Raw genomic sequence first — 144,179 nt, forward strand, 5'->3', positions numbered from 1 at the left:
TGTTGTCAAGAGGGACGCAATCTTGGTGTATCTTTGAATAAATATATGGTACCAGCATGCGAAGCCAATAAATCCTCAAGCTTCTTTCACATTCTTAGGCTATGGCCAATCCACGATAGCTTTAACTTTGGCTGGATCAATCGAGATCCCATCTTTTAGGATAATGAAGCTCAAATATTCAATAATACGATCAATGAAGAATGCACACTTACTCTTCTTAGCAAAGAGTTTATGCTTTCTCAGGATCTCCAAAACTAAGTGAGAATATGCTTCTCTAAAAACTCATTCATTTTATCCTCCTCATACCTTAGGGGAGAAAATATCCTATAGAGTAAGTTTTTCATATCATTCACCTAAGCTATTCTTGGTTGAGATGATTTTCTTCCAACTAGATTGAGTTGTTTTGAATAACCTTTAAATGTGCTAAGGCCTTCTTACTATGCTCATTATAGCCCTCAATGTAAAAAATGCTCATCCATAACATCTATCCAATTTCATACAACCTTAGAAAGATTGTTCTCTTCACCATGGAATATGGTAGGTTGCGATTTATGCAAGGCTTCTCGGATGTCATCGTCTAACTCTTTAATAACAAACGCCTTATTTTGGGTAGATTTCCTTGATTAGCTCATGATTGGTTCTAACTCTCAGATGTTATCTAGCTCTTCAATAAAACGAACATCACATTTTGGGTATATTTCCTTGATTGGCTCATGGTTGCTTTTGAATAAAAATTAAATTTTCTCAGAATTTATACAACCATTTGAATATTTGAAAATCCGATAACTTAATAAGGATAAGAAGATAATATATTTATTTCATCAACAACTTCATTACATCATTGGGGATTTTCTCAACCCCTTGAATTAAACAAATGAAATTATCTATTCTGTCGTCCCACTATTACAAGATTTTGGTGAGGGAGGTACATACTTAGATGATTTAATCTAGACAACTATTTGTCTAAGGTATATTGGCTTCTACCCCACGAATCTTATATTTCTTTGTTAGATTTATTCTTTCCATGATCATGGTTAAGCATAAGGTAAGTAATCAATATCAATTTCTATACTAAACTTTGCTTCTCTTTGATTCAAAATATGCCTCCACATGAAACGAGGTTGATAAGGCTAGCAAAAATAATACTCTCTATAGCTTTGATAGAAGGCACCTACCAGAGGTCTATTATTGGCTAATTGCTAAAATCTCAAAGATTTTTGGTTCTTACGTGGAAGTCAAACTTTGAGCCATTATTGCACTTTTCAACTTCACACTTAAAATTTGAAAAACAAAATATCATACATTTTATTATATCAAGTTTACTTATGTACAAAGAGATTCATAAATCTCATCAATCTTGCTCCTTACTCTCTCACAAGATCCCTCCTTAATCCTCACCCAAGTGGCCCTGCAATACTCTTCTCGTCTCACTGCAATAGACACGGTTGACTTGGGGAGGGGAAAAAATCTTAGGTCAAGGAATAAAGAAACTAAGAACATAATAAACTCATTTAAAGCTCCTAAAGTTCCTAAAGTTTCTAGGCATATGCCCATATAACCTAAGTTTGGGCTATGGTCCCCTCATCGTCGTAAAATAGATCATAGTAGCCAAGGAAATGTTCTCTTGGCAGATAATCATGTTTTGATTGCAGTATAAGCAGTGGTGGTGTTGTGTTGTGTAAACTAACAATATCGTCGCTCAACATAGGTCGAAAAGTATAGGTCCTTAAAATACTAGGCTAGAGCATTTGATACCAAATGTGAAACTCATACCCCCTTATAATAGGAAATAATCATAATAGAAGACTAGCCTAAGGATAGAGAGGCTCACTTGAGGCCTCCATTTGTTAATATCCCATTGCTCGATACTGCAATAACTTTCTCTACGTAGCTAGATTGGAATAAATAGGAATTGAGTACAATTTCTCCAAGTAAATGTCCACTTCATAATTCTCATAAATAAGAGACATCGATGGATCCCTTGGGCTCAACATGATGTTTTATTACTTGATTATAAAGGGAACTGTACTACCTTAACTCCACTAAAGACTTCTACAATCTAAAGTTGATTCCCATATTTCCCAAAGCTTCTAACTTTATAAACACATTTGGTCTTTAGGTTTGGAAATCACCCATAACATGTTGAGATTGGCAATGCCAAATTAATGCAGTGAAGTGAGTTGGCTAAATTGATTGGAGAGATTGTATGCACACACCCAAGTTTACATTGAGGAGGGGTGTTGAAATGTGCAATGTAAAATGAATGGGTATTTGCTTGAGTATGTGAATGCACCCTAGAGGTGCAAGATATTGTGGTAAGATAAGAATGCCACATGTGATATTGTATGGTGCGTGAGCGTTGACTAAAAGAGTGGAAAAGGGGAGTGTCACATGGATGATGACATTGTGTAAAGTGGGATAAGGCTAGAAAGGCCTATATCATTGTATGGTTCATTATGAATAAAATAGAATTGAGTGGTGTTGAGTGTGCAATCTCTCTCTCTCTCTCTCTCTCTCTCTCTCTCTCTCTCTCTCTCTCTCTCTCTCTCTCTCGTTCTGGAGTTCTTAGTGTGGTTTAACCCACCTTAATTATGTTGCTTAATCTATGTCTAACATCATAATCAATCCCATTTTAGGATTGTTAACATGGTATCATAGCTTGGGTGGGCTCTTGGTCATGGTGAATATTTATGTATAGTTTTCTTGGTTATGTGTTCATTGATTAAACATTATTTTTCTTTTTTTATGAAAAAAAAAGCACACTCATTGTTGTTAATGTATTGCATTTGGAGAGAGATTATACTCATGGATATTTGGAGATTATGGTGCTATCCAAAGAAGCTGAAAATGAAGATTTCAACAAGTATGAAGGCTATGGAGTCTTCAGTGTCAACAAGGAAGCTGCCAAAGAGACAAAGGAGTCTCAAGAAGGTTGGTTTTGTGAGTTTTGCCTTATGAAATTTTGAAGAGGGGTTGCTGATTTGTGGGATGAGAAGATCCCATGGTTCTTTGCATTTGGGCAAAGAGTGTAAGAGGTGCAATGCTTTTCTAAGCGGTCATGGGCTTGGAAGAAGTACATGGTTGAGCACATTAGAAAGAGTGATGCTCATGGTTTTGCTCATGGAAGATCGAAAATGTTTGGTGGAAGCCTTTGGAGCTTTCACATTGGTTTGCACTTTGGTTTGCACTTTGGTTTCTTGAGAGAAACCAAAATGTAGAAGCACCCTTGAGTGGTGTATGCAAGGGGGAAGCATGAAGTTTTTGGAGCTCAATGGGAGCTCATCGTAGCCATGTCAATGGTAATGAAAATCCCCAAGGAGAAGATTTGTTGGTTGAGGCAAAGAAGAGGTAGTTGGTTTTGGTTTCTTGAGAGAAACCAAAATGTAGAAGCACCCTTGAGTGGTGTATGCAAGGGGGAAGCATGAAGTTTTTGGAGCTCAATGGGAGCTCATCGTAGCCATGTCAATGGTAATGAAAATCCCCAAGGAGAAGATTTGTTGGTTGAGGCAAAGAAGAGGTAGTTGGTGTGTGATGCCAATTACATCAATGCAGGAAATTGCAGTAAAGAGGAAGACTTGTGAAGTTGTCCATGAAAGGAAAAATGAGGATGCAACTGAGAGAGGGTTTTTACAAGCTCAATGATGGAGCTTCAAGAGGATGCAACTGGGTAGAGCATGCAAGTAAGAGGATCTGGCATGGAGACAGTCCATCCACATAAGAAGAGGAGGAGCTTCCGATAACAAAGAGTCGGAGGCTATGAGCAATAGTGGATTATAGAGACAAGACTGTAAAGATGTGTCCAGGTGCCAAAATATCACAATAAGTGGGGATCCAACAGTAGAAATAGATGAGAGTCATCGAGGCCACCCACGAGAAGGGTTTTGATAGCAATAATAATGGCAAAAGGTTGCGGTCATCAATGTTGCAGTGAAGCAGCAAAGTAGCTCGTTGAGGAAGCACGGCAGCCGCCATTGTAAGGTAGCCTAAGCTTATAGTCGAAGTAGTAGTTTGAGAAAGATTACAGCACACATGCATCACATTTAAGATAAGAAAAAGAAGAGGAGAAAAAACTTGTAAGCATGAGGAAGGCTTGTAGGTGCAAGCGAGATGCTTGAAACAAAAAGGAATCAGGTAAAAAAAAACGCTGAAGACGCTTGCATTCGGTGGAGGGAAGCGGTTTACAGACATGACTGCAGCAGCAGAAGGAGGTTGAGAAAGATAGTAGATGTCTGCAAGAAAAAAAAAGGCACAACTAGTATCCTCACACGGGTGCAACAGTAGCAGCCAAGTCAGTGAACAGTTAGTTAGCAATCAGCCTTGGCAATGGCAAACTCGAAGTAGCAGAGCTGAAAGGAGAGCAAACCCGTAGCAGCATGTTGGAGGCAACCTGTAGTAGAGGAATGATTGCCATGGTGAATTCAAGATGGGAGAGAACCAGCAGCAGAGAGAAGACAAAGAGAAGACAGGCACAATCAGCAGCCTCTAGAGTGCATTCAACGTAGAGAAGAGGAGATAGCCAAAACGATAAGTTTTTTGTGGCTATTAAAAAAACCCTATGGATATTAGGGTAAGGTTTTCTAAAAAAATAAAAGGGCTTCTCTAAGGGTTGTTCTCATGGTTATATGTGGCTAGTTTACATGATGTATTTTATGGAAGCATACATGCAAAGTCATATTGGTGTGAAGGTGTCCAAGGAGAGGCACATAGTGGCTGAGAAAGCCGCAACAACTTAATAAAGAGTCACAAATTGTGTCCATGAAAGACACATGGAGTTGTACATTTTTTTCTCCTCCATAACCCTGAAATAACAGGTAAGTATTGGCTTTGCAAAAGCCATGGTGTTCTTGACCATAGCGGAAGGGTACCCTGCCCTTGCTTGTATGCGTAAAAAGGATTGTACTCTCTCACCCAGGTTTTATGAGGGTCCCCTGCCCGAGCCCATGGGGTGCTCAAAATGGTTTTAAATGTGGTGTGCGTTGAGTTGTACACGCATAGGTGTTGCACTTCATGGATTCGAGAGATTGTATGCACACACCCTAGAGGTGCAAGATATTGTGGTAAGATAAGAATGCCACATGTGATATTGTATGGTGTGCGTGTTGACAAAAAAAGTGGAAAAGGGGAGTGCCACATGGATGATGATGTGTAAAGTGGGATAAGGCTAGAAGGCCTATATCATTGTATGGTTCAATCTCTCTCTCTCTAGTTATGGAGTTCTTAGTGTGGTTTAATCCACCTTAATTATGTTGCTTAATCTATGTCTAACACCATGATTAATCCCATTTCAGGATTGTTAACATAACATGGGTCCACTCGACCGCTCGCCTTTCGAGTATTTAAATTTTTTATAAACTTTGCCGAGTTTCATAGACAGCCTACCCCATCCAATCCAGTGGGTTAGCTTGTTTCCCTCCACACTGGGCCTATGGATCTAGTGTGAACTTACACACCCATAATTAAAATTTTCTTTTTTGTTATACATGCACCCAATGAAAAACAGAGTTTACATATGCACTCCATAACATACAATTCTTTTCAAAATGAAATGACTCAAAGGTCAATACATAATCTAAAAATATGTATGAATGCATCATCATAATATCATTGCAGTAATATCTTTACACACCACATGATCGTAATCCTCATACTAAGAAGGTGTGCATTATTGAGCCCAAACACTCTTAGACCACTATGTTGACTAGAGGGGCCCACACATCTCACATCTCAATCCAATAGTAGAGTCGAAACCTAGGGAAACCGTTCCTGATAGCCATGCCACTCCTAGGGTAAGAACGCTCTAACCAAACATGTACATCCAGTATAATCGAGTATAGCTAGAGATGCCTCTTGTCCATCACACTCATCAGTTTGGGAGTGCATCCACATCACACTTATTAGTTTGGGAGTGCATCCACATCCGATCAAGATGATCCGATCAAGATGATCCGATCAAGATGATCCGATCGATCATGCTTTTGCCTTGGAGGATTGTACACATAGTGATATAGTCGATCATGCCTTCGATTTTTCGAATGATGTTACATGGGACGACAACATTGGTTCACATCTAATCCTTTTGCTTGCATGGTTGTCGACACAATCCTATGTTCTTTGGAGCCATGACATTCATTTTTGGATATATAATATGGCACTTGAGATGTATGGTTGAGGATTATATGACATGTCATTTAGATGCACTTGTGACACATCTTGGTCTTAGTCTACACAGTGATTCATTCATACCAAGACCATTTGACATTTTAGCCATGAGTTATGGTTTTATTTGGTGGATATCTAGATGTTGGCTTCACATTATGGTTGTAAGGATGGGCTTATGCGCTTTTTTGCCTGCCCCGCCGTGCTGACTTGAGCTGTCATGACCTTTATGATACTTGGAGAAGAAATTCTAATTTCTGAAGCACAAAATTAGAGCATAACATAGACTTGCACATATTAAAAGCATAAACCTTAATAAGTAAAATTAAATAAACAAGAGAGCTACAGAATAAGAAAGAGATCACCATCAACACAAGATTGGGTTGAATCTCCTGTTAGATAAGTGTGGTCCTTGTACCACTCACCCATATTTATATGTATTAGAAAGCTTACTTTTCAAAAAGATAACTCAAAAAATAAAGCACAATTTCTTTTGAGTCTTTGAGTGTAAAAGCTCTTATGATAATATAGCAGGTTATAAATCTTGAAAGATCCCTGCCCCCTCCGTGCAATGAATTTAGGGGTGCTAGTAGCGGAAGTAGCACTTCTTGTGCAAGGCAAAGCCTCTCACTCGAGGCCTCGCCCCACAGATATCCGGACAAGAGACTAATCCCTCAGTTCAGAACCCGAAAAAAACTTCCCTCGCGCCCAAAAAGCACGGGGGATTCCTTCAGGATCTTTTTATTCTAATGTAGTCAAGAGCCTTAACTAACCGAACTGATCTGATCGAACCCGTAAGCCACATGGTCAGATTAAGGAAAAGACTTTCACTTGGATCATAGAGACCAACATTTTTTTCTGCATTGAGAGGCACAACGGTTGATTCTTTTCCATAGAACAAGGACTGTCTGGGATTTACTTTATCTATCGTACCATAACAGAATTGAGTCTCATTTTAGGGATCCATTAGTCCAGCCTAACCCCATCCAGTCCCATGGGTTAGCCAACCGCCCAACCACTGTAGTGATAGGATCCATTTAGGAATTTGGTTATGTTTTGTCCTGGGTACTAGGGAAAAGAGTTCCTAGGCCCCCTAGCCAGCGCTTCATGCATGCAAACTTCAAGATAGTCACACCACTTACACACCTAATATGAAATTGCCTTTTTCACAAATTCAGCTGCCTTTAAAACAATCTTTTAATGAAACCATAGTATCACTGATCATAATCCTCCAAAATATCCGGTTGAATTCCTATTGCTAATAAATGGACTATTACTTATACAATGCTTAATCTCATAATACTTGCATGAAGTACATTCATAGGGAATTCTAGCTCATCTCGTTGACACACGCTCTTGGAGCAGGAATCACCGTAAGTATCCCGTTATGGGCACCATTTTTGGGCACTTGTTCAAGTTAGGGATTTGGAAATAAATCGATCATACATGCTTGTGGTGTCTCCATCTTTGCTATTTGATGTAGAATTATAGTGGCAACTCCTGTTAACCCTGAAAATGGATTAACATTCCCCCCCTTCTTATTGTAAATTGCATCCTCATGATCGGATAGAAGAATGTGTGGTGGGGAGAATTGAAAAGTTGTTTGGCTGTGCTTATGATGTTGCATAAATATTCAATGGTCAGTTTCTCTAAAAGGAATGGGAAAGGCTAGTTAGTACATGATGAAGTTAGTAAACACGGTGCGAACTTTTGCAAGAGTAATTGCTTTATTTATTATTATTATTATTATTTTGTAACAGTCACATGCATGTTTACATTGATTATTTCAAGTTAGGAGTGATTTTAAGTCTTGTTAGCAATGAGAAGAAAGGATGGTAGGGGGTTCGGAGGAATGTTAAATACAATCATTAGAATAAGTGAGCGAATCTCAACTTCTCATTTGATACATTGAAGTGATAAGTAATCCTAAATCAAATATGAAGTGTAAGGAACCATCATTGATGATGAAGCTAGCTAAATATCCTCTTGGGTCAAATAAATAGCTACAACATACATCAAGAATCCCTAAAATTGATGTAGTAATAACTCTTGGGGGTTGAAGGGAAAATTCACAAATCTACCCACTTGATCATGGTGTGAATCCAACATCTAAGATATCCATCATGAAGCTAACTCATGGCCAAAATGCCAAATAGCACAAATGAATCACCGTGTAGGCCAAAACCAAGTAACATGCCACATAATCAAAATACCATACACCCCAAGTGGCATAGAATGCATCCAAAGAGAAATGTCTCGGCTTTAAAGAACATAGGATCATGTCGATAAATTGTGGAAGTTAAATAAACATAACTCGAGGTTGACATTATGCGAGATAAAATTTGAATCAATGCCATCATTCCATGTAGCACCTCTCAAACAATCATAGGCATGATCCTTTGCATTAATATGTATATAGGCATGATCCATACCATGTAACATATCCTCATGTGCAAGACCATCTACATGTGTTTCATGATCTAAAGTAGAAACATGATCATCACTAAATATTGATAAAACGAATCCACACATGAGAGATAAGTGGTATCATCCACCAAGTACCTATCCATGCCATCCTTAAGGTCTCTAAGGTTGTCCCCATAGACATAGTCTATCTCCATCAAGGGTGCCTCTATATGACCTATATCCCATGATAGATCAATCTCCATCAACACTATATCTAAGAAGATGGCTATCTCAAATATAAATCTCTCAAGATCTCAACATCTTATGATCTAATAAGAATATAATCCATGTGCATAATCTTACCTCTCCAACGAGGCCTCACCTCAATAAAATCATCATTACTCTCATGTATTATGCTTGACTGCTCAAATACATGAACTATATCCATATAAACACTACTAGGTAAGCCATTAGATCTAGGTGTAGTGGTCAAATTAGAACTGTCTCCACATGTGTAAGTCTTAGAAGAATAGCCTGACATATCTAACACTAGAAGCTTATGCCTATGCTCATAGAGGTATCCTATAAACCCACATATGAAGTATCACTAACCTCATGCATAACTAATCAACTACCCCTAATCATCATGATCATTTAATGCATCAAAATGATGGCTACTTAGGAAGGTAGGTAGGCATAAGCGTATCATCACCCACAATGCTTGGTGCCATCCCAGCCCCCCTTAAGATCATGCCCACATGATCTTACACATATCACTATCACATACATCATCATCACATGCACGTGTATCAATATCATCATATTCCTATGTAATATCATCATGTGCATGTGTATCATATCATCATGAGTATATGTGCACGATACAACATCATTTGTATGTGTGTGCAATACATCATCACATGATCATCTGAATTTGTGTTAGTGTGGTAGTCTTTGCATCCTTAGGAACATAATCATGATGGCTCAAGAGTGTAGGACACTCATGAAAATTGCCAAAAGAAGAATCATCCCATGTGAACATTACACAACCATCCATGTCTAGGTAGCCAAGTAATGAATCAATAAAGTCACCATGTATAGATAGACCATCTGGACCATCTGGTACATACATCCCTCTCATCAAACAAGTGCCATGAATGGCTAGCCATCAAAACCTCAAGCTTAAAATGTCCAACCATGGCATGAGTATGCCACCTGATCATAGCATGAAGTCGACAGATGAGGATCAAGAGGTCTAAGCCTCAAAGTACCAAAGGTATGTGTGAACTTGGCAAAAGATATGTGATTTATGATATGAAATTGCAACTTGTGTGATAACAAGCGTAGAGCCATGATGACAAAGCATGAGCAAATATCATATGATCGGGATCTTAGATTGTAACAAAGTGATGTCGCAATTGATAAAAAAAGCTAGTGCCATGGCGATCATAAGAAGGATAGAAATAATAACCCATGGTCACATGTGAAAAACCACCAAGAATGCTCACAAATGCCTAATATACATGAAATCTCACACTACATGATGCAAACAAGCCCAAACAGTCACCAAAACATGTGAACAAAGCCCATAATACACAAATAAAACACCCTTGCATGTGAACCATCTCTTGTATAAGTGAGGATGTGTGCGTAAAGGTGAAAAGATATGGATGGGCAAGTCAGTGTGAATGGATAGGGTGTGTAATGCCCAAAAAGAAAAACCCTAAGGTTATATGAAAACCCCTAAGGTTATATGAAAACCCCTTCTTCCTAACTTTTCCTTCTCTCATGTTTGTGCCCCAGCTGCTATGGTGGCCTCAACTCAACTGAGAGATCTTGAGCTCAATGATGCTCTATGATGTTGCTCGTTATGCTACTTTTACTGCTAATCATTAGGAAGTCTGTGCTAATCGTTAGAAACTTTGTGCTGCTAATTGTTAAAAAGTCTGTGCTAATTGTTAGAAACTATGTGCTACCCCTTCTTCCTAACTTTCCCTTCTCTCATGTTTGTGCCCTAGCCTACTATGGTGGCCTCAACTTAATTGAGAGCTCCTTGATCTCAATGATGCTTTATGATGTTGCTCATATGCTTGTGCTAATCATTAGGAACTCTGTGCTAATCGTTAGGAAAAACTTTGTGCTAATTGTTTTGGTAACTCTATGCTCATTTAAGACTATGTGCTAATTGTTAGAAACCATGTGCTAATTGTTAGAAACTCTATGCTAATTATTAGAAACTCTGTGCTAACTCTATGCTCATTTAAAACTATGCCATTGTTTGCGAGTATGTGTGAAGCTTGTTCTAGTTATTTTGTTTGTTTTCTTCTTACTATGGTACATTATCTCATAAAGCTACCCCAACACAAAATAATGCACATGTGGTGCACATCCTTTTGTTGTAGTCCATTGCTAGGCTTGGATCTGGCCATCTGGAAAAGTTATGCTATGGCAATTCTCGCAAAGACCAAGGGAAGCTCAAGGCCATAATTGAACTACCCTACACCTAATGATCTTGAAACAAACGATGGTGATCTACCATTGATGCAATGGCCCTTGCTACACTGCTACTGTAATCCTCCATGTTGGGAGCCAGCAATGTCCGGTACTCTATTGAGCTTACAAGTCTATAGTAAGATGATTGTTGACTAAGTCTTTTTCTCTGAGCTTACTAGTCTATAATAAGATGATTGTTGACTAAGTCTTTCTCTCTAAGCTTTGAACAACTTTCAAAGAAACCTTGTCATTGATGTCTTCCCCATTAACACTCTACCTTCTGTTGATGGAAGTTTCCTTGTTGTTTGACACCTTTCATTGATGTCTCTGCCTTTTGTTGATGGAAGTCCCCTTGTTGTCCCCTTGCCATCATCTTCTGTTGTTTTCCCTTTATGAGCATGGTCTCCCCATGCAACCCTAGCCCTTCTAGAATCACATTGAGGGCACTAATAACTTCTCTATTTGTGATCCTCCACAATCTCCTTCCAGAGAAGGTTGGCTGATTGGTTATATTCACCTGTCTACACCACCTATGACCTCACCAAAAATGGCATGCCTTTGGCTAAAAGTCTATGTGTAGTCTATGAAGACTTTAAAAGGTCTGTGTTGATGATGCTCACCTCACTAATCAGAGAAGCTTCATGAATATGTAACAATATTCTCCAAACTTATTACATGACATTAATCTATAATTATTGGTAAGTATTACAATGCTTTAATCTCCCATTGATCTCTTCAAATGTACCATTGTAAAGTAAGTAGATCAGTTTGTAAGTTAGCTTTATTTCATGCTTTGCCTTTTTTCTTCTCCAAACTATTTTTACTAACTCTTATGTGTAAGTATGGAGCCCCAAGCATTGGTTGTGCACTAGTGCTTGCACCAGAAGTGTTGGGTTCGACACCTAATGGGGTTATACAATCACAACTCAAGTTGTTATGTTGTTAATGGGGTTATACAATCACAACTCAAGTTGTTAAGGCATATAATGATTAACTATGTCAATCCATTTGTTGTAGTCTTTGCATAAGTCAAGGTGTCACCACTTTTAACATTAATATGTATCAAGATTTCGTACAATTTTGGTACATTAATATGTACCAGGATTTACTAAAATCTTCTCTCAACCTTGATTAAGCTTCAAGCATGCTTAATCTCTCTACATACGTCCTCAAAGCATTCTTCTTCTTCTTAATATTATAATCACTTTCTTGATTAATAAATTCTTAGATGGCATTAAGTGATGCAAAATGTGCCACAAAAGATTGCAAGAACTTGATTAATCTTACATCCCTTCCACAAGATTCACTAACCTTGCTTTTATTACATTAATTTTAGCAAGAATATGACATTTTTTTTTTGCTTATATTTTCAACAATATTCATAGTTTCCGGAAGTTTTTAACAATTTCTCTTAAAGAAACACAATTGTTTACAAGATATTGTTATAATCTCATTTTGGATTAACAAAGATGCTCCTCCAATTGAGGACATTAATAAGTGTCATGTAAAGGCACTATGAAAGTTGTACATTTTGAGATACTAGCCACCCAAGGCCTTAGTTAGTAAGTTTTGGGCGCCCAAGTGTGAATAAGGCCAATTATATAAAAGGTAAATTCCTATAATGAAATGACACAATCCCCCTTTTGTGCTAGTGCATGTTCCTCTTTTATGCATGTGTGAGAGAGAGTGAGAGGTAGATTGCCTTGCATTATGGTGCAAAAATGACTCCGTAATGATAGCGCGAAGGTGGAGATCGGAGGAGTGGAGCTTCTAGAGCGAGTTTGGGAAGCCTCAAGGGACGTGAACTCAACGCATTGGTAAGTAACCAATGATTGTTGTGTCTATTGCTTTTCCCATTTAAGAGTTGTGTGGAGTTCCCTCTTGGGAGGTGTGGTAGCCCATAACATTTTTGGTGCCGTTGTTGGGGAAACACCTTTGTTTCTTCCATCCTCTTGGGAGGTGTGGTAGCCCATAACATTATTGGTGCCGTTGTTGGGGAAACACCTTTGTTTCTTCCATCCTCTTAACTTCAGCTCCCACTATGCAAGATTCACCATTGTCTTTGCATTTGGAAGGTGCAATGTGAAGAAACTGTGTAGATAAGGTTTGAGTGGTAGAGAAAAAAAATACAGAAAGTCATTTGTTGGAAGTGTGGGTGAGTACTTATTAGAGGAAAGCTACACCTAGTTTTATCTTCAATTTTGCTATTTTTATCACTAATTCCAACAGCGTGAGCAAGCAAGAGGTGACACGTTTTGTTCTGTTTTTAAAAAAATCACAAAAACTACAAAAATAAAGACCCATTGGTTGTGTTCATGACCTGCATTTTGCATTCCTAATCCTTGGTACAAACTGTTTGGATCATTTGGGTAGGGAAATCACCCTCTAAACCATCATTCTATCGATGTGGTTGTTAACATGTGAAAGTGCAAGAAATGTTTCACGACATGAAACATAACCTGCTACTTCACGGTGTGAAACACCTTTTGCAATCAGCACTGCAAATCTCGGGATTACCTTACTAAAATTAGGTCATCTTATTTTGAGACATCTGACATAACAAAATCAAAAAATCTTATCACGTGAAATAGCAACAAAGCATTTCATGACGTCAACCACACTCTGTTTCATAGCATGAACCATATTTTATTTCACGACGTAAAGCATTTGATACTTCACGATATGAATCATAACTTGCTACTTCACAGGTTATTAATTCACGAGTTAACCCTTCATGCCTTAGTGCTTCACATGTTGGTAGTTCACTAGTTAAGCTTTCATGGACTGCTATAATTCAGGAATTAAGGGTTGTCAGACCAGTAGTAACATACGTACCCTAATTGCACCATTGGAGTCTATCTGACTCAAATTGAATTAATTTTGAGCTAAAAATTGGAAACGTGAAACATCAGAATGCCGCGCAGCATGAAAAACAATTCACGACGTGAACAACATTCTATTTCACGACGTGAATTTCTACCTACTACTTCATGATGTGAACAATGCATTCTCTGCAGTTTCATGGATATCTGCTATTTCATGGCCAAAAAAGATAGTTTGACAAAAATCAGGTGAAACGGTTGGAGTAGTGATTTCGCCTGTCGAAATACATTCTCATGCACTTGAATCCAGTAAACTCATTGGAGACGACCTTACTCGACGACACTGCATCAAATCACCCAGGTTCTTCCTACCAAAGGAGTATTGGTTCAGGCTACTTAACGAGCACTCAATTGAGTGTTTCAGCTTGGAGGAGTTCACCACCATAGAAACAAGTAGTGAGGAATCCATGGAAGAAGGGCTAAAGGTTCTCTGGCCTTGGAGAGGAAGAAAAACCCTCTTCTCCTGTGAAATCCAGTGGAATCTTTGATATGGCCAGGAGATTTTATGGTCTCTCTAGCACGGCATAGAAGATAAAGCGCAATCTGTGGGCACGGGCCCTTAAACAAGCGTAGGACACAGTCTAAGACCAGAATTACCAACCCAACCTTCTAGACCTAGGAATACTAACACCCCATGGTTAAAAGGGATAAGGAAAGCGCCACTAGGATGGGATAACTTGAAAAGGGCCGAGGCAGAGCAACAATTACAGCTATTGAGTTTAAGAAAACAAGAGCTCAATACACAAAGAACAAGGGTGGAACAATGGGAATAGAGGAAGTGAATCCATTTAGACCACATGGCAAAGAACCAAAAACATCTAGAAATGCCATTGATAGCATGTGGATGGGAATAACAGAAGGAGTGATACCTACTCTAGAACCCATCAATGAGGAACCAAGGGCTGACGAAAGCCTTGAAACACAAGAAGAGGACAATCTACCTAGGGCACCTACAGGAGGTACAAGAGACGATATACAAGAAATGATCAATGATCCCACGTCCTTGTAGAGCATGGAACTTCTAATCAAACAAAGGCGAGCTGAGGCTAATAATGAGCTAGGCAATGAGGAATTACCTAGACCCAGTCATAGGCCTGAAGTGAATAGAAGAACCTATCCAAGAAGAGGACATGGTCTAGGTAGGGGGTAGGTCCTCGGAGGCCAATTGTAGATCCTAAGATAGACTTAAATGCAGTCACAAGGGCGGATCTGCTGAATATGGCCACGGAGATAGACCAAGCGAGGTATGGTTAGGGAACTAGGCCTTGCCCTAGAATCCAAACCATCCTAGATGAAGCCACATACTATTTCAAAGCTTATGCAAAAAGTCTTGGGAGATGGGGACCTGATCTAGCATGTAGAGGTCTTTGAGTCTACCAATGAAACATGTAGGCCAGTGAGAGCAATGCAACCATGATACATGCTTTTTCTCTGACCCTAGAAGGGAAGGTTCAAAATTTGTTATCAAACACTAAAACCTGAGGATAAAGTCAATTTCACTGGACTTAAAAATGTATTCATACTGAGCTTTGCTCGAAGTGGTGTAGATGGAGTCCTCGGGCTCAACTCCACAATATCAAGCAAAAGGAAAATGAGTCCATGCGGGATTATGTTTCTCGGCTCAAGCACTTGAATTCAAGATGCAAGTTGAGGGAAACGCTAACTGATCAAGTACTGACTTGTTTTCAAAGAGGAGTCACAGATCATAAGATGCATGATCATCTAGTGTTAGCCTCTGACTAGCTACTCTAGATACTTGCTGCTAAGTTGGCAATTGAATATGAGGACAACATGCTTGAGTTTCCATAGCCAGAAGACTCCAAGGCGGCTTCAGTGGTGGCAACATTGCGAGTCTCTAGTTATAAAGACCCAGGGACCAAGAGCAAGCAAGTTGGAAATATAACAATGGAAAAACTCAGTAATGCCATCTTGGAGAAATTAAAAGTTAGGTATGGGAGAGAAGTATCAGGAAATGCTAATATCTACCCTCGGAGAGAACTGATTTGGTGCTCAATTTGCAGACAAAATCAGATGAGCATCAAATGCCCTCACTTAAGACACCAAGGCAATTACTCTATTGTGCTCACTGTTAGAGATTGGGAAACCATGACACTACCATGTGCAGATATTCGAGGGTTCAGCCCTTGTTGTGGCACAACTGCTAGCACCCAGAGTGCTGCTAGCCTTACCAGCACCACCAGTGCAAACCAATGTAGCTACAGGGCAGCCAAATACCTACCTACCAAGAGGGATGTTTCGAATGCAGGACATGTCACCTTTGCCACCACCTATTCTACCCCAATAGCCACCATAGGACAAAATCAATCAAGTTTTGATTGAGGAGCCCTTGGATGAGGGAGAAATCATGTAAGAGGTATAAGTCAATAATGACTACTACAATGAGTTTGAAGGGGGGTTAAGGTGAGTCATAAAAAGTACCAAAACAGGATGGGCATGGCCAAAAATCTGCATAAGTGAGAGATCAGCAACCCCTAAAGGGATTGGAGAATATCCAAATGCGGAAGAAGAAATAAGAAATCTTGAAGAAGCTAAGGCCCTGATTGAGGAGTGTCAACGAAATCACAAAGCCAAGCTAAGAGCTAATCGGGCTACGGATATAGTGTATGTATCCAAGAACTGAGCTATTAAAGGAAAGGAGATTAGACGTGCCTACTCCAATCCCAGAAGAGTTTGAGGAAGGGACTCAAAGTGACCTCATGGCGAGAATGTTTGAGGAAGCAGATTAAGATTTATCAATCCATCATTCCCTAGGATTGAATACACAACTAACATGTGTAACTAGAGATATAGGTAGTAGTCTCCCATCCGTACTGTCCACAACTATCAAAATGCCGCTTGGACCATTGCTAAGCAACACGCCAACATTGTGGGCAAATGCCAAGGATTGGGTAGAAGGAAGATTGAACCCAATGTCCACTATAAAGGGGAGCCAGTCACCTCTGGCACAGAAAAACCTAATGCACGAGGAAGAAGGAACACCCAGATTCGTCAAAATACCTATCACAACCAATTGGGCCAGTATATGAGAGTGATGATACGAATGCCATAATTGTAATCCACCACAACAGGTAGCACTGGCTATCCTAGATGGAGGCGCAGGTGTAAGAATTATTAATAAAAAATGTTGGAAAAATTGGAAAAAACCAGAATTGGAAAGAGCAGATCTAATCCTCAAGATGGCATCCTTAAGACCAATGGGGCTATTAAAAAACGTTAAGCTTAAAGTCTTTTCATTCTCCTACCATCATACATTTGTTGTAATGGACTTTCTACGCCAGCTGGATTCATATAACATTATCTTGTGTAGACCCTTCATGAGGGAAGCTAAATTGGTGCATGATTGGGCATTAGATCAGGTGTATGTTAAAAAGGATTCGCAGATTCTGAAAATCAATCTACATACATGGAAGTCACACCCCATGGCATGGAATTTTTTTAAAAATGATTGGTTCACCACAAAGCAAACCACATCCTTACAAGTCTGCCAACCAGTTGAGAACAATTCACGAGAAGAGGAAGAGGTCGCAATGTATGCATCGTTCTTCACACCTCCGAAGTTTAGCGAAAACTGGATGCACGTGCTTGTCACTATAGATGTGTTTGTCACTATAGATGTGTTTCCCCCCAAAGGAACCCAATACGTTGAATCGGGAAACATTCCTACCACCTCAGTGTGCATGGTAGATGTGCAACCAATAGAAGAGGAAACAGAGGATGAAACCTCCAACATAGAGGGGTCTGGGTTGCAAGGCCACAACAACACCCAACACCTCAAGAGATGGTATAAACAAAAGAGGTATATTGCTCGATGAAATTCTCTACTACAAAAAAAACCTACGGATGCCTAGTGGCTAAGATATCTTGAGGTCACTAAGGTGCACGAGTAGTTTTCAAAGAATTGGGGTAAGGAGTTGAGTAAGATAACCTTGGAAGGAAAATGAGAGAAAAAGGCTATGCCACAAGAGCCGAAAATGCCTAAACTCACTAAGGTAGGACATAGAAAACAAAATAAAGCTCTGGCTGAAGCCAAGCACGAGGCAAAGAAGGTGATGGCTTGAACAAAGGATGAGGATGACGACAAGCCAGACCTGCTCAGTGCCGGATGATTTCAAAATGTATGCCATTGATGAATGAAAGGTGGTCCAATTGATGACGAAAAGAGTAAAGGAAGATGGCCAATCCGGGTCTTACAATGGCCCAGTTGAAGTTAAGGAGGTTGATATTGCAGAGCTAGGGGAGGACACCTATATACATTGCTAAAGACTTAACTGCGGGCTGAGGAAGAAGAGCTCATAGCTCTCTTAAAAGAATTCAAGGATTGTTTTGCTTGGAAATAAACTAAAATGAAGGGTGTACCACTTGAGGTGGTCCAACACACTATCCCCCGATCATGGAAGGATCAAGGTCATCCAAGCAAAAACCATATTAGATGAATCTGAAATATATGGCAATTGTAAAGGAGGAATTTGATGAACTCATTGCTGCAGATTTCATCTATGAAATCGAGCACATAGATTGCTTTTCACCAATTGTAATTGTGCCAAAGAAAAATGGGGAATTGAGGGTCTGTGTTGATCTCAAAAAGGTCAATGTAGCCCACCAGGAAGGACCACTACCCACCACTACCTTATACAAAACATGTATGAGAATGGGTAGCAAGTGAAGAAGCCTACAACTTCTTAGACAAATTTTCGAGCTATAATCAGGTGTCCAGAGCACCTGAAGACCAGCACAAGATGGCCTTCAATACAATGTGGGGGACATATGCTTATAAGGTTATGCCTTTTGGCCTCACTAATGCCCTGGCAACTTTCCAACGATGACTGATGTGTATGGCCTTCAAGGACTACTTACAAAAGTGACTAGAGGTATTTGTTGACGATCTATATGCACACTCACACTGGACTGAGCACTTGGCTTGCTTAAGGAAGGTGTTTGAAAGATGTTGATTATATTGTATATCTTTAAACCCTTTAAAGTGTCAATTTTGGGTCAAGCATGGTGTAATCTTAGGGCACATTGTGTCTAAAAATGGCATTTCCATTGATGAGAGTAAGGTAAAATTTATCTTGAAATTACCCCCACCAACCAACTACAAAGGTGTACAGCAGTTTATGGGCCACGTTGGGTATTATCGATGCTTCATCATATTCTATGCTCAATTTGTCAGGCCATTGTATAAACTACTCATTGTCTTTGAATGGACTAAGGAATGCCAAGAGACCTATGACAAGTTGAATAATGCATTGGCTCGTGCACCAATCCTGAGATCACCCAACTAGGATCTTGTATTCCATGTGCACATTAATGCATCAAACTTTGCTATAGGATGCATATTGGCGCAACCTGGGGAATTCAAATTGGATTAACCAGTTTGTAACTAAATGGTGGTGTAGAGATAAACTACACCACCATCATAGAGTGTGAAGGGTTAGCCATGGTTTATGTTGTAAAGAAATACAGACAGTACCTTTTGGCCAACAAATTTGTATTCTTTTTGGACCATAAGGCCCTATTATATCTGGTGAACAAGTCTTGCACTACAGGAAGAATCACGCGATGGTTGCTTCTACTCCTAGAATTTAACTTCACGGCGGCCACGGTGAGAAAAGGAACACAACATGTTTTGGTGGACCATATGTCTAGAATTCCTAATGGAGAACCGACAAAACAAGCATTGACAATGATCTTCCAGATTCTTTTCTATTTAGACTTGACATGGTGCCTGAGTGGTGTGAGGAAATATCTGACTATCTAGCCTAGCCCATGGGTTCCCACAAGATCAACCCTTGAACAAAGATAAGATGCGTCGGCTTATTAAGTTGGTCGCATCTTATCAATTGATGTGGGAGAATTATATAAGCTAGTCAAGGATGATATCCTTATAGGAGATGTGTCCGAGAAGGTGAGTTTGTCACGATCTTAGAAGAAGCACACGCAGGAATAGCTGGAGGACATCTTGTGCGGGAGAAGTTACAGCTCGCAAAGTACTTCAAGCAGGATTGTGGTGGCCTACATTATTCGGGGATGCCATAGAATTTGTAAAGAGATGCGAGGAATGTCAACGATTTGCTATTCCACAACAAAAGGAGAGAATGCCACTTACCCTTGAATTTATTCAAAAAGGTGAATTTAACCCTATTCTCTCTAGATAGACTATATTTCTAAGGTCTTTAACTTGAATTTATTCTCAAAAGGTGAATTTAACCCTATTCTCTCTCTAGATGATGGACTATATTTCCTATTCTCTCTCTATAAATTTCTAACTACTGATTATTTTCTAAGGTTTCTAATCAAACTAATCATATAGAATCTACCTATAAGATTCGTTTTGGAATTTGACTTTGTCTCGGCCAGTTTTGTACACACTCTCTCTCTCTAGAAATATCCTACATCTGCTTCTTTTGAAAATTGGAGGTTATCATTTTTGGACTAAAGAACTCATGCTGGCACTCATTGGCAAAGACGAAACTTGATTCGGGTATAATCTTGGGTCATTTCTTCTATTACATCCTCTCTCTAGATTAATCCTAATTTAATTTCTAAAAATTTCTAAAATTCTACTATATGCTAGAAAATATTTCTTAGTCTATTCCATAATCCTAAACTAACTTTTTAGACCCGTAAAGATTATTTCTATATTAAAATGAATTAAAAAGATATTAGTTAATTTATTAATCATATTATTTATTTATAAATATCTTTAAAAAAATACATTAAATTATGAAAATTAATTAAATGAACATTTCACTCTAAATATATGGTCAAATACAAATTCTCATTCAAATTATTATTTAAGAAGTGAAATATTTAATTTATAAGCAAAATTATAATAAAATATTAATTAAAATTTGATTTAAATAAGCCACTAACATTGGGATTAATTGAAAAACAAAGTGGAAAGATGAATCTAGCTTTGGGAAGAGCTTCTTGCCAAAATTGGAGAAGACTAGGTGAAAATCCCAATTTTTGGTCTAGCAGTACGACCAGTACCTCCATCCTCTCCAAGTACTTGAGCTGCTCTATAGTCTTGGAAAGTGGAAGATCCTCTTGGGAAGATCAAAAGAGTACCCTCAAGTGCAATCTTAAATGCAATACCACTCTCGGGATGAGGAAGATATGACCAAGCATGTGAAGGGTTGATTCCTATGCAATTGGGAGAGTGTAAGGTACAGTAAGAAGGCTTCCCCACACACTTGAAGCAGGCACCTTTCTTTGAGCTTCCCAAGGCCCCCTTTATATAGGTTTTTTCCCCTATATCCCATGCCTAAACTCTAGTGCTTTTATTAATTGATTTGGCTAATTTTTCTCAACTTTTAGTAAATATGGAGGAGCCTGACACCTCCTTGGCAATTTTATCACTTGCTTTTCTCTCTACCTTATCATTTCTCTCTTTTTGATATTATTGACCATGTCTTGTTTGGGAATAGGTGCACGCTCCCTTATCCCTTCCTATTTTGGCTCTACCTTCTTTTGCCCATTGGTCTCAACACATGAAAGAGAACACTCCTATAGAAATGGACTCTGATACCATGTTAAGAAATAGGGATGAGAGTGGAATGCAAGAATGGTTAATCACAAAGATAATGATGCATAACCAAACTCATCAATGTAAATAAGTAATGCTAGATACACTTAACATGTGCAATGTAAATAAGTAATGCTAGATACACTTAACATGTGATGGGTTAACAAATGAAATACCATGAATTAAATGATAAACATGAATACACAAAGATTACCTTAATTTAATGAGGAGATAAGATCATGCCCACAAAGGATCCACCAAGTTATATTACCAACATATGGTAGCTTGCACAAAGCACTTACAAGAGATTCTCTCTACACATCCAAGGAGTGTAGGACCTTGTTTACATAGAGAGCAAAGGGAAAAATTTGGGATCATCCTAGATTAGGTCCCCTAATTATCTCACAAGTCTCAACTCCTACATCAAGGGAACCACCTACCATGCCTACACCTGTAAAACATGGTAATATCCCAAATGTCCTTAGGATGTCTATTCCTAAGGTGCACACAATATCTATCCACTAAGGACTAAATCTAATGGATGCTAGATCACACAAATCTCAACATTCCCACCACAATGGTGGCGAGACAATCGAAGCTATCACCATTGTGGGTTGTTCTGGTTGGATTTTTTACTAGTTTTTCTATTCCTATGGTTAGGCCTTCTTCTACCTATCCTTCTCCTCCTCTACTTGGATGTGGCCTCCTTCTCCAATGTCCTCTTAATGTTATAGTCTAGAGTGGGGGTATCTTGTTTGTCCTGCTAATTCTATTGGTTCTCTAGCATTGTTGTCCCTTGGAAGAGAGCTTTTAGTAGGTGAGCCCTTATCTTTGTTTTATTGATGCTTTTATTCAAGTTGGCTATTTCCTCCTTTAGGTTATTTTAGAGAACCTTTGCCCATGTGACCTTGGCCCCTAACTCCATTGCTATAGATGACTTTATAATTCCTTTGGGACATGTAATAAGGCTTGTGTACTAGATCTTTTAGGTGAGCCCCTATCTTTGTTTTGTTGATGCTTTTCTTTAAGTTGGCTATTTCCCCCAAGTTATTATAGAGAACCTCTATGCCCATGCGACCTTGGCCCCTAACTCCATTGTTTGATGATTCTATAATTCCTTTGGGACATGCAATAAGTCTTGTATACTAGGTTAATCATCTCTATTATAAATTATATGTGCTTCTTTTTGCCTATCTTCATCTGTGTTTTCTATGGTCTTATATTCTTTTATTGTTTTTTGAGCCCCAAACTGCCTCATCGAGTCCCTTTTCTTTGTTGTGGAGGTATGTTTTTCATGCCCTCTATAGTTAGTTTAAATATTCCGTCACATAGCTAGGTGTGAAGGGAATTGTTTTATCAGACGGTGGCTTGAAGTTTTTCCTTTTTTATAGCCTCTCTAACTGTTCATCTTCATGGATATTGATTTGCAGCTCACCCCATGGTAGCTCCACAAACTCCTTGAGGCTGAATTTTTCTAGCCACTCCTTGTGCCTTTCTGTTTCCTATGAGGTTTAGATGAGGTGCTCAAACTCCACCATTTTTGCATGTGGGGTGTTGAGGAATGAAGAAAGTGAGCAAGATATGTAGGAGGTGAGGTTATAGACAGAACAGAGGTAGTTAGCAAGCATAAAGTAACAATGAGGGGAATGGGTTTGTTCACCAAGAAAAATAGAGGTTCCTTGGTGTTGTTGACAGTTGGTCCTTGGACTGTGTGTGCTAGCACACTCAACATCCCATAGGACAATCACAAACACAACACCCTTCAGTTTAACCTATGGTACTGAAGCAATCATGCCTATGGAGTTCTTGGTACCCAGCTTAAGAATTGCAGTCTCCAGGAGAAACTCACGGGCAATGTCTTGGGCTATCGCCTTTTTGAACTTGAAAGGCTTGATGAAACATGCCTCCTTGCTATGTACAGTACGATTGTAGAAAAACTAAGGTGGCCCAAGTAGGGGACCTGAAGAAGAGGATTGGGAAGTGAAACCCACTCGGTTGTGGTTAGGAATGGCCACCCTGATGAGCTTCACCCAAAAATTGGCTCTTGTTAATACAAGAGCAAATCAAGATTTGATGTCCTATGACACACAACTCTCCCTCAGGAGGCCCCCATTAATGAACACCCCAGCCACACAATCACTACAATTGTCTCACAACAACAATTGGTTTAATGTCTAGGCACAATCACAACTTTGTTCCACATTGGCAATAACCCCTTGCAAGGGAAGTTTTGTGATGCCTATAGGAGCCATGAGCAAAGAAATCCTTCTAGGGCATGGATGGATGGGACACAACTGGTGCCAAATTGATTGGGATGCAAGGACGGCCACCTTGCAAACTGGCCTTCGGCCAAGTTACAGTCTTGATGATAGATGAAGAACCATTGTCCTCCAATCACCCAGCCCAAGTCAATCACTCCCCTGCAATCACCCACCCCAACTCCCCTCCACTAACCACCATCACTCTACTCTCTAACCAATATAGAACCATGCCGCACAAAAAGAGGCCTCGCCCCACTATGAATCCTCATCAACACCCAACTCTGTAGTTACCCAAACCCGCATCAAAGAAGCCACCACTGTTGCTAAGCCCACTAACAAGACTATTCCCACTAACAAGCCTAACCCACCCCAGGTACAACTTTGGCCCCGAGGCACACGATGCAAGAACCCTTGCACCTGGGTGCCCAAGAAACTCCATGTAGCCCAACGATATTATGAAGGTGCTACAACTCTGTGGGATTCCCCAAAGATCCACTTTCCCAACTCACACCCCAACAAAACCAGCTCCACGTACCTCTCGATGGCCCCGAATTCGACAACCCCAAGTGCACAAGGTACAAGAGAACCTCTGGCACAAGCCTTCCACAAGACAAAACCATCATCACCAAAAACCTCGGCATCGCCCTGCGACTACTTACAGGTCGATTCCCAAGCCTCCCCCTCCAAGCTCAACACTTCTATGAAGGAAATCAAAAAATTTGGGTCCCGCGACACCCAAGGTACACCATTCCTACCCCCATTCTTTCGGAATCACCAAAATTTCAATGGAAGCCCAAGATAGCATCCATTTCTACCACCACCACTACTGCAAGGAGCAAGGGAAAAGAAAAACTACAGGAGGATTCCTTAACCATCCAACCCCCGTCCACTGTCCCTATACTAATAGTGATGTACTTTTGACTTTGGCTACTCCCCGACCCCTTATAATCTGACTCCCTCGGTGAACCCCCAATCTGACCCCTTATAATCTGACTCCCTCGGTGAACCCCCAATCAACCCCTTGCTTCTCCAACCCCAACTGCTCCCTCCATGGCAGCCTCCAAACTCCCGATGAAGCTACCAACCTTGCTAAAACCAAATTGGAGCTGCCTTCTCACTCTAGCAAGCTGGGTAGGGAGTCAATTACAAAACCCACAATGGGGTGCTGCCTACATAGCCTTATGGTACAAAACCTGTTTATAGAAAGAAAAAAAAAGAAAAGTGATGATGAAGACATGGCCGTACCCCTTCACAAAGCCACGTCCATTCACTTCTGAAGACATGATCGTACCTCTCCCAAGCCACAACCGTACCTTCTCCCTTGCTAAGACACGGTCGTTCCCCTGTCAATCACTTAGCCCACGGTCGTTTAGCCAAGGTCGTACCTTCATCATTGTGTTTAGCCACCACGACTGTACCCTTCTCAACAGACTAAGCCACGGTCGTACCTTTCCTAAGCCACGGCTGTACCTTTCCTAAGCCACACTCGTACCTTCACGAAGCCATGCCCATACCTTCCTAAAGCCATGGCTATACCTCTTCTTAGAAATCTATAAAAGGGGCCCACCACTTCTACTCCACTCACTTTTCTATCTCTCCCGTAGCCAAACTATTGCACTCACTTACTCAGTTTTCTCTCTCTCCCCCAGGCAAACTCTATTGTAGTTTTTTATACCGAGTTTCACCCTTGCCTACCATCCTTCTACTCTCAATAGTATGGCTGCACACTCTGACTCATCCTATGAGGTCCTCCCTCATACACCCCATAAGAAGTGCCCAGCTAGGGGCCATTTTGAGGAGGAGTACGGCAAGCACCCCACCCATCTATCTCACCTAGGCGAGAACCTAATGCGCGAGGTTAGTGCCCATGCCATCCATAGCCTCATGAAGAACAACCATAAGGTGGAGCACAAACTCCTATAAACCACAGGGCTGTGCTACAGGGCAATCACCGATCCTGCAATAGTGGCCCGCCTGGTGCGCAGATAGGGCTTGATGGCCTGCCCACCTTGGAACCCTAGGGCCCGAACCTCCTCAATTGCTTATACTTCTAGAAACCTATGATGCCAGTGAGGCTACAAGGGTAGGTGCTTGACAACGAGGGCCACCCCCAAATGATCCACCTTAGTCTAGACCTTGCTCAGGAGGCACTCCATCTCCCGTGTGTGGAGCAACCATACGTTTGCCTGGCTAATGTAATGTGCCATGTCCGCGGCACCTACTAGGGATCTACTAGGGATCCACCACCAAGGATGGGGTCAAGTGACATAATATTTCTCAGTAGGAGCTTGTCATGCTAGCGCACACCTTCTCCTTCCTCCTCACCACCCGTGTTGAACCGATCGCTTCAATCGGTGCCACCTCTCTACCCGTGTTGAACCGATCGCTTCAATCGGTGCCACCTCTCTACCCTCGCACGTGTCCACCAAGGAGTACAAGTGAAATGGGCCGAGTATTTACACAAGGAGATCCCCTTAGTCTATGCAAATCCATAGGGAAAGCTCTCCGACAGCCTCGCTCCTCACCAAAGTTTTATACCAGGCTGTAGGCTGGATAGACCTCCAACTTGAGGGTGCCACCTCTATTCCCACACATCTACCTCCACCCCGCCCCTCTCCAACCTCTCCACCCCCCAAATGCCATCACCTTGATACTACCTAGACATGAGCCTGCCCAGCACCAAGCCACTGCTGGCATAGACACGGAGGCCCAGGATGCTGAAGAGCCGAAGAGCTGCAGAAGAGGAGGAGCTATGGTGCACAACCCATTCTTTGAGCAAAATCTCTAGGAAACCCCCCCTCCTCTTGTGTCCTCTCTGTCCCCTCTCCCTTCCAAAGTAGGCACTTTCTACCTCACTTCTTCCCAGTGGAACACCATGGACAATCTGTAATGGGCCCACATAAGGAACACCATGGACACTCTGCAATGGGCCCACATAGGCAATTTCTGCTCCCAATAAGCTTACTCAGAGGGTGTCCACTCCACCCACGGTGTGGTGCCTAATTTTGCCCAAGGCTTTTCCAATCTCGCTTGAGAGCTCATGAACCGCTAGCAGGGGGGGCAGGTCACGACAATAGATGCCACCCTCGCCTCCCTCACATTGAGCTTCAACACAAACTTTAGGTTACCCAAGAAGCAAAGCAGCACACCCTTGCCCTCGCCCAAATAGAAGCCCATCACCTCCAACAGCCGAGCGACATGTGCCGAGAGGAGGAAGGCCACACTATCTACCTATCCTTCAATCAGTATACAGGGAAGTTGTTGAGGGCGCTCTGCTACAAAAGGATTTACAACTCCAAGTCGCGGAGGCCCGGGCTTAGAGGAAGGTCACAATCTCCACCTCTCCCTCGATCAGTACAAGGAAGGTGTTGAGGGTGCTCTACGCCAAAAGGATTTACAACTCCAAGCCGTGGGGGCCCGGGCTCTTCAACCTCCACCCACCCCTTTTGGCCTAGTACCCAGCACCGTCGAATGAAAAGTTGATGCACTGATGGACACAGCCATCGAGCTCCCCATCCTTGCCACCCCTCCCCAAAACCCCCGCCCAACTCCTCAACCTCAACTATCGCGCCATCTGCCTCAACCTCCTTCAGCACAACATCTTCTGAGACGGTTCCATTTCCTTGGCCACCTTTTCCTACATCCTCACCAAGCTCCCATCCACCTCCATCTCCTTGTCACCCTCTTCTTCCAGGCCCAAATCTCTTTTTCTGAACCAACCACCCTCTTTGACTTCCCTATCCACACCCCTTAGGCCAACCTCCTCAACTGGCCCACCTTCTCTGATGGGGGCACCCTACCACTGATGATACTATCAACCTCATCGTCCCCCCCCTGACAGGCTCTACCCCTACCCCTACCCATACTCTCCCTCCTGCACTGCCAAATCCCTTCACTTTCTCCATCACTGGGGATGGGAGATCATCTACAAGTCCCTCCGCCGGTATGATCTCCTCCCTTACACCCACCAGGGCCTCCTTTTCCTCTACCACAGATGCCACCTCCAACTCCAAGTAATCCATGCCACTGGGATCATCCAATTCGATGACTCCCATGTGGCCATCCCCCTTGACTACTCCCCTTAGGAAACTGAAGATGCTCACCGCTTGTTCTATTCTTGAAGTGCCCAGACAACAACTCCTGCGATGATTGATAACAATGACGATGGCGACGACGGAGGCATTGACCCAGGGCATCCCCTTGCCACCACAGGAGAATGAAGAAATCGTCCCACCCCTTAACCCCCTCCACTAGCGTGACCCTCTAGATCACATGGAGTTCGAGTAGACCATCAACATCTTGCTTGGTTTCGACAACTCCAAGAAGCCCCCATTAGCACGGTTACACACACCGCATGGACATCCATGTCCTTCGGCCTTATTTGGATGCCAAGCACAACATATGGAAGCACCAACACCCCCATCGGCAAATGAGGCAATTACTAGTAGCGACTTCTTCCACCCCATCACCCCATCACATTTGAATTCATGGGCAAATAGCTTGCTTGGAGGCGTCGGCCTGGCAAGTAGCCTGCCTGGTGTAATGTCGGCCTTTTCTTCTCAAGCCATACATTTGGGAGCAGTATTGCAAGGCACCCCGCCACCTAAGGATCAACCCCACCTACTTGCCCATCCGCTAACGTTGGGCTTGGGACCTCTTCAAGAAGGAGCATATGGCAAACCCCAAGCTTCACTACAACTTTCCATGGTTTGCCCCACCCATGTCTTAAATCCCTTGCATTGATGCCACTATGTGTTGAAATATACAAGTGAATAGGGTGTGTGTGGGAACAAGCTCTTGGATAGAGGCTGTAAAAGAGGAGATGTAATTGTGAAAGAACCTGTGAAAAGGTTAGGAGAATCTACTGGGAGAGAATAATGGGTAGCATGAGGGAATTTAGGAGTGTGGAGATATTCTGGGAGATATTCAGGGAAAAGAGAAGAGGTGGAGAGAATCAGGCAAAAGGTGGAGATATTCAGGGAGTGAATCATGGAGAAATCAATGGGATTTGATGCTTGATGTAAACTCTATAAATTGAGGCATAGCCCTAATGAGAATTTGCTGGTTTTTGAGTATCCATGCCTACATTAATCTATCTGCTAATTATTCACTAATTACGTCTTAATCATTTCTTAATCACTTTGTTAATCATGTTGATTCTAGTGTATGATCCACCCTAGCTCATCATTATGCTCAAATTTCAACATGGTATCAGAGCCATGCCTAGAATCAACCAGATTTATGAGCCCATTAGTGAATTAATTAGGATTAGTAAAATAATTAGCAAAAAAATCAATTTTTAGTAAGCTTTCACTCTTCCCCTTCACCCCCAGCCAGTGGAGGGTCTCTAGCACTTAGCACACTTCAAATTAGGTCATGAGCTTCTAGCTTAAGCTAGCCAACACCTCTGGCTACCAGCCCATCAAAACGGCGCAGCAAACCGCCAAAGGAATTAGGAGAAATCGCGATTTTCGTCGGCGCTTATTTTCTGAGATGTTTGTGACATTGCAACTTCCACAGGTCAAAGCTCTCTAATTCCTCTTAGCCCAAGAGGTAATCAAGCATGCTCTACAAGCTGGTGAAGTCAGAATTGAGTTTTATCAAGTCTACAGTGAGATCCAAGCTCTTCATCAAATCTGCAGGTGACTTTGGTAAAACAGAGATTAAGCTTTCATTATTTGGTCAAATCTTGTGTTTCTTGGCTTAACCCTCTACTAGACTCATTGCTATTGATGCCTTTGAAAGCATTTGAGCTCATTTGAAGTGGAAGGCACCAGATCTGATCTCCCCGCATACTCTGTTTTCTGCACACAAACCAGAGCATTAATTTGCTAATCAGTGATTAATCAATGCTAATCACTGTATTTTGGTGCAATCGAGGGTTCAAATTAACCATTAGGTATCTGATACAGATCCCTATAACTTCAGATTGCAAATCGGAGTTGGTTTGATACTCCAACCATCCCGTACAAATTGGTTACCCTTAATTTAGTGTAATTTTTGGAAAATTGTGCTGATAAAATTTGTGAAAATCAACATTTTGCATTTAACCCTTGGTTAATGCCTGTAAATCTCACTCAAATTCAAGATTATTCACAGCCAGAGTTGCATTTGGAATGTGCATGAAAATGAATGCTATACGCATTATGTATTGGGCACATTTTATCAGTGTAAAAATGGGAACAGACACTGCCCTTGTCCAGATTAAGGCAAGAGGTAAGACCTCCCGCATAAATTTGGGTTTGCATTGCATAAAGATACAAAATAAACATAAAAAACCCAAAGGAACTGTCAGCAAATCATTTGAATATGTTGCTCACATGGAGCAAAATGACCTGACGGACGAGCTCATGGCCCCAGCCATGAAAGAAGAAGAATATCTCTTCCCAAGAAGAGGATCCACACCAAGAAGAAGACCTGAAGGAAGACATGGACACGAGAAGAGAAGCTGCCACAAGAAGAGAAGCTGCCCCGAGAAGACTGAAAGAAGAGACGGACGCGTGGAGAGAAGCTGCCACGACAAGAAGACTGAAGACAAGAGAAGATGTGAGGCTCCAAAGAGTGAGGAGCCATGTGAAAATCTCTGAGAGAGAGAGAGAGAGAGAGCCCACAACCCAATGTAACCTGCCCCAATAAAGTAAAACCACCTCTGAGCCACCGATGATGTAGGCCACGTGGTAGATGTATGTGTGAGCACTTTAGTCAAGGTCACGGGCACTTATAGTAGCCTTGGACACAGAGAGAGAGAGAGTGTCAAGGACTATGGAGTTTAGGGACTTGAGGCACTGGTCGCGGACTGTCAAGTAAGAAAGAAACTTGATACAGGGTCCAGGTGTGCTGAGATAACTTGAGGGGAGGAGTAGACACTGGTCGCGGACTACCAAGTAAGGGGAGGCAAACTTGGTATAGGGTCTAGGTGTACTAGGAGTATTCACTTGAGGGGAGGTGTTGAAATATACAAGTGAATAGGGTGTGTGTGGGAACAAGCTCTTGGATAGAGGCTGTAAAAGAGGAGATGTAATTGTGAAAGAACCTGTGAAAAGGTTAGGAGAATCTACTGGGAGAGAATAATGGGTAGCATGAGGGAATTTAGGAGTGTGGAGATATTCTGGGAGATATTCAGGGAAAAGAGAAGAGGTGGAGAGAATCAGGCAAAAGGTGGAGATATTCAGGGAGTGAATCATGGAGAAATCAATGGGATTTGATGCTTGATGTAAACTCTATAAATTGAGGCATAGCCCTAATGAGAATTTGCTGGTTTTTGAGTATCCATGCCTACATTAATCTATCTGCTAATTATTCACTAATTACGTCTTAATCATTTCTTAATCACTTTGTTAATCATGTTGATTCTAGTGTATGATCCACCCTAGCTCATCATTATGCTCAAATTTCAACACTATGCTCACGAAGATCCATGACTTCATTAATAGATATGAGCAGGTGTGTGATCCAGCAATTGTGGCCACCATCCGCTTCTTCCACTTAATCATCACACTTCTGAAAGCCTTCCCAGATTGGAACCACTACTACGAGGGCAGCCAAGGCCTTGCCTTCGATCTAAACAAAGTCCCCAACTTTGAAGCAGTTATTCAGCTACTACGAGCGCATCCAATGGATGCACGCCTGGCACATGTAGACCTTCAATGGAAACCGCTTTTTGGACTAGCTACAAGGTCTTCCATCAATCCCCCCCACATCCCAAGTCATGGTTTGCGACTTCATCCACACCTACTCCATCTACTACCGCTAAGTACCCTTACCAGCTTTGAGGATGGATCTGAATTAGGGAGGGGAGTATGTTAACCACATTGGTTAACATGATTTTCAAGCATGGTTATGATTCTTAACTCATTATTATGTGGCCGCGCTAAGCACTTCATGAAAAAAATAAATGGAATGATTAAGCTTATGACTTGTGAAAGATCCTTGCCCCCACTGCGCAGCATCGAATTGGGGGGTGCTAGCAGCGGAAGTAGCACTTCTCGTGTAGGGTAGAACCTCTCACTCAGGGCCTCGCCCATGGATATCCGGACAAGAGACTAATCCCTCGGTTCTTCCGAAACCGAACTTGAAAAAAAACTTCCCTCGCCCAGAAAGCACGGGCGATTCCTCTAGGAAAATTTATTCTAACGTAGTCAAGAGCCTTAAATTTACCCATTGACATTCCAACCAAACCCACAGGTCACATGGCCGGGTCAAGGGAGGAACTTGCACTTGGATCATAGAGACCAACGCTTTTTTCCTCATCAACAGGCACAGCCGTTGATTCTTTTCCATAGAACAAGGATTATCCGTGATTTTACTTTAACTATCGTAACATAATAGAATTGAGTCTTATTTTAAGGATCCATCAGTCCAGCCTAACCCCATCCAATCCCATGGGTTAGCCAACTGCCCAACCAGTGTATTGATAGGAGGGCCATTTAGAAATTTGGTTCTATTTTACCCCGAGTATCGGGGAAAAGAGTTCCCAGGCCCCCTAGCCGGTGCTTCAAGCAAAGTTCAAGATACTCACACCACTTATACACCCAATATGAAATTACCTTTTTCACAAATTTAGCTGTCTTTAAAACAATCTTTTAATGAAACCATAGTATCACTGATCATAATCCTCCAAAATATCTAGCTTGAATTCCAATTTCTAATCATTCCTTCATCGGTGTACCTATGGCATCCTTGGCAACCAGAATGCTCACCACCTGCTCACTCAGGGGCCTGTTCAATAGTTCCTAGCTCATATAGTACCCGAAAATATAATCACATAAGAAAAATCCAGATGGACTCTCCGTTGAAGATCAACAAGATCCGTTGAAGATCAACAAGATCAACCAACAGATCCAAAAGAGCCATGGACTCATCCGTTGAGGACCAGCAAGGCCAATCAACCAAATCCATGCTCGTGTTTAGAAAACAACTCCAACTCATTGTTCCATTTTCTTCCTCTCGACGCACGCGTGGGTATCTTTGGGTGGCCACCCAGAGCACCGTATGGTCAACACCCTCTAGGCTCCTCGCAGGTCACCTACCTCTTCACTCATAGGCCGCTTCCTTGGTCCCTCATCCACCGTACTACCGGAAGCTCACCATTTAAATCTAACCAAGGCTGGTCAAGACCTCGACCGACCTTGCCACGCGAGATGTCCTCCATTGACTCTTCGTCAGCTGTTTCAACTTTTTCACTTGGGTCTCCACACGACCTCATTCACAAGATGGTCAAAATGCTTCCTCAACATTCATGACATAAAACAGTCTTTTAAAAACAGGTTTCATAAATACAGTTTCTAACGAACTCTCATCTTTCCACATTGTCCACATCATTTCTCATTTTTACACATTCTTCTACATCAATTCACATTGTTTATTCCTTATCAGAATTTTATAGTAAAAACTCAGAAAGAGCATTTACGTATTGTGTTTTCATTTCTTAAGCTTCATTAATGAGGATTAAATCTAAACTTCCATCTTCTTATCACATCCATTTACATCTCATCACATCCATTCACATCTCATCACATCACATTCACATCTCTTTACATCCATCCACATCTCATCACATCCATTCATATCTCATCACATCTATTCATATCACATCTCATCACATCACATTCACATCTCTTTATATCCATCCACATCTCATCACATCCATTCACATCTCATCACATCCATCCACATATCATCACATCACATCCACATCTCATCACATCCATTCACATCTCATCACATCCATCCACATATCATCACATCACATCCACATCTCATCACATCACACTCACATCCATTTACATCCATCCACATATCATCACATCACACTTACATCCATTTACATCCATTCACATCTCATCACATCACAATCACATCACATCCATTCACATCTCATCACATCCATTCACATCTCGTCACATCCATTTTTAGTACGGTTTCTCTACTTTCGATATACTGATAGAACTTTTCTACGTTTTAGCCAATTGCGTAGCTTAGTTCAAGGTAACTTTTTCTTGATCCCCATTAAATCGAAGTATCATAGTGTTGTTGAAGGTTTAAAAAGGAGAAATGAACCTTATCAGAATTTCATAGTAAAAACTCAGAAAGAGCATTTACGTATTGTGTTTTCATTCCTTAAGCTTCATTAATGAGGATTAAATCTAAACTTCCATCTTCTTATTGGATCCTTGATCCTCCCAGGGATTCCACATTCCCTTTTCCTGATTAAGAAATTATCCAATTTTTCTCGATGGATATTTTCACATTCTTTCTCAAATTTCTCAAATAAGATATATTCAATAATCTTCTTTTTGAATAAAATATTCATGGGATTTACAAAAATCAATTCTACCCATATTTCTCAATAAAAAATGATAATACTCAAAATTCCACTTTTGATAAATACTCATATTTTGAATTATGCCAAAAATTCCTCTTTTAACAGTTAATTATTTGGATCTCGAATATCATGGAAATTTCTCTTTTGTATAAAAATAAATTTATCAAAAATTACTCTTTTCTCATAATCAAATAATTATTCATAAATACTAAAAAAAATTCCCATAAATATGATGAAAATCATTCTTTTTGCATAAGATGTCTAATCCTAGAATATGATAGGAAGTCCTTTTAGCATTATGCATAAAAATAATATATGTATTATTTTCTAAAATTTTTACCATAGCTTCGATGCTGCTATTACTGATAATTCTCATTTTTTCTAAAAAGAATAAAAGCTTGTAATGAAAATATGATAGAAACTTCTCTTTTAAACTTGAAATTAGTTTTATGCATTCATAGCATAATTATCACCATAATTAATGTGTAAGTATAATTAATTATCTAGATTAACTCAAAATAATCATTCCTCATTTTTGAAAATTTAAGCATAACCTCCTTCCCATTTAGGATGAATTTTCATATCATAAACAAGATTAAGAGAATTAATCCTTCTTTTTCCTAGATATTAAAAATAATAAAAAATAATTATTCTCATTCTCTAGCTTGCCAAGCTTAGAGATTAACTTAAGATAAAGAGATTATGAAATAGAATCATCCTTTTCTCAAGATCTAGCCATAGGAATGACTAATCTTTTTAAGAGAGATTTTCTTAAAGAAAAACATTAAAATTAAGCATAAAATTGAACATTAATCTAAATAGACATTAACAGACTTTGGAAAAGCTTGATTTGAATAAAACCATCATTTTGAAAGCTTCTCAAGCTTGAGAGGGGTTGAGATAATTGAAAAACCATAAAAAATTAGTTTTACCTCCAAGTTTGGCTTGATTCTTAATGAAGCCCCCAACCAATCAATTGGTCCACCAAGAGGAGAAGAACAACTTCAAGAGTTATTGGAGAGAGAGGGAAGCGCCAAGCTCCCAAGAGAGAGAAAAATTTAAGGGATAATAGAATTATGATTATTTTAAGATAATACTGGCATGGTATAGCTCCAATATGAAAATACAAAGGAATGAGGGTCTATTTATAGGTGAGGGAGGCCACTAACCAAGTCCAATTGGGTTCTAGAATTTTCCAGCTTTAGTTTGACTCAATTTGGACAAGATTTGGACCAATTTGGCTCCCTTTTTGATCTAGTTTGATCCAGGAGAGAGGAGAGATAAAAATATCATATTTTTTTGAATTAAAAAACCCAACCACACATGTGAAAAAGGTGCCTACCTCAAGAGTCTCCCTCCCCTTTTACCAAGGTATCAAAAATGCATCATTTCTCCAAAATATCTCATTTTTTAAACTAATATCTCTTAATTTTTAACTAATAAACCTTGTACTCAGTCCTCTTCATCTTATGTGAGCACTTACTCATTTTTGGGTACTTTCTTTTATTCTTTGGATTTGTCTCATCCCAACACTTGGATTAATTGAATTGGCCCATTGGAACCTTAATTGGACCATAATCCAAAAATTTCTAAAAAATGTAGACCCTTAGGCTAAGGTCCCTTATACCATTTTCAATTAATTCCTAATACACATTGGAAAGTTCATATTGAACTTTTGATTCGGGGAATCCACTTTAGACACTAGGAGAATTTTTGTATTCAAAGATATCTCAATTTTGAATTACCTCTCTCTAGGCCAAAACAAGGTAAAACAAGATCTTTCTTCCATTTCAGAGAGGGGATGACTACAAGAATAGAAGGGGAGGTTCTTACACCTTTACATCTCAAAAGCTGGATGGAGGAATCTTATCCTACACCACTTAAAAATACAAGATTTCCTCAGCTCGATAATCTCTTTCTTCTTCTTCTTCTTCAATCACTTCGAGCGTTACTGTCTTGGAAGTGGATAGCCGATCTAGGAACATCTCTCTGACTTCCCCTATTCTGAGGGTGGAGGTCTTGCATTACTTTGCATTGAAGCTGAGGGTTGGTTAGAGGGTCTACCTTTGGGATTTCCTTGATTTTGACGGAAAGGAACCTGATTACTTTGGAGGAAGGAAGGAGCTGGAGTCTGGAATCTGGAATCTTGGTCCGTGACTTCCTTGCCCGAAAAACCTTGATCTAAGGAGTTGGGCAATCCATACTGCGATGTCCGAATCCTTGACAGTTATAGCATTTAACTTCTTTGTTTAAGGGTGAAATTTTTGAAGTTGAATTCCAGGGGATTGAGTTTCGGGAAAAGGACCTTTCTTCCATTCTGGAACTTCCCATATCCTGAGATTGACCTTGTTGTCTCTTAGGCGGTGGAAACTTTGAATCACTTTCTGGAGCTAGAAATCTTTTGAAAGATGATGGTGCTGGCTTTGGCGGGACCTTGACAACAAAGGCCTTGGCGAAATCCTTCACCATACATACAGCTGTCTGCAGCCATAGAAATTGGCTTGGCATTCTTCACAGGGTATTCAAGGGTTCATTCATTCCCCAAATGAACCTGGCCATCAGTTGTTCTTCATCCCCGACGATGGCGAGTACTTGAGGAGAGCGAATGCTTAGCGATACACTTCAATAGTTCTGCTCCCCTGGGTTAACTTTAAGAATTCATTCATCTTGGTTTCCAAAAAGCCGAGAGGACAGAATCTCTTTCTTAGGTAAATCTTGAGATCATTCCATGTCTGGGTGTTCCAATCCAGACGGTTTGTCTCGCAGTGGTTTCTCCATACCACTCTAGCTATTTCTACTATCTTCAGTCTTGTAAGAGCCATTTTACTCTTCTCGTTGTACCCGGTGTGACATTGAAGTATTCTTCCATTGCTTGGATCCACTTCTCCACAGCCTCACCCAAGTTTTTCCCTTCTCCCTTGAAAGGCCCAGGTTGCGATCTATGAAGAGTTTTACAAACATCCGGGTCAAGCTCTTCCTCATCGAGTTGGGGGTTAACATTCCCACCATGAAACGACCTCGATCCATGATCCTATTAATACGAAAATTCTTGTTAAGTTCCTTTTTTTTCCAATTTAACCAAGACGCTCAGGTGAAAAGACCACTTTATTTATAATTCAAATCTGACTTTAGATCCAACTGATTCTAGAGTTCTTTATAGATTGGTCAGTCCCCCACAGAAACCTTGGGATAAAGATCCCTTCTACAAGAAGAACATACAGAACTCATTACCAGAGAATAGTTCATTCATATTCTTAACACAATAAAGGTTCATCATACCGAAAGTTCCATCTAAACATTCCCCACGGAAATTTTAGTTATGTAGGTTCTCAATTTATCATTCCTTAATTAGACCCATTGGGTCAAAGGTTAAACAGCAAAAATCTGTTAGCACAATCCACTATCTCATAGTGATCTGCTAAAAGTCATAATCGTCTTTCAGTTACTAACATCGTCACACTGGGATTCTCCCCATTCATCCTCATTGGCGAAATGGGGTGATGCACAAAAAAGACGAGATAAAAGATAGATTACGCCCAGGCAACATATAATGTGAATGTACATTATCAACTACTATTCGGATTCAGGTTAGCCATCTTCATTCTTTGTTCATTTCGATTTGGAACTGCAAGTAAGTCGATCTTAACTCAAAATCTTTTAGTTCACTACTTGGGATCATAGTTTTGTTAATGAGGACTTGAGCTAATTGAGGACTTAAGTTGAGATGAAATGATAAGAAATATGATTTTCACCCTCGTTAAATCGTCTTGGGTTATGAAAAAATTTAGAATAATGATACGAAATTTATCTATCCACCATCACATGATAGGACTTGCTTCCTTCCATAAGTTAATATGAATTCCCAAGACCTAGAATTTGGTTTGGTAATGCTGCCAGTGTTTCCAACTTTGTATCCACTTGATTTGAGTACTAGGATAAGATCTTAATTATTAACCCATTGATTAAAAAAATTAGGATTGTTTATTATAGAAAGATGACTGCTCGTTATCTTCAAGATCTAGTTGCCCAAATTCAAGTAAAAATGATTGTTAGACATTTCATAGAAGATTAAGACCAATTTGAAGATTCAAGAACCAAGCAAGTTTCTCCAGTCTTTGATTCAAGTTATCAATTGCTTCACCATCGAATTTAGTGATGATGAGAAAAGTAAAGAAATAGCTCTCAAATGACTAGAAACCAAGCTTAAGTTGTATACCAATCATAATTACGAAGTTTATACCAATTCAAGTAAAGTTTTATCTAAAATTTCAAGTGTTCTAGTTTAAGATCTATCCAAGTACAAGATTCTTTCTAGACCAAGAATTGCTCGAAGTCAAAGATATATTCAACCACAAGATTTAAACCCCTTAAGAACAATATTTATTCAAGAATTGCAATTATGATTAATTAAAGACTAATCTCTCAATTTTCGTCCATTCAAGTATTTTTAATCTAAGCCAAGATTCATTACTAGTATATCAAGTTCTTGCTATCAACTAGGGCGCAAAATGTCTATCTTTCTTCAAGTTCTGATTTCAAGTTTAAGATCAAGATCCCCTTTAGATTTCATTGTTTACAAAGTAAGATTCACAAATTCAAGAATTATAAATCTATTCAAAGATTATAATTTTTGAATTTAGTTAGACAATTACAAGATTACGATCAAGAACAAACCCCCAGAATTCATCAAGTTATTGACAGTAATGTAAGTGATTATTTTTCAATCTTAAGTTGATAAGAATTTTCATTTCGATCTAATTCATTTTTGAAATAAGACTTGTAGTCTAATTTTGAGGATAGAGAAAAGTTATGTTAGAATGAAAGTTTCAGAGGGAATTAGCTACTTCGTCTCAAACTTCTGTTCTTAAGGTACTGTCGTGTGGAATTAATCTATGGTATGGGACATTAGATTGGTATGGTATGAGACATTAGATTGGTTTTACATGGCTACACCAGACGTATCTATGTCTTCTATCTTTCACCAGCGAGTGTTTGTACGTGGAAGGTACCTCTGTGGAATGGGACACTTAGATACATTTCACATGCGTTCACTTGTTTGGTTTTATTTTCAGAAATTGTTTGATGTGATGATTTTGTCCTCCACTTGTGTCATGAAGCCATCCACTCATTAATTGCGCAACTGAGGACAGTTGATTCCCAACAGGGGGACTGTTATGATCCATGTTAATCAAATATCTTTTGACATTTAAAAACCATCCTCAAGAAGATGCAAAATGGATGCCCGAGAAATTTTTCCAAGCTTATCCTGAGATCCTTCGTTCTTTTCAAACCCAGCAAACCCGCAATTGAGGGCAATTGCAAACTCAAGCAAGAGGGATGTCATGAGAATATATTTTAAGTCCTCTTTAAGAATATTATTTTTCCCTCTTGAGTAATTTGGGGACGCCTACGTTACTCTTGCGTCATGCCGGCTAGGTTAATATCGTGGGTGACACCACTATAAATATTAATACATGCGGTATATGACTTATGCTTGGGGCCGTCTATGATTATTTTAGTTAGGTTTGTATTGGCAGGGTGATTCCTGGAGTACTTACACTTGGTAGTCATGAGTTGGTTATGGTTTGTTCGTGTTTAATATTTGTGGGATTAATTTAATTATTAATTGGACTTATATTTTTAGGTGAAGAAGATTACGAGGATTGATAAATAATGTCGAGAAGAATGTTTCTTATGTGCATCATATTTATTGATACAAGCGTAGCTTATAACCTTAGTAGTTGATTTTTTCATTTTGATACATTGGGAAAAATACAAGCCTAAAGGCTTTACCTTAGCCCCAATTTTTGGGACACTCTATTTTTGTTGTGGAAGAGTGTCGTGCTCTCAAAAAAAGCACACTTTGTGGGGGCTATGGCCTATTTTTGATTGAAAGCTAATAAAAATACTGGGGAAGGCCACGCACAAGGGGGGGGAAGATTGCACCCAGCCTTGTGTTGATTGTGTTGATGGTGATGTTTTTTTTCTTTCTCTTGCCTTATGTTTTGTTTTATGCTTTAATTTCAATTTAATTCAGTTGTTTTAATATTTGATATAATTTATGAGTTTTTGCTCTTCAAGAAGATTAAAGGGTCCTTTGACAACTCTAAACCTCAACATATGCTCATGAATCTCGGTGTATATTGGATTTTTCATCCCACCTAAAAAATACCTCCCAACACAATGTAATCTCTAATAATGGCAGTACACTTAGGCTTGTCACCAAGACAAACATCCCCAAGTGCATAGTCTGGTTGATACACATAATTGGTTGTTCTCTTTGCAAGTACCTTCTCACAATTAGTGTACCAATTTTGGGTAATGCATGTAATTATCTAAGAAGATGATAAGATTCTATGCTTTACTTTCCAAAATAAGTATCGGATCATGGAGTTGTTACCTATAGACCAGTCTTTGAGAGTTGCCAAACAACTAGGTCAAAGTCAAGCTTCTTAAGAGATTTGATATCATCCCCTTGGCCTCTAGTGGAAACAAGTATTTTCCTTTCATAGTAGTCAAACAAGGAGCAATCTTTGTGTAATAGGGTATCATGGCTCGGCCCCTTTACTGTACTCCTTTCTTATTTAAGCTATTAACTTTCAATCTTTTTCATTTAGGTCACCATGATGGTTCCTCAAGCCTTTTTTTTTTGTTGGTGAGAACCACCATAGAAGCTCTGATGCTATGTATCATCTGCTGTAGGAGATGCCCTCATGCTAGATGCTTTCAAAACAATACATTGCATCGCAGAGCACTACATTAAACTTCAATAATCGTTTTCAATATAAAAAGATGAGGCCTGAGGAGGCCTCTCTTTTTTTGTGAAAGCCATATGCTTCATTAAAAAAAAAGTTGCCCAGTTTTTTTTTTTTGTTTTGGTGAAAGCCATATTCTTTTTTTTTTTTATATAAAGGTGCCAAAGCTTCTGTCCCCCTGTGCGGGCGGGCCCGCCGGGTTACGTTTGTCGCCCAGCCTGTACTAACTATCTTGCGCAGCGGCGGCCGCCAGGGAAGGCCCCCTCAGCACGCTTTTGTCGGCGATGTCTTCTTCAGCAATATGGTCCGTCCGACTAGCCTCTGTTGCAACTTGCAATAATTAAAAAATAAAATTGAGGCCTCAATTTTTTTAATTCAAAACCCATTGACAAAAATTTTATAACGTGCTTTACCCCCCCCAAAAAAAAAAAAGAGGCCTGAGGGCCTCATTTTTAATTTTTTTTATAAACTTAAAACCATTTTGAGAGTAAATTTATAATATGCTCTGCAATGATCTCTTTGACGGAATTGCACAGGACAATAGCTTGTCTTCATTATTTTGAAATTCCATGATTTTTTTCGATTAGTATGCAACTAATAATGCATATTTTACGTTACTGAAAGCGGTGTTCTCAAATAACGTTGCTTTTGGTAAAATTCAATGTTCTCATAACATTGCTTTTCTCGGAAAACTTACCAACTAATTGTTTTAACAAGTAATTACTCTATAACTCGTGGATGAGCCCATAGAAAAAACTGATTATAGAACAATAATCAATGGAAAGCATAACTAATAATATCTTAATGAAAAATTAAATATTCAAGGAGAAACTTAAACTACCTTGCACAAAAACTCTTAAACTACCTTGCACAACTTTTATAGGAAAGAGAAGATGCTCAGAGAGGTTTTTCCCACTAACCCTGAACAACAGCCGAACCCTAAAATGAATTTGAAAAAGAATGTAGCTTAATACGGTTACAAAAACTAATAAAAGTTTAACCTATGTTATAATAGTTAAGACGATAAAACGCTACGTAAATTTTCATAAGAAGATAAAACACCACGTAAATTTTTATTCTCTCACGAATGGGAGACCGTTAGGAATAACATGTTTTCTAGATTTTGTATATATGGATGAGAAAATTTTAAAATTTTGTTCCAAAAACAAAGACTAGCAAAAATTTTCTAGAAACCTTACACTCGAGCATAAAATGTTAGATTACGACTCATAATAAGGATTAGTATTAATTATGAATTCCTTTGTTTGATTGAAATCAATGCCATGATTATGATAATAGTTATATAATTGTGATAATTGTGCCTACCTGTTTTTAATTCCTAAAAACCTATTTTTGTTTTTCCTTCCATGCAAAGTCGAATGAAGCGGCGATGGCAAGATCCATGGCTAAAGATCTTGTCTTCCCTATTTTTTTGCACCCAGTTTTGAGTTGTAAATCCATTTTGTGAATCTAGTGTTTGAGTTCCACTGTATTTGCCCAATTTTGTGTTGTGAAGGCCACTTGATTAACAAATATTTGGACTATCTATGGCTCTATCTTTCTCAATCTCACAATTAATATTTATGTGGTTTGGTGTCAATGTACTTATAAATGTACCATGCAAGCAGTGTGTTCTCTTCTGTTTAGTGTGTTCTGTTTTGTTTAACTCTTCCCTCTGGCTCTAACTCTAAGTCATTATCTCAAGCTACTTTTCCATAGGAGGTCTTTTGCCACGCCCCACTCGTTTTCTTTTGGTTTGCTCGAAAAAAGGTCGCTTAGAGTATGGTACGACTCCCCAAATTTATGGTTTGAAATCAAAAGACTCCAACCTAGAGCCCATCAAAAATCTTGGGCACCCAAGAGTGGTTGGACATGGATGGGGCGGGCATTGGACAAGCTAGAAAGAGGGCCAATCGACACAAAGATTCTTTTTTGAAAAGAGGGTCCCATCGTCCCCCGCTTTTTCTTGAAAGCCCGACCAAGTTACTTACAAATGTATTTAGACTTTGGCCACCTCTGCCCATGGATGTTAGAACTAGGTACACTTGTGGGGTTTTCAAAAACATAGCTTCATGAAGTCCACAAACACTGTTTTTTCCTTTTCTTTTCTTTTACGACCAAGCCCCGTGTACTTGAAAACTTTGCCAAAAGGGAGGGAGATGAAAATCCCTGAAGAAAACGAAGCCTCCACTTGCAATTTCCACCAACTTGAATGCTTCATTAAATGCTTGGGTTTAATGAAGCCCCCTGCGGAAACTTCTTCTTGGTACAGAAGCCACTCCCTATAAAATGTTTGATTTCAATCAAAGAAAATAACAAACGTTCGTTTGATGTCCTAAATATGCAGATAAGGTGCTTGCTTTTGTGTTCATGCAATGCCAACCAAAACAGCAACATTTCTCTCTATAAGATTATCCATTCATACAAACACCCAGGATACACTTAATTTCTTTGTCGGTTGCATCTGACCACATATGGCAGTGTGAAAAACTAATGCGTTTCCTTGAAACTGAGAGAAAAGCCTACAGACACAAGATGACAGTATCAGATGCAAGGCTCTGATAAGTGCTAACTATAAATGTATTTCATAATTGACACATTTAACAAAAAAGACAAAAATAGCATATGGCTTTCCAAACATGCACCCTTTCATACATTCCTGCTACTTGCAGGACCGAAACAAATTGTTCATTGTTGACCCTGCCTGGCTCTTTCAGTAGAGAAAATCCAACTGTACTCACCTTTCATTGCCATCAGCATAAACATTGATTGTGCATTATCCCAACCCATGATTTTTTTTAAGGATGCCTATGAGCAGACTTGCGTTCAACACCTGGATTTCAATTGATGTCAGGCTACCACTACAAGCTTAGGTCAAGCCCAAACACCCAATATAAAGTTCAAGCATAATGCTTGCCATGAGAATTCCTAATCTTGTGTGTACGATATGTCACTCTCTTTCTTTGCTTGTAGAGCAAGACGAGCATCTCTTTCACGTTCATACTCCCGAAGATCACTTCTCTGTAGAAAAGCAACTCTGTCAGTATATTTGTCTCCACTTTTCTTGTAAGACTCCAACTCTTGCTTGATTTGTTTCTCTTCCTTGAAGTCTGTCCAGTCTTTTCTAGATTTCTCCAAAACATTGAGCCTAGGCTTCTTTTCAATTTGCTGTAGCAGCTTATCTAAACCTGATGAAGACAAAGCCATCATTTCCTTCTTACGCTTCAAATCTTCTGCAGCTTTTGAGTTGGGATCTATGAGTTTAGTGACTTTAACCTCCTCCCCAGCAAAATCTCGTACTTCGCTAACCTATTCACACTAAAATTTAACATCCATTATGAAACCCAAAAAAATAGACTGAACTTAATGCACAGGGGCTTGGTGTTGTTTTTGACACGTGAGTTTCCACTACATACCTCTATTTTGCCTTCTTTGCTTGTGTTAGATGCTTCTTTAGCCACAGCTAAAGCACATGCAGCGATTTTTTTTGCATCTTCTTCTGTGTGTTTATCTTCCATTTGTTTCACATCTTTGATGATCTTGACAGTAGTAGATGTAGATTTTTCGCATACAAACCCAAGGCTGACCATCCATTCCTGGAAGTTCATGTCATTAGCTTAAGGAAAGCGTTGTAAACTCAAATAATATTTGAAGAGCTGCGCCTAACAGATTCATAAGCTAAAAATGAACTACAAAGGCAAGAAACTTTCACAGACCAAAGCATTCCATACATAGAGGTGTTTCACATGATAGAGATGCACCGGACAACTTACCTGTGACAAACTAAAGTAGATCACAAAATGGAGGGGATGAGACCAAAATCTTCATGAAAAGGAATCACAATCGAACCTAGACAAATTAAATTTTAATCATGAAAACAAACAAGGGAGAACCATGCAACGAGTTAACACCTTATATAGCACATCAAAATGCACAAGGCCAGCACTACCATTTAGCAACAGGTTCATTTGAATCACCTGTACAGAGAAGATAAGGACATCCACAGCTAAAGTGTGGAACAAGGGTCCCATTACGTGCTTCGGCATAGCATGCTTATGCTACATGAAGTCAAAAGAGCAAAGAGTGAAGTGTCAAGTGAAAAATGCTTGCACCATCAAGGTTAACATCCAGATTCTGATATGATGTTGTCATTATGTAAGTGTATTGTTCTGAACAGAATTTAAAAGACCTGTTGACGCCATAATACAGCAAGTTCTCATATATCAAGCATCAGTCCATTAAGCTGATCAATACGCTTGAGCTACTGGCCACCCGGGGCCCTAGGAGAGAGAGGGGGGGGGGAGTAATAGAGAGAGAAGAAGGGTCCCATTACTTGCTTCAGCATAGCATGCTTATGCTACATGAAGTGAAAAGAGCAAAGAGTGAAGTGTCAAGTGAAAAATGCTTGCAGCATCAAGATTAACATTGGGATTCTGATATGTCGTCATTATGAAAGTGTATTGTTCTGAACAGAACTTGAAAGACCTATTGATGCCATAAGACAGCGAGTTCTCATATATCAAGTGTTCATCCATTAAGCTGATCAATACGCTTGAGCTACTAGAAGAGGAAGACAGTTGTAATGATAGTTAAAGTTAAAAGAGGGAAAAAAAGGAGACTGCAGGGATGCACAGAGGATTTAAGAGCAGGCTAATACAGGGAAGGTGGATTATTGGTTACCAGCTATTTATGACTAGATGGGTTATTTATAGCAGCAGTAGTCACTATATAGGCGACTTATGGGTTTATTATTATTGTTGTTAACAATTGTTGATAGTGGGTCTGAGCCTAGACCAGAATACTCCCGCCATGGATTTGGCATATTGGAGTTTGGACCTATGTGTGGAGCAGAGACCAAGTTCGCTAGACAATCCATACAGAGTTGGAGAGATGAAGTATTCTGGTCTGAGCCTAGACCAGAATACTCCCGCCATGGAGTATTCTAGACAATCCATACAGAGTTGGAGAGATGGAGTATAATCTGGTCTGAGCCTAGACCAGAATACTCCAGCCATGGATTTGGCATATTGGAGTTTGAACTTTGGACCTATATGTGGAGAGGAGAGACCAAGTTCGCTAGATGGAGCATCATTTGCACCCGTGCTCCAAGTTAAGCAGGAGGGCATGTCACGTGCACGTTCTCCCAAGTGTGACGTGAACATGCTTCTACCCATTGGCCACAGCTCAAAGGTTGAGTATGGGCGTGGTCGACAAGCATGACATAAGACATCTGCTCTATCAATGGTGACTCCCTGGGAGCGTGGTCGGGGTGAGGGCCTGTAATCTCGAACAAATCACTTGACTGGGTCAGAAGAATGCACGGGCATGGTATCTGAACTCCACCCTCCTCTCTCTTCTATCGACTGTAACACCATGCGGGTTGTCTCCAACTGTGCCTCCAGCCATGGGCTATCTAGGGTCTCTTCTTCTGCAGTCTTTGGAGGGAGGCGAGACTCCTGCACAGACTCCTTTCCTCCTCAAAAAGCGATGAGTCTATCCTGGGCTACTCTTTGCATAAGTGATCCACTGTAGTGTCTAATGTTGGTGAGTTGGCTCCCACTAAGTGTGTTCATACAATAACCCAATAACTCTGTCTACACTGGGTTGTTCATTGGGTCGCTGGACAATATTACAATGATTTGGCACAATAGCCCTTACAAACACATGAATCCGGCATCAGATCAACTAGCACAAGTCATGCGGTTTTTGGGTAGGATTCTCACCCACCCTAGCTTGGAGACCAGTTGACTCTTTTCAGTGAATTCCCCGTGGCACCGCGATCAGATATTTGGGATATCAGGTGGGGAGTGATATCTTGCCAGGGTGGCAGTTCGCCCCTCTTCTTCTGTGCATTCAGAAGAAGCTCCTTTACTGGAGCACCGCTTGGCTCTTCCTCGCTGGACGCGTAGTGGTGGCCAACCAGGTGCTCTTGGCCACCACGTGGTACATTGCTTCTTGTTGAGCGTTCTCCAAAGCATGCCTGGGAGAGGTGTCAAGGTTGATCCGACGGTCATCCTGCAAGCGCCAAGGTGGCCTGGAGGGTTAATATTCAGCCCCGTCATTGTGGTGGGTTGGGCATCATTGATCCAGCTATTCAGAGCAAGGCCCTCTTGAGCAAGCTGGTTGTTCGAGGCCTTCAGCCCGGCGATGAGCCTTGGAAGGTTTTCCTCCTCGCTCATATGTCGACCCCCACGCCATCTCTCGGTGGACCGTAGACCCCTACCTAGTGTGCGGTGGATCTTCACGGAGGCCTGACCCCATGGCCTTGGCTCCTCCTTCGAGGACCGCTTCGTGCAATGTTTTTGCAAACATGTTGTAGACACATTTCGGACCCTGTTTTGGCCCTACAAGATTTTCGCAAACATGTTTTTTGCCTATGCTATGTTTCTGTGCATGTTTCACACATTTTGTTGTGTACAATGGTTGATTTAAAGTACCTACAAAGATTTTGGGATATGCACATATATGGCAGATATATGTTGATGTGATGGTTCACATAAAGTGGTTGCATAACAAGTTTACAATACCCATTGAAGATGGGCTGTGTATCAATGAGATGCACGCCGATATGGAAACGGGATTTCTAATCACAAACACGTGGAAAAGGGCCACTCTAGAGACTGAGAGAGCCAGAGAGACTGAGATGGATGACAAAGAAATCAGATTGGAAATAGCATAGAGTGCTATTATTGAGACAAACCAGGGCAAGAAAAAGACTACTATAAAAAGCAACATAAAAATGCAACAAGGAAACAATGCATCTTCAAGTAAACAAGCCGAAGGTAGAAGTAAGCAGCTATTTCTGATGCAGCATATGCTTAGTTCCATGACTACGATGCATCACCAAGTTCAGGTGATATATGGTATGTTGATTCACGTACATCTAACCATATGGCCGGCCATGGTGAGTGGTTCAGAGAATTAAGAGATTTGAAAAAACCAGGTCATGTAGAAATTGATAATGATACAACACACCCTATTCGCATGTTGGTGAAGTTCCTTTGTCTATGCAGAATGGAAAAACAAAGTACCTTGCTAATATGCTTTATGTGCAAAACATAACAAAGAACCTAGTTTCTCTTGGACAAATGATTCAAGTGAGGTTTAATCCCATGGATGTTACGTGGAAGATTTCAATAACCAGTGCCGCTTAGTTGCAAAGGAAAACAAACTTGGCAAAATGTTTATATTGGATGTAAGCATGCAGGTTGCAATGTTTGCACATGGTATAAGTGTGGCTACAAACATTGATATTTGGCATAAACGCATTGGACATGTCAATATTCAGCCGTTGAAGAATATACACACCCAAAATATTGTTACAGGTTTGCCAAAGCTCAAAGTGGATGGAATGCACAAAGTATGTGAAACATGCCAATTGGCCAAGCAAGCTAAGCATGCATTTCCGCATGATAAACATGTAAGTCAAAGACCTTTGGATGTGGTGCATTCTAATATTTGGGGAGCAACAAAAACGACATCAATCAAAGAATGTCATTATTATGTATCTTTCATGATGACCACACTAGGAAAGTATGGGTGTCTCTCACGAAATAGAAAAGTGAAGTGTTTACTCACTTTCAGAGCTTCAAAGCTATGGTAGAGAAAGACAAAGGCATGCACATAAAATGGCGAAGGTCAAATGATGGGGAAGAATATTTCTCCAATGAATTCAGTGACTATTTGAGAGAGCATGGAATAAAGAGGTAGTTTACATGCAGGTGCACCCCGTAGCAAAATGGGATTGCAAAAAGGAAAAACGAATATATTGCAAAAGCTAATCGATGAATGAGAAAGAGATACCTCATTGCTTTTGGGCTAAAGCAATAGCAACTACAGTTTATATCATGAACAAGACATCACTGCAGCAGTTCATGGCATGACACCTGAATAAAAGTTAACAACAGGCTAAAAACCAGATTTGACACACTTGAAAGTGCTTAGGTAGATTGCTTATGTGCATGTACCAGATGAGATGAGAGAGGATCCAAAGCAGAAAAATGTATATTCATTGGTTATTCCCTTGAAGGTCATAGATGCTATAACCCCACTGAGCGTAAGATGCAAGTGAGCAAGGATGGTGTGTTTGATGAGATGAGTAGCTGGTATATACCAATGAAGGACTAAAGCAAAGAATCAAATGGGTGCCTCATATGCTAAGCAGCAATCATAGACACTTAGTGGACTAGGAGAGTCCTCTAGTAGGAGGTCTATTGTGAGACCATGGTCAAGCAAGTTAAGGCAGAGTGTTAGGCATTTTGATGTGTCATGTGGTGGTACTACAAGTTCTAAAAATTCAGCAAGTTCACATGTATCACACAAGGAAAAAGAAAAGATGAATCAACCTTTTATAATGCCTGACGTTTCATGCTGATGTTTCAACAAGTCACTCCTTTGTTGATGGAGATAGTGGCTTAAAACAAAGCCTTGATGAGGAGTTTGGAATCTCGACTGTTGTTACACCTCGTGTACAAAGAGCCAAAGCAGTGTTGAGAACACCTGGCAGTGATCCAAGTCTACGCACGTCTACTAGAGTCAGATATCCAGTAGACAAGTTAAGATATATCATATGATGGGTATACATCCCATCATTATGCATATATGGTCTAAGCTATACAAGAGATAGAGCCCACATGTTTTGAGGAGGAACTTGGATATAAGCATTGAGACCATAGTCACAAGAAACATGAGGTTTTTTTCGTTTCGAGGTTTTTGGGGTTTTGTTTCGAAATGTTTCGTCCCTCGGCTAAGAAACCGCAAGGTTTCGAAAAATCAATAATTTCATAAAGTATTAAATACTTAAAGAACTTATAGTAGCCATCTAAAAACAGTGTAATGATGAAAAAATGGTCTCTTCTTACACATCTCGGGGAACCATCCTTCTTTTGGTGAGGCATTATGGCAATTTTGCTTAATTAGATTCCACAAGTGGTTCAATCAAGGACTCTTAAGAAATTGAAGAAGAGAAGGTAGAAATTGGGAAAGATTTTAGACATTGAAGAAAGAAAAAGGGGAAAGAAGAGAGGAGAAGAAGAAAAAAGGAAAAGAAGAGCAAGGGAGAAGAAGAGGAGAGAAGAAGAGAAAGGAAAAAGAGGAGAATGAAGGAAGGAGTAGAGGTGAAAGAAGTAGCAGAAGATGGAAAAGGAAAGGAAGGAGGCAGGAGAAGAAGAGGGAAGAAAGGTGATGAGAAGGATATGGAAGAAAAACAAAAATTAAAAAATCCCAGAAAAATCAAGGGAAATAAATCAAAACTTGAAATTTGGGTGAAACTACCGTACTGGAGAGGTTTCGAGATTTTTAAAAACTGTTTCGAAGTTTCGAGGTTTCGAAAGCTAGAAACATGTTTTTTTGTTACTATGATTGGTACTAGTGTCTTGCTCTCTCTTATGTATGTGTGTGTGTGTTTGCTTGTAAGGAACTCAAGCTCTCCCTCTCACCCACTCTTTATGGTATCAAAGCTTCGGTTTGTGTGAGAGTTGAGGAGGCAAGCAAGAGGTAAGAATAAGGTAAGCAAGGAAGTAGTACACGGGTAGGGGTATTTTATCTCTTTCTCTTTGATTTTAGAGCAATACCTTCGGTAGTTGTGAGAGCTACAGACAGACAAGAAAGTCTCTGTCATATTGAGGTATCCTGTTGGGTGAAGAAAGAAGACCATATTGTGTGGAGTTAACTTTGCTAACTATATTCAATAGGTAAGAACACATACCACATTGATTATGAGGAGACAATCAACCCGGTTGCTAGGATGGCAACTGTGAGAACAGTCATTACTATGGCTACAACTCAGGGATAGTCTTTACATCAGATGGATATAAAGAATGCATTTTTACATGGTGACTTACAAGAGGAAGTTTGCATGGTACAACCACCACGATATGAGGATCATGCACACCCAAATTTTGTTTACAAGTTGCGCAAAGCCTTATATGGCTTGAGGCAAGCACCTAGAGCATGGTCAGACAAGATAGGAGAGTATCTTTTTACAATTCGATTTCAGATATCCGATGCTGATTTCTCACTTTATGTGAGAAAGACTAGATTGTGCTAGTGATCATCTATGTTGATGACTTGATTGTCATAGGCGACAGTGCTGATGACATTCATGAGGTGAAGATGTTTCTTAGAAATGAGAGATTTGGGTGAGCTGCAATACTTCTTGGGTATAGAGGTGATTAGATCACATGATAGGATTTGGCTTTTGCAGAGGCAGTATGCTTTGGACATATTGTCCAAGGATGGGATGACAAGGTGTAAGCCAATATCAGTGCCATTGCAGCAGAACATGAGGTTGTCTACAGATATAGATAATCTCTTATGTAGGGGCACATAGTAGGTAGTTTGATTTACATGACTATCACCAGGCTAAATTTGATTTACATGACTATCACCAGGCTAAATTTGATTTACACGACTGTAGGAGCAGAACACGAGTTTGTCTACAGATATAGGTGTTCTCTTGAAGAATCCTACTATATAGGGGCGCATAGTAGGTAGTTTGATTTACGCGACTATCACTAAGCCAGATTTGAGAGGAGAACTCACCCACCATAGCAAGCATGCATGAGAGAGCAACACCTGGCTCCAAGGTGGGTATCATGGATGCCTTGAAAGCTTTTGAGAAGATGCACTTTGAAAAGACATTTCTAAGGTGGAAAGGGCACATGCGTGCCACCCTTGACCCTGCCCAGCAACCACACTTGCCGGGCATGGCACAACGCCTATTGTACAGGTATGTAGTAGCATAATCGATATTGTGTGTCTTATTTTATTGTTTCTCTATCGTATTGAAAAAGTATTCGAATGTTTTTGTATTAGGTAGTGAAGAAAGAGAAGACATGATTTTATCATGAGGATTGGATTGGTGAGCTACGGGACAAGGAGACATGGGCATCTTGCCCATGGTGGCTAGACTACTGAGCTATTCGGTTGGATTGCTAAGTCAGTTTATGAAGACCCCAAGAAAGCCACATTAGGATGCGACTAGGATCCTCACGTACATAAAGTCCACAATACACTATGGACTTTCCTATGAGAGTAGAGTACAGGTACTTATGTACAAAGTTGCAGTTTGGACTAGTATCTCAGACAAGAGATCTACTAGCAGCTTTATGTTCTCTTTTAGAAACGTTATTATTAGTTGGTGCACCAACAAGCACTCGACAGTTACTTTATCAAGTACAGAGACTGAGTATAGAGACGCTACTATGGCGACATGTGAGGTCGCTCCATTACAAAAGCTACTTACTATGGGAGAGCCCATGGATAGGGCAGTTGTCATTTATTGTGAGAACACGAGCAACATACACTTGGCCAATAACCCAGTGTATCATGCTAGGACAAAGCACATTGAAATGAATTATCATTTTGTGAGGAAGAAGGTTCTAAAAGGTGATGTGGATTTGGTTTATGTCAGCACAGAGGTGGCTATCAACTTTACAAAGGCATTGGGTATAGAGAAGCTTCACAAGTTTGGAAGCTTACTTGGAGTACATGGTATGGGATTGAGCTCTAAGAAGAATGTTGAGATATCAGGCTCAGCTAGTGCGGATATGGATGACAAGCCAGGATAAGACCTCCTCACTTATGCCACTCGCATGGTTGGTGAGATTATGATTGATATGCCACCAGTGGTTTACATGCTATGTTTGCTTTGGTATTTGCAATCTCCAACGTCGAGACAGTCTCTCTCTATCCTTGGGCTATAGGTTTCAAGGAATTGGGTCTATTTGCCTTCATTGAAGTGATGCATGTGACAGCCACTTTGGTTTACTAGAGTTATGGCATAGTTTTAGCGACAAATCGTATTGTCAAATTCACACTATGGACCAAGTATGTTTTAGTAGTAGAGTACTTTCCCTTATAGTGTGTACTGTTTTCTTTATGTTATGGTTATAGAGAAGTCAAGAAGAATGAAGACGTAACATGCGGAAGCTTGATGAATAGAGTCAGTTCTTCAATGGACAGAATTCAGCAATCTTTCGTGACGAAGATAACACACAAGATAGATATGTGCAGAAAAAGAGAGAGAGAGAGAGAGAGAGAGAGAGAGTGAGTCGGACACAGTATTGGGTCCCGAATACCCTCTGTAGGGCCCCCACCACGGATGGTGTATTCCGCAAATCTGAAGCTCTTCTTGTAGACTTTCAGCCTGTAGGAGATCTGACTCTTGACCTTCAACCTTCACCTTTGCTTACGTTCCCTTTGGCTGTCCTAGCCCTTGGAGTTCTTCAACCCTTTGTGAATTATGAGATGCTCAAATGAGATCCTAGCCTATGCTTTTATAGTTCCTTTTATGCTGGTCGATGGGTTCATGTAGGGGTAAGCCTGTTCACAAATCACTCCACGACCTGTTTAATGCCTTTTAACTAGGCCCCTTTTCACACCTTGCTGCTGGCTGCCTTTCGTATGCTGTCCAGACTGGCCGCCTGGCTGGAGTGGCTGCTGGGCAGCCTCTGTGTCCTGACCGCCTGCTGTTTTGGCTGCCCAGTCCAGTAGGGCTGGCCGACAGGCTGACCAAGCCACAAGGGCTGGCCGCCTTGCTGCCCAGGCCCCTTTAGGCCTGGCTGACAGCATGCCCAAGGTGGCCTAAGGCCTACACCTTTGTTAGGCAAGGGTATCAAACCCTATTCTGTGGCCCTCAAGGCTGCCCCATTCTCCTACATGCAACTACATGCTTCCTACTCAACTGCCCGGTATCTGGCTACAAACTGAACACCTGCAACATCTGTCATCATTCCAAAGGGTGATTGTCACGTGCACCCATGAACTGTGGTGCATAGTGACACACTGGCTAATCAACAAGTGCAAGAAACATGTACAGAAGTAGTACCTTGATAGGAGATTTGGTCGTTTGTCATGACCCACCCCATTGTGAGCCGCAGTCCGGGACATGTCAAGCACGAGCTACATAGGTTAGTCTTCCAACAATAGAGGTCTGTCAAGTAAATGTCAGGTCAGACCTCTAAACCCACTTTGGAGAATTCAGCAAGTAGTCCTCATATAGGTACATGTAGATGTCAGCCTTAGGAGGAGAATGCATCAGAAGCATCTTAGTTGCATCCACATGGCAGGGGCCAGCCATAGATGTCAGCCTTAGGAGTAGAATGCATCAGAAGCATCTTAGTTGCATCCACATAGCAGGGGCCAGCCCTGAGGCCAGCCCCAAGGGCAACCCATGGAGGGCAAGCCTTGCTATGGTGTGAATCTCACCATCAGCCACCCATAGGACCCAGTCGGCAGCCTTTATAGAGGCCTGGACAGCAGTCGGCAGAGTCGAATGATAGTCGGCCAGCAGCTAGACACCCCACGCATACTCATGAGACAGCATTAAATATTTAATGCTTATTTGATCTTAGTCGTGGCAGACAAAAAAGGCCGACAACATTAATCTCAGCCGACCAGCCTTCCCTAGACATATAAAAGGATGGGTTCTGCCATGGTCTAAAATCATCAAACAAAAACTCAAGTCTTCATCCTCAGTCAAGCATGTGTGCTTAGGCAGCAGCCTGCCTTTGCATACTTCAGCATCCTTTGTTCTCTTAAGCCCGAGGCACGCTCAGCCTCTTCCCAGAGTTCTCAGAGCACCATCCCTCAGTCTCGGGCCAGTGTATTCTCTCCGAAGATAGCTTCACAGTCACCTACAGCTTATGCATAGTTCTAGAAGCCTAGCGTTTGGTCACTTTGTCCTTGCGTTTGGCAAACATTCAGTCAGTTTGTCTGCTCAGTCTTGTGGACACAATTCAGCTTGTATTCAGTTCTCCAAAAGAAATAAAGCAAATACTCCTACTTGTTGGGGGGCCTTCAGTGGGTAATTGGGATCCCATCTGGTGTCGTCTAGACTACTCTTTCAGTTCATGTATGCTGTTTAAAGGATTGCTAAAGACTCACTAAACTCGGGTATAAAGAAGGCCCATTGTTTCACACGGTCCTAGCTTGGAGTATGCTACATTGGTATCAAAGCTTAGAGTATGCTAAAGACTCACTAAACTCGGGTATAAAGAAGGCCCATTGTTTCACACGGTCCTAGCTTGGAGTATGCTACATTGGTATCAAAGCTTGGGACGTGATTCAACCCGGTGACCTAGGGTGAGAGCATCCTACATATAGTAAAGCTGAGATCGGGAAAAACCACTCGCCCATCCACCATGGCATCAAGCTCCGAAGACATTCCAAAAGAAAACATCCCCAAAGATGAAGAACCATTCGAAGAAACGATTCCGCAGAAAGAAGACGAAGACACCCAGAAGTTAAAGGAGCAGATAAGGCAACTCCACATTCAACTCGAAAGAGTCCAAATGGGAAAAAAAATTTGGCAAAATTACAAGCAACCTTGGCCCAACAAGAGACACCCAAAGAACCCCCAAAGAACAAAGTTCCTCAATGGAGCAATGGTGTCGATAGATGACTGAAAAAGAAGAGCGAGACCGTGAAGAAAGACTGGCCGAACAGCTGGCAAAGAAAGCCAAACGCAAGGCCAAAGAGGAGCCACTACGGGCAGAGCTCGAAGCAAAGGCATACCACGAGCAACAAGCACGAGCAGACTCGAGGGACCAGTTCCAACAAACACCGCAGACTCAAGTCACATCTTTCACTTCTTCAAGGTCATCCACAACCACAGCAACAGCCTCGACAACCATCATCCGCGCTTCACCGAACTTCACCAAGTATGACGACAAATGCAACCATTCGGTTGTGACCCAATTCATCCACCAATTTGTTGCCCATTTTCCACTCTCAAAGATCGCAGACCCACAAGATAAAGTCCATCTGGCAGCTCCACACCTCATTGTAGCCACCAAGGGTGCCCACATGGACTGTCCACCAAGATGCCCACATGGTGGATTGTCCACCGCAGCAACGGGCTATCCACCGCAACGGACCATCCACCACAACGAACCGTCCACTGCAATGTGACTATGTGACAGTGAGTCAACGGAGACACCAAGCATTGGAATCAAGTGGAGACGCACCACCACAATGGACACAAGGAGGTGTATTGAAGGCTCCAAAAGGACTAACGGCACCAACTGACACTCCACTGCATCTCCAGAGATAGGAGATTCCACCAAAGGCTACGCTACCACCCACAGCATCCACCAAAGATAGGAGATGCCACCGACTCGACGTCAGGGATATATGGCTTCTCGTTCCATCTTGGACGAGATCCTTATCCTACAGCCTTATCTCACTTTGAGGACATCCTTATGCTCATCCTTCATACCACTTTGTACCCTTGTTCTATCATCAGCTTGAGCTGTGTCATCCTCTTCACTGTGACCTCTGCTGTGAGTGTGCCCGGTACAGTGAAGGACATGTATCAATGTTCTCTGAGTAGTGCAAGTGTTTTCGTTCCTTCCACAGTCTCGTCTCTCCTTGTGGTGTGTCCCGCTGCATAGTGTCTTCTGTGTCGCGTCGTGAGCATCGAGGACTCGAGACATATCGTCCAGAGAAGAGCCACCACGTAGTGTGCCAAGCAGCCAGCCCTGCCTACAGGTACACTAAAATTTGGCATGCCGGGTGGCACTCTCGAAATGGGAGTCCTGATAGCTCACCCTTTCCTCTACATTGCATCCTCTTTCCGTGTTGAATCCTCTCTACATTGCGTCCTCTTTCCGTGTTGCGTCCTCTCTGCATGCCCAATGCACCCTCTCATGGTAGTCCAGTGAGCCCATGCAAAAATCCTCTCTCAATATGCTGCTACAGTCGAAAGAGATTCCCACCCACGAGACCTCCTCCACCCCTTCCGATGGCAGCTAACCTTGGTAACCCCACCATTGGCAACGCGGGAGGCCAAGCCAACCCTCCTATCCAACCAATCCACCTTGCGCAGAACCCCTTTCCACGGTGCTCGGCCGAGCCAACGTCAAGCTTCCCACCTTCAAAGGATCATCCACTAAGGATGTGGATGACCACATCTGACGGTTCATCTCCATTTGTAAGAGCGAGGTCTTCAGCGGGAAGATGACTTCTTGGTGCTCTTTCCGTCTACTCTCCAAGGTTCTGCAAAGAAGTGGTTCAGTCAGTTTCCAATTGACCACTTTACAGACTGGACCACTCTGAAGGACACATTCCTTCGGACCTTCCGTCCTTGTAACTATGAGGACCACATTCTCCAAGAGCTAGGGAAGCTCCAACTGCTACCAGGGGAGAGAGTCTTAGAACTCATGACTCCGACCACAGTGCTCGTGACTTACCCTGGTGCGTTAGTGGGTGACACAAGCGTTACCCAGATCCACCCAGCAGAAGATTTGGGAGAGGCGGCCCACACCAACAACATTGTTGGAATTGCAGGAGCTAGCCTCCCAACTTGAAAATGCACGACTCATGTTTGAGCTCTGCACATCCAACAGTGATACAATCGGATGACTTAGTGGCTCAGCTAAAGAGGGAGCTGGAGGCACTCAAAGTGAGCCAAAAACCTCCTAGCGAGGAAAGTACCTTGCTCCAGCTCCAAAGGGAGATTGAAGACTTGAAGACCCAACACGAAGCCAAGAAGGGACTATGGTGTTCTATATGCCAGTCACTTGGGCACACCGTCCAAGAATGCCCAAAATGGAAATACTACTCCTTTTGTGAAAAAGGAGGACATGAAGATAAAGAGTGCTACTATCTCAAGGGATTCCATCAACTCCATCAACAACCACCTCCTCACCCTGCCTCAGCAGTCCCTAACCTTGCCCATTATGCTATAGCTACCGTTGTCGTTCCACAACCCTTCCATGCTACTAAAACTCTTCCTTGCCCACCCACTCCCCAAGTGACCTACCTTCCACCACTCATCCCAAATCCTCCTGCCCCAACCACCATGGCAACAACTCCCGTGAACCGTCCTATTCGCCCTCCCCAACCTCGCAATCGTCCCATCCTTTGCTATAGATGTGGGGAATACGGTCATTACCAAAGCGGTTGTCCCCTTCATGAAGGTGCTCCGTCTTGCCAGCATTGTCCGGAATCCAAGGATCATTATACCCGGGATTGCCCCAAGCAAAGGGCATCCACATCTTCCGACTTCACATTTCCAACCCCAACCACCCACTTAGTCTATGTAGGACATCCTACATCTCAACGGCATCCTTCTTCCTTAGGAAAACCTCTATCCACTTGCCAACCTTTCTCTCCCACTCTTGGGGTGTCCATCACAACCCCCACACCTACCCATGAGGATCCACCATCCACCACAGTGGTCACCAAATCACAAAGAAAGGCCATGCCTCAAGAGCAACAAGGGGATGAACTAGATGATAAAGCTCTGCCCGTTCCCCGCACAATCATCGATCAGTCCTTGCAAGCTTTCAAGAACCTCCACAACCAACCTTCTGTGTCGAACAATCCACCTACCACTTCTCATCCACATTCTGTGTGGGAGAAACAAGAATTAGGGTTAGGTCATGTGGGAGACATACATAGAGAAGAACAAGGGTGAGAGAGAGAGAGAGAGTTGTGGGGATAAGTCAACTCATGAGGCATAAGTGTGTGACTCCCCTATCACACATGTATATTGCACTAGTGCACATAGTGCACTTAGTACATTAAAAGTACTAAGTGTACTATGTACTATAACTTATGGGCTTGTACACACTATAAGGGTGGGCATAACGCCTTTATCCCAACAACCTCCCACTTAAAGGCAAAGTGCCCTTAAGTAAAGGAAAAGAAAAATCAGCATGTACATGATAATATACAAGGCCATATCAAGGCTGAAACTGGCCTCATCCAATGCCCATCAAGTGTCTGCAATGAGCAAACCGCTCCGGAGGCAAACTCTTTGTCAACAGATCAGCCGGGTTGTCATCCGTATGAATCTTAACAAGCTGAATTTGCTTGTTCTCTATCACCTCTCTGATGAAGTGATACTTCACATCCACATGCTTCGTCTTTGCATGAAAAACAGGGTTCTTTGCCAACTGAATGGCACTCTGACTGTCACAATGCAACAATGGAATATCCCCTGTATAACCCAAATCAACCACTAACTGAGATAGCCATAATGCCTCCTTGCAAGCCTCTGTGGCTGCAATATATTCGGCCTCTGTAGTAGATAAGGCAGTGCACTTCTGCATCCTGGATATCCATGACACAGCACCTCCTGTGAATGTAAACACATAACCGGTAGTAGACTTCCGGTTATCTGGATGACCGGCATAATCCGAATCCGTATAACCATGCACTAATGCATCCTGTTTGCCAAAACAAATGCACATATCCTGTGTGCCCTTCAAGTATCTCATGACACCTTTCACTGCTTCCCAATGCTTCTTGCCAGGGTTGGCCATGTATCTAGAAACCACTCCCACTGCAAATGCAATGTCCGGCCTAGTAGCAACCATGGCATACATGAGACAAGCTGAAGCATACGGAATCTTGGCCATATCAGCTCTGTCTCTATCTGACTGTGGGCTGTCCATGGCACTGAGTTTCACATATGGAGGCAAAGGAGTACTAGTCTTCTTCCCCCCATCCATATTGAACCTCTGCAAGACTTTGCCAATGTATTCCTTCTGAGACAAATACAACACATGCTGATTTCTGTCCCGAAGTATCCGCATACCCAAGATGTGATTTGCATCACCCAAATCCTTCATATCAAAGGTTTGATGCAGCCTCTGCTTCAAGGTATCCATCTTCTTACGAGATTTCCCGGCAATCAACATATCATCAACATACAAGATGAGGATCAATAGACTGCCATCCAAAGCTTTCTTGGTGTACAAGCAGTGATCTATGTCACTTCTCCTGAATTTCTGAGATTTCATGAATGTATCAAATTTATGATACCATTCCCTTGGTGCCTGTTTGAGCCCATAAAGACTCTTTTTCAGCTTGCATACAAGCTTCTCCTTTCCACTTACCGCATAACCCTCTGGCTGTTGCATATATATCTCCTCATGGAGATCACCGTGAAGAAAAGCAATCTTCACATCCATCTGAATCAAGTCCAGATCATCATGCGCAACCAAAGCCAACACAGCTCTAAGTGTGGTCATTTTGACCACTGGAGAGAAGATCTCATCAAAGTCCACACCATATTCTTGCTTGAAGCCCTTAGCCACTAACCTGGCTTTGTATCTTGGCTTTGCATCTGATGCAACTTTGAGCCTGTATACCCACTTGCATGGCAAAACCTTCTTGCCTGCAGGCAAATGCACCAACTTCCAAGTTCCATTTTTATGCAGAGAATCCATCTCTGACTTCATGGCACGCTCCCATAGAGCTTTGTCTGCCCTCTGTAAAGCCTCCTTATAACATGAGGGCTCCCCACAGTCAGTAAGCATCAAGTAGTCAACCCCTGGAACAAACCTGTCAGGGGCTCTGGAGGGTCTTGTGGACCTCCGTACCCAATGACCATCATATGCAGGTGGCTGTCCAGCCTGCATATCACCCATTGGTGGCTCCTGTTCCATGCCATAAGGCTGAAAAATCATGCCCGGTATCTCCTCCAACTGTGGTATATCCATAGGGATATCTTCTGCCATCTCTGGCTGTCCATTTGGACCATTTTCAGCACCATTTAAGGGCTGGTTTTCCTGCTGTAATGGCTGATTTACAGCCCTTTGTTGTTGTCCATGATGTCCATCATCATCAAAGATGACTCTGCCAGGCTCCTGTTGCCTTGCAGGCTCCTTATACATGCATGTTTCATCAAAAATGACATCATTGCTGCGTATGATCTTTCTATTCATGGGATCCCAAAGTCTATACCCCATTTCACCTCTGTCACCATATCCTAGGAATATGCATTTGTGAGACTTAGGATCAAGTTTGGTACGCATTTCCCTGCGTATGTGCACGTACGCAACGCAACCAAACACTCTCAAGTGCTTGTATGACGGAGGCTTCCCTGTCCATACTTCTTCTGGCACTTTCCCACCAAGCCTCGTGTTAGGTGACCTGTTTATAAGGTGAACGGCTGTCATAACAGCTTCAGCCCAAAAACCATGAGGTAATGCAGCATGTGACAACATAGAACGGACCTTCTCCTGTATGGTCCTGTTCATCCTCTCTGCTGTCCCGTTTTGTGGAGGATCATAAGGAGTAGAGAGCTCCCTCTTGATGCCTTTAGCATCACAAAAGTCCTGAAACTGTTTGGACATATACTCTCCACCATTGTCGGAACGCAAAGCCTTCAGTGTTTTGCCAGTTTGATTCTCAACATGAGCAACAAACTTCTGAAACACTGAGAATGTATCACTCTTCAAGCGAAGAGGATAAACCCACACCTTGCGTGTGGCATCATCAATAAAAGACACAAAGTATTTTGCCCCTCCCAAAGAAAGCTGAGGCATCTCACATACATCTGTATGCACAAGCTCTAACTGAGCATCTTTCTGTCCAAGAGCTTTCTTGTGGGGGCACTGTAGTTGCCTACCATATATACAATGCTCACAAAACTGAAAACTTGAAAACTTTAGAGAAGGCAAGTAACCCAAACGAGACAATTGCTCCATTCCTTTGACACTCATGTGTCCCAACCGGCTATGCCACATAGAGATTTCCGACAGCTCGGTTGCATTTACATTAGCATGGTGACAAACACCTGCATGCATAAAGTAAAGAGTGTCCACCTTAGAGCCTCTGGCAACAACCAGTGAGCCCTTACTAATCTTCCACTTTCCACGACCAAATGTGGTAACATAATCAGCATCATCAAGCTGTCCAGTAGAAAGCAAATTCTTTTTGATCTCAGGCACATGCCTGACATCATGGAGCATAAGCTGTGAGCCATCTGAAAACACAAGCCTCACATCACCTCTGCCAAGTATCTTGCATGCATGGTTATCACCCAAATAAACCACTCCTTCATTGCCAGCAGTATACCTGACAAACAAGTCTCTGCAACCTGTGACATGAAAGGAGGCACCTGAATCAATGATCCATGAGTGCATACCATGACCACCTGTAAGAAGTGAATGGGCATCAAGTGAAGACGTAAAGAGGACCTCATCCTCACTGCCACCTGCATGTGACACATTGATTTCTTCAATCTTGACTCCACTTTTGCCCTTTGGCTTTACATCTTTGGCTTCATCCTTCTCTTTGTCTTTGCCTTTTCCCTTTTCTTTTTGATCATTTTTCCATTTGTAGCATTGCTTTTTAATGTGTCCCTTTTTGCCACAATAATGGCATTCCAAATCCTTTTTGGAGCGAGACTTGCTCCTTCCCCTTTCTTGGCTTTTCCCCCTTTGCTGGGATCTCCCACGTGCATTCATTGCATTGGACTTTCCAACAGAGTTGTTTTTCCTGTTCATCTCTTCTTGAAGAAGAGCACCCTCAACATCTGCATATGACAGCATAGCATGCGAATTGCTAGTGGCTGTCCTGAATGTATCCCAACTCTCTGGCAAAGTGCATAACAGAAAAGTGGCTTTGAACTCATCGTCCATTGCCAACTTTTGATTAATGACTTGGCTGACAATACCATTAAACTCATTTAAATGGGCTGTCATAGACGCCCCTTCCTTCATCTGAAGACCTATGAGTTTCTTCAACCAATACACTTTGCTTGAGGCACTTTGTTGGGCATACAAGTCCTGCAATCTCTGCCACATTCCCCAAGCTGTCTTCTCTTCACGAATGCTGAAAAGTAATGAGTCTGACACAGACAACATGATAGTAGATCTTGCCAGCTCATCCATATCTTCCCACTCTTCAGCAGTAAGAGAAGCGGGCATTACACCCCTTTCTTTGATAGGCTTGTGCTGCTTTTTCTGGAGCAACACATTGTAGCACTGGGTTTGCCAAATATCATAATTATGCGAGCCTTCAAGCTTCTTGATGTGAAGCAATGAAGAGCTCTCACCTGTGGTTGCCATAGCAAAATGCAACCTGTCAATTGCAAAATGTGCAAACACTGCACCAAAAGCACACAAAGTGCTCACAGTTTTTCTCCCAAGCTTTATCTCCCACTGCGGAAGCACAAATGCAACTTTTCTCCCACTTTATGTGATGAAATCACCAAAATCTGGTTGCTGCAGATTTTGGACAGCACCTTAAATGTGCTCTGTTGCCCTTCCAAAGTACTGTACAGCAGTACCAAGTGCTCACCAATGATGTACCAAACCTGTACCGGCAAGTACAGCAGCTGAAATTGAACCTTTTGGTCACTCAAAACAGTGTACAGCCATGCCAAAACATGCACAAAGCTGTGCCAAATCTGTACCAGCAGGTACAGTAGCAATAAATGCTATCCTGGCTGTCCAAATGAGTGAAAATCAGACTTTTACAGTCTCGAATACTGCATACAACAGTCCCGAACAGAAATTAGGCAAAAGCCCCTTGACTGCAAACTGATTTCTGAGGATTCAAGGCATAAATGCTTTGCCTGCTGCTTTGCCAAGCTCAACAAGCATACGAACTTGAAAAGCCCCTTGATTTAAGATCAATTTCTGATCATACATGGTACATTGACGCACATGAAGGCATCCAGAGTGTTCACGATGCTTCCCCCTGGCCACATATACATCAAATACATGAAACCCCCTTGATTTACAGGCACATTGAGTGCTTGTAAGGCATCAACACATTATCCACAGCATCAAACGCGATTGCCTGCATGCAAATCAACCAAATCGGCACAAAAGCCCCTTGATTTGCACTGCAATTTGCTGCAATTTTGCCCAAATGTGCAATTTTTCACATCATACAGCATGTATGAGTGCTTAATTGCACAATTACATCAAAAGCCCCAAATTTTGACATCCAATTTCCTGCAAATTGATCCTGATTGTGACCAATTTCTTGCAAATTGATCCTGATTGTGACCAATGTCACCCAATTTTGCCAATTTTGCTCAAAATTGAGCAATTCGACACCTGTATCTGCTCAATTGTTGATTGTACTTGCTCAATTGCAAATCCCAAAAAAAAATTGAGAAAAATACCTTGTAATTTTCTGATTTTTTCTCTGATTTGCAGGCGGGTTTTTGTTGTTGCAGGAAAAGAGGGGTTGATGATTGCTGCTTCTGTTCTGTGCAGGTGAGGGGGGCGAAACTTGCTGATGTTGAATGCTTTGATGTTCACTTTAATGCTGCTGAGACCTGCCTGCTTCTCTGCGTGTGCTGAAAATACAGCTACTGTGTGCTGAAAATGACTCTGCAGGGCTGCTCGTGGCTGCTCGGCAGCCCGTCTGGCTGCTGGGCAGCCCTCGCTTGGCTGCTGGGCAGCTGGGGCAGCCCACGCTGCTGGCTGGGCAGCAGCTGAGCAGCCCACAATGGCTGGGCTGCCTATGCGCACCTGCTGGGCAGCAGCTGAGCCAGCCCACGCCTACTGGCTGGGCAGAAAAAAAAGGCGACCAGAAAGGATACAGGCAGCTCCAAGAGGGATTCAGCAAGCGACCAGCATGACAGGGCTGAATACGACCAGAACAGAAGGACAGAAATCAGCAGGAGCCATCAAGGAGAAGAGGGAGGGACCAAAGCTCTGATACCAGTTGTGTGGGAGAAACAAGAATTAGGGTTAGGTCATGTGGGAGACATACACAGAGAAGAACAAGGGTGAGAGAGAGAGAGAGAGTTGTGGGGATAAGTCAACTCATGAGGCATAAGTGTGTGACTCCCCTATCACACATGTATATTGCACTAGTGCACATAGTGCACTTAGTACATTAAAAGTACTAAGTGTACTATGTACTATAACTTATGGGCTTGTACACACTATAAGGGTGGGCATAACGCCTTTACCCCAACACATTCCAAACCACAACTCACACCTTTCTCTGTGGAGGATCTACTCATGGGACATACATTGTCAGTGAACCTCTTTGATCTGCTCTAGATTAGCCCAAACATCTGACAATGTCTCAGTACACTGCTAGATCAACTCAATGGTACGACAATCAATTCTAGTGGTGGGCAGTCTGGTGGGTTTCCACCTCCCTCTGGTGTTGCCAGTTGCATGGGTATTAGCCGTACCAATCCATCCCTTTCATGCTACCAGAGCCCCTACCTCTCTGTGGAGATTCAAGGCACCCCAATTTCTAGGGCAATCGTCGACGGTGGTTCCAGGGTGAACCTCATGCCAGAATTCACACTCCATGCATTAGGCCTCAAGGTGACGCAGCCAGCCAGCTTCTATGTTCGGATGGCCGACCAACGGGAGGTGACCCCTATCGACCTAGTGGAAGGTGTCACTATAGTAATCCAAGGCATACCATTCCTACTGGACTTTTGGTGATCCGGCTACCTAAAGTCAGAGGGACCTACTCTTTACTCATTGGTCGTCCATGGCTTAGGAGTACAGGTGTTCTACACGATTGGGGTTCCAACAGATGGTGGATTCATCAAGAGCATATGGCCCACAAGAACTCAAATTGGAGGAAGGTCTGGACCAAGGGATCCGTGGTGCCACAGTAGCTCCCATTTCTTTCTCCAACTCTCCGACATCCACTTCTTGGCTGATGACAAAAGGAGGCCTTGTTCCCCACGGTGATGAGTCGAAACTACTTGACTGGCTCCAGGTCGTGGAAGGCCTAACATCCTACATGGTGGACATCACGGAGATACCACACTCTCCTCTGAGCACTATGAGGCTTTAGGCCTAGGAGAACCTATCACGAGTCGACACCGAAGACGTAAGATGGCCAAATCTCTCCCCAAGGCGGAACAACTCCCCACAACAACACCAACCATTATCCCACAGACTCAACAGAGAGCCCACCACAGGGATCTGAGGAGACATCAACTTTCCCAATGAGGGAGTGTCCTAAGTCTTGGACGGAAGATCACTATGGCACCTTCCCAATTCACCACCAGCCTGCCCACAACCCCAACCTCCTCTCCAAGGCAGCGGAGACAAGGGAACCTCTCAACATTCCATCTTGCCAAGACCCTGTCCAGGAATTCAATCTCGGCACTCCCAAGGAACCCCGTTCCATCCTCTTAGCTTCTTGGCTATGGGACCATCCCGCTCTTCTCGACCAAGATGCTGCCTTCTTTCAATTCTATAAAGATGTCTTTGCATGGACATAAAAGGACTTGAAAGGTGTTCCAGCTGCCATTGGTGTCCACACCTTCCTCTCCAGGAGGGTACTCGACCTGTGCGTGGGCGCACCTACAAGCTCAACCCAAAGTACGCAGAAGCTGTCAAAGTGGAGTTGGAAAAGATGGAAGACGCCCATTAAATTTCTCAAGTGGAACACTCTGAATGGCTTTCTCCCATGGTGATACGCCAAAGAAGAAGAACAATAAGATCTGTCTGTGTGGACTTCCGATCTCTCAACAAAGCTGCTATCAAGGATAGATTTCCCCTTCCATTCATGGATCGGGTCTTAGAGGATGTGGCCGGGCATGCCCTCTACAGCTTTATGGATGGGTTTAGTGGCTATAACCAATTCGCCATCCACCCGGATGATCGGGCCAAGACCGCTTTTGCACTTTTGTCACCCAATGGGGTACCTACATCTACAACCAGAAGCCCTTCGGGCTGTGTAACGCCCCCGCCACTTTCCAACAGCTCGTCACCAATATCTTCAAGGAGTACCTCCTCAGCTTTCTTCGTACTTTCATAGATGACTTTTCTAATTTTCACCGGCACTCAACTTGTTTCTAGACTAGAGGCCTTTTCAGAACATCTCTCTCAGTTAGCTTTGGTCTTTTGCCAAGTGTCGCTCCTCCCGGTTCCGCCTTAACCCCTTTAAATGTCATTTCTTAGTGGTCCAAGGCACCCTCCTAGGTCACATCATCTCCTCCAACGGCCTGGCTCCCGACCCTGACAAAATAGTTGCCATCCTTCGCCTTCCTCCCCCAATCAGCCCCAAAGGCACCCAGGTTTTCGTCGGACACACCGGCTACCATCGTTGTTTCATCGACATGTATGCCAACGTGGCCCTTCCCCTCACCCGCCTAGTCAGGCCCTCCACCATCTTCCAATGGTCCAACCCAACTTCTACTGCATTCTCATATCTTAAAAAGCAACTGACGAAAGCCTCCATTCTCATCCCACCCGATAGGACGACCATTTTCCATGTCCATACAAAAGCAAGTCTCACTATTGTGGGTGCGGTTCTTACTCAGCCTAGTGAGAAATACAAGATGGACAAACCCATCTATTATGCCAATCGTCTCCTCACACCCGCTGAGCAGAACTACACCACTACTGAGAAGTAAGGTTTGGCTATTATGTATGCTTGTCAGAAGTTCCGTCACTATCTCTTGGACTCCCACTTCATCGTCATCTCGGACCACCATGCTCTAAAGTATCTTCTCAATAAACCACAGGTGGCTGGTCGGGTGTGGCGGTGGCTGCTGCTCTTCCAAGAATTCAACTTTGAGAATGACCTTCCTGATAGTGTTCGTTTCAAAATTGATGCTGCCCTGGATTGGTATAGGGATATCCTTGGTTTGCTATCCATAGGACACTTTCCGGAGGGTGCTAGCCCCAAGGACAAGCGTCGGCTTTTGGTAAAAAGCCGCCCCTTCCAAATCATAGCTGGCCAACTCTACAAGGCTGGTCATGAGGGTGTTTTACACACGTGCGTCAATCCTCGTGAAGTGCCGCACCTGGTCGAAGCTACATGCTCCGACCCTGGTGGCGGTCACTACCTTGGCCACATCTCGGGTGCCCTTCTATTCCAACATAGCCTATGGTCACTGGTGGCCCACCATGTTCAAAGATTCTACTCAGTTTGCAAAATCTTGTGACACTTGCCGAGGTGTGGGCCCAAACCCACCCGTCAAACCACCGGTCCCTTCAGATTTCCCTAGCTTGGTCAAATGGGGTCTTGATTTCGTGGGGCCCATCGACCTAGTGGCACACCCTAGCAGATGCAAATACATTCTCGTCGCCTCCAATTACGCGACCAAGTGGGCAAAAGCCCAAGCCACCAAGGATTGCACGGCCAACACGATGGCTCGTTTCTTATATGAGCACATCCTTGTCCGCTTTGGTTGCCCCTTGGAAATCACTAGTGACAGAGGTTCCCACTTCATCAATGAAATTATCACCACCTTACTGAGCAACTATAAGATCTTCCACCGCAAGTCATGTTCTTATTACCCCCGGGCCAATGGGCAGGCGGAAAGCACCAACAAGGTGCTCTATCACTTGCTCCGCAAGATGTGCCATCAACATCCCAATCACTAGTCAAAGGCTCTTCTCGGCACCTTATGGGCTTACACAGAACCACTTTCAAAGCCACTACACGGCATAGCCCCTTTCAGCCGGTTCACGGCTTAGAGGCCGTTCTACCCTTCAAATTCAGTCAAGGGTCTTACAGGGAAGGAACCTTCCACCAGGAGGACACCACCCATAGTGCATCAGTGCTCCGCCTGACCATTCTACTTAACTTTTCAGTAATGGCATTGCGGAGACTTGGTATTAGGTATTCCATTGGTACGACTACCTCTGTGCCATATACTAGTTTGAATCGGGTCATTCCGGTTGAGATCTTGTAGGCTGTGCGGAATGCCCATAAAGTAGTCTTGCGATTTTGATTGACCAACTTTGTGAGGATCTACTTAAGGATTTTGTTGGTTGACTCAGCCTCACCATTGGCTTGCGGGTAGTACACTGTGGAGCGTTTATGAATGATAAGATGTTGGGTGACGAGTTATTTGATGACATCATTGACAAAGTGCTTGCGTTGGTCACTAATCAGCCTGGGCACTCGCCAACCAGGTTTTGGAGGTGGAACAAAACAAACGAAAAGCATGGCATGACCGCCATCTCAGGAGGCCCCAGTTTCAAGACGGCCAACTGGTCTTGGTGTGCTCGTCCCGGCTTGGGAAAGGACCATACATCGTTCACGAAATTCTTCCTCACGGAGCCGTGCAACTCCGCACCTCCAGGATCAAAGCTTATCGCCCCACAACCCCCCTTGCCGCCTCTTCTTCCCCATAGCTCAACCCCTTCAAAAAAAAAAAAAAAATCTGGTTCACAAACCCTTTGGTTCGTCCATCAACCCTCATTCCCCCACTACTACGCCCATCCACCAACTGCTCCTTTCACCATCCCGATGACACCCCGCTCCAATTTTGGGAGGTCCTCCGGACAATCCGCTTCCACCCCGTGGCGCTATCAACTAATAACCAAGTTCTACCGCCTTCTCCTTGTCTCACCCTTTCGTTCTCCCTTGGGACATCCGTCTAACCTTCCCTTTCGGCGGCCATCCTCTCCATCTAACCCTCACCTCTTACTAGATATCCCCTCTTCTCTTCCCCTAGCGGACCTCCTCTCGCGAACCATCCTTGCCTCGCCATGGGACATCCTCACTGGCGGACATCCTCGCCACCTCACCTTCCTGGTGGGGACGTCCTCTCCACCTCAACGCGGGACATCCTCACTGGCGGACATCCTCGCCACCTCACCTTCCTTGGTGGACGTCCTCTCCACCTCAACTTGGGACATCCTCATTGGCAAACATCCTCGCCACCTCACCTTCCCCGGTGGACGTCCGCTCCACCTCAACTTGGGACATCCTCACCGCGGGACATCCTCGCCACCTCACCTTCCTAGTGGATGTCCTCTCCACCTCAACTTGGGACGCAGAACATCGTCGCCACCTAACCTTTCCTGGTGGACATCCTCCACCTCAACTTGGGACATCCTCACTGGCGGACATCCTCGCCACCTCACCTTCCCTCATGGATGTCCTCTCCACGTCCACTTGGGACATCCTCACTCACGGGACATCCTCAACCACGGGACATCCTTGCTGGGCGGACATCCTCGCTCACGGACGTCCTCAAGGCTTCTCACCCATCACCTTTGGCGGACATCCTCTCATCCCATCTCAACCCCCCCTTTTCCTCACGGATGCCCTCTCACCGTCGTCCCCTTCATCGGCTACCCACCCCCTTCATCGATTGACCGCCCCAACCCCTACATCGGCTCTCCGTCCACGCTCATGATTGTCCGCAGCCATCCTCTCCATCTTGGCGGACATCCTCTAACTCCCATCGTGGGTGGCAGCCATCCTCTCCATCCCAACCACTCACCCCCCCCCTCACGGACGCCTTCTCCCCCACCCCTCCCTCACGGGCGCCTTCTCCCCCTCTCCCTCGATTGTTTGCCCCACCCCCTTAATTGGTTGTCTGCCCTACTTATCGTTTGTCCGCAACTTCATCGCTTGTCCGCCAAAACCCACACTTCCCCCTCGACTACCCCCGCATATCGTTTGTCCGCAACTTCATCGCTTGTCCGCCAAAACCCACACTTCCCCCTCGACTACCCTCTCTACCTCACTCCCTCGCCGCCATCCTTTCACCCTCCCCCTCGATCGTCCGCTCCCCCCCTCACGGCATCTTCTTACCACCCCTAAACTACCCGCCTCTCCACTTAACCCTACCCCCCTCTCGTCGAATCCACGACCCCTTTAACCCCCTAATCAACTACCCACCAAACCCCACCCTTGCCGCTGCGTCAACATACCCTTACCAACCCCCCCACACCCTAGCCTCTTCGCCAACTTTCCCCCTCGCTCCTTCGCGGCAACCTCTCCCCCTCTCCATCGATTACCCGCTTTCCATCACTCCATTATCCATACCCTCAACCGCTTTTCGTCACTCCATACCCTCACCCCCCGTCACGCCTAACCTCACCCCTGACGAGGTGGTCAGATTACGTGACCTCGTGGAGCAGCAAAATCGGGAGCTGGTCTCTTTACGAGCCCAAGCTACCGAGTTGGATACTCTCCATGCATCTCTCCGCCCTCTCCAGTTCCTTCTCACCGATCTTCCCACTTCATCGGTTGGCGCTAGCACTTCTTCTTGTGCCCCTAGCACTACTTCTGGCAGTATTTAGATACACTATGTCATGATGGACATTTTCAGTTGTATATACCATCTTTTTATGATGTTATTTTTGTCTGCACTCTTTTCATCATTGTACTCAGCATAATGTAATCAGTGCTCTACACTCTTTCATCATTGTAATACTCATAACGTAATCAATGCATACCTGCATCTTTGCATCATGCAATAACCACCTCATGCATACCTGCATCTTCGCATCATGCAATAACCACCTCATGCATACTTTCCATATGTAACTCTCAAGGCAACTTACTTTTATCTTGCTCACCGAGGACAGTGAGCACTCTAGTGGTGGGCGACCTGTAGCCACCAAGGGTGCCCACATGGACTGTCCACCGCAGCCAATGGACCATCCACCGCAATGGACCGTCCACCACAACGTGACTATGTAGTAGTGAGTCAACAGAGACACCAAGCATTGGGATCATCAAGTGGAGAGGCACCACCACAACGGACACAAGGAGGTGCATTGAAGGCTCCAACGGCACTGACAGCACCAACTGACACTCCAGAGATAGGAGATTCCACCAAAGGCTACAATGCCACCCACAGCATCCACCAAAGATAGAATGCCACCGACTCGACCCCACAACATCCACCAACGATAGGATGCCACCGACTCGACCTCAGGAATAGAGGACATCCTTATGCTCATCCTTCATACCACTTTCTACCCTTGTTCTATTATCAGCTTGAGCGTGTCGTCCTCTTCACTGTGACCTCTGTTGCATGTGCACGGTACAGTGAAGGACATGTATCAATGTTCTCTAAGTAGTGCAAGTGTTTTCGTTGCTTCCACAGTCTCATCTCTCCTTGTGTTGTCCCCCGTTGCATAGTGTCTTCTCTGTTGTGTCGTGAGCATCGAGGACTCCGGACATACCATCCAGAGAAGAGCCACGACGTAGTGTGCCGGGCAGCCAGCCCTGCTACACTCACACGTGACGCAGTCACTTGGTGGCAACCGTTTGCACACAAATCCCTACACTGGCTTACCCAACTACAATTGGGACACCTTCATGTCCGATCTAAAGACAAGGTTTCTACGTCCACAATACAATACCAACCTCGAAGACGAGTTCTATAAACTCACCGAGAATGGTTCCCCTGTGCTCACCTACTCCAACAGAGTGATCACATCAGCTCAACAGTTGGGGAAGTCCAAGGAGGAGAAGCTGAAGTAGTTCATTCGGGGATTGGATCCAAACATTCAGTTCCTCATTCGAAACTTCGAAGCCCAGAGGTATGATCGGGCTTTGACTCTTGTGCAGAACCATGAGATGATGCTCAATGGAAGCAAGCCCAAAACCACTCCCCAAACGCAAACGCAGAGCACCCAGCAGAACCAAGCATCTAACCAGCAGTCAGGTAAGGGGGCATCCAACAACAAAGACCAAAAGAAGAAGGGCCTGAATAGCTCTTCTACTGGGAAGGAACGACAAGATGGACCCAGGAAGACACCTAAAGGAAAGACCAAGGAGGGCCTTACTGGAGGATTCCTACAGTCAAATGAGAAGGAGCAGTACTTTAAAGAGAACCGTTGCTTCTTCTACTACCACACGGGACATGCCAAGAAGGATTGTTCCAAATGGCAGGCGGAAAAAGCCAAGCAACAAACCTCTACAGTGGCTACTGCCACAGCTTCACCACCCCCTCCACCTCCACCCTCAACCGCCAATGCCGTTCAGCTCTTGCCCGCCTTGAATGCGATACCCGCAGTGATATTCAATGATAAGCAAGAGGGCTTATCAAAGCTTATGGCACAACAAAGGGGCAAGCAATTCCGAAGATTTAGACGTGGACAGGTGCACTCCCGGCCTGCGTACCCATATCTCCCAGAAAGCTCAACAGTTCACCTTCACAATCCAAAAGGCCCAATTTCAGAGGGATTTCATTGTCTCGCCTCTCCAAGGGTGCGACATGATCCTAGGGATTCGGTGGTTACACCAGTATGCACCCATTCTTGATTGGAGGCAGGACACCTTCACAATCATCGAAGTTTTCCGGAGCCTACTATCATCCACGGGGATCGGGCATTCAAGGTATTCCGCTCATTTCCGACCTCCAGGTGAGTAGAGCTATCAGAAAAGGGAGCAGAGTGTGCAATGATCTATGTCCACCCACAACAGATATCGACATCCACCGCTACTCCATTAGTCACTGATGAAAGGACTCCTCCAGCAATTTCAAGACATCATGTTGCAGGATGCATCTTCCACCCCGACCCCCACCCTCTCGTCCTGAAGACCATCGTATCTAAGTTTCTGTATCGTCTTTCCAAGGCGTTGGAAGCTAAGTTGGAGATGCAACTCGCGCAATTGCTTAGGTCTGGATTCATACGGCCTTCATCCTCTTCATTTGCTGCACCGATTCTTTTTGTGCAGAAGAAAGATAAGACCGCACGCCTCTGTGTGGATTACCTAGCCTTGAACAAGTTGACAATCAAGAACAAGTTCCCCATGCAAAGGATAGAGTACATCCTCGAAAGACTCAACAGTGCTAGGTACTTCACAAAGATCAACCTCAAAAGTGGCTATCATCAAGTCAGAATCTTCAAAGTCGATATCCCGAAGACGACCTTTCGAACAGAAAGAGGTCATTACAAGTTCGTGGTCATGCCTTTTGGCTTAACCAATGCACCGGCTACCTTTGACAAGATGATGTCGCGAGTCTTCGCCATACTCATCGGTAAATGTATGTTCATATTTTTGGATGACATTGTTATCTCTTCTGCCACTGCAAAACAGCACGAGAAGGATGTGCAAAAGGTCTTGCAGATTTTGTGAGATAACAAACTCTACATCAATGTGAAGAAGAGCATATTTGGAGTTCAAGAAGTCCAATACCTGGGTTACGTGATCGGTTTTGACGGAATTTGCCTTGACCCTGAGAAGATAAAGGCAACCCTCGATTGGGATGTTCCGAAGATAGCCCAAGAGATACGATCCTTCGTGGGCCTTTGCCAAGCGTATAGCTCGCATATAGCACCATTGACAGATTTGCTCAAAGGAGTGAAGACTAGACGACAGAAGATTTCAGCAAGTAAGGCTTTAGAGGCATTCTTTACTTTGCAAAAGGCAGCCTCCGAAGCACCAGTCCTCAAACTCGCATCATGGGATGATCCCTTCGAGGTGATCACCAATGCAAGTAATCTCGCCATTGGAGCAGTATTACAACAAGAAGGAAGACCTGTGGCATATTACAACAAGAAGTTGAATGATGCAGAAAAGAGCTATTCTGTCTATGACAAAGAGTTGCTAGGGGTTATCATAACCTTGAAGCAATGGAAGTCCTTTCTTTATGAAAGGGAATTTACTCTGAAGACAGATCACCATGCCTTGAAGTGGTTATAGACTATGCCAAGTGCCCAATGGAGAGATAGACACGGTCAGTGGAGTCAGTTGTCCCAACAGTTTGGCAGAATGATTGAGTATGTATCGAGTAAGAACAACCCTGTAGCAGATGCTCTTAGTCAGAAGAGTAGTATTCAGACAGTATAGAAGTCCACTATGTTGGAGATACAAGGAAAGAACTTAGATAGTATGAAGACACAATATGCAGATTGCCTAGAATTCGGGGCTCCTTCCAGTATGGCCCTTTATTCAGAACTCGGTCATTATACCATTCAGGACGGTTGGCTCTTTTACGGGGCTGGTAGACCATATTGTGCATGCAAGCACCTTTATTTTGTATATTTGTATATCTTTGGATTAGATGTCGACTATGTGTTCTCAAGGAGAAGAGACCGGCACTCCTCCATGATGCCGATGATTCACTGTTGGTGGTCACCGCAGGATCAACAGTACTTTGGAGAAGTTAGAAAGATCGTTTTATTGGCCGAAGATGCGCAAGGATGTATACAACTATGTTTCCACATGTCCCATATGTCAAAAAGTGAAAGTACCGAACACCTAACAAGTAGGATTGCTTCAGCCCCATTGCCCGTTCTTGAGGGTCCTTTTCACGACATTTCGATGGATTTCGTTGGACCACTCCCCGCATCTACTGGATCTTGCAATACTCAGTGTATGACAACAATTGCCAGATTCATTAAGTTTTGTATGCTTATACCATGCAAACAGACAGCCACAACAGAAGATATAGCCCAGCTCTTTCTCCGACATTGGTATCCGGTATGTGTTTTGCCATGGATCATTCCTTTAGATCGAGATCCGAAGTTTACATCTCACTTCTAGCGAGCTCTGTTCAACAACTTTGGTACCAAATTGCAATTGTCCAGTGCATTCCATCCTCAGACTAATAGCCAAACAGAGATTTACAACCAATTGGTTTTCAATGTGCTTAAAGCGTACTGCCATGATCAGCAGTCGAAGTGGAAGCTTCATCTCCCGTTGGTGCAAGCGATTCTCAATGGCACACACTCATCAAGTATTGGCAAAACTCCTTATGAGACAACCTTTGGTCGATCCCTACTCACTCGAATGATCTCTCTCTCTTTGGAAGCCAACAAGACATCAGAAACATTTTCAGCCATCATTGAGTCAGTCAAAGAGCGCCTCACCAAAGCTCAAGAGGCTTACACCAGACAGGCAAATAAGTCAAGGAGAGATGTCAACTTCAAGAAAGGAGATTGGGTATACTTAAGGATCATGAAGCAAAGACTCAAGCAAGTGGACAAGCGCTGTCCAAAGCTATCATTCAGAAGTTTTGGTCCTTTTCCCATCACCAAGAAGTTAAGTGATGTCTCCACGTAACTCAAATTGCTAGACAGTTGGACTATGCATGACGTCTTCCACGTCTCTTGGTTAAAGCCTTATATCGGACCTTCATTGCAGAATGTTCCAGAGGCGCAACAACCAAAAATGGTTGATGAAGCAGAAGTGATAGAGCCCGAGCAGATCCTTCTACATCGTTGGAAGCACGGTTCTGGACAACGACTCCACCAATTTTATACCAAGTTCAAAGATCATGAAGCCGTTTGGCTAGATGAAGAATTCTTTCTCGAGTATCCATAATCATTGGCGGACTACCTCGAAGTCATGAACCTGCCGTCAAGCTAAGCAAGAGGGAATGTTTCACACCGTCCTAGCTTGGCGTATGCTCAATGACTCACAGTACGGACTGGCGCTACTTCATGTGCAAGACTTGCACACCTGGCCAAGACCATGTACGGGACTTGTACACCTAACCTTGGACGCTTAGAGTGGACCCTTGGCTGCCTCGTCCTGGACTAGGGCACACAAGGGATCAGTTTCCACTCCAAGTCCTGCACCTGCTATAGAGATATGTCCACGTGGCATCCAAGTGTGTGATGCACATGACATCCCCTTCTCCATAACTTGACGGAAGCTGCATAGCCTCCAGATAGTCCAACAATAAAGCCGGATAGTCATCGAAAAATTCTGTCAAGCCAAACTGCTTCATGTGTCCTTCAACCTTGAAACTTTGTGAGGAACTGTCTTTATCTCCGGCTGGAACCGTGCTTAAAGCGATGCAAATGGATCTGCACGAGAACCATCACTTCAGCTTTGTCAATAATGTCTGGTTTCGATTCGTCTTTAATCTCTCAAGGGATTGGACCTGCATATGGCTTGAACCAACTCACATGGAACACATCGTGCATGGTCCAGCTCAGAGGTAACTTCAACTTCATCGACACCTTGTTGATCTTTCTCTAGATAGGAAATGTTCTAAAGCTTCTAAAAGATAACTTTGGGCATTGCTTACCCACCTGTTTCAATCGTTGCTTCATTATCCAAAGATATACCCAATCTCCTTCCGATAATTTCACATCCCTTCTATCTTTATTGGCCTGTCGAGTGTAGGCCTCCTACACTTTAGCCAGCTTGTCCTTGACAGATTCCAAGATTTCTTGATAAGACTCCGTCAATCTGTTCGCTTCAGGGACTGAAGTGGAGGTCCTGGTCAATAGGGACTAGAATGGTCTTCCAAACGTTGCTTCATAAGGAGTCTTTGTTGAGATATTGAGCTCAACTAGTGCTACGGCGGACATTCATGACCCGCCTGGGTGATAGCTTCCATACTTATGCCACTGGCATGGTTAATGAGATTATGGTTGTATGCTGCCAATGGATGACAGGCTGTGTGACAGCCACTTTGGAGCACTAGATTTATGGCATAGTTATAATGCCAGCTCATATAGTCGGGTTCACACTATGGAACGACCATTTGTATGTTATTGTAGGAGAGTACTTTCCCTTTATGTATGTACTCTTATCTTTTAGTTATATGGTTGTAAAGAGGAGAAGAGAATTCAGCCATCCATCTCTCTCTCTTGTGTCTTACACCCTCTTGTGTGTGTTTGCTTGCAAGGAACTCAAGCTCTCTCTCTCTCTCCCCCGCATTCTCTTTATGGTATCAGAGCTCCGGTTCATGTGAGAGCTAAGGAGGCAAGCAAGAGACAAGAACAAGCAAGCAAGGAAGCAGTACACACGTAAGAGCATCATCATCATCTCTTTCCCTTCTTGGTTTAGGTACAACACCCCTCAGTAGCTCCGAGAGCTATACATCTCTGATTGAGGAGCTGTCTTTGTAGGCTTGGAGGAGCCTATGTGGTACGCAATACTTTGTACTACGGTTTTGCGGCCAGCTTCGCGTTTCGATCTGCATTCTGTCACTGCAAGGTATTTTCGACAATTTCGGAAAGTTGTGGTAGAGAATTGTCTCTAGTCAAAATCTAGTTATTGCAGTGCAACAGTGCATTTTGGAAGTACAGATAGTGTTTGTACATGTTCTTTTGATAGATGCAGATGCAAGAAGTGTTGATGTTGCACCACATGTAGAGCAACAATCACAGGTGCTTAGTGGACATGGAGAGTCCTCTACACATGTATCACGCAAAGGGAAAGAAAAGGTAGATCAACCTTTTGTGCCTGATCTGTCAGCAGGTCACTCATATGTTGATGGTGACTCTAGCGACTCTAAGCAAAGCCTTGATGAGGAGCTTGGCATTCTGTCTGTGGTTACTCCTTGTCTAAGGAGAACCAAGGCTGTTTTGAGAACACCTGGCGGTGATCCAGGTGTACGCAGGTCTACGAGAGTTAGGTACCCTGTTGACAGGTTGAGATATGATGGATATACAGTCCATCATTATGCTTTCATGGTTAAAGCAATACAAGAGTTGGAGCCCATTTATTTTTGAGAAGGCACTTGAAAATAAGAAATAGGAAGATACCATGAATGAGGAGATGGCAGCATTGGATGCAAATGCAACATGGGAGTTAGTGCCTTTGCCTAAGGAAAAGAAGGCAATTGGATGTAAGTGGGTGTATAAAGTCAAGCATAACAATGATGGTTCATTGAGCAGATATAAGGCAAGATTGGTTGCCAAGGGCTATGCACAAACTTATGGCATTGACTATGAGGAGACATTCAACCCGGTTGCAAGAATGGCAACCGTGAGAGCTGTCATTGCTATGGCTACAGCAAAGGGTTGGTCCTTACATCAAATGGATGTAAAGAATACCTTCTTGCATGGTGATATGCAAGAAGTAGTATACATGATGCAGCCACCAAGTTATGAGAGTGATGCACACCCAGATTGTGTGTGCAGGTTACGCAAAGCCTTTTATGGCTTGAAGCAGCATGATCAAACAAGATCGGGGAGTATCTTGTTACCATTGGATTTCAGATATCCAATGCAGATTTTTCACTTTATGTGAAAAAGACAAATAGAGAGATCATGCTATTTCTTGGGCATAGGGGTGGTGAGATCACCTCATGGCATTTTGTTATTGCAGAGGCAATATGGCTTGGATATGTTGTCCAAGTATGGTATGACAAGATGTAAGCCTATTTCAATGCCATTGGAGCAGAACACAGCTTTCCGCAGATACAGGTAAGCTTTTGGAGGACCCCATTACGTACAGGCACAGTGTGGGTAGCTTGATCTACGTAACCATTACTAGGTCGAACTTAAGCTATGCTATTGGACTTGTGAGTCAGTTTATGCAGGCCCCTAGAAAGACACACTTGGATGCAATTAGACAAATTCTCAGGTACAAAAAGTCCACAGTTGACTATGGACTTTTCTATGAGGCTGGTATAGAGATACAACTACATGGATACATAGATGCTGATTGGGCTGGTAGTGTTGCAGACGAGATCTACTAGTGGTTTTATGTTTTCATTTGGGAGTGCTGCTGTGAGTTAGAGCAGTAAGAAGCAGCCAACAGTTGCCTTGTCGAGTCTAGAGGCAAAGTACAGGGGTGCTGCTATGGTAGCTTGTGAGGTAGCTTGGTTTCACAAGCTACTTGGTGATATGGGTGAGCCCGTGAACAGGGAAATTGTCATTTATTGTGAAAACATGAGTAGCATACAGTTGGCCAGTAACCCAGTATACCATGCTAGAACGAAGCACATTGAGGTGCATTATCACTTTGTGAGGGAGAAGATTCTAGCAGGTGATGTAGATCTGGTATATGTCAACACAGAGGATCAGGTGGCTAGCATCTTCACGAAGGCATTGGGCACAAAGAAGCTCCACAGGTTTAGGAGCTTACTTGGAGTGCGGTGTGTGAAGTTAAGCTCGAGGGGAAGTATTGAGATATCGAGCTCAAACAGTGCTACGGCGGACATTTATAGTCCACCTGGGTGATAGCTTCCGCACTTATGTCACTGGCATGGTTGGTGAGATTATCGTTTATATACCGCCAGTGGATGACAGGCTATGTGACAGCCACTTTGGAGTACTAGAGTTATGGCATAGTTATAGTGCCAGCTCATATAGTCGGGTTCACACTATGGACCAACCATTTGTATGTTATTGTAGGAGAGTTCTTTCCCTTTACGTATGTACTCTTATCTTTTAGTTATATGGTTGTAGAGAAGAGAAGAGAATTCAGCCATCCATCTCTCTCTCTTGTGTCTTGCACTCTTTTGAGTGTGTGTTTGCTTTTGCAAGGAACTCAAGCTCTCTCTCTCTCCCCTCATTCTCTTTAGTCTTGCTAATAGCTGAAGAAAACAAATCAGTCAAGACTGCTTGAACTAAAGGAAAATAAGACTTACCTTGTTGATCATGGACATAACATTTCAACAGGTCAAAGACCAACTGGTTGTAAATCTCTGTCTGGTCCTTTGACTGTGGGTGAAACGCACTAGAAAAGTTTAATTTAGTACCAAAGTTGTCAAACAATGCCTTCTAGAAATTGCTCATAAACTTGGCATCACAGTTTGATGCATTTCCACTTACCTTGTTGATCATGGATATAACATTTCAACACATCAAAGGCCAACTGGTTGTAAATCTCTGTCTAGTCGTTTGATTGTGGGTGAAACGCGCTGGAAAAGTTCAATTTAGTACCGAAGTTGTCAAACAATTCTAGAAATTGCTCGTAAACTTGGCATCACAGTCTGATACTATGGTCTTAGGAATCCCACCAATCAGTACCATTGCCAAATGAAAAAGCAGGCAACGTCCTCGGCCGGTCACTTTGACCCTACATGGAATAAGTATGACAAATTTGCTAAAACAATCAACAATCGTCAAACACTGAGTATTACCCTTACCCAGACTGGGAGACAAATTTGTCACAAAATCCATAGATATATCTTGGAAAGGTCCTTTGGGAATGGATAAAGGTTGTAACAACCCTATCTTCTTCCAACGAGGAGCTTTCACTTTCTGACAAACCTCACAGTGTTGCACATAAGTGAACACGTCTCGCCTCATTTTTGGCCAATAAAACTGCCGCTCATGCTCCTGTGACCAATATTGATGGCATCATGCACGTCATGGAGAAGAGATGCCCTAAATGACATCCTAACACAAAGGCGGCCTTTGTAGAAAAGCCACCTATCCCATATCAAAAAGTGGCATGGTCCTCTGGCATCCAATACATGTTCCCACTCTGTACCGAATTCCTTGGAATCCACGTACATATGCTTCATATCATCTAGTCCCGTACCAACAAGGTCTATCTAGTGGTCTGAATTATACTCACTGTTCCCTTCCTGCTCAAAGCATCGTCCACTGCATTGGCATTTCTTGAAACGTACTCAATCATGCCATCAAATTGCTAGAAAATTTAGCTCCAACAGTGCTAAACGGTCACTCCAATGTGCATTTGACATTGTCTGAATCCAACAGAATGCCTAATGGTTAGTGCGAACCTCAAAGTCTTGCGCATATGTCCACAAACAACCAAATATCTCCCAATTGTCTACGGTATCTCCCAATTGACTATCTCGGCCACTTTGGCCAGGTCAAATCAGATGCCCTTAGCACTAATAATGTATCCAAGGTAGTGAACCTCGAACAGATAAAACTCCAACTTTTTCTCATTGACATAGAGTTCTTTGCTTTCTAGCAACTTCAAAACCTTCTCCACATCAATGTCATGCTGCTCTACCGTAGCTGAAAATACAAGGATGTCATCCAAAAATATGCACACACACTTGCAAATCAAGTCTCTGAATATCCGCATCATCATGTGATTGAATGTGACTGGGCATTTGTCAAGCCAAAAGGCATGACCACAAACTCATAGTGGGTCCGTTGCGTACAGAAGGCTATCTTGGGGATGTCCCCCTCAACAATCTGAACCTAGTGGTACCCACTTTTCAAATCTAATTTCGAGAATACCTTGGCCCCATTCAACCTCTCTAAAATGTAATCAATCTGAGGCATCGGGAACTTGCACAATAATCCACACGCAATCAGGAAGAACCATCCTTTTTCCTGACAAACAAGATTGGGGTGGCAAAGGGCGACGCACTCGACGTATGAAGCTAGCCTACAACAACAGCTCTTGGAGTTGGCAGTCCAACTCCATTTCATTGCCTTGGACAAGCGGTATGGAAACTTGCTCGGGGGATCCGAGCTTCGGAGAAGATCAATCTTGTGATCCTCCGGTCTAGACAGAGGGAGCTCGGGAGAAAGATTGTCCCGAAGAAAAATCTTATGGAACTTGTCATAGAGAGCCTGGTACTTCTCGGAATCATTGGCCATTGTCTTGGCATTGTGGATATAAATCAATACACATTATGTGCCTTTTCGTATTTCTCCTTTAGCCTACATGTGGCTTCTGAGAGGGATCCCTAGCTCAAACTTAATGCTTATTGGGACTTTGGACACATTTCGGGTAATCCGAAAAGTGTGCCTATCCCAATCAATGTATAGCTGGAACTTGTGAAACCACTAAATTCCCAAAATAATGTCTACTCCTACAAGAGGGGCAACCATAAAATCTTGCACAAATTCGACGTCCAATTTAGCACGTTGAGCTTCAAACTTGATGCTCGTCGTCATGCCTGTGCTAAATCCCTCTACCTTCTTGTCTACCGATGTCAGCAGAATCGGGCTTACCGAGCAGCCTATTCCGTGACCACATCCTCCGTGCTGCCGCTATCAAACAAGACGACTCTCTGGCCACCTATGTAGCCAAACGTGTTGAGCAATTCAGTGCGCTCATACTCCTGGTCTTAGTCGTCCTTTTGTTTATCTTCAAGCTCCCGCTAATGATTGCACCAACCCAAGAACCAGGGTCCGAAGAACTAGAGACGACCGTTGGAGTCTGTGTGGGAGCGGAGCTCACCACGGAAGCCATGGAGGCTGGGTGGTAGTCTAAGGAATGGTAGTCTTCTTTGGACAATCCTTAGAAGTGTGTCTTTTTGTATGACAAAAGAAACACCTGACCTCCTTCTTGTATTGAGCTGTTTCTTCTAGACTGAACTTACCACCAATCTTGCCTACTTGATATTTCTGGTCTGGAGTAAGCTTGGGCGCATTAGTCGAGTTCTTGGAACCAGAGGCTCCCATGCTCTGTCCTTGGGAAGACCTCGTCTGGTTCTAGCCTTTTCCCCCCCGCCGAGGTGGGAGCCTTACGAGTGGAAGGCTAGGAAGTCTTGGACTTTCCTCCATTGTACTTCATCTCAGCACTCTACCTGCCTTCTCGAAGGTGGGTGGCCAAAACATACGCGCCTCCCACTGGATTTGCATATCAAGCCCATAGAGGAAATGCCCTTTCTTGTCCTTATCAGAAATACCCAATTGCAAACATAGTTTGAAATTTTGTTGGCATACCGCAAGATTGGTTGCGCGTTTTCACGTGCCCCCGAAAAAGCGCCCCCTTGAACTCGTCTTCTAGTCGCTCAAGGTGATGGGACGGTGCTTAAGATCTAAGGCGAATTCGTCCCAGACGTAAGCTGCCATACCGAATTTAGTGTGGACATGAGACGACTGAGTACACCATGGGATAGCCTTGCTCTCTAAATACCAACTAGCCATGATCACTTTGTCAGTATCATTCTTCTTAACAGCAGCAAAATAAGCTTCGAATTGATGCAACCAAGATAAAGGGTTGTGGGGTTGAGTTTACCGTTATACTTATTGAAGTTCATCCTCTCACAAGGATGACTCGAGGAAGAAGCAAGTGTCGCGCTTGCATCTAAAGCTGCAAGAAATCTTTCGTGCTCCACGCGTCTTCTGGAATCTTCTTGTGTGGCAGCACGGGATGCTACCTCTGTAACCTGACCCATACACAGAGAGAGAATCCAAGTTCTAAATATGAACACTCTTATGCTCACCCAACACACACAGATTGAACTGGAACAACAAAAGAGAGAAATATCTAGCCCCCCCTACATGCAAAAAGTAGGCGCCCAGGCCAAGAATAGCTGTAACAATGCTTTTTGCCCTTTTTGGATACTTCTGGTGCAAATAAACCCATAGTCCCAACTTGTTGCACAAGTAAACTCAAAAAGTGAAGTGTCCAAGTCCTTTTGGCCACACTCCAAGTGTCCAAGCCCATAAACCAAGTCCATGCTCATGCATACTAGTCCCAAACACTGTCCACATGCCTGTACCAAACCAATGTCCACATACACATGAGTCTCAAACCCTCAGCCCACGCATGAAACAGAGTCCATCCTTTGGAAAATAGTCCTCCATTCATCTTGTAACCAAATATTTGAGCCAAGGAGTACCAAATATGGTGACATTCCCCCCCGTCTTATAAGACAGTTGTCCGCAACTGTATAAGCTTGATACCAATGGAATACTCTTCAAGTATAGGAGATCCACTGCCATTCAGTATAATCCGAGCATTAAAACCATAAGTCCAAATCCATTGTAACCATAGATGCTCGCCAAAGTTTTCTCTTTCCTCATGTTCAGGGATCCTGAATCCTTCCAAAACTTCCCAAAACATAAATACAAAGTGAACACCAGGGTAGCTAGTCCTGGGAAAACACACCATGTCGAGCTGCATTTGCCATACATGTACTGCCATGTCAAGCTCCATACGCCATACATGTATTGTCATGTCACGCTCCATAGGCCGCACATGTATTGTCATGTCAGGCTCCATATGCCATACATGTATTGTCATGTCAGGCTCCATAAGCCAAACATGTAATCTTGTCAGTGGGCTCACATCAAACTCCTTCCTGGGAATCCATCCACCACATATAGACATTATCTCCTCTTGGCATGTCAACGGACTCACACCAGAGTCCTTCCTGGGGATGCATCCACATACATGCAAAAGGCATGTGCCATGCCTTGATTGGTGTGAAAGTCCTTCCCCACAAAGTCACCAAGACAAATACATGTTCACACAAGCCAGGGAAGATCAACCGGCACATTGTAGTCCGATCAACCCTGCATGTCTTTGACCAGCCATACAAGTGCAGAATACCTGCCATGTTAGGCTTCAAAACAACTCATAGTCTAGAATCAGCCAATCCATGTTACTGATAAATAATTCATAGTTTTGTAACCACATATGGGACATATTCTAGCATCCCATACCATTAGAATACTCAAAATATGTGATCCTTGTATAGGCGACAATTCTAGCGTCCCATATTGCTAGGAGCCTCCAAAATACAAGACCAAAACCATAAACTATTCATCAAAACCATAAAAAAGCCTTTTCCATAACTATGGCCATTCTTTAGCTTACCACCACATAAAGCCATGCTTGGTTTTCCTGTCAAAACAGAAAAATGACAAAACGTCTCCTCGAAGTCTACATCCGAGGGTTAGGTGTCCTAAATACATCATTTTAAAAAAAACAAATTTACATAATCAAGAAAATTATACTTGGCTTTTTTTTGTAAAGCTTGCAAAGTAGCATATAAGAGAGTCCAGATAACCTTATGGACAGCTCCTTTGCGTTGTCGCAAAACCATGGCTACTATACCACAAAGCTTTCGCCAAGTATAATCATAGAATATCACAATCACCATAATGGTTCATTACGAAAGAATCAAGAATGGTTTCCAAAGAAAACCCGTGGAATACCACAAACAAATAGATATTGAACATCTCGTCCACAGAAATAGAAAAGCCACGTTGTGACTCATTCTAAGAAGATTGTAAAGAAAGTCCCTTTCAGAAAAATAACTTTCCTAAAACACATCTCAACATAAACATGAGAAACACTCTCTACTTGCGTCAACAAGGGAGTTCAACATGTACAAAATTCCAAATATTGGTAAAAGAAAAGCATTAAAACATAAATACTTATCTCGATTATGTACAATCAAAATTTATGGGGAGAAATCCCATAAATATCGTAGCAGATATCAAAATTCGCAACACCCAAAATAGTGTCTCTATGTAGACACAAAAATATGGAGTAGAACTAAATCTCCTCCTTAGCTTTCGTTCTTTTTGTGGCATCAATAATAATCGGGCTTGGCACAAACATCCGTTGGTCCATCTTCCACCAAAGGAGCTTGTGTTGTCCATTCGTTGTCCTCTTTCCAAGGCTTCTGAGCCATCTCTTCCCTAAAAGAATGCTTGTCTCCACCACGGACAATAGGTAGGTTCCGAATAGGAGCGTCTTTCTCTTTTGGAAGAATACTTGGAAGCTTCCTCAGCAACCATCGACTGATAGGTTCAACAAACTCCAAATCCGGTTTTACCTGATACTTGCCCTGTTCATCAAGGGTAATATCCCCTTCCTGTAAAAAATAGTGAAAAGCTAATTGTCTAGGATTCATTTCCAGCATTGAAGCCAAATCTAGAAAGACATTTGTAGCACTGGACTCCATGATCCTTTTGCCTTCCATAACCATCCTCACATCAGGATCTTTGCGGTCCATCGTCAAATATGCATCCTTTTCTTGAAGCTCTTGATGAAGCTGCCTCGTCAAAAAGTTATGATGCTCAAACTGTCTATCAATGATCTTGATGTACTACTCCACCATGTGTTCAAGAGTTTTAATCCTCTCCTCGTGTTCCTTGAAACCTTGGACCTTGTTCATAACTGTAGGACCGTCTGCCTAGATAGAATAGGCAAGAAGCTGTGCTCTGATACCAATGTAACCCAACCCGTAGAGAGAGAGAGAGAGAGAGAGAGAATCCAAGTTCTAAATATGAACACCCTTATGCTCACCCAGCACACACAAATTGAACTAGAACAACAAAAGAGAAACAATAATGGACGGTGCACCACATTGAGTCGGAACGGCCGGCCCCCCTTAGGAATGAATCTATCCCACAAGAGAATCTTTACAGGTTACAACACAGGCGCTTTTGCACCCGGACTAACCAAGAAAGACAACGTTCTGGCTCCACCAGAATACTCTCGAAGCCTGAGAACCTTCGCCTGAGCCTGGAGTCCACCAAAGAAGCTCAACCGGCTAAGAACAATAGCCCAAAAGCTCCGATCAATCCAGTATCTTCACACCTCTCTTGCCCAAAACTCCAGAAGGCTTTGCCTAGCCCAAAAGAGAACCTGACGGCCAGTGCAAGACACAACCGAATCACTGGACAAGTCTCTGCTATTCCTCCACAATCCGGAACATCTCTGTAGACTTCTGCTCAACCTTGTAGAGAGAGAAACACCTGTTGTCCAAGCTGTAGAGAGAGAACCACAAGTTGCCCAGCCCTAGAGAGAGAAAGCGACCACTGTCCAGCCCTCTATATCTGCTGTCCAGTCCTAGACAGAGAAAACAGCGGCTGCAAAGAGAGAAGAGCCCAACCAGCTCTGTAGAGAGAAAGATAACAACCCGACCAGCTCTGTAGATAGAGATATCAGCCCTGTAAGAGAGAGAAAAACAAGTCAATCAGCTCCTGTATGTATGAGAGACAAGTCGACCAACTCCTGATCTCTGAAAAAGCAAGTCAATCAGCCCAAAAAAGCCCCATGCTTGCTTCTTCTAGGCACCTCTGCCAGATATAGCCCCTTGCATGCATAAAGTAGGTGCCGAGGCCAAGTCTAGCCCCCCTTGCATGCAAAAGTACAGCGCCTAGGTCAAGAATAGCTGTAAAAGTGCTTTTTGCCCTTTTTGGATGCTTCTGGTGTAAGTAAACCCATAGTCCCAACTTGTTGCACAAGTAAACTCAAAAAGTGAAGTATCCAAGTCCTTTTGGCCACACTCCAAGTGTCCAGGCCCATAAACCAAGTCCAAGCTCATGCATATTGGTCCCAGTCAGTGTCCACATGCCTGCACCAAACCAATGTCCACATACACACGAGTCTCAAACCCTCACAGCCCACACATGAAATAGAGTCTGTCCTTTGGAAAATAGTCCTCCATTCATCTTGTAACCAAATATTTGAGCTAGGGAGTACCAAATATGGTGACAGCCTCACGGTCTTACATCAATCAAATCTGAGATCTCCAATGCTCGCATCTTCAACTCGAGTGGCGAACTCAACTGCGGTAGTAACCCTTCAAGAGGGTTACCCGGACAATGATCTTCTTGTGGGAATTAGGGTGGATGGAGAGACACCATGATCATACTTATGATAATTGCATAAGATAAACTAGATAAGATGAAGATTAATGCTAATCACATCATTAACTAAATGGGCAGCATAATGACACAAGAGATGGGATAATAGAGGTTGTGTTAACTTGCATTAGATGAGAGCCTCTTATATAGGTTGGAGTACAATGGATTAGGGTGTGATTAACCCCTAAGCAAAACCCTAATTATATCTAGAAGAGAGCACCCAAAAACCTAGATTGGAGTGCAAAGAAGATCTCCTCCCACTTGCTCTAGGTGCCTAGAATATGCTCCATATATTCTAATGTATGTCATAAACCATAGTCTACCAAAAAGTTCTAAGGTTAAGTGACCATATGAACCATATGCCCTAATTCCCAATGTCACATGGATGATTTGTTGTATTGTCGAGTTTTGGGAAAGAAAGAGAGGAGGAGGAGGAGGAGAAGGAGAAAAAGGGACTCGAGTACGGGTTTTTTCTTCCAAAGATCTGCACCTTCTACACTTCCAACTTGGTGTTCTTGTTTGCGAGTGCTCACATCATAGTCTGCATCGGGCACACTCATGTCTGCCATCCCCGAAGGACTGCGCCTGGTGCTCCTTGTTCCAGATTTCTTTGTTCTCTATGTTCGTCGAAGTTCATCATTTCCCGACCGCAACAAAACCATCCACTATGCATGTGGGAGACTTTCTGGAGGCTTCCAGAGGTTAAAAACCAACCTTCTTTCAAGGGACAGGAGTCACACCGAAAGGGGTGGGCTTCCGGAGTCTAGAAACCAACCACACAAGCAAAAAAAATTTATGGTTTTCTGGCTGAATCTTCACACTTGAAGAAGAAGGCTCTGATACCAATATAACATGCGAAAGCTTGACGAAAAGAATCAGTTCTTCAATGGACAGAATTCAGCAATCTTTTGTGATGAAGATAACACAAGAGAGAGAGAGAGAAAGAAAGAAAGTGAGTCGGACACAGTATTGGATCCCGAATACCCTCTGTAGGGCCTCCACCACGGATGGTGTATTTGCTTTATGAGAATGATGAGTAAATAACGCAGATCTATAGATCATATTGTAGACTTTCAGCCTAGAGGAGATCTAACTTTTGACCTTCAACCTTCACTTTTCTTAGGCTCCCTTTGGCTGTCCTGGCCCTTGGAGTTCTTCAGATTATGAGATGCTCAAATGAGATCCTAGCCTATGCTTTTATAGTTCCTTTTATGCTCATCGGTGGGTTCATGTAGGGGTCAGCCTCTTCATAAATCACTTCATGACCTGTTTAATGCCTTTTAACTGGGTGCCTTTTCACAGCTTGCTGCTGGCCGCCTTTTGTATGTTGTACAGACTGGCCACCTGGCTGGACTCGCTGCTGGGCAGCCTCTGTGTCCTGGCCGCCTACTGTTTTGGCTGCCCAGTCCAGTAGGGCTGGCCAACAGGCTGGCCAAGCCACAAGAGCTGGCCACCTTGTTGTCCAAGCCCCTCTAGGCCCGGCCGACAGCATGCCCAGTCCAATGGGACTATTGGGCATTGGCCATGGCCCATGGGTCACCTAGTCCCTTAGGGTGGCCTAAGGTCTACCCCTTTCTTAGGCAAGGGTATCAAACCCTGTTCTCAGGTGGCCCTCAAGGCTGCCCCTTCTCCTACATGCTTCCTACTCAGATGTCTAGTATCTGGCTACAAGCCGAACACCTGTCGTCATTCCAAAGGGTGACTCACAGTACATACTGGCACTGCTTCATGCGCGGGACTTACACACCAGACCAAGACCATACGGGACTTGTACTCCTAACCTTGGACGTTTAGAGGAACCCTAGTTGACTCGTCCCGGACTAGGGCTCACAAGGGACTGGTTTCCACTCCAGGTCCAGCACCTTCTATACAGATATGTCCACGTGGCATCCAAGTGGAGGATGCACGTGACAGAATAAATTTCAGCCATCCATCTCTCTCGTGTGCTTGTCTACTCTTGTGAGTGTGTGTGAAGAAGTTTGCTTGCAAGGAGCTAAAGCTCACCCTCTCCTACACATTCTCTGGGAACCCCCCTCTTGTTTTTTCCTTTTTAGGAGGGTTGTACACAATAGGCTCCTCCTCGGGCTATTTTTGTAGTTCGCTTTCAGTGGACATTTTCTCTTTTATGACTAATGAAGGATCTTTTCTTGGATACACACACGCACGCATGCATTGAAGTACGATCAAATTTTTCAAATTCTACATATCATCAACTTGTTTCATTTGAAACTCAAACACTTACTGGAGTAGATGATCTGTTTCTCTTTATGTCGTCGCCCTTTTCTTCCAAGTTCCTGGAAACAGCTTTTGAGACACCAGCTGAGTCCTTCGCATTTAATTGCTCCCATATGGCATTTATGCGAGCCTTTTTTTCTGGGGAAAAAAAAGTGGGCCTTTCAGTATTTGAGGACCTATTCATAAAGTGGACTGACTTGCCTTGACAACCACACATAAGATCACTTTATAACTGAAAAGCAGGCATCTGTTGTAATGCATCAAACGCAACAATTAAAACAAATTGATGATGATTGTGGCTAATATACAGATCAAACAAACACTCAAGCATAGCAATAAAACCAAATACCAAAACAGGATGTAATGAATGGCCACAATCTTCAGTATCAGCTTTCTGGTGTAACTAATGGCTTGGCCTAGCCCCATTCTCAGGCAAATGGCAGTAATTTAAAAAAATGATTCCTAGTCGTGAAAAATGTTGAGCTGCCTCAAGGAAGCAAGTTTATGTAGAGCAGATTAAATCGCTTGTTGAGGACACCCCTATAGTAAGAACCTAATAAAACCTTTCTTGGAGCCTATGATATTCTTCAAACTGTAGATGCATATGTTGAGGCAAAAGCCAAAGAATCAACCAAGTAGGAAGGTACATGGGCTCCAAATAAAACAAGCTCTCATGCTTGTTGATCTTTTAGTGCACCAGGCCAACAACTATGCAAACTTTATTGATCTTCTCCCCCATTCTGCCAGGGATCATAAAGCTGGCAGAACTCATGCCAGGACACATGGACATGTTGGTGAACACATGGGAACAGGGATCATAAAGCTGGCACAGGAAAAAACACCAATCTTGGTCAAAAAGCAGGAAACAACAAAAAGTCAAACTACATTGACCGCGAGTTGAAGGCACCATTGGAAAGAGGACACTGAGCCGGATCAAAAAGCTGAAAGCCGCTTTTTCAAAAAGTAGCTCCAGGAGCTGGCTCGCCCTGTGACGCCGCCAACGCCGCCCTGCAACGCCCCTGCCGCCTGAGCACCGCGCCGCGCCACCCTGTCTTTACAGTGCCGCCCTGATTTGTTGCGCCGCCCAGTGCTCCTGCTGCACCGCCGCCATGTGCTGCCTAGAGTCGTCCTTGTTACACCTGCCGCCTGCATTGCCTCTCCAGTCAATTCCACCTGCACCAGAGCCGCCAGCAACACCTAAGCTCCGTTGCCTGTAGCTTACTCAGCACTTTCTGCACAGAGCCGTCATTCACCTTCCAAGTGCCTCTTGGGGCTGATTTTCTCTCTTTAGTACTTGGCTTCTAGCCTACAATGGGACATCAAATACTTTGTTGGTTGCACAACACCCCCCCCCCCCCGGTGCCGCGGGTGTGATTTTCTTTCGAACTTGGAGATCTTATTTGGGATTTGAGTTTAGACCTAGACTTGGATTTGGGGGATTTGATTCATACCTTGGTACTAGCACAGTGTAAAACTCTTACAGGTCATCCTTGTGGTGTCCTCGGCATCAGAGATCTTGTGCCTCAACGTCGACTCCAGCACCGACCTCATCATCGACATATTTTGTTTGATATTGTATTCATTTTTTGTATTGGTCCTGGCTTGGGAAAGCCCGTGGATTGCTCCTTAAATAAATTCCTGAAAAGGGGGTGGGGCCTGTTCCCCGCTCAGTGTGGTGTACTGTGTAAAACCGCTATACCTCTCTCTCTCTCTTTCCCTTCTCTCTCTATCTATATCTCTTGGACACGTGGTTGAATATGTCACTGCACACTCTATTGGGCTTACAGTTGTATCAGAGCAAGGATTTCTCTTGAAGAAATCTTCCTTGGGATGACAGAGCCATGTCAAGAGGAGAGGGAGAACGAGGACATTAGGAAAGGAATAACTATGAGGCCAACACAAAACTTCTAGGAGGGAACCAAGGCCGTCAATCTATCCTCATGAGACCGCGGCCATGACATTAGCAAAATACCGAGACTTTCAAAAGTTGAAACAATTTCTCCAAGATGAAGAGTTTCTAGCTTGGAGAGCCAAGAAGGAACAAGATTATAGAAGAGCTCAGATGTTTGAAGACTTTATCAAAGACCAAGCCACTGAGGCCAGAGGAGTGGAAGCCACCAAAGCTTGTCTACGAGCCAAAGGGGTTACCATCGAAGAAGGATCCAAACTTACCCAATCTTTTACCCATGGAGGACATAGAGAAGTGCAAGATGCGACCGAGCCTACATCATGGACTGAATTCAAAACCATGTTCAACAAGAAGTTCCTTCCCGCAAACTTCGAGGCAGATGTGCAGAAGGAATGGGATGAGATAAAGCAAAAGGCCCGCAAGAATGTGTCAACGTACCTTAAAAAATTTTCAGCCGTCTCATTGAAATTTACTTCTTATACCCCCATCCCATCATTGATGGAAATGCGTAAGTTTGTCGAAGGATTGCAACCAAAGTTTATGCATTTAAAAGATGCTGACTTGAATTGGTGGCTAAAAGTAGTGCAAGATGCAACCGAGCCTACATCATGGACTGAATTCAAAACCATGTTCAACAAGAAGTTCCTTCCCGCAAACTTCGAGGCAAATGTGCAGAAGGAATGGGATGAGATAAAGCAAAAGGCCCGCAAGAATGTGTCAATGTACCTTAATAATTTTTCAGCCGTCTCATTGAAATTTACTTCTTATACCCCCATCCCATCATTGATGGAAATGCGTAAGTTTGTCGAAGGATTGCAACCAAAGCTTATGCAAGCAGTTTACATGGCGGGACCTAAAACTTTGGAAGAAGCACAAGACAAAGCCTTGCAAGTTGAAGCCCTACATATGCCTTGGATGGTGGGCAAATCAAAGAACGAGAATCGAGATCCATCCCAAAAGAAGAAGTTCAAAGGAGGATCTCAATCAAGGACCGAGCCACAAGAAAAGAAGAACAGGAATGAGGATAAACATCCACTTTACTGAAAGAAGCTATCCCGCAAGCAACTTGAAGATTATATCAAAGAGGGTAAATGTTTCCAATGTGGGAAGAAGGGACATATGGCTGCAAAATGTCCTAATAGACCAAATCAAGAAGCCAAACCACCCCAAAATAATGCATTGCCAAAGAAACTCCAACATTAGGATCTGATCATGTTAATCCTGTATATGCACGTGTAAGTTTGTACACGTGTGTGGATGCAGATACATGTTTGGTGTGTGTGTGTGTGTACATGTGTGTGCATGTTCATGGGCCTATATATGTGTTTTTCTCTTACCTTGCTACAGGTGTAGCAGTTTCTCTCTCAAGACTTCTTGTGGGTCAGCCCAATCAGCAGCTAAGGCATCCTGTGGGTCAGCCCAGTCAACAGCTGACACCTGCACTGCCATGTGGCACATGTACAAGCAGGTGCCGTGGCTGACTGCAGCTGACACGTGGTGGTTGGCTGCACATAGAGCTGACGTGGCTGCTGAACTGTCATGGCTGCAAGTGCTGCCACGTAGGCGGCTGGCTGCAAAGGCACGGGCACCCCCATAGGCAGGCGGGCGCACACGAGCAAGAGAGAGGCAAAGCGATGGGCAGCAGAAGCGAAGGCTGGCTACCACGTAGGCGGGCAGGCGTACAAGCGAAGGAGAGAAGCTAAACGCAAGGCGACGGGCAGCAAGGAAAAAGCGCCGAAGAGAAAAAAGCGCCGGGCAACCCAGAACGCGCAAGAGAAAAAGATGCGTTGGATTTTCGAAAAGCTAGCGCCGTACTAAAATTTTTTTTAATAAATAAAAAAGAAAGAGGGAAAAGCTATTCGAAGAGATTTTAATAAAAGCTCTTGTAGTAGTTTTTTTTTTTTTCCCTAAGGGATACCCACGCATGCATGTGGGGGATTAGTGGGGGTAGGTGACCATGCCCACCCCCACACTCACTTAAAAGTGGGGCTCCCCACCTTGGCCCCAAAGTGGGTGCCCAGAGGGGGTGCCCACTTTTAAATAAGTGTGAACACCTAACCTTATAAAATAAAGGGTTAGAATAAAAAAAACATTAAAACAACAAGTGCGACATACTTACCACCTGTTCACATGCACCAAAACTTGTCAGAATACAGAGCAGACTTCACGACTCACTGGCAGGCGTCCCCGCTCAGTAAGTAACACGTCAAGCAGGCAAACACACAAATACATGTCATGCGAAAACAGTTTCAAGCATGCAAATCATGTGTGCATGTGCAAATAGTAACATGGACATATCTCCCGTTCATGGAACAAGTACCAAATATCTGTCGGCACAAAACTGGCACGACATAAAAACATAAAAACCTGGTCTTCCTATGGAGTGACAGTCCCATAGGTAAGACACAGTTCCAGGCACGAGTTTCCCTATGGTGTGACAGTCCCATAGGTAAAACACGGCACGAATACTGGCTCTTCCATGGCGTGACAATCCCATGGATCGAACACAGTCCAGGTCATACACGGGTGGCACTGGTCTGGCTCCCGTCCATACGACACCATCCTGCTAACACACGGGTGGCACCAATCTGGCTCCCGTCCATGTCAGCAAAATACTGGCCTCTTCACATGAGACACTGGCCTGGCCTCAAGTGAATGAGACGCAAAAACTGGAGATGGACCAAATGGTCGGCCAATTGGTGACAGTGATGCACGTGGGAATAGCATTGGAGCTGTTCTTATGCAGGATGGACATGTTATTGCTTATGAGAGTAGAACTTTGTCACCAGCAAAAAAGAATCTACAAGTATATGAGAAGGAGCTTCTTGCGGTTATTCATGCTCTTTCTACTTGGAAGCATTACCTTCTTGGAGTTGATTTCATTGTTCAGAGCGATTATCAGACTCTTCAATACTTCCTTACTCAAACGAAGCTCTCAGAGAAGCATATGAGATGGGCAAACTTTTTGTCCATCTGTCACTTTCAGATTGTTCATGTGGATGGCAAAAAGAATGTGGTTGCGGATGCCTTGTCTAGGAAACCACATGTGGCTGCCGTCTCTATTATCTTTCATCATGAACTTGATGATATGCGAGAACAGTATGCTCATGACACAGATTTTGAGCGGATCTTTGATCGTTTGACTGAAGGAGAGCGAGTTGATCATTATTCTCTCAAGGAAGGATTCTTGATGATGCATGACAAATTGTGTGTCACATCTCAGTTGAGACAGAAGGTTTTGACAGAATGCCATGCTCCGCCTTATGCATGCCATCGTGGTATTGAGGCTACAGTGAAAGCTTCGGAGGCATTCTTTTATTGGCCTACTATGCGCAAGGATGCTAATGCTTTTGTTCCTGATTGCATCATTTGTCAGAAGGTGAAGTATGACCGTCAAAAGACACCTAGGTTACTTCATCCTTTGCCTATTCCAGATAGACCGTGAGAGAGTATTGCTATGGATTTTATCTTTGATCTTCCTAGGACAAAGAGTGTGGCATCAGACTATCGTGGATCATTTCAGCAAGCAAGCTCATTTCATTCCAGTCAAGAAGAAGATTAATGCAGAGCAAATGATGAGGATATTTTGACAAATATCTTCAAGTACCATGGGATGCCCACATCTATTGTTAGTGACCGAGATCCTCGAATGACGAGTTTATTTTGGAGAGAATTGTTTGAGAACATGAAGACTTCGTTGAAGTTCTCGTCGTCTTTTCATCCACAAACAGATGGGCAATCGGAAATTGCCAACTCAGTTGTATTGGATCTTCAAAAGTGTTATGTTTCGGATCATAAGGAGCAGTGGGAAAAGTGTCTTCCTTTGGTCGAGTTTGCTTACAACACCATTCACACTTCAACAAGTAAGGCACCTTTCAAGATTGTGGAAGGCGGGAAGAAAGTACCTCCTATCCTACATACAAAAGATAAGATCTTTGAGGCAGATCGTTTTGTGGAGAATATGGATGTGGCTTACAAGAAGGTCAAGGTGGCTCTTCAAAGGACTCAAGAGAAACAGAGGAAAGCAACAAAACTTCACCGTCGATCATTGGTTTTTGATTTGGGTGTTGGGTGCTTTTGAGATTTAAGAAGGCTAGACTCAGGAAAATGAAGGATAAACAGCACTTATATCCTAAACTGAGTATGCGGTACTATGGGCCTTTTCAGGTGATCGAGAAGATGAGTGATGTTTCTTATCGTCTTCAGTTACCGATCATTGGAGGATTCATAATGCATTCCATGTGAGTCTTCTTAAACCTTTCAGAGGTGAGGTGCCTACAGATCAGGTTGATGAGACACAACCAGAAGTCGAAGAACTGACAGATTTTGCGACATAAAGAAAGAAGAGTCAGAGGAAAGTTTCACGTCGATATCTGGTGAAGTTTGTGAACTATTCACCTATGGATTCGAAGTGGATGGAGGAGGGTGACTTGGCAGATTCACCAAGGATACTACAACTTTACCTCGAGGCTTTTGGTTTGGAGCCTACCTTAAAAAGTGCTTCAACAGGTTCAACTATGGATTCTGGAGTACTACCTGTTACTCAAGAGGGGGGTGACTCCGCTCCCTTGTCACAGAGTTCACTTGGATAAGATCTAGAAGTCGCTTGGTGTTCTTATCAGCACACCCGAGATACTGAACTAATAGTATATCGACCTATCGGATTTCTATGATATATGTGTACTAGTCACATGGTTTGATTCATGGATATACGAATCTTTTGAGAGAATGGGGACACCTAGACTTTCATTTGATATGCATCAGTGTTTACTCATGTTCATGATGTACTACTGATCGTGGGTCCTGTGGGATGGCCATGAGCACGTAAAGCATCCAGGGGGACATGACTATTCACGAGATGGATGCTCTTGATTTATGTTATTCAGATGTTCTGTTTCGGTTGGCAGGACATAGCTTTCTCGTTGCTCTCTTAAGTTCTGTTTCAGTTGGCAGATCCTTTGAATAAACAATTCAGGACGATTGCTTTGTTTTAAGAGGAGGGTATGCTACAGGACAGAGTATTTTACCTCTTTTTCTTAAGCATTGTGATTATGTTTAATCCTGATTAGCATTCACTGATCATGTTAATCATGTATATGCATGTGTAAGTTTGTACACGTGTGTGGATGCAGATACATGTTTGGTGTGTGTGTGTGTGTGTCCATGTGTGTGCATGTTCATGGGCATATATATGTGTTTTTCTCTTACCTTGCTGCAGGTGTAGCAGTTTCTCTCTCAAGACTTCTTGTGGGTCAGCCCAGTCAGCAGTTGAGGTATCCTGTGGGTCAGCCCAGTCAGCAGCTAACACATGGCACATGTACAGGCAGGTGACGTGGCTGACTGCAGCTGACACATGGCGACTGGCTGCACATAGAGCTAGCGTGGCTGCTGAGCTGTCATGGCTGCAAGTGCTACCACGTAGGCAGCTGGCTGCAAAGGCACTAGCACCCCCATAGGCAAGCAGGTGCACACGAGCAAGAGAGAGAGAGAGGCGAAGCGATGGGCAGCAGAAGCGAAGGCTGGCTCACACGTAGGCGGGCAGGCGTACAAGCGAAGGAGAGAAGCTAAACGCAAGGCGACGGGCAACAAGGGAAAAGCGTGTTCTTGTGCATCTTTCCTCATATATGTGGTGCCTTCTGCTCATCTGGCAACATTTGTCTATAAGTATGGAATAATCAACACTAGTTCTTTGCTAGCATAAAATTTTAATGCTTCAAAAGGATTCTTTTTCAGCTTCGGCCCTCCGAAATCCCGCGGTCTTCTTTTCTTTGTCAAATCACACATTGGACTAGCTACCATGGCAAACCACTTGATGAACTTCCTGAAGTAAGAGCACAAGCTGAAACCGGCCTTCAAAAACTTGACGGGCAGTGAGCACACTTAATCACACTTAAAAACTTTTCACGAAATTGCAGGAAGAAGAAAAAAGAATAAGTGGAGCTAGAGTGCTCCAACACAAAAGACCAATTGGCCGCAAAGCGTGGTGCCCCCATAGGTATTTATTTATCACTCAAGGTCGGCGTAGCCCTTGTACAATTCCCGAGAAGATGCCTCCTTACTTCACATGGAGGAGATCTTCTCAAACTTTCACCCAGTTTGTGTTGTGGGATACAAGAGCCTTGGCCCCGTTTTTATACAAATTTTGGGGTGAAAAGCTATGCTTTTCCCCCTTACCAAAAAAAAAAAAAAAAAAACCTACTACAAGAGCTTTTATTAAAATCTCTTCGAATAGCTTTTCCCTCTCTTTTTTTATTTATAATTTTTTTTTAGCACGTTGCTAGCTTTTCGAAAATCCCACGCATCTTTTTCTCTTGCGAGTTTTGGGTTGCCCGGCCAAATGGGGCTAGTACCACAAACATATGGACTCTTTGTATCCCATAGTTGAGGACAACTGTGATATAACAGGGAGCGAATGTAACTATTTGGCCCTCCGAGCTCTTTTCACATGAAGGAACTCATGCTAGGATACATGGACAAACTGATGAACACATGGAAAGGTTCATAAAGCTAGCACAGGAAAAAGCACCAGTCTTGGTCAAAAAGCAAGAAAAAGTAAAAAGTCAAACTGTGTTGACTGCAAGCTGAGGTCACCATTGGAAAGAGGACACTAAGAAGGATCAAAAAGCTAAGGCGCTTTTTCAAAAAGTAGCTCCAGGGCCAAAAAACAAGGCCATGAAGCTAGTAAAGCATAAATCAAGAACTTTGAGTAATTTTTGATTATTATTAAAAGAGAAAAGACAAAAGCAAAGCATGGCAAAAAGCAAGGCCCCCCTTCAAGTATAAAAGAAGCATGGATCTCTTGGGATGATATAGAATAACTTGTGGAGACCAATCTTGTGGAGAGTAAAAAGATCAACTCCATCACCTTCATCAACCCCTTCAAAACCGCCGCCGTCGGAGCACCGCTCTTCTCCGCTTTTGTGCCACCGCTCCGCCCTCCGCCTCTACTCCGCCTGGGTGTGTCGGCAACAGACGCCACCCTCCGCCTTGCTCAACCGGTTCCGTCACTGGCCCGCCCTGTGGCACCGCCGATGCCACCCTGCAGCGCCCTTACCGCCTTAGCGCCACGCCGCCCTATCTTTACTGTGCCACCCAAATTTGTTGCGCCACCCAGTGCTCCTGCACCGCCGTCGTTGCTGCCTGGAGTCGCCCTTGTTACGCCCGTTGCCTGCACTACCTCTCCAGCCGGCGCCACCTGCGCTAGAGCCGCCAGCAACACCTAAGCTCCGTCGCCTGTAGCTTACTCGACCGTTTCTGCACAAAGCCGTCATTCAGCTTCAAAAGAGCCTCTTGGGGCTGATTTTCTCTCTTCGACATCAAATACTTTGTTGGTTGCAAACCCCCGCCCCGGGGGTGATTTTCTTTCGAACTTGGAGATCTTGTTGGGATTTGAGTTTAGAACTAGACTTGGATTTGGGGGATTTGATTCATACCTTGGTACTAGCCTAGTGTAAGACTCTTATGGGTCATCCTCGTGGTGTGCTCAGCATCAGAGATCGTGTGCCTCAACGTCGACTCCAGCACCGACCTTGTCATTAGCATATTTTGTTTGATAGTGTATTCATTTGTTGTATTGGTCCTGGCTTGGAAAAGCCCGTTGATTGCTCCTGAAATAAATTCCTGAAAAGGGGGCGGGGCCTATTCCCCGCTCAGTGTGGTGTACTGTGTAAAACCCCTATACCTCTTTCTATCCTCCCCTTCTCTCTCTATCAAAGAAGAGTATCCACTTATTTTTTTGATAAATGATCTCTTGGACACATGGTTGAATCTGTTACTGCACGCCCCGTTAGGCTTACAGAGGGGGGAAACCATACTAGGGACCTATAATGCTAGGAAAGATGGCCAACATCCCGTGTGAGAAAGGGACCCGAACTCTACATGTGTAGGAAGGTTTTGCACCACTGCTATATAATCTTTGAATCACCCTGCAAGCATTCCCACCGACGTTCCGGGAGTGTGTGGATGATGTCTGTCCAGATGAAGCATATACCCTCTACGACTCATTGCACCACGCCTGCCATGTGCCACGGTGCAATGTTGTTGCTAAGATCCCACCTCTATTCCGTGGGGGTCAATGTGGTCCAAGGGATTGTCAGGACCATGGCAATGGTCATGGCGGTGATCTGAAAATGTGAGTTTGAGGGCATAACCAGCTCCATCTGATTTATTATCTGGTAAATGTAGATTTACCATTGAGAATGGAGCTCTCAAGATAAACGACAAGATATGCATTCCGGACTCAAATAATCTAAGGGTATTAGTGATGCGAGAATGTCAAGATAGTCCATGTGCTGGACACCCGGGAATAAAGAAAACAATTGAGCTCATTAGACGTTTCTACTGGTGGCCACAGTTAAAGAAAAATGTTAATCATTATGTGACACATTGTTTATAGTGTCAAGTTACTAAATTCGAGTGTATGAAGTCACCCGGATTGTTACATCCATTGCCTATTCCAGAGAGGAAATGGCAGAGTATTTCCATGGATTTCATTATGGGTTTGCCCAGAACCAAGAAAGGTTATAATGCTATCTTTGTCATTGTGGATAGATTATCTAAGATGGCACATGTCGTTCCTTCTACAAACAAGGTTGATGCTCCCCAAGTAGCAGAATGATTTATTGTCAATGTGTTTAGATTACATGGCTTGCCAGAATCCATTGTGTCAGATAGAGACCCGCGGTTTACATGTAATTTTTGGCAACATGTTTTTAGTAAACTTGGCATGCAACTCTGTATGAGTAGCAGTGATCATCCACAGACTAATGGTTGGATTGAGAGAGTCAACCAAGTCTTGGACGACATGTTAAGAGCTTATGTCAGAGAATGATAGTGAGATTGGAAAAAGTATTTACCTTTATTGGAGTTTGCATATAATTCGCGCAAGCATTCCTCTACAAACTTTTCTCCATTTGAATTGAATTATGGGTATAATCCATTGATGCCAAGTACAATTGGATTACCTCAGAAGACACCCAGTGCGGCTGAATTTCTATCTCAGATGCAGTTAAATTTAGCTAGAGCTCGAGATTATATCCGTCAGGCTACGGATCGCCCGGTTAAGTATGCTAATCCTAAGAGGATAGCTCGTCCTTTTAAAGAAGGGGAGAAAGCATTTCTACTTGTTCCTCGGAGAACACGCTTCGTGCGGGTAAATCTACTAAGTTGTTGCCTAGATAATGTGGGCCGTGGATGATTTTGAAACAAGTCGAAGATGTGACTTATAAGTCAGACTTACCACAAGATTGTCGTGTCCACCCAGTATTTTATGTGAGTTGATTGAGGCGTTATCTTCATGACGGTGATAATTTAGTTGATGGTATGATTGCTTTGCAGGAACCTAATCAAGAAGATCATGGACCTGAACAGATCCTAGAACAAAGAGAAAGACGATTGCGAAATCATACTCTTCGCGAGTTCCTTGTAAAATGGAAAGGACATCCTTTAACAGACGCAACTTGGGAAACCTAATTTCAATTTCGAAAGCGTCATCCTCAGTTTGTGATGTAGGACGATGATTCTTAAAAGGGGGAAAGAATGTTACGACCCTTACACGTGGCAACACATGGGACACGTACACTGTTACGTGGGATTTACATGCCAATAATGCATGGGACACACGCGGATGTTGCATGGATAAACCAATGGCAGCATACTATTACACATCATCGCTTATAATAATAAGTGTGAAAGGATAACGTTCGTGGGTGAAGGTTGTATGCCAAAGACCCAGTGATGTGTATTATGAGGGTACCAGAGTCCAATGGGGACACAGGGGACGCGTGAGTATGGTGTGTGGCTGGGAAGGTACACACTTGACGCCCGGGATCACTAGTATATATAATGATTGGGTGGTTAAACATGGTATGCCAAGCTAGGTTTATTTTTGCTATTCTTGAGTTTATCTTCTTCTCTCTCACCTTTTTTGGCATGAGGCTAGATACAAAGACCTTGTCTATCTTGCATCGAGATTTACAAAGCTCGATGGGTCGAACTACTCTATTTGGAAGATAAAGGTCCAATCCGTTTTGGAGCCCCACCAGCTCTATGATTTCCTTCTTGGGGATTCCTCCAAGGATATTACCGATGTGACGAAGAAAGGTGTTTCTAAGGACGACGTGGTTGATTGGAGGCAGTATAATCGTCGGATCTACTCCTTTTTCATCCTTAACATTCATGACTTTGTCTTCAGTCATCTACAATCTGCTTAGACTGCTCGGCAGGTGTGGCATACTTTGGCATCTCTTTATGAGGTAAAGATCCCTAAGCATATCCTTCCTTGAGTTGCGACCATATAGGATCGTAGAAGAACCCTTCGAAATAAAATCCTTAGAGAACACTTAGTATAATGAAAAGATTACCACAGCTCATCAACAGCAGGTTTTCAAACTACTACTCTCTCGGTTTTCTTGGCCAAGATGATCGATCTCAGGGATGAGCATTCCGCTTGCGGGACGAAGCTTTCTTTTGTTGAGATGGCTATTCGGCTTCTTGCGAAGCTGCCAAAGCATTTCGATGCCTTCTATCAGTCTGTTGTTTCTCCTCCTCGACAAGATCCCATTACTTGAGATGAGGTTGTGCCGGTGTCACGTGCATCCCGCACTTGGATGCCACGTAGACATATCTGTACAGAAGGTGCAAGACCTGGGACGGTAAACTGGCCCCATGTGAGCCCAGTCCGGGACAAATCTGCCAAGGTTCCATCCCAATCGTCCGAGGTCAAGTGTGCATTGTCTTGCACATGAAACAGTGCCAGCCTGCGCTGTCAGTCTCCCTCTGGAATGATGTCAGTGACTCTGTGTCTCTGGTATGATACCGGATGCTAGAACACTGTGTAGGCAGTTAGGGTTTGCATTTAGGAAAAGGGGCCAGCCCATAGAGCTACCCCAGGAACTCATGTGGGCATGGGGAAAGTACAAGACAATCCCCATAAGGGCCAGGAAGTCCCTGGCTGTACCCATGAGCCATGGGTAGGCCATGGGAGGGCTACAGGACAGCCCTAGGTGTTGGCACATTCATCCCCAGTTTCTGCCCATTTCTGGTGTCCTTTTGGTCCCTTTTTCATGACCCTTGATTGTGGGCTGGCCACCCCTATTTTCCATATTTTTCTAGGACTTTTTCCCAGCCCGTTTGGTATTTTCCTAGTCGGCCAGCTCTCCCCACCTATAAATAGTGGGGCTGGCCTCTCACTTTTCATCTTGTCTTGTACATCTTTTGCTCCCTCACTTATGAGACTACTTGTGTCTCTTGCTTGGGACTGTTTTGCTTCAGTATATTCAGCATAGTTGCTCCATATCTCTCTCTCTCTCTCTTGCACTCTCTATTCAGCACACTCTAGTGCCCTTTTGCTTCCGCTGTGTGCACTCTTTCATGGTATCATCGCTCCCGGTTCAGCGACTCCTCTGCTGCCCCAGATTCAGCCCTATTTTCTGCACCTTCTCCTCTGCGTTTTTTCTCAGATTTGCAGCCTCTTTGTTGCTGCATTTTCTGGACAGCATCTGCTGATCACTTCCTCTTCAGATTGGCTTCACTGCTTGCAGCCATAAGGTAATTTTCTGATCAGCGTTTTATTCCACGTGGAGTTTGGATCTAGGCGGCCTGTTTTTTCAGGACAGCAGCCTTTTTTGGCTGCGTTTTCCTCTCCGGTGGTCATTCCCTTGTGCATAGGGGGATTGTGGCAGTTGGGGCTTTGGTGGCACCCTTGGTACCTGTGGAGGACACTTCTTCTTCTGAGATTGTGCGTTTTCTTGAGGAGAGCCCAAGCTACAGTCCTAGTTGATGCCTTTCCCTCTTGCACCCTCTTACAGCATATTCCCAGGCCCTGTGTGGCTGCCTTTTCTCTCTATATCAAATCTGCATTTTTTGCTTCCCTCTTCTGGTGGCCTCAAGGTTGGAGGTACAGTCGACAGAAGCTTCTGCGTTTTTTGCTACAGGAGGATTTTTTCGGGTGTTGTCCAGCCTCTTAGGGCTGCATCTTGGTGGGAGGAAGGGACCTACATCAGTGTTTTCTGATTTGGACAGTTTTTTTTTAAATGAGGGTTGGTCCTATTGATTGGATCAATGATGACAGCTTCAGATTTGGCTCCCATACCACTCTCTTGTTATTTCCTAGATGAGGCAGACAAGTTGGATGGTGGTAACTTTCAGTCATGGAAGTTGCAGGTTACTTCTATTCTCAGGGAGTATGGTTTGATGGAGTTTCTCTCGTACGAGAATCGGTGCTTGCCGGACCTTGCCTCTGCGGAGAATGTGTGTTAGTGGAGGAAGACTGATGGACAGATCTATGGCTTTCTCCTCCTGAATTGTCAGGATTCGGTTCTTCATCACTTCATCTATGCTCCTAATGATGCTTTGATGATGCTTCTACTTTCTATGTGTGGCAGTTGCTTTGTGACCTGTATGGTGATGCCCGTGATCGACATATGGTTTCTACTTCTGGGTGCTATGCAGCCAGTGATCTTGTGGATACTACTTTTGGAGATGTTCCTGCAACGAAGGATAGTGGGCCAGTTTTGCTTACTGCATCTGAGGAGTTTGTCTCTCCTGTTGCCCTGCCTTCAGTTTCTATGCATACTTCTCCTTGCCAGGATGATATCTCTGATAATGTTTTTGTGTAAGACAGTGGGCTATCTTTGCTCACAGCTTCTGAGGGGGATTTGTCTCCTATTGCTTCGCCTCCAACTCTTTCTTTGTCAACCAGTGACCAAGATGTGTTGTTGGTCCCTTTGCCTTCTATGGAGGAGCCTGCTTCTACGTTGTGTGATGCTATTGAGGAGGCTACTACTTACCACTACTGTGAATGTTCCTCTTTCCCTAACTCTGTGTGAGGATTCTGGATTGTGGTCAGGTGTGTCCGTGACCGTGCCTGGGACATAGTGGTACTTCCAGGGATTGAAGGATTGGGATTTGGATTTGGTTGGGCCTGTGGAGTCCCGACATCATGTTTTCAGACGGGGCAGTTGAGTTCTTAAATCTGGCCATGCCGACCTTCGAGGAGGGTGCTATTGTGCAACATTTGGCCATGCCGAGGGTGCTATTGTACAGCATTTGGCTACTCTTGGTACAAAGTTGGAGCAGATGGACTCTATTTCTTTTGAATGTATTATCTTCTTGGAGCTACAGGCACTGCGTTTACATTTGGGTTTGCCACCGATATTTGAAGCAACATTTAGGTGGGGCTGGCCTCTCACTTTTTATCTTGTCTTGTACATCTTTTGCTCCTTCACTTATGAGACTACTTGTGTCTCTTGCTTGGGACTATTTTGCTTCAGTATATTCAGCATAGTTGCTCCATATCTCTCTCTTGCACTCTCTATTCGGCACACTCTAGTGCCCTTTTGCTTCTGCTCTATGCACTCTTTCACTAGGGGCATACGAAGGATAGCCGACTGGTTATCCAGCCCTAGGAGGGTTGTAGGGCAAGTATGGGGCAGCCCATACAGGCTGCCCAGCCTCCATATGAGGCAAGCGCACAGTGCCCAGCCCTCATTTTCCATGCGCCTAGTGCCCAGCCCAAGTGTGGAAACATGCGCAGCACTATATAGTATTTTTGTTGTATTTATTCAAGTCATGGAGTATTTTGAGACAGCCCACTGCTTATTAGCGAGTCGACTGCTGTCCAGAAGAGGTATACATACCTCAGCCCACAATTCATTCATTGATCGCATCATTTGCCAAGTGCTGAAGCTGAAGCAAGGGTCAGGACAGCCTAGATCAAGCTAACGCAGAAGGGGTGAAGGATTGCAGGTCAAGGGCAGAGATTCCTCTCAGCCAAGAAAGGTTCAGTCAGTCTTTTATTTCAGTATTTTACATCATTCAAATAAAAGAAAATACACCATTCGTGGTGGGGGCCCTTCAGAGGGTATTCGGGACCCAATACTGTGTCCTCTTCTCCCTCTCTCTCACTATTTTTCTGCACATCTATATTCAGCTTTGTGCGTTAATTTTCGTCACAACAAGTGTGCTGATTTCTGAGCATTGAAGTTACCGATCTCCCCCGAAGCTTCCCGCATGTTACAGTGGTATCAGAGCCTACTTCAAGTGTAAAGATTCAACAAAGAAACCAGAATTTTTTCTCACTCATGTGGTTGGTTTTCAGGCTCCGGTGGACTACCCCTTTCGGAGTGACTCTTGTCCCTCGAAGGACGTTGGTTTTCAGCCTCCGGAAGTCTCTCACACACATAGTGGATGGTTAGATTGCGCTCTAGAAAGAAAGTGCGTTTTCCAGCTATGGCGAGCCTCGACGACGAGAGAGACCAAGAACCTTGGAACCAGAGTGCACCAGGCAGCCCAGCTAGGGCACCAGGCTTGAGTGTTACACAGATGTTCCAGCAGATGATGCGAGCAATCGCAGACCAGACGACCAAGTTGGAAGAGCAGAAGGCGCAGATCCTGGCTCTGGAAGAGCGGACCCGTTCTCCAGCACCGCATTTTCCATCTCCTTCTCCCTCTCCTTCCGTATCCCAGATTCCAGATCCTCTACACAGGGACCCTCTCACAGGGTCACAACCGCAGCCGAGCTCTTTGCTTGAGTTGCAGATGCGTGCATTGGAGATCCGACACGTGAAGACGAAGCCATGCGACGCATGGAACATGAGCGTTACCTTGCATCTTTGGACGCCAGATCGACACCAGCGGCGCCCTCGAATCATTTTCTCGAGAAAATGAACTTCAAAAAGTATAATGGTAAACTCGACCCCACAACTCTTTATTCATGGTTGCATCAGTTTGAAGCTTACTTTGCCGCAGTTAGAAAGACAGATACTGACAGAGTGATCTTAGCCAGTTGTTGGTACTTGGAAGGTGAGGCCATTCCTTGGTGGACTCAGCGGACTCATGCCCACACCAGATTAGGTATGGCAGCTTATGTGTGGGACGAGTTTGTCCGCAACCTTAAGCAGCGGTTTCTACCGCCCCACTACCTCGAGCGACTCAAAGACGAGTTCAGGGGAGTGCGTCAGAACGCACAACCAATCCTTCATTTTGCCAATAGAATTTCGACTTTATGTTTGCAATTAGGCTTATTTAATTTGGACAAGAAAGGGCAGTTTTTGTATGGCCTTGACACGCAAATCCAGTGGGAGGTGCGTATGTTTAGGCCAACCACCTTCGAAGACGCACTCTCACTTGCGCAGAGTGCAGAAATGAAGCATAATGGTGGCAAGCCCAAGACTTCCCAACCGGCTACTCCCAAGGCTACCGCCTCGGGGGAAAAAGACCAGAACCAGACGGGGGCTTCCCCAGGACAGAGCACAGGAGCTTTTGGCTCCAAGAACTCGAACAATGCGTCCAAGCTTACTCCAAACCAGAAAGCGGCGATAGGCAAGACAGGTGGCAAGTTGAGTGCTCAGGAGATTTCTCAGTACAAGAAGGATGATAGGTGTTTCTTTTGTCATACAAAAGGCCACACTTCTCGAGAATGTCCTAAGAAGACTACCGCTCCAAAAACCGCCGCCGCAACCTCCACAGCTTCCGTGGTGAGCCCAGCTCGCACACAGACCCCAGTGGCTGCCCCTAGTTCTTCAAATCCCAATGCTTCAATTGGAGCAATTATTAGCCGGGAGCTCGAAGCAGAAGGACGCCCATGACCAGGAGTATGAGTGAAACGAATTGCTCAAGTCCTTTGGCTACATAGGTGGCCAGAGAGTCGTTGTCTTCTTTGATAGTGGCAACACGGAGAATGTGGTCACGGAACACACCGCTTGGCGTGCCTGTTTCGTCCTGACTTCGGTGGACAAACAAGTTGAGGGTTTTAGCACATGCATGACACCGAGGGTCAAGTATGAAGCTCTAGGTGCTAAATCAGTTATTCAGGGCATAGAGTTTGTGCATGATTTTATGGTTGCCCCTCTTGTGGAAGCAGACATAATATTGGACATTCGGTGGTTTCATAAGTTTCTTCTCGATGTCAAGTGGGACAAGCACACGTTCCAGATTAATCGGAATGTGTCAAACGCCCCACTGACCATTAAGTGTGAGCCGAGAATTCCGAACTTTTCGCTCATAAGCCACTTTGCAGGCTAAGCGAGCAGTCAAGAAAGGCGCAAATTGTGCGATGATATACATCCAGACAGCCCAGACGATGGCCAATGCTTTCGAGAAGTACTTGGCTCTCCATGAAAAGTTCCAGAAGATTTTTCTTGGGAACAATCTTCCTTCCCAACTCCCCCTGTCCAGACTGGAGGACCACAAGATTGACCTCCTCCCAGGCTCGGAACCCCCGAGCAAGTTTCTGTATCGCCTTTCCAAGGCAATGGAATCGGAGTTGAACCACCAACTCCAAGAATTGTTGCAATCTCGCTTCATCCACCCCAGTGTGTCGCCATTTGCAGCACCGATCTTGTTTGTCAAGAAGAAAGATGGGTCTTCTCCGTTGTGTGTCGATTATCGTGCACTCAATACATAGTAACATGGGATGGGGAACGAGGACGGGGATTCCTGGGAACCGGAATGGGGAACGGGGGACTGCATGGGACAGCATAAAAAATAGGCAATTTTAAGGAAGCACTTATTCAAGAAACTTAACAATACTAAAACAAAGTCACTTTACACTTCCAAAGCATCAATATTAAGTCATACTAGCAAAAAAATGGGTGTTACAAAAAAGGAGATCGGGCACCCAGGACCCAGTTGCCAAAGGCTAAAGCAAAAGACAAGGGCAAAGGCCTAGGCCCTAACCACGTAAGTGGCATACAAAAAAGAGACTATCACTAGAGTAGTACATATGTCAAAAAGCCTCAAGGGGCATGTGAAGTGCTGGCCTCACAATCATGGGTCCCTCCAATGCCTGCAGGCTCCATAGAGATGTCCTCTACTTGCTCCTCCAACTCCTCATCATCCTGAGACATCTCCCACTCGGTAAATGCATCAGCCTTTGCAGTTGCACTCTTGCAAAGCATGCACAAGTTTGCACTCACAAAGACTAGATCATTTTCTCGTTCCACCCCAAGAAGGTTCCTCTTCTTCGATGCAATGTGACTGTATGAGCTCCAAAGTTGCTCTAGGCAAGAGGAACTCACTGCCTGGCTGAGAATGCGGATGGCTAGATGCTGAAGCTCAGGTCCATCCAAACCAAAATCTTCCCACCACAAAGCAACCCCAACTTTGAAGCGATCATCATGTGCATCCATGTCTCCATAAGAGCCCTGAAAGCTCCTATACCTGGACAACTGGTCACGGACCTTCCGCCTAACATTTGGGCCAGGCACAAGTTGAGTCAAGACAAGTAAGTCTCCATAGTTTGCTCACCTCTGCGTCACTTTCTTGCCCTTTACCCTAAAACTCAGGGTCCACAACATAGGTTGCTGCCAAAGGAGAGGAGTAGGAGTTCCACCTACGCACACATAGGGCACGGATAGGTTGCTGCCAAAGGAGAGGAGTAGGAGTTCCACCTACGCACACATAGGGCCAGGCACAAGTCGAGTCAAGACAAGTAAGTCTCCATAGTTTGCTCACCTCTGCGTCACTTTCTTGCCCTTTACCCTAAAACTCAGGGTCCACAACATAGGTTGCTGCCAAAGGAGAGGAGTAGGAGTTCCACCTACGCACACATAGGGCACGGATCTCCTCGTACCTGTCCTCATCTGGCTCCAAATCCCTCAGCTTTTCTATCATGTTGTCCATAGCCTCATATACCTTGCCGATGCATGGCTTCATACCATCCACAAGCCTCATCAAGCGGACAATAGGTTGACCCATAGCATCAATGCACTTGACTTTTTCCAAAAATCAGGGCTCTCTGCTTTTTCCTTGCATAGAGCTCCTGTCTCAGTGGAAGCCAATGGTGAAGAAGTGAACTCGTCACTAATGAACAACTGTCTCAATGCACCACTACACTCTTTCAATCGGTGGAGCATCAAGAAGTTGTAGGCAAACCTCGTATCTGAGTATTTGAGGAGCTGACGGCTAGATTTTTTGGAGAATTCATGGCGTAGGAACTGATGGTTTGTGACAAATGTCACTATTTGGCTGCCCACTTGGATGATAGGCCGGATCCATGGCAAGTCCCAAATATCCTTCAAGAGATTATTTAAGCAATATGCCATGCAAAATGACACGGTGATGTTGGGATACATGCTCTCAATGATTGCTCCAACTGCCCTGTTTGAAGCCTCCCCATCAGCAACAAAGCCCACAACTAGGTCTGGGCCAATGATCTCTATGCCACTAGCCCACTCTACTGCTAGCGCATCAACACTCTTCCTGGTCCCAGAAGCATCATGTGAGGCGATGAAAAACATCTCATCGCGGAAATATGCGACAAGGCCATGGATGGACCTCTTCCATTTATCACTCCATCCATCGGCTATCAGGGACACTCCATTCCTTGCCCATTGTCGCTTCGTGTTTTCTGTTGCTTACTCCACAAGCCTCTTCTCCTTCTCTAGCAATGTGGTGCGCAAGGACTCTGATGATGGGGGCATATAGTTTGGACCATACTCCCCTATCTTCTTCACCATGACCTTGAAGTAGTCCGATCTATCCACAAAAAATGAATAATTTAATAACCGATCAACTTCAAAGTTCAAAGTTTAAGTAACTTGTAAGAGGAACATTGTAAAATGATAGATCCTAAGCTAGACATCTTAATTCTTGATTACCTGGCAGCATGGAAAGCAATGTGGTCATGAAAGAAGAAGCGGGCTATGGCCGTATCCACCTCTTCCTTCTTCTTGGGGTCCCAACTACCCTCAAGAGTACTTTGCCGGCGTGAGTGTGTGGATGCGGTCGGCATGGAGAAGGATGGTGTTGGGGCCCGTTCTTGTGGGGCGGGTGATGCGCCCGCCGCGGGTGCCGATGAAGTGGATGCACATGGGGATGCCGATGTGGATGCCGAACCTTGGGATGGCCTCACTAGTGTTGCGGGATCCACGGCCACATGCGGCACTCTCCTCCTTGAAAGCAAGGTCTCATGTGCGGCAACACATTCAAAAAGCCTCCTCCTCGTCTCCGGTGTGACCTGATCACAAAATCGGACCTCATGACCGGGCTCATGCAAGAGGTGAGCTCTCACTTTATCCGCCCCACCCGTTCGCCTATATGGACATAGCTTGCAAGACCATGGGCGAGAGCCTCCTCCACTTCCGGGATGATCGGAGTTGACCTCTTCCCACCAAGACCAACCTTCGGTCCTCCTTCCTCTATTCGTATTAGCGCCGCCGGAACGAGGTGCAGGGGATGGTCGGCGATGAAGATGCCATGGAGGCAAGTGCCAAGGAGGTTTGAGCAATGGAGGTGAGTGTAGGAGAGAGATGTAGGAGAGGCTAAAGCAAGAGGAGGTGAGACCGTGAGTGTAGGAGAGAGATGTAGGAGAGGCTTGAGCAATAGAGATGAGTGTAGGAGAGAGATGTAGGAGAGGCTTGCCAATGGAGAGGCTAGAGCAAGAGGTGAGTGTAGGAGAGCAACAAGACTAGAAGTGACAACTTGAAATTACAACTTACCCAATGCCACTTGAGCCTTGAGGCTTGAGGGGAGAGCTAGAGCCTTGCCGGGTTGCCCAATGCCCGCTTAAGTCTTGAGCCTTGAAAGTTGAGGAGTGTTGAGCCAATGAGCTTCCCACTTGAGCCTTGAAAGTTGAGGAGCCTTGAGCCTTGAGCCTTGAGGCTTGAGCTTGAGCTTGAGCCTTGCTTGAGCCTTGCGGAGTGTTTCAAGTGCCAAGAGGCAAGAGCTAAGAGGCTAGAGCAAGTGCCAAGGAGGACCGAGGTGAGTCTTGAAGACTTGAAGACTTGAAAGTTGAAGTTCCTATAGCATGTGCCAATGGGGGCTCTTCGTATAGCCATGGGCCAAGTGGGGAGAGCTGCTCGACGGCTAGGCGCCCAACGGCTACAGGGCGCAATGGCAAACTGGTCAACGCTGTGCAACGGTCAGCTGACCGTCCCGTCTCGTCCCGTCCCACACGAATCGCCGTCCCGAAATCGACGTCCCCTTGTTACAACATGGGCTCACACGTCCCCGGCTATCCCCTGTCCGTTTCCGTTCCCGCACATTATGGGACGGCGTTCCCCCGTCCCAGGGGTCCGTCCCCCACGTCCCCTGTGACTAATGACTCAATAAGCTAACTATCAAGAGTAGATTTCCGATGGCTCGAATAGATTATATTCTCGAGAGGCTGAATGGAGCGAAGGTGTTCTCGAAACTCAATTCAAAGAGTGGGTACCACCAGGTGTGGATTGTGGAGGGGGACATCCCCAAGACAGCCTTCCGTACAGAACGGGCCCACTTTGAATTTGTGGTCATGCTATTTGGCTTGACAAATGCCCCAACTACATTCAACCGCATGATGATGCGTGTTTTCCGGGATTTAATTGAAAAGTGTGTGTTCATATATCTGGACGACATACTGGTATTTTCAGCTACGGTTGAGCAGCATGACATTGATGTGGAGAAAGTCCTTAAGTTGCTGGAAAGCAACAAGCTCTACGTCAATGAGAAGAAGTCGGAATTTTATTTGTTCCAGGTTCATTACCTTAGATATATAATTAGTGCAGAAGGCATTCGACTTGATCCGGCTAAAGTGGCCGAGATTGTCAATTGGAAAGTACCTCACGCATACTCCACCCACATAGACAAGTTTTCTGACCTCTCGGCAGATCTCACCGATCTGCTAAAGGGTGTTAAGACAAGAAGGCAATGGATTCGAATGACTCCACGAGCGTTCGAGGCATTCAAGAACCTCAAGGTGGCTTTATTAGAAGCGCCTTGTTTAGCACTTGCCTCGTGGGACGAGCCATTTCAGGTGATCACCGATGCGAGTAACATCGCAATTGGCGGTGTGTCAACAGAATGGTCATCCAATAGCTTACATGTCTTGTAAGTTACTGCCTGCAGAGAAAAATTACTCAGTCTACAATCATGAACTCCTTGCAGTTATACAGGCCTTGAAACGTTGGAAACATTTTCTTTATGGCCGTGACTTTGAGGTTCGCACTGACCATCAGGCATTACGTTGGATTCAGACAATGCCAAGTGCACAGTGGAGTGACCGACAACACCGTTGCAGCCAAATATTCCAGCAATTCAGTGGTATGATTGAGTACCTTCCAGGAAAGGCCAATCCAATGGTGGCCGATGCTTTGAGCAGGAAGGCACAGGTGACGTCAATTCAGACTACTAGACTCGACCTTGTTGGTACGGGACTAGACGACATGAAGCACACGTACGCGGATTCCGAGGAATTCGGTACACAATGGAAACAAGCATTGGATGCCACAGGACCATGCCCCTTTCTGATACGCGATGGTTAGCTTTTCTACGAAGACCGACTATGTGTCATGAAGTCGTTCAAGCAACTCTTCTCCATGATGCCCATGACGCCATTACTGGTGGTTTAGGGGCATGAATTCAACTCTAGAGAAATTGGAACGGCAATATTATTGGCCAAAGATGAGGCGAGATGTGTTTACATATGTACAATGCTGTAGCCTGTGATATTTGTCAAAAGGTGAAAGCTCCTCGTGGAAAGAAGATAGGGTTTTATTACAGCCCTTGCCAATTCCTAAGGGACCTTTCCAAAATGTTTCAATGGCCTTTGTCACGAATCTGCCTCCCAGTCCGAGTAAGCGAAATACTCAGTGCTTAACTATTGTTGATAGATTTAGCAAATTTGTTATGCTTATTCCATGCAGGGCCAATGTGACCGCCAAGGATGTTGCCCAGTTGTTCATTCGGCATTGGTACCCGATTGGCAGGATTCCTAGGATCATAGTGTCAGACCGAGATGCCAAATTTACCAATCATTTTTGGAGGGCATTGTTTGATAACTTTGATACTAAATTGAATTTTTCCAGTGCATTTCACCCACAAACGGACGGCCAAACAGAGATATACAACGAGTTGGCCTTTGATGTGCTGAAGTGTTATGTCCACGATTAGCAAGGTAAGTGGGAATCTTATTTGCCTTTAGTTCAAGCTGTTTTGAATGATTCTTTTTCTTCAGCTATTGGCAGGACTCCATATGAGGCAGCGTTTGGAAGACCTTTCCAGTCGTTTTTAACCAGGACCTAATCTTCAATACCTGAAGCGAACAGAGTGACGGAGTCTTACCAAGAGGTTTTAGAGTCAGTAAAAGACAGGTTGGCTAAAGCGCAAGAGGCCTACACTCGACAGGCCAATAAAGACCGAAGGGATATGAAGTTTTCGGAAGGGGATTGGGTTTATCTTCAGATTATGAAGTAAAGGTTGAAGCAGGTGGGCAAGCGATGCCCAAAGTTGTCTTTCAGGAGCTTCGGACCTTTTTCCATCCAGAAAAAGATTAATGAGGTTTCCATGCAGTTGAAGCTACCTCCGAGTTGGACTATGCACAATGTGTTTCACGTCAGTTGTTTAAAACCATATGCAGGTCCGATCCCTTTAGAAGTTAAAGACGAGGCGGAACCAGATATTGTTGATGAAGCAAAAGTTATGATTCCATAACAGATCCTTTTGCACCGTTACAAGCATGGCTCAGGTTGAAGACACAAGATAGTTCTTTACGAAGTTTCAGGACCGAGGGACCCACGAAGCGGTATAGCTTGACAAAGAGTTTTTCGACGACTATCCGACGTTATTGACGGATTATTTGGAGGCTATGCAGCTTCCGTCAAGTTAAGCAGAAGGGGATGTCACGTGCATCCCGCACTTTGGATGCCACGTAGACATATCTGTACAGAACGTGCTAGACCTGGGATTGTAAACTAGCCCCATGTGAGCCCAGTCCGGGACAAGTCAGCCAGGGTTCCATCCTGGTCGTCCGAGGTCAGATGTTGAGTCCAAGGTCAAGTGCGCATTGTCCTACACATGAAACAGTGCCAGTCCGCGCTGTGAGTCTCCCTCTGGAATGATGTCAGTGACTCTGTGTATCTGGTATGATACCGGATGCCAGAACACTGTGTAGACAGTTAGGGTTTGCATTTAGGAAAAGGGGCCAGCCCATAGGGCTACCCTAGGAACTCATGTGGGCATGGGGAAAGTACAAGACAATCCCCATAAGGGCCAAGAAGGCCCTGGCTGTACCCACCAGCCATGGGTAGGCCATGGGAGGGCTGTAGGACAGCCCTAGGGGCATACCAAGGGTAGCCGGCTGGTTATCCAGCCCTAGGAGGGTTGTAGGGCAAGTATGGGGCAGCCTGCTGCCTCCATATGAGGCACGCGCACAGTGCCCAGCCCTCATTTTCCATGCGCCTAGTGCCCATCCCAAGTGTGGAAACATGCGCAGCACTATATAGTATTTTTGTTGTATTTATTCAAGTCGTGGAGTATTTTGAAACAGCCCACTGCTTATTAGCCAGCCGACTGCTGTCCAGAAGAGGTATAAATACCTCAGCCCACAATTCATTCATTGATCTCATCATTTGCCAAGTGCTCAAGCTCAAGCGAGGGCCAGGACAGCCTAGATCAAGCTAACGCAGAAGGGGTGAAGGATTGCAGGTCAAGGGCAGAGATTCCTCTCAGCCAAGAAAGGTTCAGTCAATCTTTTATTTCAGTATTTTACATCATTCTAATAAAAGCAAATACACCACTCGTGGCGGGGGGCCTACAAAGGGTATTCGGACTTGGAATTTGGACTTGGAACTTGGACTTGGAACTTAAACTTAGGATTTCGACTTGGAACTTGGACTTAGGATTTGGACCTGGAACTTGGACTTGGAATTTGGACTCGATTTGGATCTATACTTGGAATTTGATTTTGGATCTGATACTAGCCCGGTGAGAGATACTTGTGGGTCATCCCCGTGGTATGCTCGGCATCAAAGATCTTGTGCCTTGATATCGACATCGACTTGGATATCCTACATCGGCATATCTGTTTGTTTTGTATTCATTGATTATATTGATCCTGGCCAGCGTACCCGTGGGTTGTTCTTGAATAAATTCCTAAAAGGCGACGGGGCTTGTTCCCTGCTCAGTGTGGTGTACTATGGAAGATTCCTATACCCTTCTTTCTATCCCCCTCTCTATATATATATCTCTACCTCTTTGGACACGTGGTTGAATCTGTCACGACACACCCCGTTTGGCTTACACGCATACCCAGTACCTCATTAAGCTCTCAGATCATTTCCATAGGCCTAGCATCAGTCATGATCAGTTCCGGTAGGTGACCCGATGCTGTGTTAAGGATGTTGGATATGATAATTCAACTATGAATATTGATCAAAACATACTCAAGGTGGATCAAAGCTTGTACAAAACATCATGAACATGAGGGACAAAAACTAGTATATGCAGAAATTGCTTTGAGATTAACACAAAAAGACACTAATTATGATTAGACATGAACCAAACTTACATAATCACTTCATCACGACTTGTACCTTATTTAGAGACCCCTCTTCCCTATTTTTAGTTGCATGAGTTGCATGAACCATATCCACCAACCGTTTGTAGGCTTTACACCAACCACACTAACCACTAGCCTAGCCACCACACATTAAATTGGACTAAGGAGTTGGGATTACATTTATCCAACAATCCCCCCTTAAGACCAACTTCTTACAAGAACATGAACAAGTCTAATATATCTCCTTGACACAATGAGTAAGAGTCCCCCTTTAACAACAACATAGGGTGGTGTACTCTCCTCTACAACTCGTCAAGTTGGAACAACATAAGTCTTGACTCAACCACATACATGACATAATTTAAAAAGCATAATCATCATCTACATCTTTTATACTAAGACTAGAACAAAGATTTGTTTCTTCCTCTTGGTTGACTTCTTCAACCACATGTGCCTTAGCTAGCTTTTGATCTCTTTGGTAGCACTTTGCGGATGGATGATTCGTCTTTCCACAATACTCACAAGGATGTTTGGAGAAACAATCCTTAATAAGATGATTTGTACGACCACAAATAGTACACTTCTTCTTTGCCGATGTCGAAGTAGTAGTATATGCATAAGGATCTATCACATCCTTTGTAATCTTCTTGTCTTCTTCCTGCAAAGAATTTATGATACTTTCCAAGGAAGGTATTAGCTCCTTCTCTTTAAGTACCGTCACAATTTGCCTAAAGCTTAAAGGTAAGCTTTTAAGCAAGATAGCAATAGCATCCTCTTCAGGAACAGGAGACTTAACATAAACCAATTGTGTCATTAAGCTCTTCAACCTGTTAATCAAAGCTGTTAAATTTTCATTACTCTCCATAGTTAGATCAAAGAGTTGCATCTTCAAACTGATCTTGGAATGCTTTGCCTTTGCACCAAAAGTAAGCTCTAGTAATTCCCAAGCTTCCATAGCTGACTCAACATTATCAATATAATGAATAAAATCATCTACTAAAGCAGTAATGATAATACCAAGTGCTCGCTCATCTTTTGCTTGAAGTGCAGCCGTTGTAGCTCTTGTAACTGCAGCAGAAATACCTGCTTCATCTTCAGAAAAAAAAGTGGCTTGACCGTACTCCACAGATTTTTCTTCATGAGATAGCCCTTCACCTTGATTTGCCAGGTATGAAACCCAGTTCCGTTGAATTTGTCGGAGAATTTGAAACTCATGATAATGCAATATGATGCTTGATATTGATAACTTGCTCATATAGATGATTTAAGCCCAAATAATAATAATATCATCAATATAGATCAAAATAATAAGCACCATGTTGTTGGAGCAAGAGAGATAGAAAACAGGCGACTGAAAAAACGCTCCGTACAGCAGCTCCTGTGAACCAATTACTACAAGATTTGGTATGCTGAATCCTTACATTATAGACTTGAAGCACCTAAGAGGAATTAGACAAATTCATAGAGACGGCGCCGAATGAATGCGATTAGCAGAACGCTGCCTGTTTTGATAGCAACGACGATTTCGTGAAGAAGCGACCAAATCCACCTTCGAGCTTCGTTTTAGGGCTTGCATGGGATCAAAGCAAGAGGCCTATATCAAAATATTGAAGTATAATCTTCTCAGATGTAAGCATGAAGGCAATCTACAGCATGTTGTCCAAACAGGAAAAAATAAGCTATGGTGATTAAGAGAGAGATTAAGATTTTTGCTAATAAACTAAACCTAATTGGATCATGCTCTAATACCAAATGTTGGATATGATAATTCAACTATGAATATTGATCAAAACATACTCAAGGTGGATCAAAGCTTGTACAAAACATCATGAACATGAGAGACAAAAACTAGTATATGCAGAAATTGCTTTGAGATTAACACAAAAAGACACTAATTATGATTAGGCATGAACCAAACTTACATAATCACTTGATCACGACTTGTACCTTATTTAGAGACCCCTCTACCCTATTTTTAGTTGCATGAGTTGCATGAACCATATGCACCAACCATTTGTAGGCTTTACACCAACCACTGACCACTAGCCTAGCCACCACACATTAAATTGGACTAAGGAGTTGGGATTACATTTATCCAACAAAGGGTAAGAGAAAGCAAGCATGGAGACAGCAATGAACAGATGACCAATTCTTCAGCAAGACTTGGAAGTGGAGATCAAGAGTGAAGGTGTTCAAACAAAATATTTCAGTCAGTAAAGTCAAAGTCAATGGCATTTCAAGGTCAGTAGAAGTCCAAGGAGGACGAATGACAGAGTGTCTATCCCGTCAATACTTCTTGATGGTTACCTTGTTAGCGCTCAGTACACCCCATGCAACCTGAAAGTTCCATCTCCCTAGCACAAAGAAGCAATAAAGTAGAGTCTAATGTAATTGACATGTGTCACATCCACTCAACGTTTACATAGAATGTAACTTGTGAAACAATACTGCAAAAAACCATCCTTGGCTAAGCAATTCCTCGAGTCTTTTCAGCCCCATCTCTTAAAAACATTGAGAAAAAGAAAAAGACTTTTTTCATTGCTTTCTGGATCTGAATGTGGCTACAAGACATCATGTCCCCTTCAAGGACTGCATCTATCATGGTGAATCTTCCTCTATAAAATCCTTGATGGGAGCCATTCCCTTGTATCCTCAAAATGAGGTTGCGTCCATGCAAAGTCACCACCAAGACTCTTCATGATCCGGTACCCCCTACATCTATGCATGCAGATTTTTCCATTGTAGGTTTGGAACTACAAGATTGGCACTAAACCATCCATTTACATTCTTTTCCATGGAGAGACCTTGACCTTTGAGTAGAACATCTTGAACTTTCCACCACCGAGGGGTATCTATTGGATAATTTGGATCTCTGAGTAACCCTAACTATCAGCTGTTATTCCATATTGCACATCCGGCCAACTCGGTGGTGATGACACCGATGCTAATAAAGCTATCATCTCTTAATCATTGTCATTATTATTAGTTCATAGTAACGACCAACTGTTTTGATTGTTACTATGAACTAATGAAGGATCTGCTTTTGGAAAAAAGAAAAAAAAAACGTTTTGATTCATATGCACACACCAGAATCCTTGCTTGGTGCTGAGCTCGCTGGAGCAGAATCCATGTTACCACCTACGCATAGAACATTACTTTAACGTATCAACCATATAGTTGAAATACTTTTTACAATGATTTTCGAGATGTAGGAAAGAAACGATGTGTTTATGTCTACTACCTTCTGTGACCAGATCCTGCCCCGCGTTGATGTGGGACGAAACGCCTAATCAAAAATAAACCGTCAAGACGAAAGAAATTAAGAGTACTTTATACACGTTTTACATAGTAGAGCCACATTTAAATAGACTTTTTGTTTTGTGAGTGCATATTCACTCTATAGAACCTATTAATTAATTTTGTTTAAGAGTGCATATTCGCGACCCTTAGTTTGCATATTAATTACATAAGGTATAACCTTATCGAAAGATTAATTTTAAATTTGATTTAAAAAATAAGGTTTACACTTTATTTATATCTTATATAAATAAAGTGTAAATTAAATTTCAAGAATAACCTTATTGAAATATTAATTTTAAAATTGATTTAAAAAAACAAATTATTCTATATAAGAGACGAGGGGAAAAAGATTATAAGATGATGTCAGAACAGCCAATATGTAAAATCAAAATGAAATAAATATCAATTGTATACAAAAATGAAGTTGTGAAATTCAATAACAACATAGTGAATAATTTGTAAGAACATATTTTATATATAAGGAAACCTTAAAAACACACAAAATGTAATTACATATGAGGAGATGAAATCAAACAAAACACGCTTCCTCTTCTATAAAACCAACATACTTGTAGATTTCTAGAGAGAGTAGTACAAATTCATCACCATCTACAATAGCTTTTTTGAATTTATATGCTCTCTCCCATACAGATAGATAAGATGTATTATAGTCATGTGGTGATTGTGGTTCTTGATCATCATCAAAAATTATTGGATTTGATCGGCTTCCTAGTGCTGTATTGTTGTTTTGTTGGATTTCGTTAACATCAGCATTATCCTCCTCTTCATAATCTCCGTTGGTTCTTCCATTGAAGGGGTCAAAGTACCTGCTAGGAGGAGTATCAACAAAGAAAATTTCTTCTATATCTATGCATTCAGTGAGATGTGGGAGTTTCATTACTTTCCAAACAGTTGCAAACCTTTTTTTGCTCATACCCGACCTAGTTTTTGGAATAATCCACGAGGCTGCCGGGTAGTACTTTCCAGTATGAATCATTTTCAGTAGAGTGGTTTGTAAAGATGCACCAGTTTTATTTTCAGTAGAGTGGTTTGTAAAGATGCACCAATTTTATTGGCTATATAATTATCCATGTAGATGTAAGTTCTTTCAAAAACATTGATAAGCAATAAGCAGACTTTATTCTTCAAGTCAGCCTGGCCATATAAGGCATATAGCTGTCGACCTCTAGTTATTTCCTCAGCAGATATGTTGTGCGAATAAAATTTAAAGTGTGGTTTATGTAAATATTTCATGCAATAACCCACCATCCCTTCGAGGGTATGCATCTTAACTTATCTAATGCCCCTACACATACCCAATGCACCCTCAGGCTTAAATAAATCCCATCCTAAATATCTCTTTATGGTTTTTCCTATGGTGCCATTAAACTAGCTACCATCTGAAAGTGCAAATGGTTTAAGGTTCCTCCTTTTTCAAGTGCAAAGAGACCTTTCAAACATTCCATCCTCACGAATTCCTCTAATGCTTCCCACAGCAAGATAAGTGAATATCTCTATTCCCTATTGCAATTGTGACAGAAACTTCAAAGAGCCTTGTTTTTTTTTCTCGTGGGAAAAGAAGGGATTTTGTGTACAGAAGGTTCTGAATCTGCATTCTTTTCGTTCAGAATTGGTTTTTTTCCTTTTACGTCTACTTTGCTCGAACCTTCAAAAAAATTAGAAAAAAGGCAGATGATTATAATCTTATTCAATTTAACAATGATTAAAAAAATAGAAAAAAGGCATATGATTATAATCTTATTCAATTTAACAATGATCAAAAATCAACTTAGCAGCATTAAAAAATCTAGACCAACATTCCTATGTAACATTATATAAAAAATAATTATTTTTTTAAGAAATAATTATTCTATAAATAATTATTTTTTAATGAAATAAATTTTTTAAATGAAATAATTTTTTTTAGTAATGCTATAAAATTTTTTTCTATTTAAGAAATTTTAAAATGTTTAAAAATCAACTTGGCATCATTACAAAAGATATTCCAACATTTTTTATTTTTCCTCATGATTGGATTTTTATTAATCATTTACTTTTTCTACAATTACATTGTAAATCTTCAAAAATGACTCTTTTTATTAAATTTTATTTGAGTAGTGCTATAAAATTCAATGTACATTATAGCTTACTCTATTTCTTAGAGAGTTAATTTATTTACAATGATATATATAAAAAGCACTATTATTAAATTTATACATAATTTAAATTTACTTTATTTGAATCTAAATTTACTTTATTTGAATCTAACTAACCATCTAACTTAGACAATAATTTAGTATAGTATTTTATAATAGTATTTTCTACATGTTAATGTATTTGTTTGTTTTACATATTCTACATTTTTTAAATTTTATCATTTTTAAAATATCAATTTGTTGAACTCTTGATCTTCAAAATAATTCTACATCTAAATTTAAAAAAATACTATTAATCAAAAAATGTAAATACTACTATTCTTTATCAATTTTTAAGATTTCTAAATACGAAATGCCTCATTTCCAGATGAGAAACGAATATTTTAAAAAATTAAAATGTATTTCAACTGTTTTAATGCATAATTTATAGAAGACAAAAGAAAAGATCTAAAAAAATAATTATATATATTTTTTGTTCTATCATGACACAAAATAATGAAGACATTTTTCATAAGAAAAGATAAAATTTAAACACAACTATAGATAAACAAAAAAAATAAAAAATATGTCTATATTAAAAGTAAATGAAAAAGCATGACTTCAGTAAAATAAGTCAGACTGCCTCCTAGCGGAAAAAATCATCATAACAAAAAATTTTGCATGCATGCGATAAGTGGATTTAAAAACATCATGTTGCGGTGCATAATATATATTTTTGCTAACTAAGACCTCAGCTGTAAGTGTAACTGTAACCCTAACAAATATGTACTAAGCTGATAGCAGTAACTGTAGAAAAAAAGAAGATGTGATTCGTTCCAAAACCAAACTGAATGAGCAAAGAAGCTGATAGTAGCAACTGTTCAAAGAAAAAGATGCGATTTGTACCAAATAAACTGTCAATCATCAGAAAAAATTAAAAAAAATAACAAGTCGAAGCATGAGAAAGGTGTATAAAGTAAATTTATAAATAAATATTAATTTAATTAATATCATCATGAAAAAAATTTACCTGAGGAGCGTGCTTTCTCCTTCACTACGCGAAGGCTGCGAACCATCTAAGGGCCCTCGAGTGGCATCACTATTCGAGGGGAAAGCTGTATTTATTTCTGCTCTGGGCACAGTCGACATAGACGAGTTATCTTCATGGCAAAAGAGCAGAGAAGAGTTACCATGACGATCATAAATCATCATGTTACTAATGTCATCCAAAGGCTTCTTCCTAGGAGGCATGGTGAGAAGATAAGGAAGATTTGAAAAAAGAACAAAGTAAGAACTGATGTATGAACTCATATACAGAAGATGTCTTTAAATAGGCCATATTTATTCTGGAAACAGAAGCTAACAAAAATAGAGAGGGTGTGGACACCACGACGAACACATGAAGCAGGAGAACAAGACCCAATTAAAACAAGACATGAAATCGAAAATCACCTGCATGACAAGCACAGATAAATAGTAAAAGAAATAAAGTTTACAAAAAACGCAACATACAGCTACACAAGATCACTGAAGGAGGAAACAAACGCAATCGCCATCTGCACACGACAACGAACAAAGGAAAACTTGCAGACGAGATATGGGGGAGAAACCGGCAACTGTAGAAAAAAAAACCCGAAGAGCTAGGCGCCAGAACCATCAAGACAGCATGCAAATGCACAAATAAATAGCAAAAGAAACGAAGTTTACAGAAGACCCAACGCACAGCTGCACAAGATCACTAAAGGAGGAAACATATGCAACCGCCATCTGCACACGATAGCGAACAAAGGAAAACCTGCAGACCACAATGTGAGGGCATAACCGCCAGCCTGCAGACCACACGTGAGGGCAAAACCGCCAGCCTGTAGAGAAAAAAACCGATCAGCTCCAAAAGTGAGGGCAAGTCTTTGTTAGAAGAAAATATTTCGGCTCAATACGATGTGAATTGAAGTGAAAGGGGTATATTGATACGTCTCATTTGGATGGATTGGATGGTTGGGGTGCATCATTCTCAAAAACCTAAAAGAAAGAAACCAATAAAACTTCCCAAATTGAAAAATATGCTCTGAACAGAAAGCTATAACTTTTTTTGTGCTACTCAAAAGAAAGTTTCAAAAACATCAATGGATATATCTTGAAAAAACAAAGATTTTGATATAAGTTTCATGAAAATCAAAGAATTGACTATGTGTAGCAATCAATATATATATATATATATATATATATATATATATATATATATAGTCGTGTTACATATATTCACTAATACCTAAATTCATATATTTATTAATGGTGCGAGCATTAATGCCACTAAGGTTGCATCTATAACCATAAGGTTTTTCCAAACTCCAACCTGTTACTTGTTGGGACTTTCAAAGGCTGCTCAACCCCACAAGGGTCAAGACCCTACTGTGTGAGGTTCCAAATCACTAAGGAATTGGATATTGCAAATGATAACACAAGAGGAAACAAATGAAACTAAATATAAGCACATATGCATAAAACATTTAATACAATATTGGAACCTCAAATTCCCACACTAACAAAATGCAATATCCACGTTATAACTACCACTCATACAACAACTATATGAGCAACTCATATGTTACCACATATTCAAAATCACACTTTCCCTCACATGATATTAGCTTTGCTCAATCCATCCATAGATTTTGATTTGGAAGAGGTAAAGGGAATTGAAAGGTGGTTTTCTTGGAAGAAGAAGGTGGTTTTTGCTTCCACAAAGGTGGTCTTTGAAGAAAAGGTAAAATAAATCCATAGCCCTTGATCTAAAGCTCCATCCAATGGTCCACAAAATTCACATAAACTATTCAATCCTTTGCCCAAAGGTTTTCATGTCCTTGCCCTCTTTATCCTTTGGATTTTTGCGAGCTTCTTCTTTCTCCAAAGTACTTGTACCCTTGTTGTTGCAAGCTTGATAAGTAATTCCAAAATTTTATTTTTATTTTTCTAAAGAAAAACTTGGCCTTCCCGTGTAAGTATTCCTTCTTCATTTGAAGCTTTAGTATTCACCAAAAATCAAATTATAGGCCTTCTTTGCTCCAAATAATTGCGTTAACTTTGCTTTTGAATTTTTCTTTGAGAATCCTTCTCCTTGAGTGGTCCCCAAAGCTCTAATACCACTGTCACACATGACCTTTATGGACACTTGGAGAAGTAATTCTAATTCTCAAGCATAAAATAATATTAGAGCATAACATATACTTGCACAAATTAAAAGCATAAACCTTAATAAATAAAATTAAATAAACAAGAGAGCTAGAGAATAAGAAAAAGATCACCTTGTCGACACAAGATTGGGTTGATCTCCCTTGGATGAGTGTGGCCCTTGTACCACTCACCCATATTTATATGTATTTGAAAAGCTTCCTTTTCAAAAAGATAACTCCAAAAACAAAGCCCAAGTTCTTTTGAGTTTTTTAGCATAAAAGCTCTACAAAAGTCTTGGGCCTACTAATAGTATAAAATACTAATTAGTATGTACATAATGTACAAAGGTTTGAGGCCTTAGCCTACCAAAATATTAATTCCAAATTATCTCATAGTGGTCTAACACATGTTCCACCCGTGATCAACACATAATCTAGCACTCAATTATCGCCTTCATCCAAAATAATATTAGTCAATGTACACAGCCAATTAAACACATTAATCTTGACTATATCATACCAGTGCACACAGCTGATTAAACACATTAATCCTAGTAGATATCATACCCACATACACAATTGGTTAAACACATTAATCCTGGTAGACGGTATAAGTAAAATGTGCATCAAAAATAAAATATCCCAAAATAAAAGAATGGGTGTCATAGAGGTTATGACTAACAACCCCCTTGTAAGCAAACACACACACACACACACACACACACACACACACACACACACACACAAAAGAGAGAGCAAGACACAAGAGAGAGATGGATGGGTGAAAGTACTCTCTTGCTATAATATACAATGGTCGGTCCATAGTGTAAACCATTGGTGGCAAAACGCACATAATCTCACCAACCATGCTAGTCGCATAGGTGTGGAAGCTATCACCCAAGCGGTTTATCAATGTCCATAGCATTAGTTGAGGTTGATATCTCAACACTCCCCCTTAAGCTCAACTCCATACACTCATGGTATACTCATGTTATCACAATAGATGATAATGGCCCTATCCACGGGCTCAAGCATATCTCTAAGTAGCTTTTGAAACCAAGCTATGTCACAAGTTGCAATGCCCTTGTACTCTACCTCCTATGACTTGACAAGGCACTGTTTCTTGTTGCTCCAACTCATAGCAGCACTCACAAAAGAACCATAAAGCTACTGGTAGATCTCATGTCTGCAACACTACCAACCCAATCAGCATCTATATATCCAATGGTAAACGAGATACTTCCCGATCTTGTTTAACCATACATTGGGTATCTGCTTCAAGCTAGATAAGGCTTTGCATAGTTGCACACAAAATTTAGGTGTTTATCACTCTCATAAACCCAGTGGTGGCTACATCATGTATACTTCTTCTTGCAAACCATGCAAAAAAGCATTCTTTATATCCATCTGATGTAAAGACCATGGACTAACATTGGATCTACCACTAGAGGTCCACTAAGCACTTATGATACATGTGGGGCAGCATCATTACTTCTTACATCTATGTCTTTTGTTACCGTCACTAGTGTATACCAGCTACTCATCTCATTAAAGATAACATCTCTACTTACTCACATCTCACGAGTACACTTATGTGCTACTCATCATAGAGAGTAGCCACCTAAACATGGGAAGATTACCATGAATCAGTCATAGAAGCATGAGCTCCAAGGAATGACATAATAGTCATCACAATGGTCATAAAAGGGTAATAGTCCTAGGACTAGTGCCTTCTATAGAGTCGAAGTTCCATATGCCTTAATACCACATGTGTAAATGCCCCTAAGCCCCATGTTCCTAGGCACATCCCCCATGTTCATGTGTATCCTAAAATCCCTTTGTTACAAACTATTCCCTCCTATAATGATTTCGTCCTCGAAATTAAATGCTTGTCATCGTCGTGCACAAAAGACATATATAGAAGGCTATATACAAAAGCCAAAATCATGAAGACTAAGTGTCAATATTGTAGCAAATAGATGCCAAAAAAACATGAGTCGTGCAATGTCAATGCAAAAGTCGCATGATCTCCCTTGGGTCAAATGGAAAGGAAGGTGGTGTGTTGTCGAAGATGAGGTCAATAACGTACCACTTGGATCAAATGGAAATCTGAGCCAAGAAGACTCCAAAAGAATGGCCCTCCTATTAGCCTAGAAATCCCTTGTGTGAACAACCCTACAGAAGGCCGCCTTTTACCATGTGCTGGTAGGGGTTTTTTTCCCGTATGAACATACTCTTGTGTGTTAGCCACATCAGCACTAGGGCTAGGGATATAGAACTCTTGTACTCCACTCATTTGGTGATCATTATCATTGAGTACTTTCCAGCATCAAGCTTCGTCTCTCTCGCTCTCTGAGCTTCTCTGTTTTACTATGTGTGCATGTGTGTCTATGTGAGTGTGCAGAGCATATTCTCCTTCATCCAACATTGGTATTAGAGTAGCATTCACCGTCTTGGTTTCACACTTGTGTTTGCATTCGGTTGATGGCTCTCACCACCACCGACGCTCACATCTATTTTTTCTTCGACTTCCTGCTCGATTGGCCTTGATGTCCTCTTCATTGGCATCACCTCCTATTAAAGTGGTGTATCAGTAAGCTATTGTCTTCAGCTCTTGCACTTTGCGATTCTCATAGTCTAGGGTTTTTGCCTCCTCTGTATATTGGGTAGCTTTTCTTTCTGCCTGCTGTACATTTTGGGTAACCCCACACTCTAGCACGACACTCGCTTTTAGAAGCTTTTGACATTGGATTTCAGTATCCATTAAGTTATGTTGTTTTTGTTGTTGTTGTCTAATTACTGGCCTTTAGTTTTTGACATTGGATTTCTGCATCCGTTAATTTAGCCCAATCAGCCATTCAGCTTTCCATTTGGCATTGGACCTCTACGTCCATTGATTCTTCTCGTTTAGCCATTCAGCTGCCTACGTCAGTCAGCTTGACCTAATCAGCAATTCAGCCTTTGGCTTTCCTTATTCAGTACTTGCACATTTAGCATTTAGCTTCAACTTTTCTTGATTCACCATTCAGCTACGTCTGTTGATTTTGCTTGGTCAGCAAATCAACCTTTGGCTTTTGACATTGGACTTCTACGTTCATCAACTCCATCAGTCGGCTTTGAGCAGTCAACAGTCGTTCAGCGTTTGGCTTTCCACATTAAGCCATTCATCTTCAGGCATTTTGCATTAAGCATTCAAATTCAACATTTAAGCATTCACCATCAACATTCATCCATTGGCTTTCAGACTCTCCACATTCAACCATTCATCCATTTGGCTTTTAGACTCTCCACATTCAACCATTCATCCATTTGGCTTTCAGACTCTCCACATTCAACCATTCGGCTTTCAGACTCCACATTCAACCATTCGCCTTTCAGACTCTCTACATTCAACCATTCAGTCATTTGGCTCCAGGCTCTCTACATTCAGCCAATTGGCTTCAATTTTTAACATTTGATGCTTGGCTTTTTGCTTTCAGCATTCAGCATCAGCTTTCAGTGCTGGGCTTTTCGCATTCAACTTTCAACCCCATCAATGATCGACATTTGATTGCAAATTTTGTGTCAGCAGTCAGCTTTCAATCTTGAGCATTGAGCAGTTGGTCGTGTTTACTAAGTTTAGCCTCTCGCTCCTTCAACACTTTGTGTTCAGCATTTGACTGTGGCTTCCACTTCAGTAGTTAGCTTTTAACGTTTGGTCAGGTTACTCCATTGGCCGGTTTTACCTACTCAGTAGTCGTTTTTCAGCTTCGGCACTCTGCATTTCGCATTTGGATTTTGGACTTCCACCTTTGGTGTTCGGTGTTTATCTTTCAACTTTCATACTGATTTAGTCATTCGATTTAGCATCCATCTGTTAGCCCATTCGGATTCCATCCGATAGTTGGTTCAGCTTTTCACTTGTTGATTCCACGTTAGCCTCCGTCCTATTGCACCAATGTCAACTTTTGACTTGATGACCCCCTGATTCTACGTTAACTTCTGACCCGCTGATTCTACGTTAACTTCTGACCCGCTGATTCCATGTCAACTTCTGACCTTCCAACTCCACGTTAGCTTCCAACCTGCTGACCCCACGTCAGCAGATTTAGCATCCTTGATTTCGCCTGCACCTTACAGATTGCTAATTTGGTAAGTTTGCACATGCATTGAGCAGACATTTGAGGTACTCTAAGTGAAGCTACTGTTGTGTTAGACATACTTTAGTTTGCCCATTTCTTTGTTGTGTAAAATGTCTGGAAACATCAGTGATGCCAAGTGATTTATCTGCTTCTTGTTTGCCATTGTTGGATGCCGATTGGTTATTTGATTCAGGTGCTGCAAAGCACATTACTTCTTGCAATTGCCACCTTGAGATATGCTCTGTCAGTTGTTTGGTACAATTTTGTACGTTGATAATGCATCCTATGCCATTAAAGGCATTGGCAATGTGGAGTTAACATCATGTACTAAGGACACATACACTCTTGTTGACACTTTGTTTGTACTTGGCAATGTGGAGTTAACATCATAATTTCTGTCTCACCACTTACAAACACTATCCAGTTTTCTCATCATTTCTGCTCCATTTAGACAGAATTGATTCCGATGCGCTTCTGCTTTTTCTGGTACATTACGCAAAGGCCTTTACAGGCTTGATATGTATGACAGGAGTGGTGATTCTCATAATGATGCTATGATTGATTCCACATCATAGGTTATGCGTGATACTACTGAGCTTTGGCATGCTCGTTCTGGTCACCTTAACTTCCCTTCTCTTCTGCGGTTACAACGTCATTCTATGGTTCAGGAGTTGCCACCTATGCAGCTCCCAGACAAGCATGTATGCGAGGCATGTATATTGGGAAAGATGCATTGTCACTCCTTTTCGAAAGATGGTCTTGTGTGCGAGCTACTCGGCCATTGCAGCTTGTACATAATGATTTATGTGGCCCTATGTGAGGGCCTTATCTTTTTTAGGACATCTATACTTATGACTTTCATTGATGAGTAAACCCATTTCTATTTGGTGTATTGTCTGAAAGCCAATTCAGATTCCTTCTCAGTTTTCCATCAGTTTCTCCCTATGGTGGAAAAAGCTTACAACCATAATCTCCCGACCTTGCATTCTGATCGAGGGGTGGAATATCTATCACATACATTTACAGCTTTTTTGTAGTCAACTGGTATTACTCATCAGTGTACTACTCCTTATATGTAACAACAGAATGGTGTGGCTGAACATCGTAATCATACACTCATGGAAATGGCAAGATGTATGCTTAAAAGCAAGGATTTGCCCTCTAGATTTTGGCTTGAAGCGATCATGTGTGCCAATTATGTGCTAAATCGTTGTCCGATTAAAGGATTGAAATCTATGACTGCTTATGAGGCTTGGAAAGGTAGAATTCCTATAGTTATTCATGTGCGTGTTTTAGGTTGTCTAGCTTACATACATGTATCAACACCACATACACATAAACTTGATGCAAAGGTATTGAAATGTATTTTGTGGGGTATAGCAGTGAAAGCAAAGGATATCAGTTGTATGTACCATCCACTCAGAAGCTTATTGTATCTAGAGATGTCATCTTTGATAAATATGCATCTCAACCTATGCTTTCATGTTGGCTACAGCCATAAAATGATGCCTGAGACATTTTTGATACATTGCTACCATCATTTGGTACCGGTGTGCTGAATTAGTTGAGCCCTCTTCAGCCTTCTCTTGTTGTGACAGTTAGCAAATTCAGTAATCTGACATTCCCCATATTGCTCCAAATCAACCACACTTTGTTTCGGATGCCTTGGGTGATGCATTTGTTGAAGAGGATGCATCTAACCATGATTCAGAGAGAGTTCCCCGCTAGCTCCGTGCCACCTTACATGACAGCAAGGGGACTTTAGTTATGCTAGGTCAAACACAAGCTGCCTCTCTCGACATGCGTCTCATTTCCTTGATACAACCCTTGTTGCTACCACATGTAATGAGGAACCTTTTTCCCATTTTGATGCATTGGAGGATGACAATTGGGCTTCAGCCATCTGTTTGGAGTTAGTCTCCATTGAAATAAATGCTACATGGGAGTTATGTGACTTGACGGCAACAAGCGTGCTATAGGCACAAAGTGGGTGTATAAATTGAAACGGAAGCATGATGGCTCCATTGATCATTACAAGGCTTGTTTAGTCACCAAAGGGTACACCCAATGAGAAGGCATTAACTATGATGAGACTTTTGCACCTACTTCACATATGATGACTATTCACACTCTTGTTCCATTGGTTGCGTATAAAGGTTGGAATGTGCATCAAAATTGCTTTCCTGAATGGTGACTTACAGGAAGAGATTTATGTATCTCAGCCTCTTGGCTTTGTTCAGAAACATGCAGAGCATAAGGTATGCAGATTGTATAAAGCTTTCTATGGCCTAAAACAGGCTCCACATGCTTGGTATCAAAAAAATCATACATGTTCTCTTATTTGTTTCAAAACTAACTGAGAGTACCCTCTATGTTCAAAAACAAGGGGATAAACTCATACATGCTCTCTTATTTGTTTCAAAATAGTTAGACTGAGAGTACCCTCTATGTTCACAAACAAGGGGATCAACTCATAATCTTGAACCTTTATGTGGATAATCTGCTCTCATGACTAGCCGTGTGATGAGGGCCACATAGCTGACTTACAACATGCATTTGATGTTTCCGATATGGGCTATCGCATTACTACTTGGGTATCTAGTTTATACCGATTGAGGTGGGCATCATGTTATCTCAGAGAACATACATTCCTTCACTAGCTCTTAGAACAATTCCAAATGATAGATTGTAAACCTATTTCTACTCCTATGGAATCAGGCATCCGCCCGTCTCTTGAGGATTCTTTTGAGCCTTTTGATGTTGCCAGTGGGTTGTCGGATGCCTTATATATCTATGGAGTACCCATCTGGATATTCAGTATGCAGTGTCATAGTTGAGTAGATTTATACATTGCCCCAGCACTCAGCATTGGCATCAACATTGAAATGTATCTTTCATTACCTTCAAGGCACTCATGACTTTGCATTGTTTTATAGCAATGCATCTTGTTTATGCTTGTCCGTCTACACTGACAGTGATGACTGGGTAGGATGTTATGACACAAGTGTCCACCAGTGGTACTGTTTCCTTCTTGGCAGTTCATATATTTCATGGCTTAACAAGACGAAGCCTACAGTGGCCACTTCAAGTTGTGAAGCTCAATAGAGGGCAGCATTCACATTTACTATAGAGTGTGTATGGCTCCATCGTCTATTGGTAGATCTTGGTGTTATAGACAACCATCTTCTACCACCAGTTTCACTGATAGAGCAGTCACGGGGAATCTAGTTTTTCATACAAGGACAAAGCACATTAAGGTGAATTATCATTATGTCAGGAAAAGGCTCCATGCAGGAGAGATTGCCTTGACTTATGTGCTTACACAAGCCAATGTGGTAGATGGGTTTACCAAGCCCCTTTCCAGGGAAAAATTTGAGGCTTTCTGCCAAGCTTTGAACTTATTACCTCTACCACAGTAGTATGCTACACCCTATCCATGTTTACACCATTCACTTCAGAGGGGTTTGTTAGACTAGAAGTCTCTTGTGAACAACTCTACACACGAGCACTTTTTACCCTTTACTAGGGCAGGGGTTTTTTCCTCGTGTGTGAGCACACTCTTGTGTGTTAGCCACATCAGCCCCTAGGTCTAGGGCTATAGTACTCTTAGACTCCACTCATTTGGTGGTCATTATCATCGAGTACTTTCTAGCATCGAGCTTTGTCTCTCTCGCTCTCTAAGCTTCTATATCACTATGTGTGCGTATCTGTGTGAGTGTGCAAAGCATCTTCCTCCTCATCCAACATGTCCTACCACCTGGGTCAAATGGTAAATATGGGAGACCAATGTCGATGGTGAGGTTAGCCCTAAATCCTCCTGGGTTAAAGGGAGACTAATAACTAGCCCATCTTCACAATCGTAATGTAAATCTAGCACTGAAGATATCCACTAAATGAGCTTTCATTACGCGTGATGTAGCACAACTCGAAACATACGAGGCATGATCCACTATATCCATGTGTGTATGTGCATGACCTAAAATTTGCATTATATCTTCATGTGCAAATGCCTCTATGTGTGCATGATCCTCCAACATAAAAGTATGATCAAAAGGGTCATTATAAACATCATCATCACTGAAAATTGATAGCATATCCACACATGAGAGATATGTAGAATCATCTAGAAAGTCACTAACCTTAGAATCTCCAAGGTTACTAAAGTAATCCTCATAGGTAGGGTCTATCTCCAGCAATACTGGATCTAAGAAAATATATAAGTCAAAACCCTTTGCTGAACAACCATTCTTTTCACGAACCTAAGGAAACAACAACTTGTACAAAATGCTCATAAAATGGTGCTTTCTGTCTTGCTTAATGACATTTGTTGCACAGACTACTATACACATTACTGCTCCCCTGCCTTGCTTAGCTATAATGAGGGAAACACTGTAACTTTTGTGATTATGAACAAGGTTAATGGATTCTTGCAATGGATGGATCTTGCCAGGAAGTATACGTTTGCCAAAATGTGCATCTTTGGGGATACTTCTCCCTTTAATTTTAAAGGGGTGTGGCTCTTTTAAGGGTAGAGATTCCCAAGATGGTGTTGGAGGAGTGCTATGATGTGAAGCTTTATGAATAGAAAAAAAGTGGACATCACAGATAAAGCTCAGAAACAAGAGCTTGATGAGTGATAATGTCTTTTGCTTGGCTAAGAGCTTAAAGCTCTATGATGCCATCCTTCCTTGCTGATGTCTAGAAACAGCTTTTTGAAGCTCACACTGTAATGAGGGTAGCTCTTTTGCAAATGTTTATCGCCATCAGATTACAAGATTTGTAGAGCAACAAACTTTAAGCACACTGCTTCTTTCGATTGTGAGAAGTAATGTTGCTCTTATTTTAATCCATGTGGGCTTATATGTTTCTGCTTGTGTTGAGTAAATTGTTTACTTTTCTTTTGCATGAGAATGCTTTGTAGAACTGAGAGCTCAAAGCTCTATAATGCCAAATCTTCTTTGATGAGATAGAGCTGCAAGAGCTCTCTCTGAGCCAAATGCAAAAGCTTCAATAGTAGCCAAAAGGAGGCTACAAGATTATCACAACACTGCTATTGATGTATCTCTCCCAAAAATTCATTGTGGCATAGAGGCTCTATGTGGCCGATAATTTATCATTGCTTGTTTGTCAAAGTAATGTTGATCCTTTTCTAGATTAGTACACCAAGATGCTAATTAATCTTTGATCACAATGCTGTTCCAACTTATCCTAATCAGTTAACAGTTGCAAAACTGCAACTTAACTACCTTGATTGAGTCAATAATTCCACTCAAAAGGTCTTTGATCAGGCTTTTGCCACACACCACAATATTGTAAATCACTTTCTTGATCAATAAGCTATCCAAACTGCTTTTGATTTGTTAAGTTTCATCAAGATTAATCACTAATCATAAGATTAGTACTAAGCTTTACTATTCATCATTTTCTTAATCAAAAAACTATCTTAATGGCACTTAATCAATAAACTGTTGGTATAATCTTGCACTAATGTTACCAAGATTCAATAATCTTGCTTTCTTGCATAAATTTTCAACAATATCCATTATTTTCTTGAACTTTTTAATAATTTCTCTTAAAGAAACCAAATTCTTGCAAGACATAACCAAGATTAATGAAAGGTTGGATCAAGAATCACTCATTGTCACCAAGATTTGATTTTGCACAATAATCTTTGAAAACTATAAAAATTATGCACCAAGATTCTCGAAATTTGGCTTTGCACAATAAACTTTGTCTAAATCTGTAAAACTGAACTACCAACTACATAGTGATCTGCAGAAAATCCTTAAACAAAATTGTAGTCTTCAATATGAACACTTTCTTGATGAAAATTTACACCAATCAATCTGTAATAACAGAGATTTGAACTCTGCACAACAATCTTTGAATAATTTCTACAACAGATCTAAAATCTACACCATTTGATGATATTTTCACCAAAACCTACATAAAACCTCAAATCTCTCCCTAAAAATGTACATAACCTAAGGATCCAAATAAGAATAGAGAAGGACTAGTACGTTTAGTGAAAGAACCTCTAATCTTGAAAGATTTCAAGAAAATCAAGAAATGTAAAAAATCAAGAAATACTAATCAAGAAGATTATCAAGAAACTATTTAGATTAAGGTTTCTAAAAATGGTGATTAGCATAAACCCAAAAATGATTAGGCATTAATCTCATTGCTAATCCTTTCAAAATGAAAAAATCAAAATCTCAAAACTGTGTAAAAGTACTAATCTAAAAATGGATTAAGTACTAATCACTCCCTAATGAAAACATCAAGATCCAAGCCAAGAGCTCTAATACCAATGTAATGAAGGGAATCTAGGGTTGCAGTCATCAGCATAGAGTACACACATATTGTGCTCATCATAGAGAATAGCCACCTCTATGAATCAACCATAAAAGCATGATCTCCAAGAAATAACATAATAGTCAAAAGATTATAATGGTCATAATAGGGTACAATAGTCCTAGGGTTGCTAGCTTTTATAGTCCCAAGGCCCACATTCCCTAACACCTCATGTATAAATTCCCCTAAACCCCATGTGCCTAGGCCCATCCCTCATGTGCATGTGCATCCTAATATATCTTTGTTACAAATTGTGCCAATATCTATAGTGACACCCGTTCCCATGCGTAAACGTATCTGCATTCCTTAGGCATGTTAACATCCAAAGTAAATATCATGTCATTTATGCTAACCTTTACAACCAATGGGCAATGATTTTTGAAGTCTTTCACAAAACATCCTTAAGGATTAAACCTCACTTGCGCAGACCTTGCTCGACCATTTGTCTAATAGAAATCACGTTCTTCATAATATTTGGAACATGAAGTATATATGCCAAGTACTTCATTTTGCCATCTTATATAGACAATGGCACTTTACCACCAACACGTGCAATGGGGTGCGAAGTATAATCACCTATTTTTACATAACTTGATTTTCTCATTTTCTACATATCTTTAAACCACTCTTACCATGACTGGTCATATGGTTAGAAGTGATGGAATTCACATACCAAATATCCCATAATCCTGACACATCTCCTGCCATGGAACTGAGCATGTGCTATATCACAAGCAACTTCTCACTTCTGTCATTAACTTGTTTACTTAATGTGCATAGTTTTCTTGTTGTTGCAACTTACCATTTTTGCTTTTTATAGTAGTCCTTTACAATGTACCATCGTTTGCGATAGTAAAACTCTATGCTATTTGTACTTTGATTTCTGTGCCAACTCGGCCTCTCTAGCTCCCCCTATCTTTAAAGTGTCCTCTTGCACCTGTATATGAGATTGATTAAAGTGTCCTCTTGCACCACCTGTATATATGAGATTGATTTTCCTGTTGTTGTTGTTGCTAGTTTTAATTTCCAAACCCACCACCACCTCGTCCTTTAGATGATGACTTGCCTCTACCTCTATCTAAGTAGAAGACATGTTATTTTTGGCTGAAGTTGGTTTCGATTTCCAAACCGACCACCACCTCATCCTTTAGATGACGGCTTACCGTTACCTCTACCTGGATTTGAGTAGAAGACATGTTCATTTCCAAATGACGAATCTCCCCCAATATTCATCTTCTCATACATGAGGAGAGCAATCAATTCCTAAAAATCAAGACAAATCTCTCGAACTCCAATGGAGGTTTGAAAGTGGTTGTATTATTTTCCTAGTCTAGTCAAGGTCAAACACCATATCATTTATCATCTACTGGTGGTGATCCAATAAAAGCAAGGGCATCTATAAACCCTTTAACCTTTACTGCATTAGTAATCATTTACACCCTGAGTACTCATTTACACTCAGCTTTCCTCTGGTCATAATTATGCAACTCTTGCTTTAGTTGTATCTTCTAAGCTTGGGTCTTTGTAGTACTATATATCTGTTCTCCAAGTCTCCTTAGGAATTTATGCATCCTATATATAATCAATCATAGAATATGTCACACTGATAGACAACCAATACACAACACATTTCTGGCTCTTTTGTGCCATGCTTTATATACTTACACTTGCTATGGGGTCATTATTTTTTCAGCAACCTCTGGCTCCTTTTCATCACCTAGATGAACTTGCAATATAATTTTCTTCTAAGGAAATTGGTCATCTTGAATCTCCATGCCTCGTAATTATTATTGTCTAGCTTTTTACTTACAATTTGTGACAAGCTAACAGATATCTTTACTTGCATAGTAATTGAGCACTTTTAACTTCTTCATTTATAGTAACCTGTAAACTCTCATAGTGTAGTATTGTAAACATATTATAATGCCATTGTATATGAACCAATTATATACACATATATCCGCCAATACCTGCAACACTTAGAATATATGCACAACTGTCTACACACCGAATTTACAGTGCCGCTCTATAAAAACCAGTGTTTAGGCAAACCAATCTTGAAACAACACTTTCTCACAGTGCCTACAAAAACCTTGCAGTGTCCAAATGGGGCCTGTAATGTGCCCAAAGCACCCCAAAGTGTGTAAAAAAAGTGTTAGCTTAGTTGCACATGGTATGGTCTTCTTCCTTCATCTAGGAGGATGCCTCAATATGAGACAGTGACTTCCCTATCTACCTATAGCTCTCACAACTATCAAAGGTGTTTCTTTAAAACAAAGAGGGAAAGAGATGGAAATACTCTTAGCCCTATATCGTTTTTCCTTGTTCTTGCCTCTTGCTTACCTCCTCAGTTCTCACATAAACCGGAGCACTGATATACAATAAAGAAAATGCGAGGGAGAGCTTGAGTTCCTTGTAAGCAAACACACACACACACACACACAAGAGAGCGCAAGACACGAGAGAGACAAATGGCTAAATTTTCTTATGTTCTCTTCTCTTCTCTACAACCATAAACATAAAGAGATAAAAGTACATACTATAAGGGAAAGTACTCTCCTATTGTATCATACAATTGTTGGTCCATAGTGTGAACCCAACTACATGAGCTAGTGCTATAACTATGCCATAACTTTAGTACACCACATAGCCTATAAGTGGCATACGTGCAAAAGCACCCACAGGTGGTTTGTCACAATGTTCATAGCACTAGCTGAGCTCGATATCTTAATAACCTCGAGCTCTAATTGCCAATAACCCTTTGTAACAAAGGATGACTAAGGATTGGTAGATCCATGTACCACAGTATCAGTGGGCCAAGGTCCCACCCAAGTCTTCCAATTTACCCTCATCAGAAGTGTAGGGATCTTGCCATGCTAGATTACACATGGGATCTACCGCATTAGAGAGTCCTTTGTCCACCATAGTGGAGAAAACAATATGCACGATGACCCTGTACAGTCATGCTTATTATGCATCTAACTACAACAAGAAAGGAATTTAGGCAAAGCTTTAATACCAATTCAAGAAAGTGATCTAGGCAAAGCTCTTATACTAATGCACAAGAAACGGATCTAGACAAAGAATAGAACTCATTAGTCGAAGTCCTCACAACTAGACTCAATGGGTGGAGTCCACATAGGTTGCTCCTCAATGCCTACAATAGCCAAGGTTCATGAAGAAAGCCATGAAAGCTTAGGCAAGAAGCTAATAGCTCGAAGAAAGGTAAAGTGTATATTATGTCAAAAAGTGTCAAAAGGTATAATGATCCTAGGATTGGTGCCAAATTACTTCATTACACTAACCATGAATCATCCACCTTAGTGGGAAAACAATATACATGATGATTTCTTACCCAAAGCCTTCAATGGGACAAATTTGTATTTTTTGGTCCCACTTGTGAGTTTTAAGACGTAATGAAAACATCCCTAAAATCATCCCTTAATAGCCCCTTCATCCCTCGAGTGATAAACTATGTACTCTAGTTCAAATATTATGCATAACTATACACAAAATTTCCTTATTTTATCCACTTTCTTATCTCTAGCCAAACCTAAAATTTTCCTACAAAGCTTAAATTTTTTAACTTGCTAAATCTCTATTCAAATATGTACCATCATGTCTCAAAAGATGGCATTAAAAAATAATGTCTATAACTTTAGATTTTGTTTCATTCAAACATGTGTAAATCAAGCTTAATTAACACCTTCTAATTCTCTACCTTTCATAGGTTAATCTCTCTATTTTTTTAATTAATTAAACCTTAATTGTGTTCCCTTCTATCCCCATAATTACCTCCAAAAGATGACATCTTAAAATCACCTTCAATAAGATGGATTTGTATTTGCTGGTCCCACTTGTGAATGTGCTGACATAAGAAATGTCCTAAAACATCCCTAAAATCATCCCTTAATATCTCCTTTATTTCTCAAGTGAAGTCACAATAAACTATGTACTCTAGTTCAAATATCATGCATAACTATACACATAAATCCCCCATTTTCTCCACTTTTTGATCCCTGGGCCCTGGGCAAGGCCCTGGGCAAACCTAAATTTTTCCTACAAAAGTGTGGGCCCGCATTACTCTATGGCCAAGGGCCCCCTAGACTTGGGGTGCAGGCTAAAATCTGAGCCAAGAGAAAATCCTTCCACCACCCAGGGCTCACCACCGGGAAGGAGTCCTCTAACGATTAGCTTGCCCAACAGGGCATGACTTTGAATAGCGAGGTCAATGAGGCCTAGCCCCCCTCTCCTACATGGCTGTATGATCACTCTCCATGCCACCTTGGCCCTAGTTGGCCTCCCATCCCATAGGAAATTCTTGATCAACTGTTGTACTTACCTAGCTAATACATGCCCAAGAGAAGGCCCAACATGAAATGATGTACAACATAGTGGCAAGAATAACTTGGTTCACCCCACCACCACTCTACCCGCTAGGGAGAGCCTCATAGTACTTCAATATAAAAGTTTCTTCCAAATGTCAATACCTATCTAGCAACAATAGCAAACTGGAGTGCCCCTCGAGATCCAATAGAAAGCCTCAGCTGGGTGCCAAGTTGGGGTGGGTGTAGAACCTACCCAAAAATCACTCGACTTGTGCTCCTGATGCGCGACAAAGACCATGAACGCCTTCGCAAATCTCTAGAGATTCCCCACATCTTTCGAAACGAAAGCTATTGTGTCATCTGTAAACTCTGAGTCAAGCAGATCCTCCATCATGTGAAGGGTCCCTGAAGTCCAGTCTCTTGGGTTGAAAGCAAACTGCTCATGGCCTCGAAAAAAAAAGAAGAGGTAAGGTGCCAAAGGACAACCCTGCTGAATTGAGCGAGAAAGGGGAAACCTGCCCACGACTCCCTGAATGAGAACCTAGTTGTGTGAAGATGAATAAAGTCCAGAGACTCCACGAATCCACTCCACGGGGAATCCCCTCCAACTCATCGTGCCCTCTAGAAAGCTCCAATTCACCCTATCATAATCTTTCTTAAAGTCTAGGAGTAGCACTATGAGGTCCTATTGTCACATCCTAGCCGAAGCCGTCGCCTCCCAAAAGGTGAAAATGTTGTCCAGAATGCTTTGATCCTGAACAAAGCCTATCTAAATGTCATCAATCAAGTTTAGGAGAAAGGGTTGAAGTCTCCTGATGGCCTTGGCCACCAGGGCCACCAGGATCTTATAGGCGGGGTCCCTAGAAGAGTGATGGGTCTCCATTACACCGGATCTCCAGTTTGTCACCACCCTCCTTTGGGAATCAAGTGTATCAAACCCTCTGAGAGCCTCTCTAGTATGGCACCTATGATCATAATCTCATTGAAGGCAGCTCGAAGGTTGTCTTCCAAGAGTTCCAAGTTTGATGAAGAAAGAAAGATATTGGAAGTCTATCTGCCCTCGGGAATTTTCCCCTAGGTAGTGCCATCACCGCCTCCGCCAACTCCTCCATAGTGAATGGAGTCAATACGAAGCACCAAAAAGAGGGGGGAACCACCTCTCTCGTGTGCCGCCAGCCCCTCTCGTGTGCATCCATCACCTATGGGGATAATGGGGCACCCATGTGAGAAGAGATCTGAAGAAATTAGTGGTGGGTGGTGATGGCTCTCACTTGGGGGGCATCACAAACAATAGCTTCATCCTAGCCATGCAGCCTGCGAATACAATCTCTCCTCCTGTGGAGGCCATATATCTCAAAGAAATCCCTTGTGACTCTGTCTCACCAGCTTGAGTCCAGAATGAAGCTTCGGCATGGTATTTGTACTCCACCCTCCCCTCCTCCTCAATGGATATAATCTTCGTGCGGGTGGTAACAAGCTAACTCTCGATCCATGGGCTATCTGGGAAATGTTCCTAAAGCCACTGTAAAGAGGATAAAGCCCTCCTCAGATTCCGTTTGTTCTCCCTAAAGCCCTCCAATACGTTGCCTCTTGCAAGAAACCGCTGATCTCTCCTAGGCCAACATCCAATGTGCATGCGGTAGAGCCTGTGGTAAAGTCTAGTCTTGCCCAAATTTGCTCTATCCTATAATAGATCTCAGGGTCCCAAATGAGGCTCTCTAGAATCCTAGAGCTCGCATGCCTACTATCATGCCTCCCCAGGGGTCCTCTAGGGACATAATAACCGGGGCGTGATCTTAAAAAGTAGTGCATGCCAAGATACCAATCATGCCCCCATGGTTGCAAGCCCCTATAGTTGCAAGCCCACTCATCAACGTAAAACTTGTCAATTCTAGAGAGCTTGGGGTCCGTGCTCCTCATATCTGATCACGTGAGAAGCTAAGGCTCCTTGGGCTGTGCCCAAACTCTGGAAGATGCGAAGGGTACTACCCCCTAACTACAAGTATCATCTCCTCCCAGGTAGAGTACTTTGCTCCTAAGATTGTGGCGATGCCTCCTCCAAGTTTGTCCTTTGATGTCTCTATCATGTTGAAGTCACCACCCAAGCACCAAAAGTTAGCATGGAGAAGGTCCTGCCGGACTGTGCTCCAAAAGCGGGCTTTACTTGCACTGGCGTTTGGGCATAAACATTGAGGAAGCCAATGCTATCCTCTCTAATCAAAATGGTAACTCACTGTGCTCGCCTCGGGACTATAACTGCTAAGCATGTCATTGTCTTCAAAAGCTGCTCATTGTTGATAGAAATACAATCTCCTCCTGCATCCTTAAAGGGCCGAAGGATGGAGACTAGAAAGTATGGCTCCTGCTTGGTAAAATCTTCCCGCATCGGTGGGTGCACCCCTCAGAGAGGTGATGCTGCTCCTAGAGGAAAATAATGTAGATAGGTGCCCCCACTATGGCTCTCTGAAGCTCTCCTCCGAGGACACCTCATCTTTGAAAGCGCTGAGGCCCCCCTAAACCCTATATGTTCCATGAGACTATCCGCATATCAATCTCTGTGTGAGGCAAAACTCATAGAATTTCCCTCCACTCGAAGAGTCTTGGGCAAGGGTTTAGATGGGGAATAATCACAATCTCTCCTGGGGTGAAGGCATACCAAGTGGGCATGGATGCTATCCTCCATGTAACGCCACTCTATTCGAGCATGAGAGTATGTGTACTCCGGACTCCATCGATCACAATGGAGGTACCTATACGAACGGGGAAGAGTTACATGGACAGCTGCCTCCACTTCGGGTTGGGGGCTGATGGGGGTCGATGGGAGTGCTCTAGAGAGGTGGAGGGGGGGGGACGGCGGGCTTTGATGCAGAGGATGGGGCTGAAGTAAATGCTACGGGTAAAGATGGGGGCGAGGATGCAAGAGGAGGGGAAGGGGTAGGGGAGGAGGCAAACAAGGGCAGGGGATAGAGAGGCTGAAGAGGGGTGCTGTTGGGAGAGATCCATTGAGGAGGAAGGCTGCTAGGAGAGGCTCATCGGGGACACAATGGGGACTACCGGCCTCATTGGGCACTAAGAATTTGGGGAGGGGTCTTGATAGGGAATTGATCGCGCCAAATTGAAGGCGTCGAAGGGTCCCGCTTAGGCCCGTCTCCTGCCCGTCTCGTTAACGGGTGGGTGCTGCGATAAATGCTCAACGGTTCTCTGATAGAAACGAATCCTCCTCGGCTCTACTAGTTTGGTGCGCACAGTGCCGCCCGGGCGTGGGCTAACTGTCTGGACACTCTCCGTGTGATAGATGTGTTATCCACGGTTGGGACATGGTGCTCCATTATGTGAGAACCTGCCTCTGTCTCTACCTCCTGGATGAGGATCCGGATGGGATACCGGGGGGGAACCACCACTGGAGGCAGTCTCTTGGATGAGGGCAAGCTCTGGCTAGATGGCCCATCTTCTGCAAATGAAACATTGGCCTAGAAGGCCTAAATACTCCACTTGCTTAAGGATAGGGTCTCCCTGGAGGCATGGGATAGATATAACATGTGGCACTGAATCCGGCAAGGCAACACAGATGCAGAGGGATGGAATACCGGCTACTTGTGCGAGGGCTGAGACAACAGGGGGGTTTCATCACTCTCCCGATGGTACCACCAATCACCTGTAGAGACGAGGAAGGTATTCCTTCCTAAGGCATGGGAAGCAAACTGTCACTAGCAAGCCCGACACGCCAGCAAGTGGATCAGACGAAACCGTGCTACCACCATGCAAAGAAGGCCTACACCATACGCAATGCAAGGGGGCTCAACTGCATGACTTGGTCTAACACCGCGCTGGCAAGTGGATCTCCACTTGGTAGTAGCCACACCCTAGAGGGTGAATGTCTATGATCTTTGTAGGCTCACCAATGAGGCTCACTTGTAAGAGATCTCTGAGATGTTTGCATGTAGGGCAGGGCAGCTACCAACAATTTTTCAAACCAGGGTGGAGGCCTCTAATTTTGCAATGGTCGTGTGGGCGAGGATCTGAAGGTCCGCTTTGGAAAAGATACGCAACGGCGGCCTCGGTTGGGGTTGATGAAGCGGTTGCCATGGAGTCCTCCTAAGGGAAAAGATTAAAAAATGCCAAAGCTTGTTGAATTAAAATGCCCCGAATCTTGAATAAACTCTTGTGGAAAAAAAGAGGGAGAGGAGGAGAAAAGGGAAAGCATGCATATACAGAGGAGGGAGATGGAGCAATTGGGAAGAAAAAAGGGGGGGCAGTAGGGAGGGGTGGGGGCCTGCAAACGAGAAAGAAGTGAGAAGAAAAAAGGAACAAAGGGAAGGGGGGGCAGCACAGAGAAAAGAGGGGGCGGAGGGCAGCAACCAGGCTAGGGAAGGAGGGCAGGGTAGGCACAACAGAGGAGGGGGGGCAGGATGGTGGTGACACAATAGCAAATAGGGGGGAAAAGAAGGTAGGAGAGGGGGCAAAAAGGGCATGCGGGGGGGGGTGAAGGCTGCTGAGAGGAGGGCGGATAAGGCAAGGGCCTAGTCAAGCTATGTAGTGGAGGGGGGTGAAACATCAAAGTACGAGAGGGGGCAGGCAGAGGACACATCCCATTGTGCATGCTAGTAAAGTGCCATTGTCTATGCAGGATGGCAAAATGAAGTACTTAGCATATGTACTTCATGTTCCGAATATTACAAAGAACCTGGTTTCTATTGGATAGATGGTTGAGCAAGGCATGCAAGTGAGGTTTAATCCTCAAGGATGTTTTGTGGAAGACTTCAAAAATCAGTGTTGCTTGGTTGCAAAGGGCAACAGAAACGGTATGATTTTTACTTTGGATGTGAACATGCCTGAGATAAAGGTAACCATGTTCACGTATGGAACAAGTGATGGAATTAACCAGATTGTTGTAGAGAAGCTTGACAAGAACAACTTCTATGCTTGGAGATTTAGATTGACAAAATTTTTGATGGAAAAAAGCTATTGGGACTTGAAGGTGAACATGAGGAGGCACCAGAGATACCAGAGATTAATATAACTACTGCAGATGAAAAAGAGTACAAGGATTAGAACCAAGGAGCAAGAAAAGTCATGTATTGGCTTTCTATTAGCATACAAGACACCATGATTGGGCATATACAGGAAGGATAT

At 42.9% G+C, this 144,179-nt stretch overlaps 1 protein-coding gene across 3 annotated transcripts; it reads right to left on the reverse strand.

Moving 5' to 3' along the window:
* Positions 1–42,863: 42,863 nt before the first annotated feature.
* Positions 42,864–118,982, reverse strand: LOC147609096 (craniofacial development-like protein). Of its 3 annotated transcripts, none has more exons than XM_086788528.1 (6): positions 118,880–118,982; positions 118,726–118,776; positions 89,481–89,611; positions 44,243–44,422; positions 43,267–43,348; positions 42,864–43,108 (listed from the first exon to the last, which is right to left on the reverse strand). In XM_086788528.1, exons 2-6 carry the CDS (start codon positions 118,766–118,768, stop codon positions 43,047–43,049), a joined length of 498 nt encoding a protein of 165 aa, XP_086644654.1. In that variant the 5' UTR covers positions 118,769–118,776; positions 118,880–118,982; the 3' UTR covers positions 42,864–43,046. The 3 variants fall into 3 exon arrangements, with proteins under 3 accessions (XP_086644654.1, XP_086644655.1, XP_086644653.1); XM_086788529.1 differs by lacking the exon at positions 42,864–43,108 and adding an exon at positions 44,048–44,135 and having other exon boundaries at positions 43,304–43,847; XM_086788527.1 differs by lacking the exon at positions 42,864–43,108 and having other exon boundaries at positions 43,304–44,135.
* Between the last annotated feature and the right edge of the window lie 25,197 nt (positions 118,983–144,179).

This window comes from Cibotium barometz, chromosome 52 (assembly GCF_041138505.1).
Source record: "Cibotium barometz isolate CiBa-2024 chromosome 52, ASM4113850v1, whole genome shotgun sequence".
Taxonomy (NCBI): Eukaryota; Viridiplantae; Streptophyta; class Polypodiopsida; order Cyatheales; family Cibotiaceae; genus Cibotium; species Cibotium barometz.

Excerpts from the sequence above, each read along its gene's own strand:
- LOC147609096 (XM_086788527.1), bottom strand. The coding sequence starts at position 118,768 with ATGGATTCTGCTCCAGCGAGCTCAGCACCAAGCAAGGATTCTG. Across the intron at positions 89,612-118,725 it reads AGCACCAAGCAAGGATTCTG|AAAAAAAGGCTCGCATAAAT; the intron begins GTGTGTGCATAT and ends TTTTTTCCCCAG. Across the intron at positions 44,136-44,242 it reads GCAAAGAAGGCAAAATAGAG|GTTAGCGAAGTACGAGATTT; the intron begins GTATGTAGTGGA and ends TAGTGTGAATAG.